Raw genomic sequence first — 144,179 nt, 5'->3', positions numbered from 1 at the left:
TATTCTGATTGGTTGCTGGTTACTTGTGGTGTTCCGCAGGGGTCGGTGTTGGGACTGCTTTTCACAATATGTATCGATGATTTAGATTATGGATTAAATGGTTTTGTGGCTAAGTTTGCAGATGACACATGGGTGGAGGAGCAGGAAGTGTTGAAGAAACAAAGGTTGCAGAGAGACTTGGTCAGTTTAGGAGAGTGGGCAAAGAAATGGCAGATGAGATACAATGTTGAGAAATGTACAGTTGTACATTCTGGAAGAAAGAATCAGGCAGATTATTATTTGGATAGGGAGAAAATTCAAAAATCGGAATTTCAAAGGGACTTGGGGGTCCTCGTGCAGGATACCCTAAAGTTTAACCACCAAGTTGGATCGGTGGTAAGGAAAGTGAATGCTATGTTGGCATTCATTTCAAGAGGAATAGTGTATAAGAGTAAAGAGGTGTTGATGAGGCTCTATGGGGCACTGGTGAGACCTCATTTAGAATACTGTGTGCAGTTTTGGGCCCCCTATCTTAGAAGGGATGTACTGATGTTGGAGAGAGTTCAGAGGAGATTTGAGGATGATCCCTGGAATGCAGGGGCTAACATATGAGGAGCGTTTGTCGGCTCTTGGACTGTATTCATTAGAGTATAGAAGAATGAGAGGGGATCTCAGAAACATTTTGAATGTTGAAAGAGTTGGACAGAGTAGATGTGGAAAGGCTGTTTCCCTTGGTGGGTGAGTCCAGGACAAGAGGCCACAGTCTTAGAATTAGAGGGTACCCATTTAAAACAGATGAGGAGAAATTTTTTTTTAGCAAGAGGGTCGTGGATTTCTGGAATTTGTTGCGACATACAGCTGTGGAGGGCTGATCATTGAGGGTGTTTAAGGAGGAGATTGATAGGTGTCCAATTAGTCAGGGTGTCAAGGGATATGGGGGGGAAAAGCTGGAAATTGGAACTAAATGGGAGAATAGTTTAGCTCGGAGTGGTGGAACAGACTCGATGGGCTGAATGGCCTACTTGCTCTTGTGATCTGCACCAGGTGCACTGAGAAGCAGATCCTGAGAGACAGTGTTAGGGATCTGGAGCTGTGGCTTGATGACCTACAGCTTGTAAGGGAAAGTGAGCAGGAGATAGGAGCTAGAGGGAGTTAGTCACCCCGAGGCTGCAGGAGTTAGATAAGTGGGTGATTGTCAGGGAAGGGATGGGAAGAGCTCATATGGTAGAGAGCACCCCTTTGGCCATCCCCCTCAGTAATCATCTCATTTTGGATGCAGTTCGGGGGGTGACCTGACAGAGGACGACCATGGCGATCGGGTCTCTGGCACTGAGCCTGGTTCCGTGGTGCAGAAGGGAGGGGAGATGTTGAGGAATCTGGTAGTCATAGGGGATTCCATAGTGAGGGGAACAGACAGGAGATTCTGTCAGCCTGATGGAGATACCCACATGGTGTATTGCTTCCCAGGTCCCAGGGTATAGGATGTCTCTAATTGGGTGCACAGTATTCTGAAGGGAGAGGGTGAACAACAAGAAGTCTTGGTACATGTTGATACCAATGACATAGGTAGAAAAAGGGAGGAGGTCCTGAAGAGAGAATTCATGGAGTTGGGTAGGAAGCTGAAAAACAGGACCTCCAGGGTAGTAATCTCAGGATTGCTGCCTGTGCCACATGCTAACGAGCACAAGAATAGCATGATCAGGCATATTAATACATGGTTGAGAGACTGGTGTAGGGAGCAGGGATTCAGATTCCTGGATGATTGGGGCCTCTTCTGGGGGAGGTACGAGCTGTCCAAAAAGGACAGGTTACACCTGAACCCAAAGGGATCCAATACCCTAGCAGGCAGGTTTAATAGAGCTGTTAGGGAGGGTTTAAGCTAATTTGGCAGGGGAATGGGAACCGGAGTAATAGGGCTGAGGAAGGGGAAAACAGAAATAAATCAAAGATAGTGTGCAACAGATGATGGAAAGGACAGGTAGGAGATGAGGCTTAATCACAGCCAGTGGCATGATTTACAGGGCAATAGAGGCATAGTGCAGTTAAATGGAAAGCAACAAATACTGAACTGAGTGCTGTATTTGAATGCATGCAGCATAAAAAATAAAATGGATGATCTTGAAATTCAGCTATAGATTGACAAGTATGACATTGTGGCCATCTCTGAAACTTGGCTGAAGGATGGCTGCCACTGGGAGTTGAACATCCAAGGATATACGGTGTATCAGAAAGATAGGTTAGGCAGAGATGGTGGTATAAGAAATAATTAAATCACTAGAAAGGGATGACATAGGATCGGAAGGTGCAGAGTCTCTGGGTTGAGTTAAGAATGGCAAGGGTAAAATGACTCTAATGGCAGTTGTATATAGGCCTCCAAACAGCAGCTGGGACGTGGATTACAAATTACAGCAGGAGATAGAAAAAGCCTGTCAAAAGGGCAATGTCATGATAATACTGGGGATTTTAACATGAAAGTGGATTGGGAAAACCAGATCAGTACTGGACCTCAGAATTTGTAGAATGTCTAAGGGATGGCTTTTTAGAACAGCTTGTTGCTGAGCCCAGTAGGAGATCAGATGTGCTGAATGGGGTGTTGTGCAATGATCCAGAGGTGATAAGAAAGCTTAAGGTTAAGGAACCCTTAGAGAACAGTGATCACAATACGATCGAGTTCACTTTGAAACCTGAGAAGGAGAAACTAAATTCCAATGTGTGGATATTTCAGTGGAATAAAGGAAATAACAATGACATGAGAGGGGAACTGGCCAAAGTTGACTGGAAAGGGACACTGGCAGGAATGACAGCAGAGCAGAAAAGACTGGAGATTCTGTGACAAATGAAGGAAGTGCAAGACAGGTATATTCCAAATAAGAAGAAATTTTCAAAGGGAAGAAGGACACTACTGTGGCTGACAAATGAAGTCAGCCAAAGTAAAAGCAAAAGAGGGTGTACAAGGAAGCCAAAGTTAGTGGGAACATGGAGGATTGGGAGGCTTTTAAAAACTTTCAGAAGGAAAGTAAGAAGGTCATTAGGAAGAAAAGATGAATTATGAAAGGAAGCTTGTGACTAACATCAAAGATACTAAAAGCTTTTTAAGTATGTAAGGGGTAAAAGAGAGTTGAGGGTAGATATAGAACCAATAGAAAATGATACTGGAGATATTATGAGAGACGCAGAGATGGCAGAGGAACTGAATGCATATTTTCCATCAGTCTTCAGTGGAAGACATCTGAAGTATATTTGACATTCAAGAATGTCAGGGAAGTGAAGTATCAGTAGTGAAAATTACGACTGAGAAGGTGCTCAGCAAGTTTAATGGTCTGAGGGTGGATAAATCTCCTAGACCTGATGGAATACACCCTTGGGTTTAGAAGGAAGTAGCTGGAGAGATTGCAGAAGCATTAACTTTCAAGAATCAATAGTCTGGCATTGTACAGGATGACTGGAAAATTGCAAATGTAACTCTGCTATTTAAGGAGGGTAGGAGTCAACAGAAAAACTATTGACCTGTTAGTCTGACATCAGTGGTTGGGAATTTGTTGCAATCGATTGTTAGAGATGAGATTATGGAGTACCTGGAGGCACATGACAAGATGGGTCAAAGCTAGAATGGTTTCCTGAAAGGAAAATCCTGCCTGACTAACCCACTGGAATTTGAGAGAATTACAAGCAGGGTAGACAAAGGAGATGTAGTAGATGTGGTGTACTAAGATATTTAGAAGGCCTTTGACAAGGTGTCACACATGAGGCTGCTTAGCAAGATAAGAGCCCATGGAATTACAGGAAAGTTACTAGCATAGGTGGAGCATTGGCTGATTGGCAGAAAACAAAGTGGGAATAAAGGGATCCTATTTTGGCTGGCTGCCAGATACCAGTGGTGTTTGGTGTTGGGACTACTGCTTTTTTCCATGTATGACAATGATTTGGACTATGGGATTAATGGATTTGTGACTAAATTTGCCACTGATACAAAGATAGGTGGAGGAGCAGATAGTGTTGAGGAAACAGAACCTGCAGAGAGATTTAGATACTTTAGGGGAATGGGCAAAGAAGTGGCAAATGAAATACAATTGTTGAAAAGTGCATGGTCATCCACAAAGAACTCCAGTAAGTTTGTTAACAGGACTTGTCTTTGCTGAATCCATGCTGTGTCTGCCAGATGGATCTGTCTCTTTCCAGATGTTTTGTTATTTCTTTAGTGATAGCTTCAAACACTTTCCCAACTACAGATGATAAACTAACTGTCCTATATTTATCTGCCTTTTGCCTACATCTTTTTATCTTTTTTTGAACAGTGGCATGACATTTGCTGCCTTCCAATCCATTAGGACCTGCTGAGAGTCCATAGAATTTTGGTAAATTATTATCAAAGCCTCTACTATAACTGCTGCCATTTCTTTCAGTACCTTGGGATGCATTCCATCAGGACCAGGGGACTTAACTACCTTCAGGCCTACAAGTTTGCTTAGCACTACCTCTTTAGTGATGGCCATTGTATCGAGGTCCTCGCCTCTCATCGCATTCATAATCTCTTTGGCGTATTAGATGTGTCCTCCACCGTGAGGACCGACACAATAGTAAATCAAAGCCTCAGCCATTTTGTCTTTGCCCAATATCAATTCCCCCTTCTCGTCTTCCAAGGGACCTATGTACACTTTAGCCACACTTTTCCATTTTATAAAATTATAAAAAAAAGTTTACTATCCATTTTATATTTTCATAATTTAGCTTCCCCTTTATTGCTTGCTTTGTGGATCTTTGCTTTATAAAGTTTTCCCAATCTTCCAGTTTCCCACTACTCCTGGCAATTTTGTATGCATGAGCTTTAGTTTCATGGTTTTCTTATTTCCTTAGTTAAACAAGACTGGCTTTTCCCACCTTTACTGTCCTTGCTTTTAACTGGAATATATTTTTCTCTTTGAAAATCTTCCACTGTTCCTCAAGCATCCCATTATATAGCCTCTGTTCCCAGTTGACACTAACCAAATCCTCCCTCAACCCATTGTCTCCATTGTTTAGGCATAATACACTGGTTTTAGATCGAACTATTTCACCCTCCGTTTGTGAAAGAAGCTCAATCACACTGAGATCCCTCTTTCCAAGAGGATCTCTGACTACAAGATCACTAATTTTACCTGTGTTCTTGCACAGGACCAGATCGAAGATAAAAGGTCCCCTTATAGGTTCAGTAACATGTTGTTCAAGAAAGCCATCATGGATGCATTCTGAGGCCCTCAAGACTGAATTGACCAACTTGATTCACCCAATCTATGTGTAAGTTAGTCTCCCATGATAACTGCTGTTCCATTCTTACATGCCTGAGATATTTCTGTTTATTGCCTGTGCCACTGTAATGTTATTATGTGGTGGCTAATAGACAACTCCCACCAGTGATATTTTCTAGTTACTATTCCTGATCTCTACCCACTTGGATTCAACATTCTGCTTCTTAGATCTTATATCGTCTCTCACTATCTCGCTGATCTCATCTTTAATTAAGTGTGCTATCCTACCTCCCTTACCTTCCTGCCTATCCTTCTGTATAACTTGATATCCATGAATATTTAATTCCCTATACTCCACCCTGCAACCACGTCTCTGTAATGGCCACTAAATTAAACACCCTTGTATCGATTTGTTCCACAAATTCACTGACCTTGTTTTGAATACTACCGGCATTCAAATACCACCTCCATTTGTAGCTTTTCCTTTTCCACCTTGAATATTCCCTTTTTTACTGGCATCACCACTACTTGTATCATTCAATTCCTCCTTTTCTTTGGCTGCAATTATTAGATCTCTGTCTCTACGATGGACCTTCCTTTCTGTTCCTTCCCCTGGGCTAAAAGAAATTTCAGTTCACTCCAGCCTTCTGTATGGCTTGTGAATAGAGAAAGCTGAGAGAAGGTTCAAATAATGAAGCATATAAATGGAATGAATAAGGAGAACCTTTTCTATTCTTTGATTACGAGGTATAGATGTATAATGGCTGAACAAAAGATTAGAGGAGCGTTGAGGTCATCTAGGGTTGGTCTTAAAATGAAACTCATTGATAAAATTGTTCTAGAGTTGGAAACCCTTGTTACATCTGAGAACACTTGGATGAACTGTCAATATGTTGTCATCTATAAGACCATAAGACATAGGTGTAGAATTAGTCCATTTGGCCCATTGAGTCTGCTCCGCCATTCAATCAGAGCTGATCCTTTCTTGTCCCCTCCTCAGCCCCACTCCCCAACCTTCTCCCCCTAACCTTTGATGCAGTGGCCAATAAGGAATCCATCAATCTCTGCCTTAAGTACCCCCAATGACCTGGCCACCACAGCTGCCTGTAGTAACAAATTCCATAAATACACCACATCGTGGCTGAAGAAACGTTTCTGCATCTCTGTTCCAAATGGACTACCCTCTACCCTGAGGCTGTGCCTGCTTGTGTTAGACTCCTCTACCATGGTAAACATCCTTTCCACATCTACTCTGTCTAGGCCTTTTGACATTCAGATGGTTTTAGTGAGATCCCACTCATCCTTCTAAATTCTAGTGTGTACAGGCCCCAGAACCATCAAACATTCTTCATATACTTGAAAAATATTTTTCTATCCAATTTGATGTTAGTTGCTAGGTTGCTTTCATATTTCAACTTTTCCTGCCTAATCAATCTTTTAGTTTCTTTCTGTAGGTTTTTAAAAGCTTCCCAATCTTCTATCCACTACATTTTGCTTTGTTGTATGCCCTCTCTTTCACTTACATTAGCTTTGTCTTTCCTAGTCATCCACAGTTGTAATATTTTGCCATTTGAGTATTTCTTTGTTTTTTGTTCTGTTTTTGGAATACATCTATTCTGCACCTTTCTCATTTTCCCCAGAAACTCATACCATTCTCCTCTGCTGTCATCCCTGCCGGCATCTCCTTCAAATTTACTTTGACCAAATCCTCTCTCATACAACTGCAATTTTCTTTACTCCACTGAAATACTGTTACATCAAACTTTACTTTCTCCCTATCAAATTTAAAGTTGAACTCAATCATATTGTGATCACTGTCTCCTAAGAGTTCTTTTACCTTAAGCTCCCTAATCACCTTCTAGGCTCAACATCAAACTGCTCTAAAAAGCCATCTCATAGGCATTCAACAAACTCACACCCTTGAGATCCAGTACCAACCAATGTTCCCTCTAATTTTTAGTAGTCAGTATGCTCAAAAATCTTATGTGCAAATTTTTTTTCCTGTGACAAAAGTATGTGCGCACTGAATGCACACATGGGACAGTTTATGTAGGTTTACAAAATATTTGACAAAACTGCACAGAATATCAACAAAATAACATACATATTTAAGTCACACACAAAAAATGCTGGTGAACGCAGCAGGCCAGCCAGGTCTAGGAAGAAGTACAGTTGACGTTTCAGGCTAAGACCCTTCGTCAGGACTAACTGAAAGACGAGATAGTAAGATTTGAAAGTGGGAGGGGGAGATCAGAAATGATTGAAGACAGGAGGGGGAGGGATGGAGCTAAGAGCTGGAAAGTTGATTGGCAAAAGGGATAAGAGGCTGGAGAAGGGAGAGGATCATGGGATGGGAGGCCTAGAGAGAAAGAAAGGGGGGATGCCCAGAGGATGGGCAAGGAGTTAGTGAGGGATAGAGGGAGAGAAAAGGGGGAAAAAAGGAAAGAAAAAATCATAATAAATAACTAAGGGATGGGGTATGAAGGGGAGGAGGGGCATTAATGCAAGTTAGAGAAGTCAATGTTCATGCCATCAGGTTGGAGATATTTAATTTTTATCATATTTAATTCACTTATTTTTTTCTCTCTACTGTCTTTGGCATTTGTAAACTCTATCTTGACTAATAGAACTTCCATCCCATTGATAGCTTTTGATTCTCATTAACATATCCAAATGACATTCACCTAAACAGTTTCTCAGCTTGTTTTTGAGTTGATTCATTAGGCTAAAATCTCGTTCACAGTCCGCACTAGACGCAAGAAAGGTTCCCCCAATATCCATCAACTGTGTAAGGTCGCAAAACTGTTCATTTTGAAGTACAAATGGTGGCATTTAAGCCAAGTTTGAAATTGGTTTGGATTTAATTTTTTGCACAAAATTTGAAATCATTAAACTGTAACTATTACAATATTTTCAGCTAGAAAATCATGATATTTTAGACATAAGGCATTAACTTGTTCATTGCCAAATGTGAAGTCACAATCTGCAATTGCAGAGAAATCAAAAGCTGACCATTCTTGTACCTCAATTTTGATCTCCTCTGGGTTTGATCGTTTTCGCTCTCACTCATCTGCACTCAACCGTAACATGCGTAGCACTCCTGTAACGGGTAATGATGGGTTCTGCTGCCTGAGCTTTTGTACACCGTCCAAATGTGATTTACTTGCCAAATGAGGCTTCAAAAAGTCAAGTTTCCAAATATCATCCCACTTCTTTCCACTAGCAAATTCTCCAGCAACTTTCGCATTATGACAATACAGATAACTCCAGTTTCCGAATCATACATAAATATCTCTTGTAGCTGAATGCTCATGAGCTTTCGATGTAACAGTTTCTACTATTTTGTTAAGCCATTCAACTGTAAACAAATTTGCAGTTCTTTTGCGCTTCATGCCCTTCGCTTCTTTTGAATTTGACATAGTGAATCTATATTTTTTCCAATAAAAACTTAAGCTATCTACAGGATTTGAAACAGATCTTTGTAAACTTTACGATATGAACACTGTCCGCCAAACATGGCTGCCACCGTGATGCAGCTGTACAAACTGGAACAGGACAGGTGAGGTGACGTAAATTAGTGACTTGCATTGTGGTATTTGAAAAACCAACTAACTAGTTAGCGGAAACAGTTAGCTAAAAGATTATTTTCAGTAAGTATAATTTTTAGGTAACTAACCTTTTGTGCTCACATTAATTTCCTTTGTGGCTGGTTGGATAAACTTGTGTGTGTGCATGCGCACACAGCTTAGAGGGAACTATAGTACCAACCTAATTTTCTCAATCAACTTGCATGTTGAAATCTCCCATGACTATTATAACATTGCCCTTTTGACAGACCTTTTCTATTTTCAGTTGTAATCTGTGTTCCACATCCCGGCTACTGTTTGGAAGCCTTTATATAATTGCCATCAGAGTCCTTTTACACTTGCAGTTTAACTCAACCCACAAGGATTCAATCTTCCAATTCTATGTCACATCTTTCTAATTACTTGATGCCATTCTTTATTAGCAGTGCCACACCACCCCCTCTGCCAATCTTCCTATCCCTCTGATACAATGTGTAACCTTGGAGATTCATCTCTCAACTACAACCATCTTTCATTTATGATTCAGTGATGAACACAACATCATACCTGACAATCTGTAGAAGTGCAACAAGATCAGCCACCTTATATATTGTACTCTGTGTGCATTGAAATATGACAGATCTAACAACCCTGCCTGTGAGACTATTGCTCCCTCGTGGGTTCACAAGATCACAAGACAAACGAGCAGAAGTAGACCATTCAGCCCATCTAGTCTGCTCCACCACTCCACCTTGAGCTAAACTATTCTCTCATCTAGTTCCAATTTCCGGCTTTTTCCCCACATTCCTTGATACCCTGACTAATTAGATACCTATCAATCTCCTCCTCAAACACCCTCAATGATCAGGCCTCCACAGCTGTATGTGGCAATGAATTCCAGAAATCCACGACCCTCTGGCTTAAAAAAAATTTCTCCTCCTCTCTGTTTTAAATGGGTACCCTCTAATTCTAAGACTGTGGCCTCCTGTCCTGGACTCACCCACCAAGGGAAACAGCCTTTCCACATCTACTCTGTCCAACTCTTTCAACATTCAAAATGTTTCTGAGATCCCCTCTCATTCTTCTACTCTAATGCAGGGGTCCCCAACCTTTCTTGTACTGCGGACCAGTTTCATATTGACAATGTTCTTGCAGACCGGGGGCGGGGTAGGGTTGCCAACGTACAAGATTAGCAGTTAACACACATCAAAGTTGCTAGTGAACGCAGCAGGCCAGGCAGCATCTCTAGGAAGAGGTACAGTCGACGTTTCAGGCCGAGACCCTTCGTCAGGACTAACTGAAGGAAGAGTGAGTAAGGGATTTGAAAGTGGGAGGGGGAGATCCAAAATGATAGGAGAAGACAGGAGGAGGGAGGGATGAAGCCAAGAGCCGGACAGGTGATAGGCAAAAGGGATACGAGAGGATCATGGGACAGAAGGTCCGGGAAGAAAGACAATGGGGGGGGGGGGACCCAGAGGATGGGCAAGGGGTATATTCAGAGGAACGGGGAGAAAAAGGAGAGTGAGAGAAAGAATGTGTATAAAATAAGTAACAGATGGGGTACGAGGGGGAGGTGGGGCATAAGCCTGACACGAGTCCCTTGTCCATTTGTCTCTCCCCCACCCTCCCATCCCTCCCCACTGATCTCCCTCCTGGCACTTATCCGTGTAAGCGGAACAAGTGCTACACATGCCCTTACGCTTCCTCCCTTGTCACCATTCAGGGCCCCAAACAATCCTTCCAGGTGAGACAACACTTCACCTGTGAGTCGGCTGGGATGGTATACTGCGTCTGGTGCCTCCGATGTGGCCTTTTTATATATTGGTGAGACCCGATGCAGACTGGGAGACCGCTTTGCTGAACATCTACGCTCTGTCCGCCAGAGAAAGCAGGATCTCCCAGTGGCCACACATTTTAATTCCACAACCCATTCCCATTCTGACATGTCTATCCACAGCCTCCTCTACTGTAAAGATGAAGCCACACTCAGGTTGGAGGAACAACACCTTATATTCCGTCTGGGTAGCCTCCAACCTGATGGCATGAACATCGACTTCTCTAACTTCCGCTTATGCCCCACCTCCCCCTCGTACCCCATCTGTTACTTACTTTTATGCACACATTCTTTCTCTCACTCTCCTTTTCTCCCTCTGAATGTACCCCTTGCCCATCCTCTGGGTTCTCTCCCCCCCCCCCCCCCCCCCGCCTTGTCTGTCTTCCCAGACCTCCTGTCCCATGATCCTCTCATATCCCTTTTGCCTATCACCTGTCCAGCTCTTGGCTCCATCCCTCCCCCTCCTGTCTTCTCCTATCATTTTGGATCTCTCCCTCCCCCTCCAACTTCCAAATCCCTTACTCACTCTTCCTTCAGTTAGTCCTGACGATGGTCTCGGCCTGAAACGTGGACTGTCCCTCTTCCTAGAGATGCTGCTTGGCCTGCTGCGTTCACCAGCAACTTTGATGTGTGTTGCTTGAATTTCCAGCATCTGCAGAATTCCTGTTGTAAGAGTAGCAGTCAAATACGTTGGCAACACACATCAAAGTTGCATGGGTTTACCCCAGGAAAGACTACAATGACCATGAAGCCTTGCGCGGGCACCAGTGCGCATGCGTTTGCATGTCGATTTATAAAAATTTGTTTTTGCCGATTCTGGCGGTGGCGGGGGGGGGGGGGTGTTAATCACGACCGGAATATAGGTGATAAGTGGTTAATACACAATTTTGTTTCTGAGAGGGTTTATCTAACGAATTTAATATTAAACACACAGCGCATATTTTCCTCGCATGAATACAGCGATAAGACAATTATCGGGGGGGGGGGGGACGGGAGCTTGAAGTGTTGAACGAACTTCCAGTAGAAGTGGTAGAGTCAGGTTCGATATTGTCATTTAAAGAAAAATTGGATAGGTATATGGACAGGAAAGGAATGAAGGGTTATGGGCTGAGTGCAGCTTGGTGGGACTAGGTGAGAGTAGCGTTCGGCACGGACTCGAAGGGGCGAGATCGCCTGTTTCCGTGCTGTAATTGTTATATGGTTATAAGTCACTTATAATAGCATCATAACATTTTAAGTAACGTTTGGATATCAAACACAGCGCATATTTTCCTCGTGTGAACATATAAAATCATTGCAACGCACCAATATCGCTGAATCAGTGAGAGCCCTGGGCTTGTTTTCCTGCAACAAGTCGTTCCTATCGAGGGGTGATGGGAGACAGCGATACTCAAAGGGAGTTCCTTATGTCCAGTCTATTCCGCAATTTAGTTTTTGTTGCATTCATTGCAGATATATGTTGGAAATGGAAGCAACGCTTTCAGTGCTTTCCTGACTATCTCAGGATATTTAGCCTTGACTTTGATCCAGAATGCCGGCAGAGATGTTATGTCAAACATTTTTCAGCCCGCCGTCATTTGCAAGCTCGAGGAGTTGATCATCTTCCCGCGCTGACATGGATGACGCGCGGGTAACGACCTCGCGTGTGTTCAAGCTCAACAGTGGGCGTGACAGGGAATGAGGAAAGGTGCAGCTGACTCACATCGCCAAATCATATCGCTTCCTCGCGGACCGGTAGCGCATACCTTGCGGCCCGGTACCGGTCCGTGGCCCGATGTTTGGAGACCGCTGCTCTAATGAATATAGTCCAAGAGCCGACAAACGCTCCTCATATTTTAGCCCCTGCATTCCAGGAATCATCCTCGTAAATCTTCTCTGAACTCCCTCCAATATCAGTACATCCCTTCTAAGATAAGGGGCCTAAAACTGCACACAGTGTTCTAAATGAGGTCTCACCAATGCCCCATAGAGCCTCATCAACACCTCCTTATTCTTATACACTATTCCTTTTGAAATGAATGCCAACATAGCATTTGCTTTCCTTACCGCCAATCCAACCTGGTGGTTAACCTTTAGGGTATCCTGCACGAGGACCCCCAAGTCCCTTTGCACTTCTGATTTTTGAATTTTCTCCCCATCTAAATAATAATCTGCCTGATTATTTCTTCCAAAATGTACAAGTGTACATTTCTCAACATTGTATCTCATCTGCCATTTCTTTGCCCACTCTCCTAAACTGACCAAGTCTTTCTGCATCCTTTCTGCTTCTTCAACACTTCCTGCTCCTCCACCCATCTCAGTGTCATCTGCAAACTTAGCCACAAAACCATTTAATCCATAATCTAAATCATCGATATACATTGTAAAAAGAAGTGGCCCCAACACCGACCCCTGCAGAACATCACTAGTAACTGGCAACCAATCAGAATAGGATCCCTTTATTCCCACCCTTTGCTTTCTGCCTATCAGCCAATGCTCCACCCATTCCAATATCCTTCCTGTAATTCCATGGGCTCTCATCTTATTAAGCAGCCTCTTATGTGGCACCTTATCGAAGGCCTTTTGAAAATGCAAATAAACAACATCCACAGCCTCTCCCTTGTCAACCTTATTTGAGATTACCTCAAAATTCCAATAGGTTGATGAGGCATGATCTTCCCTTCGTGAAGCCATGCTGGCTTTGGCCTATCTTGTCATGCACCTTGAGGTATTTCATAACCTCGTCCTTGAGGATCGACTCCAATAACTTTCCAACTACTGATGTCAAACTAATAGGTCTGTAATTTTCTTTTTGCTGCCTCCCTCCTTTCTTAAACAGCAGAACTGCATTTGCAACCTTCCAGTCCTCTGGAACCATGCCAGTGTCTATTGATTCCTGGAAGATCATTTCCAATACCTCCAGTCAACAAAGCCACCTCCCTCAGAACCCATGGGTGCACCTCATCTGGTCTGGGAGACTTATCTATTCTTAGTCCTTTTAGCTTCCCAAACACGTTCTCTCTAGTAATCTTGATCGTACCTAATTCTATTCCCTGAGACCTCTGGCTGTGAAGACTGATGCAAAATACTCAATTAGTTCCTCTGCCATCTCTTCATTACCCATTATAATTTCTCCAGCATCATTTTCAATCAGTCCTATATCTACCAGCGTCACTCTTTTACTCTTCATATATTTAAAAAAAACTTAGTATCCTTTTTTATGTTGCCAACTTCCTTTCATAATTCATCTTTCCTTTCCTAATGACTTTCTTAGTTTCCTTCTAAGTTTTTTAGAAGTCGTCCAGTCCTCAGTTTTCCCACTAATTTTTGCTTCCTTGTACACCATCTCTTTGGCTTTTATTTTAGCCTTAACCCCTCTCGTTAGCCACATTTGTGCCATTTTTCCATTCATGATTTTCTTGGAATATATTTTTCCTGCACTTATTTTGTGTAAGAATTTCATCCAATTCTACTCTACCGTCCCTCCGTTCAGGTGCAACCTGTCACTTTTGTACAAGTCATACCTCCCCCAGAAGAGATCCCATATGTTCCAAGAACCTGAAGCCCTTCCCCCTGCACCAGCTTCTCAGCCACACGTTTATCTGCCAAATTATCCTGTTTCTACCCTCAATGGCATGTGACACAGATAACAATCCAGAAATTACTACACTGGAGGTCCTGCTTCTGAGTTTTCTGCCTAGTTCTCTAAATTCTCTCTTCAGGACCTCTTTGCTTTTCCTTCCTATGTCATTGGTCACTGCTTTCCTTCCCCCTTCAAAATGATCTGAGACATCCCTGATCCTGACACCAGGAAGGCAACACACCATCTGGGTGTCTTGTTCATGTCCACAGAATCTCCTGTCTGTTCCCCTGACTATGGAGTCCCCTATCATTACTGCTTCTCTCTTCTCCCTCTTTCCCTCCTGCACCACAGATCCATGCTCAGTGCCAGTAACCTGGACTGCATGGCTTTCTCCTGGAAGGTCATCCCCCAGAACAGTATCCAAAATGGTACACTTATTATTGAGGGGAATGGCCACAAGGGTATGTATGCTAACTGCCTATTTATATTTCCATTTCACCTGTCAGTCTCCCAGGTACTCACCACCTGCAACTTAGGGGTGACTACTTCCTTGTAACTCTGATAGTCTTTTCACTCTCCTATACAAGCTGAAGGTCATCCAGTTACTGCTCCAGATCCCTGACAGTCTTTAAGAGCTGCAGCTAGATGCACTTTATGCAGATGTAGTTCCTTGGGAGACACTGGGTCTCCCAGGTCTCCAACGTCCGGCATGAAGTACACACAACAGCCACTTAAGCTACACTAAGTACTCCTGATACAGTAAGAAAAGAGGGAAACTTAACAAACTTACACAAAGCCAATGCTTCTTCTGAGCCAACAGACCGACAGCTAGAAAGGGGGCAAACACGAGGAAATCTGCAGATGCTGGAATTTCTAGCAACACACACAAAAATTGCTAGTGAATGCAGCAGGCCAGGCAGCATCTATAGGAAGAGGTCCAGTCAATGTTTCGGGCTGAGATCCTTCAGGACTAACTGAAAGAGGAGATATTAAGTAGTAAGAAGAGATGCTGCTTGGCCTGTTGCGTTCACCAGCATTTTTTGTGTGTGTAGCTGGAAAGGGGGATGAGGCTAGATTGCAATTTGTTTCTCCGTTATGTCAAAATAGGCTGAATGGTCTCTCTCCATGCCATTAATCTATATTCTATAATCCCAGCTGAGACAATTTGCAATTTACCTTCCAGCTAATTGGAATTTATTTCTAATGAAAATGATTCGCTGCTGCTGCACAGATCCCGGTGTTCTACTTCCAATATCCCAAGGATAGATAGGAATGAGATATATGAAAGTTCAGGATTGCAATTATCTCGCCAATCCTGCACTTTGTATGTGAAACAGGTTGAGATTGGGGGATAAAGAAGTGCTTTGTGTTGAAAGAAAAATAAATCTTGACTTAAAAAAGAATATGCGGGAGGTACTTCAAAGATGGCTTTCTGAAGCTGATAGAATAGATTGTCTCTGCAAGATCACAGGCAGCTGCTATCACTGATGCTGAACCGTCCATCACTGGGAAAGCTACATTCGCCATTATCACAATTCCTTATTTCATGGATGTAAGTCCCATCAGGAGAAGGTTGTCAAGCCACTTGCACCCCACCAGGCACAGTATGAAAGCTTCTTAAGGCTCTACTTCACTAATGCCTCTCTCCCCTGCCTCGACAGCCCCTTTTGTGTCTGAACATTTCTGGCTTGGGCTCTTGACAGTGGGAACCAATGATCTGAGCCTTTTCAATTACCAGCAAAGCAATTAACCCTTGTATTGTACCCAGTACTCCATTGTCATCACAAATGTATGTGCATAGTACATTCAGAAGTGGTCAGTGACCTTTCTCAAAATGTAACTTTGAAAAAAGCAAACTGTATTTGACCTTACAATTGAGTTGCTATTGAGGTGAAATAAAAATGTTTAATTAAAGTGCACCTGTTAAGCTTTACTGTTAGAATGCATGAACAAAGACAGAGCTGAGATACTTAGCTTTAACACAGAGCAGGTAAGATGAAGCACAGCCAGGTCCACATTTAAGCTTTCTTTACCCTCCCTTCTTAAATAACATCCAGAACTGCAGGAGGCTGTAATTTCCATTTCTCATACCAGACTTCCTTATGACATTTGAATGAGGTTGTCAGCTTTGAGGTAGAAATTTCCTTGTGGCATAGTTTTAATGAGCTAGTTAATGTGAAATTCCTTTGTTCCCATTTGAGCAAAGCTTGTTTAAAATAAATGGGTCGACAACATTGCTAAAAAAGCACACTGAGGAATTTCAGCTCTTTTATGTCAATTAGTACTGAATTATGAGCAGATTTGTACTGTGGACACACATCTGCCACAGATTGTCCAAATTCATTTAATTTACATCCATCAGAGAAAAAACTTTCATCTCATTGGCCTGGACTAGATTCAAATCCATGTTTCAGAGGTGAAAAAACAACATTCTAATTCACTGAGCCTTTCAGTCTGCTGTAATTAGATAAGACAAAAATACATTTAAAAGGCTCATTGAATTAACAAAAACTCTAAGAAACAATGTTAGTTTTGATTAAAGTTAAGAAAACACAACTATTTAAAATACCTATTTCTGAACATGTTTTCACATTGTGTTGCCTAAAAACAGAATATACCAAAACTGAAATGATGGAGAAAAACTGAATGTATTCAGTCTCCTTGAAGATCAGACCAGTTCTCAAAGGGATGGCCTTGTGTGCAAAACTAATTGCTCAGTGAGGAATCCTTGGTCTGTAATTCAGCTGCATTCCAAAATGTTCTGCTTTCAGTAAGTACAAGTCTTCACTCCAGGCTGGAAAGGAAATGTTTAATCTCCTCTGTTTTTAATCAAATTGTTTTTGAATATTTTCAGTGATTTATCTCTGTTTGCCTCATTGTTTACATTGGTCTTGAAATTCTACAAGAAATACATGTTTTAAAAGATTTTAATTGTGAATATTAATTGAGGGTGTGTAAAGCTAGCCGGCATAGGATCACGTAAGATGAGAGGGTGAGGGGGGAGTTCAAAGGGCATCTGATGTCTTTTTCCATACAAAAGGTAGTTGGTGTCTGGAATGAGGAGCTGGTAGAAGCAGGAGCAGCAATAACATTTGAGGCAATTTGACAGGTTCTTGAATGAGCCGGCATAGCTGAATATGAAGAGGCAGAGCTGTGAGTGTGATTAGTGTAGACAGGCATGATGGTCAGCATTGATGTGGTGGGCTGAGGGGCCTACTTCTATGTGCTATAAATCTAAAACTGTATTGAACCTGATCACACTTTGCTGATGGCAGTGCTTCTGAATGGAGTTGTTGATGTATAGCCAATTAAGCAGCACTTTCAAAGAATACGCTTTAGAAATTGGAGTCCTGGTGTTATTGACTTATTCGGAAACTGTTGGCTTGCTTCACCACTAGATTCTGATTGGAGATGAGCATTGCTGTTCAACCTCAGATTGCACAGGGGAAACCACTCCTTGGATCCTGCACCAGACATTTCCATCTCTCTCTTTGTTGTGTTTACATATCTGGTTTTCTAAAGGTTCTTACATCTCACCTGGGTCCTTGACAATCACCAAAGTTTTGTTGCTGTCATACTTGAAGAATATCTACATTATCTTAAACTATCAAATTCAAAACCTGATTTTGATCTTTGGGATATATCACTTCTATTTCTTGCCTGAGCTAAGTGATTACCATTTGCTTAACTCTGGCTAGAAATCCGGACACAGCTGCTCTTGCATTGCCTCCATCAATCTACTGGAACGAAGGACATTCCTGTTACAGTTGTTTCTGTGCAGGTATACCATGCTATTTCCTATTGCCTTGTCTGACACTGCCTTGCAGATGGCCTGACGATAGATATTTGTACTAGGTCGTGGCAAAAGATTAATGACATTAGTTGAGTCACATGGGGAACAAACCCTGTTCACTAACTCTTTGCCTCTCCCCGATCTGTCACACTCCAGCAGATTATTTGATCGTTATTCAGAATTTATCATGAGCTGTCATGGGAACTTTAAAATGACATTTCCCTTTAAACCGCTCAGAAAATGCACTCCTTACACATGAGCATACAGACTCCCAAACATTGCCTAGTCATTCTGCTGTTGGGCTGCATGTACGCACTTCAGGGTCTTTCCCTGTATGTTCTCATAATCAGTCCTAAACCTGGCTCATGCATTTGAGTTGGCTTTATTGTACCTCTCCCACCATGCACGGTGGAATATTCCATTCCTTTAGTAATGGGGATATGTAAATGTGTATATGTTGCTTGTATACTATATTTCAGGTCAATACCTCTGCTTATTCTGTAATATGCTTGTAACTACATTGTGGGCTGCATCATGTATTAATTCATGTGTAGTCTTAAGTTAGCCTTGTTGGTAACTAAAGATGGTATGTCCTAGTGCCTAATATAAAAAAAAAAAAAGGAGCACTTTGCCCTCAGTGAGGGAGAGATTGGGGCTGTGAGGAGTTCACGCTGGACAGGAATACATATGGAGCTATTATGTTTTCTTGTAGATATCGTTCTGTAAATATTTTTCTTTTCACTAATCTCACTAATTTTTGTAAGTTTGATTTCTGATGCTCTTAATAAACCCTTGCACGAGAGTGCTAAGTGATTTCAACTTTTTTCTCATTAGTCGTAACCCACCTAACTAACATTTAGTGGCAGTTACTAAGGGTTCAGCTTGGGGGAGAGTACAATTGTGGTCCCAAGTCAGGAAATCACCTCGGCTAAAAGTGAAGCAGATGCCCAGGAAACAGTGGGGACTTCGGAAAAGGAAGAGCTTCAGCCCAGGGCCAAACTCAGGCCAGAAGCAGAAGGGCCTCCAAGTGACACCACCTCCAAACCCTCCCTGGAAAATCTGTTCAGAGACTTTTTGTCTGCCTAGCAGAGGAGAGGTGATACTTTTGGAAGGAAACTCCAAAGCCCGTGGAACGGTTCCAAGATGCCTGCTTATCAACAAGGTGACAATATTGGGAACTCGCTCCTTAGGTTTGAGGATGGCCCATCTATGGCAATGGCCTGAGGTGGAGTGAGCCTGCCAGCTAGTGTCACTACTGATAGGTAAAGCTCTCGAAGCCTACACTGCAATGGATGAAGAGAGGTCCTACAACTATTCTGACCTCAAGGAGGAGCTGCTGACTAAACCTGATATCTCGGCAGAAACCTATTGCCAACTCTTCTGTTCCAGTACTCTACCACCAGGGGAATCACCCACAGAGACGTATTATCATCTGAGGGGTCTCAACCATTGATAGATATGATCAGAGCAGAAGTCCAAGGAGGCGATTGATGAGGTAATTGTTCTAGAGCAGCTGCTGCAGGTAGGTTCTTCCTTCAGACACCAGAACATGGGTCCGAGAGCACAAACCAGTGGATGGACTCTCTGCAGTCTGACAGTACCTCAATTCCCACAAGGGGGCACCATGGCTATCATTCTGAAACTCTAACCCTCCAAGGGACTCAGTGTAGTTTTGTGGATTTGAGAGTAGGAGAAACAAGGGAAAAGGAACTTTGGAAGTTTCTTCTAAGACATTTATTTGTTACCATAGTCATCAGCTAGTTCTTAAGTCCTCAGTGTTCTCTCAAGAAGCCCAAATTGTCAGCTGCTATGAAGCAAGAGGGAGAATGTGATGATAATGGAGAGTATGGTCATGGAAAACAAGTAGAATGTGAGGAGAAGATGGCGGCGTGATGCAGCGCGCAGCGGCCACTCCGGTGAATGATATGTTATCTGTCAAGTAGGGTGCCGTGCACAATCCTGATTTGATGGAGACAGACGTGTGTGCACGGAGGAACATCCGGAGAAACTTCTGAAATGCCGCCTTCGCTGCTGCTGCTGCTACTGTGTGATCCAGAATCTCCGGAGGAGAAGGCCCTGAGTCCTCAGCTTTGTTGCTCAGCAGCCGGGGAGAGATCGAAGCGATCGACAGAGGATGGTGCTCGGGAGGCTGTATCGGAGGGGCTGGTCAGAGGCTCTAAGTTTTTGGACGGGCTGTGGTCGGGTGCTTCCAAAGCATCGACAGTTGTCGGCGCCTGGAGGTTTATGGCAGGGAGAGTTTCTCCCATTTGCCACCTGCTATCGGGACTATCGGGAGTCGATCGGAATTTGAGACTTTTTTTTTTTACTGTGCCCATGGTCTGCTCTTTATCAAATTATAGTATTGTTTTGCACTGCTGTAACTATATGATATAATTATGTGGTTTTGTTAGTGTTAGTCTTTGGTTTGTCCTGTTTTTTGTGATATCACTCTGGAGGAACATTGTATCATAATGCATACATTTCTAAATGGCAATAAATGAGGACTGGGTGTACTCATAATTTAATCTAATCTATATTTATAATAGTCAAAGTTAGTGGAAAACCTGTTATAGATTTTTAGATTTGTGTTGCTCATTTATTAAAAAGTCTTGCACCTGCCTTTGGAGTTGACTATAGTCACCAGACACCAGTTCAATGTGTCCACGGTGACTGGAAGTCTGAGCCACTGGCAGAACTCACTCTTGAGCTCGATGACCACAAGTACTTGATAGTGGGAGTGCTGGAAAAACTACTGTGATTCTGAGGAGAGATTTGCCTGTGATGAGTTGCCGAGGAAGGGAAATAGCCAATCACATCCATCTGTTAAACCAGGAGTAGATCGTGCTGCTTCCTACTTTGTCATAGTTGGTGCTAAAGCCAGAGCAATGGCTGGATTACAATCTCCGCATGACTTGGATGCTAGTCTATGTGAGGGAGAAACCAAAAGGCCTAGAATGTCACTCTGGCTTGCTGCGATGGGAAATATGTCAGTTCTCTTGCCTCTGTTGATATTTGTACGGATGTATCCAATGATGTTGACTCGGAAGGGACGTGGGAAGGTTGACCTCTCCCATCTTGATGACTGGCAATCAGTGCAGCTGCAGACAGTGTTTGCTGATTTTTTCCACAACAGTTCTAGCAGAGACCGAGGCTGAAAAACAGTCCTAAAACATTCCATCAGGATAACATCTGACCAGGGTTCACTACGCCAACACTGCTAAAGAGTGCCAGAGTGGCTTGTAGGGGGTCTCAAAGGATGAGATTCAGACCATTCTGGAGCTGGGAGTCATTGCAGCTTCAAAGAGTGAATGGAACAGTCCTGCTGTTGTTGTCCCCAAGAGGGATAGCACCCTGAGGGTATGCATCCATTTCCAAATGTTGAATTCCATTCCTTTTGATGCTTCTCCTATGCCGACATTTACAACCTACAAGAAAGGATTGGATGACCAAATTACATTACTACACTGGACTTTTGGAAAAGCTACTGGCAGGTTCTGCAAGATGACCAATCAAAACCCCTCACTGCCTTCTGCACGACTCTGGGTCTGTTTTAGTTCACTGTGATGCTATTTGTTCTTGGTGCACCAGCAACCTTCCAGTGGCTGATGGACTGGGTCCTCCTGGTCATCTACAGCCAGATGTGGTCCAACCACCTGGACCACCTGCACAGGGTCTAAGGATATATTTCTACTGCTGGTCTCACCCTCAATCTACAAAAATGTGAGTGGGCAAAAAGGGAAACTTGGCTACCAGCTGGAATATGGAGAGGTTTGAACAGATGTGGACAAAGTGGAAGCGATGTGCAACAGTCCTCGATCTCATACCAGGAAGGAATTTAAGTCCTTCCTGGGTCTGGTAGGATGGTATTGCAGGTTCATTCCCCTGTTTGCCACTCTGCTTGTACCTCTGACTAATCTTACTGGGAAGCTTGTAAGTAACCCAGTGATGTGGACAAGAGCGTGCAAATGCTTTTCGATCCTTTGAATCCCACGTGTGTTCTTTACCTGTCCTTCAGTGCCCAGACGTTCACAAACAGTTCTTTGTCCAGGGAGATGCTCAGGAACAGGCACTGGAGCAGTGCTGGCACAAGGGGAATCTGGAGAAGTGACCTATCCTTTACCTGAACTGAGAACTCCTCCCAAAGGAGTGTCTGACCATCACGTGGGCCCTTGACAGCCTCTGTTGCTACCTCCTTGGCAGGGAGTTTGACCTTTACACAGACCACAAAGCCTTGGCATGGATTCAGACAATGCCAGAGTGACATGTTGGGATCAAGAGCTCTAAACCTTCAAATCCGGTGTCCACCATAAAACAGGGAAGGGATGTGTTACTGCAGACTACCTGTCTCAGCTGCTGAGCATTGCTGTCCCAGGAGAGGAGAGCAGTAATATGATGGCAAGCACACAGTAAGCACTCGTTATACACGCGCATTCGCACACGCACAAACATTGCCTTGTTATTCTGCTGGTGTGGCGTTGCGTTGGGTGTGTGCACTTGAGTGCCTTTCCCAATATATTCTCATGATGGGTCCTAGACTATGCTGGTACGCTTAGGTTTGCTTTTTGGAGGTTTTCCTGCCATACATGGTGGAATACTTTATACTTTATTGTTGCCAAACAATTGATACTAGAATGTACAATCATAGCGATATTTGATTCTGTGCTTCCCGCTCCCTGGATTACAAATCAATAGTAAATATTAAAAATTTAAATTATTTACATTTTTGGATATTTACCCAAAATATTGGATATGGCCCAGATCCAGGTCAGGATCCGTTCAGCAGTCTTATCACAGTTGGAAAGAAGCTGTTCCCGAATCTGGCTGTACGAGTCTTCAAGCTCCTGAGCCTTCTGGACAGAAGAGGGACGAAAAGTGTGGTGGCTTTAGTAATTGGCTTTATTCCCTCCCTTTAGTAATGGGGATATGTAAATGAGTATATATTTTTGTATACTGAATTTAAGGTAGATACTTTGTAAAATGATTGTAACTACATTGTGGGGTGCATCACATTCTAATTTCATGTGTAGTTGTAAGCTAACTTTGTTGGGAATTAAAGATGGCACGTCCTAGTGCCTAATAAAAGAGGAGCTCTTTGCCCTTGGTGAGGGAAAGAGATTGGGGCTGGGAGGAATTCACGCTGGACCAGAATAAGTACAGAGCTGTTCTGTTTTCTTGTAGATATCATTTTGTAAATTGGCATTTTTCCTTATACTATTTTCACAGATTTTTGTAAGTTTGACCTTTTACGCACCTAATAAACACCCACGCTCTGAAGTGCTAGTATGCTGGCCGGTGGTCTAGTGACATCAGCACTGGGCTTCAAAATGAATGGTCCGGGGTTCGAATCTGGTCGGGCCCTCTGCACCTTTTCCATCTGTGCTGGGTTGAGCTACTTGGCCTCGTAAAGAACAGGCAAATGCAAAGGAAATGGGGGGGGGAAGAAAATGCTGCCCAAAGTGTCATAAGGTGCAAAGCGAACAAAAACTGAAGTGCAAAGTGACTACAGTCATTTCATCCTGTGGTCATAACCCACCTATTTAACGTACTGATTGTTAAACTGTCTTATCCCCCAGGAGTATAAACCAGGGCAACACTCAGTGTTGAATTGGTATGCAGAAAATAGCATTTACAACATTCAAGTACCAGGTAATGGCAATCTCCGACAAGAAGAAATTAACTACTAGAATCAGAATCCGAATCTGGTTTATTATCACTGGAACGTGACGTGAAATTTGTTAACTTAGTAGCAGCAGCAGCAGTTCAATGCAGAGAAAAAAATAATAATAAGCAAGTAAATCAATTATGTATGTTGAATAGATTTAAAAATGTGCAAAAACAGAAATAATATATTTTTTAAAAAGTGAGGTAGTGTCCAAAGATTCAATGTCCATTTAGAAATCGGATGGCAGATGGGAAGAAACTGTTCCTAAATCGCTGAGTGTGTGCCTTCAGGCTTCTGTACCTCTTGATGGTAACAGAAAGAAAAGGGCATACCCTGGGTGTTGGAGGTCCTTGATAATGGACGCTGCCTTTCTGCGACACAGCTCCCTGAAGATGTCCTGGGTACTTTGTAGGCTAGTGCCCAAGGTAGAGCCGACTAGATTTACAACCCTCTGCAGCTTTCGGTCCTGTGCAGTAGCCCCTCCATGCCAGACTGATGCAGCCTGTCAGAGTGCTCTCCACAGTACAACTATAGAAGTTTTTGAGTGTATTTGCTGGCATGTCAAATCTCTTCAAACTCCTAATGAAGTACAGCCGCTGCCTTGCCATCTTTATAACTGCATCGATATGTTGGGACCAGGTTAGATACTCAATCTTGACACCCAGGAACTTGAAACTGCTCACTCTCTCCACTTCTGATCCTTCTATGAGGACTGGTATATGACTAGAAACCTAACTATACTAATCACACAAGCATTCTGACAAGGTTAGAGACTGAGTAATCTCTGCTTCACCTTCTGATTCCCAAGACCTTTTCACCATCTAAAATCATGATGTAGGTATTTGATGGAGTATTCTCCATTTGCCTGGGTGTGAGTAACTCCAGCTGTAGCCAAGCAAGTCAACACCATCCAGGCCAAGATATCATACCTAGCAGTCACCTAATCCACCATGTTAAATAAACATTTAATTCTGTTGTCAGCCACCCGTTGAGACTGCAGTATCATCTAGATAATGTACAGATGCTATGAGTCACAGTATTGAAAGAGGTGGCTGAAGAGATTGCATTAGTAATCATCTTTCAAAAATCACTAGATTTTGGAATGGTTCTGGGAGACAGTAAAATTGCAAATGCCACTCCACTCTTCAAGAATGGAGAGGGGCAGAAGAAAGGAAACAAAGCTAGTTAGTCTGATCTCAGTGACTAGGAAGATGTTGGAGTTGATTATCAAGGATGAGGTCCCAGGGTACTTGGAGGCACATGATAAAATGGGCTATAATTAGCATAGTTTCCTCAAGAGAAAATCTTCCTTGGCATATCTATTGGAATTCTTTGAAGAAATGACCAGCAGGATAGACGAAGGAGAATTGGGTGATGTTGTTTACTTGGATTTTGAGGCAGCCTTTGACAATGTGCCACATATGAGGTTGTTTAACAATCTGAGTCCATGGTATTACAGGGAAGAATCTAGCATGGATATAGCAGTGGCTGACCGGCAAGGGGCAAAAAGTGGGAATAAAGGGAGGCTTTTCTGGTTGGCTGCCAGTGACTAGTGTTACAAAGGGTGTCTGTGTTGGGACCAATTCTTTTTACATTATATATCAATGATTTGGATGATGGAATTGATGGCTTTGTTGCAAAGTTTGCAGACAATATGAAGATAGCTGGAGGAACAGGTAGTTTTGAGAAAGTAGAGAGATTACAGAAGGACTTAGACTAGGAGAATGGACAAAGAAATGGGCAAAGAAACAGTTTCAGGAAGTACATGGTTATACAATTTTGAAGAAGAAATGAAAAGTTTGACTATTTTCTAAAGGGAGAGAAAATACAAAAAACTGTGGCGCAAAGGGTCCCAGGAGCCCTTAGAAATCCCTAAGGTTAATTTGCAGGTGGAGTTTGTGGTAAGGAAGGAAAATGTGGTGATAGCATTCATTTCATGAGGATTAGAATATAAAAGCAAAGATGTAATGCTGAGACTTTATAAAGCACTCACTTGGAGTATTGTAAGTGGTTTTGGGTCCCTTTGAAGGAATGCGCTGAAACTGGAGAAGGTTCCAAGGAGGTTCATGAAAATGATTCCAGGATTGAGTGGCTTGTCATCTGAAGAGCATTTGATGACTCAGGACCTGTATTCACTAGAATTCAGAAGAATGAGGGGTATCCTCATTAAAAACTTATCAAATGGCAAAAGGCCTTGATAGAGTGGATATGGAGAGGATGCTTCCTCTGGCGGGAGAGTCCAGGACCGGAAGGCACGGACTCAGAATAGAGGGGCATCCTTTTAGAACTGAGATGAAAAGGAATTTCTTTAGCCAGAAGAGGGTGGTGAATCTGTGGAATTTTGCCACAAGCAGCTGTGGAGGGCAAGTCTTTATTAAGGCAGAGGTTAGATTCTTGATTAGCCAACGCATGAAGGGATATGTGGAGAAGGCCAAAGATTGGGGCTGAGGAAAGTTATGAGCCATGATAAAATGGCAGAGCAGACTCAATGGGCCAAATTATCTAATTTTACTCCTATATCTTATTTTTATATTTATAAATCTTCATATTTCCAATAAAACCTTCCATATCTACCAACATCCAGCATTGAGAACAAATGGGAAACAGGTGCATGGGAACACAAATACTTCCATCTATCATCCAAAATACCACCAATGATGAAATGCAGTACTGTTCCTTTACTGTCAGTGGGTTGGAGCCCAGAACTTCTCACTGAGCACTCATTCAAACTATCTGCATAACATGTATAGTACCATATGAATATTTTCACCTTATTGGCTGCAGTAGTGTAAGAAGATGATGGATATTAACTCCTGGCTTTGCCAGTGATGCACCTGCCCCTAATTGATTAAAAGAAGAATCTGAACAGTTTATAATCCTCAAGGGCTACTTTGCGCATTAAATGATGCTTCTATATTTTATTACATGCAATCTGCATAGCATTCTATAGAAACCTAATATAATTTGTAATTTGAATTCTGTAGCCTAGAAATAAATCATCTTAGCTTATTTCTTCATTTTGTTAACTTGTATGAGACTGATTTTAATGCCTTATTTTCTTGATTCCTGTATCCTCTTGATTTTTGCCACATCCATTTCCTTATTTTCTTAGCGATGGTGATACTTTTATTTGTATTGTCAAAATACATCACCGTCTAATTAATAGAGCAGACATTCAATTGTCACCTAGCTGTCCAGACAGCAAGATTTCCAGTTTGTTCTCTAAATAAGGACATTTCTCCCTCAGAACTAGTGCATTCTCCAATACTTTGTCACTTGCAAATTTTGCTAGTGAATGAAATGTATTAAAAGCAAAATTATTTAAGACCATATGGCATAGGATTAGAATTAAGCCATTCTATCCATTGAGTCTGCTCTGCCATTCAATCATGGCTGTTATATTTTCTCTCTCCACTCCTTCCTCCCATAATCTTTGCTGCCATGCTAATTCAATACCTATAGATTTCTGCTTCAAATATACCCAATGAGTTGGCTTCCACTACTGTCTGTGGCAATAAATTCCACAGATATACCACCTTTGGCTAAGGAAATTCTTTCTCATCTGTTTTAAAAGAAATCCCTTCTACTCTAAGGCTGTGCCCTCTGGTTCTGGACTCCACTACTATTGGAAACATTTTGTCCACATTCACTCTGACTAAGTCTTTCCATATTCAGTAGGGTTCAATGAGATTCTCCATTCTTCTAAACGCCAGCAAGTACAGGCCGAGAGCCATCAAGCACTCTTCATATGTTAATGTCTTCATTCCTAGGGTCATCTTCATAAACCACCTCTGGATGCAGATGCCCTTAAGTTCAGGTTTGGCCGGGTCCCAACCTGGACGGTAGCAATATCTGTGTGGAAGAAAGGCCTGGCAATCTACTACTTTATCACATTGTTCTTGCCATCTGGTGGCAGGAATGGAAGTGGCCATTCTGTGAACTATTTGGTGAACTGGTTTTTGTTCAGGGATAGCTGAATATGGACACAAGAAGTTTCTGGCTAATCTGTTAAACCTACAACCATTTTCAGATAAGCTATTAATTATGTTGAACAACAGGCTTGTAGGAAGAACAAACCTGTGATATGGTCACCTAGACCCAGGGTTTGGTTAACCTGATGATTGTGGTCTGAACCTATTTGAGTTGGACAGAAAAAAAGTCAACTATAGTGCAAAATTGGAGGAAATGGCATTAAAGCAATACTGCTAGTAGACTTGGGCTACTTCCATGAGAAGCTGATAGGTTTGTCAGATGACCTTGAGCCAGTGAAATTGAAACATAGAATTAACTGATAATTTGAGGTAATACATTCTCCAATCTCATTGCCATTATTTTTGAGAAAATCTTAGAATCCACATTCAGCAAAGATATAAGCCTGTAAGATGCACATTCAGTAGGATCCTCATCTTTTTTGAGAATTAGGGAAATAGAAACTCGATAAAAAGATTGTGGTAATTTACCTATAGATACTGCATCCCTAAAAACTCTACATAGCCAAGGAGTCAGTGTAGCAGAGAAAAATTCTACTGTATCCATCTGGGCCAGGTGCCTTACCCGAGTTCATCAAAAGAACCGCAATTTTTATTTCCTCTACCGTAATAGGTACATCTAGTTTTAAACATTCATTGGATGATAATTTTGGGATATTCAATTTCTTTAAAAATTCATGTATTATAGTGGAGTCATCAGGAAATTGATTGATATAAGGAGGTATAAAATTCTTGAAAGGATTTATTTCTCTCATCATGGTCAACTGTCAAAGTGCCATCTTGTTTAAGAATCTTAACAAACTGTCGCTTAACCGAGGCCGATTTCAATTGATTAGCTAATAGTTTCCCAGTTTTATCACAATGTATATAGAACTGACTTAGTTTTAGTTAATTGACTTTCAATCAAAGATGTTCCAGTTGAAGTTCAACTCTGTAAAGCTCCTGATTAGGGGCTATAGAATACTTGCCAATTTCTTTAATTTTGTCAACCAGTTTAAGTATTTCATTATTAGTGTGCTTTTTCAATCCAGTAGTATATGAAATAATTTGTCCACAAGTATATGCTTTAAAAGAATTACTTTTGATCAGACTGGATTTATTAAAAATTGTTACTTTAATATTAGGAGATTAATGAATATTGTTTATACTCCTTCCCCCGGAATTCCGGAATGTGTTATTTCATTGGACACTGAGAAAGCCTTTGACAGAGTTGAATGGACATATTTATTTAACACCCTTGAGAAATTTAATTTAATCTGATATTTATAACTTGGATTAAACTGATATACTGTATCTTACTGCTTTGGCTTCGGTATTTACTAATAATTAAAGATCTCCCCTTTTTCATCTATTCTGTGGTACTAGGCAGGGCTGCCCTCTTAGTCTACTACTATTCGATATTGCCTTGGAACTATTAGCTATTGCTATTCATGACTCCCTTAATATACTTGGCATCACCTGTGGAAATGAGACTCATAAATTATCACTATATGCAGATGATTTGCTATTATATATTTCTAACCCAGGAAAATCTGTTCTGGCAGTATTAACTTGCTCAGTTTAGTAGGTTTCTGGTTATAAACTGAATCTAGGTAAGAGCGGACTTTTGCCATTAAATATGCAGGTTCCCATTCATAGATGTTCTCCATTCAGAGTGACTACTGACTATTTTACTTATTTGGGAGTTAAAATTACTAAGAGACATAAGGATCTATTCAACTTCAACCTTTTACTATTAATTAATCAGGTTAAACAACTGATTACTAAGTGGTCCCCACTGTCTCTATCACTGACTGGCTGAATTAATGCTATTAAAATGATTATTTTACCTAAATTTTTAAATTTATTTCAAACGATAGCAATTTTTATTCCTAAATCCTTTTTTTGATACTATTGATTCTAAAATTTCCTCTTGTATATGGCAGAACAAAAATCCCAGATTAAGTTTTATATAAAAAAAAATTTATGTAAGTCCAAGAAAGATGGTGGTTTAGCACTGCCTAACCTAAGATTTTTTTATTATTGGGCAATTAATATTTGATATTTAATATTCTGGACACAAGATTGGAATATAACTCCAAGTCCATATTGGGTAAAACTTGAAGGCCACTCTGTACAAGGGTTCTCTTTAGCTTCCATTTTAGGAACTTCACTTCCTTTTGTACTATCTAAATTGAATAAACAAATGGTTAATCCAATAGTTAAACATACATTGCAAATATGGTTTCAATTTCGTAAATTTTTTGGTTTGAACAAATTTATATGATCAAGCCCTATTATATCTAATTTTTTTCCAACCCTCAGTTATGGACCAAGCCCCTTTTTATATGGAAAACAAAAGGTATAACATGATTTCGTGACTTATTTCTGGATAACTGTTTTATGTCTTTTGAACAGTTATCTAAGAAATTTGATTAGTCTAGATCCCTTTTTTTGATATTTACAAATAAGAAAATTTTTAAATACTATGTTGCCTACCTTTCTGACCTCATACTCTACTCATATCATCGATTTAAAAAAATTTAGGTTTAAATCCTCTTCAGAAGGGATTAATAGCATCTATCTATAATATAATTATGAAATTACAGCCTGGTATATCTGATAAAACTAAAAATGAATGGGAAAAGGAACTTCAATTTTGCCTACCTATAGAGAAGTGGGATAAAATTTTTCGATTAGTCAGTACTTCCTCTATATGTGCTAAACATACATTAATACAATTTAAAGTAGTGCATAGAGCCCATATGTCTAAAGATAAATTAGCCTGTTTTTATTCCCATATAAACCCTATCTGTGACAGATGTCACTCTGAAGAGGCTTCTTCAACTCGTATGTTTTGGTCCTGTCCTCTTTTGGAAAAATATTGGAAAGATATTTTTGATATTATCTCAACAGTTCTATGTTTTGACTTGCAACCCCATCCTATTATGGCAATTTTTGGATTGCCAATGGTAGAACATAGATCTTTTGTTGTCTTCAGCCTGTCAGATGATTGCATTTGTTACTTTAATGGCCAGAAGATCTATTTTATTGAACTGGAAGGAGACCAATCCTTCTACTACATTCCAATGGTTTTCCCAAACTACATTATGTTTAAATTTAGGAAAAATTAGAAGGGATATGTTTGATACTTCAGTTAAATTTGAAGAAACTTGGAAACCATTTATTCAACATTTTCATATGTAATTTGACCTTCCTGAATCCTTATTAACTTAAAATATATGAATAGAGGAGTGGAGATGACAACATTACTGAACGTGTTTGGTTTAAGATATTGGTCTAGCCCTGTTTTGTTCTGTTTGCTTTTTTTTTGGGTTTAGTATTTTTTTCTTTTTCTTTGGGGGGCGGTTTCTTTGTATTTTTTCTTTATGATTAATTGCATGAGTTTGGAAGTCTGTTATACCTGTTATCTGAAATCTTTTTTGTATATGTTTATTAACAATAAGATTATTCCAATCTCTTTGTATCAACATTGTTATTTTGTTTATAATTTTGGAAAAATTAATAAAAATTAATAAAAAGAATTAACTAACAAGGAAAAGAAAAAGAATGAAGGATTTCAGGAGCACAGGTAGAACAACTTTCTGGTGACCAGCCATTAGGGAATTGGATGCTCCCACATCGCAGGTGTGAAGACCACATTGGGATCAAGAAGAACACCTGGCCAGTATTGACTCCTTTTCCTGCGTACTACCTTTTCCCTTCATGGAGTGTCAGGGAAGCCTGGTGGCTGTTCAGTTTTGTAAGTCTGTTCTCTTGCTAATTGAGCCAATAATGGTATAGTACTTGTCAGTAAATACAGATTCTCTCTGTGCTTAACTAATCATTATTATTGAGGATAATCCTTGTAACAGCATATTCTTTCCAATACTGTATTCCATTCACCACTTCTTTGCCCTGTTTCTGAGTCTATCCAAGTCCTCTGCTAACCCCTGCTTCCTCAATGCTATTTGCCTCTTTACCTATCTTTGTATCATCTGCAAACCTCAATACAAAACTATCAACTCCATCATTAATAGACCCATCACTGACCCCTGCAGAACACTACTAGTCACCACAAGCCAACCAGAAATAGCCTCCTTTATTCCCTTTCCTTGTCCTGACAGTTAGCCAATCTTTTGTTCATGCTGGCATCTTGCCTGTAATACAGTGGACTCTTATCTTGTTTAGCAGCCTCATATATGGCGCCTTGTCAAAGGCTGTCTGAAAATCCAAGTAAATAACATCCACTAACTCTCCTTTGTCCTGAAAGGGTTACAAATAGGACATATAGAGAGGTAGTTACACCCAAGGTGCAGGGCACAGGTGACTGGGTGACAGTCAGGAAGGGGAAAAGGGTAAAGGAACCAGTGCAGAGAACCCCTGTGGCCTTCCCCCTCAACAGGTATATCACTTTGGATTCTGTTGGGGCAGGGGCTGACAATAGAGGAAGGTCTTAGTGATTGTGTCTCCGGAACTGAGTCTGGCCCTGGGTCCAGAAGTGAAGTGGTGGTGGGGAGAAGAAGTAAACTGTGGTGGTAGTGGATTCATTAGTAAGGGGAACGGACAGGAGGTACTGTGAGCAAGAATGCGATTTGCAGATGATATATATACCCTCCTGGGTCCCAGGGCCCAGGACATCCCAGGTAGAGACCTCAGTATTCATAAGTGGGAGGGCGAATAGCCAGAGCTTATAGACCATGTAAGTACCAATGACAGGAAGGATGAGTGATAAGGGTCTGCAAAGCACACTCAGGGAATTGGGAGCTAAATTAAAGGACAGGACCTTCAGGGTTGTGATTTTAATATTGCTACCTGTGCCATGTGCTAGTGAGGCCAGAACTAAGAAGATTATACAATTTAACACCTGGCTATGGATTTGTTGCAGAAAGGAGGGCATCAGATTTTTTTGGATCATTGGGCTCTCTTTCAGGGAAGGTGGGACCTGTACAGAAGGGATGGTTTGCACCTGAACTGGAGGGGCTAATATCCTAGTGGGAAGGTTTGTTAATGCTGCATGAGAGGGGTTTAAACTAGAGTTGCAGGGGGATGGAAAACAGAGTGCTGGAACAATTAGTGGAGAGGTTGTGGAGTCAGATGTTGGTAAGACCTCAGACAAAGTCAGGAGTCGAAAAGTTGAGCAGGGTGCGACTGGTGTCCTGAGCTGGGTATATTTCAATGCAAGAAGTATCGTAGGAAAGTTGGATGAGTTCAGGGCATGGAACAACACCTAGAATTATGATGATGTAGACATTAGTGAGACTTGGTTGCAGGAGAGTAGGGCTGGCAGCTCAGTATTCCGGGGTTCTGATGTTTTAGATGTGACAGAGCAGGAGGGACTGAAGGAGGAGAGGTGTTATTATGGCAGTACTCCATCAGGACATACTGTAAGACTTGACTAGTGGGGCATTATGGATGGAACTGAGAAATAAGAAAGGTATGACCATGTTAATTGGACTATTTTACAGACTACCCAGCAGTCTGAGAATTTAGAGGAACAAACTTGTCAAAAAAATTAGGCTTTATAGTAGGAAATTTTAACTTTCCACCTATTGACTAGGCATCCTGTTCTGTAAATGGACTGGTTGGATAGAGTTTCCTTTATCAGCATGTAGAAGTCCTAACTAGAGAGTGTGATATACTGTTGAGGGAAAAGTTTAAAGGGAACATTGGGGGGGGGGCTTCTTCACACAGAGCGGTGGGAGTATGGAATGAGCTGCCAGATGAGGTGGTAAATGCGGGTTCTTTTTTAACATTTGAGAATAAATTGGACAGATACATGGATGGGAGGTGTATGGAGGGATATGGTCCGTGTGCAGGTCAGTGGGACTAGGCAGAAAATGGTTTGGCACAGCCAAAAGTCCTGTTTCTGTGCTGTAGTTTCTATGGTTCTACTGTTCTCTTGTAAGGAAATGAAACAGGGCAAGTGTCCAATCCATGTGTGGAGCCAAAACAGATGGGGGTGATCTTAAATGTATTTTTTGCATCTGGATTTACACAGGAGATGGATACAGAGTCTACAGAAGTGAGGCAAAGCAGTATCAACTTCATGGACCCTGCACAGATTACAGAGGAGGTGTTTGCTACCTTGTGGCAAATCAGGGTGGATAAATCCCCAAAGCCTGACAAGGTGTTCCCTCAGACTCTATGGGAATAGTGCAGAAATTGCTGGGGCCCTAGCAGAGATACTTAAAACATCCTTAGCACCAGGAGAGTTACCAGAGGATTAAAGGAAAGGTAATGTTGTTCTGCTGTTTTAATAAAAAAAAAAAAGGCTCAAAACAGAAATCATGAAATTATAGGCCGGTGAGTCTGACATCAGTTAGTAAAGTTATTGGAAGGTATTTCAAAGGATCAGACATATAAGACAGACTGATTAAGGACAGTCAGCATGACTTTGTGCCTGGTAGGTCATGTCTAACCAATCTTAGAGTTTTTCAAGGAAGTTACCAGGAAAGTGGATGAAGGCAAGGCAGTGGATGTTGTCTACATGGAGATTAATAAGGAATTTGATAAAGTCCTTCATGGGAATCTGGTCAAGAAGGTTCAGTCACTTGGCCCTCAGAATGAGATAGTAAATTGGATTAGACATTGGCTTTGTGGAAGATGCTGCAGAGTGGTAGTAGATGGTTTCCTCTCTGACAGGAGGCCTGTGACAAGTGGTGTAGGTGCTGAGACCTACCTGATATGGATGTTTGTCATCTAGATCAATGATCTGCTTGATAATGTAGTTAACTGGATCAGCAAATTTGCAAATCACACCAAGATTGAGGGGGTAGTGGACAGTGAGGAAGGCTATCATGGCTTGCAGAGGGATCAACTGGAAAAATGGCAGATGGAATTTAATGCAGACAAGTGCGGTTCAGCACTCTGGTAGGAACAACCAATCTTAGTGAAAAATGGGGCACTGAAGAGTGTGGTAGAACAAAGGGATCTGAATATAGGTACATAATTTGTTGAAGGTGGTGTCATAGGTAGATAGGTTTATAAAGAAAGCTTTTGGCACATTGGCTTTTATAAATCAATGCATTGAGTACAGAAGATGGGATGTTATGTTCAAGTTGTATAAGATGTTGATGAGACATAAGCTGGAGTATTGAGTGCAGTTTTGGTCACCTACCTACAGAAAAGATGTAACAGGGTTGAAAGAGTGCAGAGAAAATTTACAAGGTTGTTTCCAGATCTAGAGGACCTGAGTTATAAGGACAGATAGAATAGGTTAGGACTCTGTTCTTTAGAATGTAGAAGATTGAGAGGAGAATTGAAGAGGTACACAATCATGAGGGGTGTAGATAGGGTAAATGCAAGCAGGCTTCTTCCACTGAGGTTGGGTGGGACTACAACCAGAGGTCATGGGTTAAGGGTGAAAGTTGAAAAGTTCATGGGGAACGAGGGAATATTTCTTCACTCGGTGGTGAGAGTGTGGAAATATCTGCCAGCACAAGTGGTCCATGTGTACTCAATTTCAATGTTTAAGAGAAGTTTGGAAACATACATGGATAGTAGGGTATGGAGGGCCATGGTCCTGGTACAGGTCATTGGTAGTAGGAACTTAAATGGTTTCTGCATGGGCTAGATTTTCCAAAGGACCTGTTTCTGTGCTGTACTTCTCTATGACTCCATCCTGCCTGTTATTTCCCCAAAAACATCCAGTAGTTATTCAGAACTTTACGGTAACCCATTTGGTTCAAATTACTTATCTACCTTCAGACCTTTCAGTTTCCCAAGCACTTTTTCCCCTGTAATGTTAGAGTGTGAAGGGAGATTTAATAAAGGTATAAAAATTAGGAGGGGTATAGATGGGGCAAATGCAAGCAGCCTTTTTGTATTGTGGTTGGGTGAGACTATGACTAGAGGTCATAGGTTAAGGATGAAAGGTGAAATATTTTAAGGGAACCTGAGGGAGAACTTTTTTCACTGAGGGTGATAAGAATGTGGAATGAGCTGCCAGCGCAAATGGTGGATGTGAGTTCCATTTCAACATTCAAAGGAAATTTGGATAAATACGTGGATTAGAGGGATATGGAGGATTATGATCCAGGTTGGACTAGGCAGAATATCATTTTGGCACTGTCTAGATGGGCCAACGCACTTGTTTTTCTCATGTAATACTCCAAGACTCTATGATTACACCTTCTCTTTAGTATAGCGAATACATTCACTTCTGCCCCTGACACTCTGGAATTTCTGGTATTCTGCTGGTATCTTCCATAATGAAAATTAATGCAGAGTACTTATTCAATTTGTCTGCCATTTCTTTGTTCCCTATTACAGTTTCTCCACCATCATTTCTCAGCAGTTTAATGTCCACTTTTGCCTCTTTTACTATATATATCTGAAATAGCTTTTAGTATCCTTTCTCTTATTGCCTAGTTTATGTTCATATCAAATCTTTTCTCTCTGTATTGCTTTGCTAGATTCCTTCTGTTGGCTTTTAAAAGCTTTACAATCCTGCATATTTCTACTGGTTTCTACTGTACTGTATGCTATCTCTTTTGCATTTATGTTGTCTTTGACTCCCATTGTCGGCCATGGTTGCCCTCATCCTCCATTTAGAATAATAATTCTTCAGGCAGGTTGAACCAATAGTGTGCCTTCTGAATTACTTCCAGAAACTCCAGCCATTGCTGCTCTACTGTTATCCCTGCTAGTGGCCCCTTCCAATCAACTTTGGCTAGCTCCTCACTCATGTCTCAGCAGTTGTACAACTTATCTGTAGTGAAGATGCATCTGATTTTAGCTGCTTCCCCTCAAACTGTAGGATGAATACAATCATATTATAATCACTACCTCCTAATGATTCCTTTACTTTCAGCTCCATAAACAATCCTGGTTTTGATTTTCCCCTGATGTACCTGCTTCTTGAAAACTCCCATGGATAAGAGGGCTTTAAATAATTCCCATTAGTGTCTTTTTACCCTTTCAGTTTCTTAACTCTACACACAAGGATTCAACATCTTCTGATCCTGTGTCACTTCTTTCTAGGGATTCTAAGAATGTAGAGGAGATGGCCAGTATAAAGATGTGTGGATGTGGGCAGTGGTGGACATTGGGGGAGGTAGGTGAAGGAGGGGATGAGAAGCAATAGAGGAGGTGTTTGAGAGGCTGTAACATAAGACCCAGTCCCTGAGTGGCAGTAGCACCTTACACTGTGGTCCTTCACCTCAAATTATTTTGGGTGGCTGCACTGAGCTTCAGTGAGTCCTTCAGTGCCTATTCATACAACCTGGACATTTTGTTACACAATAGAAGATAAACCATTAAGCAAATATGTGTACTTTTCAACAAACATTGATCTTCCAGCAGTAGATAATGTTTGTTTCAAAGTGCTTCCCTGGAAACAGCTTGTAGGTCAGAGAATCTTCTATTATGGAGCTGCTTGAGACAAATTTCAACAAAGACGATTACATTCTTTGTCAGCAACACATGAAAGTTGCTGGTGAACGCAGCAGGCCAGGCAGCATCTCTAGGAAGAGGTGTAGTTGACGTTTCAGGCCGAGACCCTTCGAAGGGTCTCGGCCTGAAACGTCGACTGCACCTCTTCCTACAGATACTGCCTGGCCTGCTGCGTTCACCAGCAACTTTTGTGTGTTACTTGAATTTCCAGCATCTGCAGAATTCCTGTTGTTTACATTCTTTTTCAGACCTTCTTTGCAAACACAGTCCACAAAAAGATGGATTATCAGCTCATTTGTTTGGCAGACATCTCATAAAATAAGACAACAATTGCACTGGATGTCCTTGAGGGACATGGCTATCAATCATGTCTTAATCAAATAATTAATAATATGCCCTTTGCTCGAATTTTTTCATCCATTCTGCCCTCTGTTTCTAAATGCTTCCATCTTTGTTACGAGCCTCACTGAGGATCTTGTGAAACTCCAAAATTATATCACAATCCAGCACACTTTTTTGTAACTAGAAGTAATGTAGCATAAACATTTATTTATTGTTTTTATCCCAGTTGGCCTATTGTGGTTGTTACAATGTGGACTAGTTTTTGAGCTGCTTTTGTAACATAGACAAAGGCATCCTACAGGAGGTAATTCAGCAGTGTAACAGTGAATCACAGCAGCCAAGACGGAACGTATGTTAATATTTTTCACATTGTGCAGTAATGGAATCCATTACTTTAACATTTTACTGCAACTATAAAATATATGATATCTTGCATTTATCTGCAGCCACAGCATGCTGAATAATAAAAAAAGTACCAAAGTGGTTTTCATCCTGTCAGCTCCGTTACATTAAACAGTCTTGAACAGTAAAGTTCTGCATAAATACCCTGTAATTCCAAAAAGTAAGCCTATTTATTTAAATAAGGCCTGCCAGATAATAGGAGGTGTGGGGGATATACAGCATGTGGTAATCCATGCCTAGTTAATCTACAAATAAGGTGCTGATCCTTTAACGCTCTTCAGCTATCTTGGGAAGGGGATTTTTGTTTGGTTGATGTGTCAGTAAAACTACTAATTTACCTTTTACAATCTGTGCAGAAATTTAAAAGAAATCCTTCTATGTTTACCATATTAGCATCATTTAACAACCAAGAAATTTCCCCAACCATTTAATAAAAATCTATTTAAAAATTGATTAGTGCTTCACATCATTGTTTTGTTGCACATAGTTCATTTGTACTAATCTCCCTATCTTATAGGGTTAAAAAAAATTGGACTGTTTATAATTTCTGGTTTGGGCTTAATAAAACAACACACTGGTTCTACAGGGTGTCATTAGCAGTTACAGTTCTGTCAGACAATGAGCAGTTATGGGTCAGAAACCTCTGAGTGTGTAGCAGTGCTGTAACATCAACTAAAATCAATCACCCTTTGAACATTAATTCATTAAGTATTAGATGAGCCTTTTTTATTTACAGTTATCAACAGAACACTGGGATTGTCATTTACAAATGGCTAAATAAAAGCGGATAAAATTACATTTGACATGAAATTGAGGCTGTTACTCAGCAGTAGTGTTGGTGCGTGGCCAAGTGGTTAAGCCATTCATCTAGTGATCTGAAGGTCACTAATTCGAGCCTTGGCTGAGGCAGCATGTTGTGTCCTTGAGCAAGACACTTAACCACACATTGCTCTGCGATGACACCCGTTCCAAGCTGTATGGGTCCTAATGCCTTTCCCTTGGACAACATCGGTACCGTGGAGAGGGGAGACATGCAGCATAGGCAACTGCCGGTCTTCCATACAACCTTGCCCAGGCCTGCGCCCTGGAATGGATGCCTATGATATGACTCAGCAGACCAGGCCCTGTAATTTCTGAGTAGGATAATAACAATTTCCAGATCTAAAAATCCTATTGCCTGCAAACAACATGACATGAAATCAGCTTTGCAGAATTGTTTTTATTTTGTAAGAATTCTTTGCAGATTCCTTTATTCTCTGAATTATTAAAATAGTATGACCTTCCTTGTCAGCTCATGCAAAAATCCCAAAAGCAATAGGTAATATGGTTGTGGTTAGCTAACTGCAAAATAATGAATATAAACTTCTGTACAACATCCCACAGTTATAATTTGATTTCTGGTTGGGCATCTTCAATGCAAAAACCTATTGCTAAACAATGTAACCTGATAAAAATTAACACCAAATCAAAGCAAGAAATGTTAGAGGGTGTATATAAAGCCAGAAATAAAAAAAAATTAACAGCAGGAGTAAAAATGGGTTCTTTGAAAGAAAGAATGTTAATATTTATTAGGGAGGTGAATTTACAAAAGAGGCAAAAGAGTAAGGTTACAAGAGCCAGAAATGGAAGAACATGGAGTTGCAGAGAAAATGACAAAGATGGGAATGATATCCACACAAATGAATTTAAATACTTGGATAGATTTTCAGTTCTAGTGTTGTAGACAGCGAGCAAATACAATGGAAACAAAGATGGTGATGAGTAAGTAAGATCTGGTGTGAGCTCTAATTCAGGGGGAAAAATTCAAGAAATCCAATATTAACAAAGTTGCCTTTGTTTAGTAGATCTATCATTTTTAGTTGCTACCATATGACTTCCATATTAACTTGCAATCTCCTCAGATGGCTGGTGAAAAATTCTGAATAAAAAATGGCCCTGGAGACGAGGAACTTCAGCTTTATTGAACAGACTGGAGAGGATTGTGTTCTCTTTGGGGGGGGGGGGGGGGGGAAGAGAGATTAAGGGTTACACAGAAAGAGCCAGTAAATGAACTTTGTAGAGCTGCTTATGCAGAGAGTCAATATGGATGCAAGATATCAGATGCTACTTTCTCTGCTGTGACAATTATGAATCAATAACAAAACCAATCACAAAACAATGGAAAACATTAATTTAGAACAATATGACAACCGATAATGGCTACAATTATTCAAAACCATGTAAAATAGTATATAAAATCAACAAAGCTTACATTGGCATAAGATTATAAGTTATAGAATCAGAATTAGGCCATTGGGCCCATCAGGTCTGTTCTATCATTCATCCATGGCTGGTTTTATTTCAACCCCATTCTCTCGGCATTTTCTCATTATGCTTAACCCCCTCACCAATCAAAAACCTATTATTCTCTGATTTTCTGCCTTCAGTACATTTTACTCCACAGCTATCTATAGCAATGATTTCCACATATTCCCCACACTCTGGTTTATGGAATAAGAAAATTTCCTCTCATCTCAGTTTTAAAGGAGCATCCCTTTATTCTGAGGCTGTCCCCTTGGAGCCTAGACTCTCCTAAATATGGACATATCTTTTTCATTTTCTCTTGATTCAGACCTTTCAGTATCTGGTAGGTTTTAATGAGATTTCTCCCTCCACCCCCATTCAAGTACAAATGCAGCAACGTCACTCTTCATATGTAAGCCTTTCATTCCTGTCATCATTCTTGTAAACCTCTGGACCTTGTCCAGAGTCAATACACCTTTCCTTAGAGACGGAACTCGGAATTTCTCACAATATTCCAAATGTAGTCTAACCAATGCCTTATAAAGCCTCAGTAGTATATCTTTGCTTTTGCATTCTAATCCTCCTGAAATTAATGCTAACATTATTTTTGTCTTTATTATGACTCACTCTGATAGTTAATCTGAAAGGAATGTTGAACTAGGACTTCCAAGTCCTTTTGAACTTCTGATTTCTAAATACTCATCCCTTTTAGAAAATAGACTACTCTTTTGATCTTCCTACCAATATGCATAACCATACACTTTCCTATGCTGCATTCCATCTGCCTCTTTATTGCCCACTCTCCCAATCTGTCCAGACCTGTGGACTCACTTTCAGGCTACTCTGTGGTTTGAAGTTTAATGGCCTCAGCTTCATGGTTGCAGACTCACTTTTGGGGAAGTTGTAGTTCATGTTCCATATATTTTTATTTACTCCTTTTTACTATTTGTGTGATTTGATCGGGGCACTTCAGCACAGAATTGGCTCTGCAGCTGTGGCCTGCAATCATCAACACCACTTCACTTGCCGCAATAGCTTGAGGCTGTGGACTCACTTTCTCCAGTTTGATGTTCTGTGTGCTATTTGCATGCTTTTTGTTGTTTGCATGATTTGTGCTTTTTTTGTGTGTGTTGGGTGCTTGATGGTCTTTGTTCACTGGGCTTTTTTTAATGGGTTCTATGGTGCTTTATTTTGTGGCTGCTTGTGGGACGATGAATTTCAGGGTTGTATACTGTATGCCTACTTTGATAATGTACTTCAAACCTTTGAAATTTTGAAGTCCTTCTGAAGACTCCCTGCCTCCACATCACTAGCTGTTCCTCCAACTATCTTGGTATAGTCAACAGGACAATATTTCTCAATGAGAACAAAGCAATATACCCTAACACCTGTGGTGAGAAACGACAGTCAGGCCCGCGTGGGAGGCTGGTCACAGCCTCTTTAGAACATAAAAAAACAGGAAGGTAACTATAGTAAGGTTAAGACAAGTCAGGGATAAAACAGAAAATGTCCCTGGAGTTTTTGGCAATGGTTTTTGCATTCTGACTGGTCACCGTAGTAGCAAAAATCTGGAGGTTGGCAAATGTTATTTCTTTGTTCAAGAAAGGTAATAGGGATAAACATGGGATTATAGACCAGTAAGTTTTATGTCAGTGGTGACATACGAACATAAGAAATAGGAGTAGGAGTAGGCCATCTGGCCCGTCGAGCCTGCTTCGCCATTCAATAAGATCATGGCTGATCTGGCCATGGAATCATCTCCATCTATCTGCCTTTTCCCCATAACCCTTAATTCCCCTACTCTGCAAATATCTATCCAACCTTGTCTTAATTATATTTACTGAGGTAGCCTCCGCTGTTTTATTGTGCAGAGAATTCCACAGACTCACCACTCAGGGAAAAGCAGTTCCTTCTCATCTCCATCCTAAATCTACTCACACAAATCTTAAGGCTATGTCCCCTAGTCCTAGTCTCACCTGCCTGTGGAAACAATTTTCCTGCCTCATCTATCCCTTTTATAATTTTATATGCTTCTATAAGATCTCCTCTCATTCTTCTGAACTCCAGTGACTACAGTCCCAGGTGACTCGATCTGTCCTCATAGTCTAACTCCCTCATCTCTGGAATCAACCTGGTGAATCTCCTCTGCACCACCTCCAAGGCCAGTATATCCTCTAAGTAAGGAGACCAGAACTGCACACAGTACTCCAGGTGCGGCCTCACCTATACCCTGTACATTTTCAGCATAACCTCCCTGCTCTTAAGTTCAATCCCTCTAGCAATGAAGGCCAACATTCCATTTGCCTTCTTGATAGCCTGCTGCACCTACAAACCACCCTTTTGTAATTCATGCACAAGCATTCCCAATTCCTTCTGCACAGCAGCATGCTGCAATTTTTTACAATTTAAATAATAATCTGCTCTTCCATTTTCCTTCCAAAGTGAATGACTTCACATTTACCAACATCGTACTCCATCTGCCAGACCCTTGCCCACCAAATAACCTATCTATATCTTTCTGCAGACTCTGTATCTTCTGCACAATTTGCTTTTCCACTCAATTTAGTGTTATCAGCAAACTTACATACACTACACTTCCAGATCATTAATGTATATTGTGAACAGTTGCAGGCTCAACACCAGCCCCTATGGCATACTCCTCACCACTGATTGCCTACCAGAGTAACACTCATATATCCCAAATCTCTGCTTTCTATAAGTTAACCAATCCACTATCCATGCTAATGCATCACCCCCAACTCTATGCATCCTTATCCTATGGATAAGTCTTCTATGTGGCACCGTATCGAACGTCTTCTGGAAATCCCTTCTGCACTCATTATGTCCTCAAAGAACTTCAGTTTGTCAAACAGGACTTGCCTTTGCTGAATCCATGCTGTGCCTCCTGATAGATCCATTTTTTTTCCAGATGCCTTGCTATTTCTTTAATAATAGCTTCAAGCATTTTCCCAATTACAGATATTAAACTAACTGGCCTGTAGTTACCTGCCTTTTGCCTACATCCTTTTTGAACAGCGGCATGACACTCACCATATTCTAATCCACCGGGACCTGCCCAAAGTCCAGAGAATTTTGGAAAATCATCACCAAAGCCTCTAATATAACTTCTGCCATTTCTTTCAGTACCCTGGGATGCATTCCATCGGGACCAGGGGACTTATTTAACTTCAGGCCCACAAGTTGGCTCAGCATTACCTCTTTAGTGATAGTTACGGTATCGTGGTCCCCACTGCCCATCACATCCATAATATCTCTCTTTGGCATGTTAGACGTGTCCTCCAGAATGAAGACTGACACACAATAGTAATTCAAAGCCTTGGCCATTTCCTCGTTACCCAATATCAATTCCCCCTTCCTGTCCTTCAAGGAACCTACGTTCACTTTAGCCTCCCTTTTCCACTTCATATAATTATAAAAACTTTTACTATCCATTTTTATATTTTGTGCTGCTTTATTTTCATAATCTGCCTTCCTTTTCTTGATTGTTCACTTAGTGATTCTTTGTTGCTTTTAAAGTTTTTCCAATCTTCCAGTTTCCCACTACTCTTGGTGACTTTGCATGCATGAGCTTTTGGTTTGATGCCATCTTTTATTTCCTTAATTATCCAAAGCTGGCTCTCCCAACCCTTACTGTCATTGCTTTTAACTGGAATATACTTTTATTGAGCACTGAAAAATCTCTTTGGAAGTCTTCCACTGTTCCTCAACTGTTACTCCATACAACCTGTGTTCCCAGCCAAATCCTGTCTCATCACATTGGAGTCTCCATTGTATAGTTATAATACACTGGTTTTAGATTGAAATATTGCACCCTCCATTTGTATGAGTAATTCAATCATACTGTGATCACTCTTTCCGAGAGGATCCCTAGCTACAAGATCACTAATTTTACTTGTCTCTTTGCACAGAACCATATCTAAGATAACACGTTTCCCTGTAGGTTCAGTAACATGCTGTTTATGAAAGCCATCATGGATGCATTCTATGAAGTCCTCATCAAGACTGCCTCAACCCACTTGATTCACCCAATCTATGTGCAAGTTAAAGTCTCCCATGGTAACTGCTGTTCCATTCTTACATGCCTCAGATATTTCTGTTTATTGCCTGTGCCACTGTAATGTTATTACTCGGTGGCCGATAGACAACTCCCACCAGAGATTTTTTCCCTTTACTATTTCTAATCTCTACCCAGATAGATTCAGCTTTCTGCTCCTTAGATCTTATATCGTCTCTCACTATTGCCCTGATATTATATTTAATTAAGAGCGCTGCCCCACCTCCCTTACCGTATTACTTTGTATCCTTGGATATTTAATTCCCAATCCTCTCTGCCCTGCAACTACATCTCTGTAAAGGCCACTAAATCATACCTCTTTGTACTGATTTAAGCCGCAGGTTCCCTGACCTGGTGGGCAAACTATTTGAGAGGATTCTAAGAGGCAGGATTTACAAGTATTTGGACAAACATAGTCTGATCATAGATCGCCAGCATGGCTTTATGAGGGGCAGATTGTGTCTCATAAGCCTCAATTAATTGAGGAAGTGATAAATCAAATTGATGAATGTAGAGCAGTGGATGTGGGGTATATGGGTTTTAGGAAGGCATTTGATAAACTTCCCCATGGTAGGCTCAGTCACAAAGTTAAGATGTTTGGGATCAGGGAAACTTGGCTGCAGATATTCAGCAAACAACAGGAATTCTACAGATGCTGGAAATTCAAGCAACACACATCAAAGTTGCTGGTGAACGCAGCAGGCCAGGCAGCATCTGTAGGAAGAGGTGCAGTTGACGTTTCAGGCCGAGACCCTTCGTCAGGACTAACTGATGTGTGTTGCAGATATTCAGCATTGGCTTTCTCAGAGAAGGCAGAGGATGGTAGTAGATGGAGTATGTTTTGCCTGGAGGTCTGTGTTCAGAGATATTCTGCAGGGATACATTCTGGGACTTGGACGAGAAAGTGAAAGGATGGATTTGGAACTTTGCAGATGACATGAAGGTTGGTGGTGTTATGGATAGTGTATAATAGGAGTTCCCAACCTTTTTTATGCCATGGACCCACACCATTAACTGAAGGATCCATGGACCCCAGGTTGGGAACCCCTAGTGCAGATGAATGTCAGGAGAGGAGATGTCAGAGGCAGTGTAGCATGGTGTCCATGCTGGATTGGGAGCTGACCCCTCCTGTCAATGCTACACTCCAGTGTTTGATTGGTGAAATGACAAGTTTGATTGTGTGTGTGTACATTCATCTGCAAACTGCTGAGAAACACCGGTTCTTGCTGATAACACTCATGTACCATCAATTTACAGGACATGTCACTCTGACTTGGGATATAATATTTTTATAGAGTGACTGTATTTTACTGCTATCTTAAATGTGCTATGTTGCCTTGTGCTGTGTATGACCATTGCTTTGCACCCTGGACCCAGAGGAATGCTGTTTCATTTGGATGTATTCATGTATGGGTGAATAATAATTAAACTTTAACTTGAAATTAAAAGTGTGAAGTGATACACTTTTGAAGGTTGAACTTGAAGGTAGAGTACAGGGTTAATGGCAGGATTCTGAGCAGCATGGAGGAACAGATTGATCTTGGGGTCCACATCCATAGTACCCTCTAAGTTGCCATGCAAGTTGATAAGGCGATTAAGTATGTTACCCTTCATTAGTCTGAGGATTGATTTCAAGAGCTATGAGATAATGTTGTAGCTCTATAAGCCTTTTGTTAGACCACACTCAGAGTTTTGTGTTCAATACTGGTTGCCTCATTTAAAAAAACCTTCTGAGAGAGTGCAGAGATTTATGAGGATGCTGCCTGGATTAAAGCACAAGTCTTATGAGGATAGGTTGATTGGACTGGGGTTTCTCTTCGTTGTGAAAGAGGATGAGTGATGACTTGATAGGGGCTATGATAAAATGCATTGAGAGAGTGGACAGCTAGTGCCTCTTTAGCAGGGTGGAAATGGCTAATATGAGAGGGCATAATTTTAAGGTGACTGGAGAAAAGTGTGGAGGGGATGTCAGAGGTAGACTTTTTACATGGAGAGTGGTGGCTGCATGGAACACACTGCTGGGGGTGGTGGTCTTTTAAGACCATCATCCCTACTGGGGCATAGGGCATCGACAGTAGCTCAGCAGGGTTCTCTGTCCTGGGCCAGTCGTGCAAGTTTTTCCAGGTTAGCTCACCTTGCTGTATCCTTCCTCTCCCAGGGACTGAGCCTATGGAGCTTCTGTTGGCGTTTCTGTAGCACTGGGTTTTTATGGGATGGGGTGCTAGCCCCATGCCTGCCTGCCTTCCTTTCATAGTCAGGATTTGGCCCATACATGGCAGAGTTCAGGGGTGGTGGCAGAGGCAGATACCTTAGGGAATTTTAACGTAATTAGATAACAACATGTGCGACTGTGCAGGAGGGAAGCATTAGATTGACTTTAGGGTAGATTAAAAGGCCAGCACAACATCATGGGCTGAAGGGCCTGTACTGTGCTGTGACAGAAGGCTCTGCCACTGGCCTTGGGCAGCACTGCAATAACTTTACAACCTCAAAGTAACAGAGAATAGAAGTTTATTAATGCATAGATGTTTATTTGTTTTATGTTTATTATTTGTCAAGTGCTCCATTGGTCTGTTTGTCTGTAAATTTGTGTGGTTTGATGGTTCTGAACACGTCTCAGCAAAACTGAAGTGCTGCTTTCGGGATGATATTATTCATGTGCAGTGTGCAGAAGGCAGATACTATGGACAATTGTTGAGGAGATAGTCTAAAGGTACAACATGGGCCCCACTGTATTTCCCCGGGTGTAGTTGGAGATGGACCATAATTGTGGTGGGGGCTTATGAACTAAGTTGCCGAAGCAGATCTGTGTAAGTTTAACATTGCATATATACAGTGTCTTGTAAAAGTTTTCAGCTCCCAACCGTTTGTTCATATAAGTGTGTGTTACAACCAGGGATTTTGGTCAATTTAAATGAGAATTTTTATTTGCGAATCACACGCTCTTTTTTTTCACAGCAGTCAAAAAACAGAAAATTATAAATGATGAAAAGCTACAAATTCAAAAACTGAAATGCAAGCAGTTCAGAAGTATTCCTCGCCCTTTGTACAGTACTTAGTTAACCCAGCTGCCACAGCTATTACAGCCAGTGATTTTTTTTTTATTATTAAAAAAAGTCTCTATTAGCTTATCCAAAGTTGGAACAAGATTTGTCCATGCTTCCTTGCTCAAGCTGTGCCAGGTTAGTTAGGGATGACCATGGACGACAATCTTGAGGTCTTCCCCGAGATGTTCAATTTGGATTGAGGTCAGGGCTCCTACTGGACCACTCAAGGGCAGTCATTTTCTTCATTTGAAGCCACCCCATGGTTGCTCTGGCAATGGGTTTTGGGTCGTTGTCCTGCTGAAAGATGAACTTCCTCACCATTTTAAGCTTTCTGCAGAGGTTAGTAGGTTTTTATCCAGGAGTTCTCTGTATTTAGCAGCATTCATCTTCCTATCAATCCTGATCAGATTTCCAGTCCCTGCTGCTGAAAAGCGTCCCCATAGCATGATGCTACCTCCATATTTTACAGTAGGGATTGTGTTACCTGGTTGATGCACATGTTTAGATTTACTATAAGACCATAAGATATAGGAGCAGAATTAGGCCATTTGGCCCATTGAGTCTGCTCTGCCATTTCATCATGGCTGATCCTTCTCCCTCTCAGTCCCATTCTCCTGCTTTCTCCTTGTATCCTTTCATGCTCGGGCTAATCAAGAATCTATCAAACCTCTACCTTAAATATACCCAGTGACTTGGCTGCCACAGCTGCCTGTGGCAACGAATTCCGCAAATTCATCACTCTCTGGCTTCATTGCCATTCTAAAGGGATGCCCTTCTATTCTGAGGCTGTGTTCTCTGCTCTTTGATTTCCCCACCATGGGAAACATCCTCTTCACATGCACTCTAAAAGGGTCTTTCAAAATTTAATAGGTTTCAATTAGGTCACCCCTCATTCTTCTGAATTCCAGTGAGTACAGGCCCGGAGCCATCAAACACTCTTCATATGACAAGCCTTTCAATCCTAGAATCATTTTCTTGAACCTCTTTTGAACCCTCTAATATTAGCACATCCTTTCTTAGATAAGGGACCCAAAACTGTTCAGAATAGTCCAAGTGAGGCCTCACCAGAGCTTTATGAAGCCTCAACATTGCATCTTTTCTCTTATATTCTAGTCCTCTTAAAATGAAAGCGAACGTCTCACTTGTCTTCCTCACCAACAGCTCAAACTGTAAACTAACCTTTACGGAAGCTTTTAAGGACTTGCAATTCTCTTTGCACCTCATATTTTTTGAACTTTCTCTTCACTTGGAAAGTAGTCTACCCTTTTATTGTTTCTACCAAAGAGCATGACCATCCACTTCCAGACACTGCATTCTATCTGGCACTTCTTTGCCCATTCTCCTAATCTGTTTAAGTCCTTCTATAGCCTCTCTACATCCTCAAAACTAACTGTCCCTCCACCAATCTTCATATTATTTGTGAATTTTTCCACAAAACCATCAATTCATCATCCAAATCACGGGCAATGATGTAAAAAGAATTGGTCCCAACACATAACCCCGTGGCAGCCAACCGTAAAAGGCTCCCTTTATTCCCACTCTTTGCCCCTTACTAATCAGCCTGTGCTTTATCCATGCTAGTACCTGTCCTGCAATACCATGGGCTCTTAACTTGCTAAGCTGCCTCATGTGTGGCTCCTTGTCAAAGGGCTTCTGAAGATCAAGGTACACAACATTTACCGATTCTCTGTCTATCCAAATTGCTATTTCTTCAAAGAACTCCACAGCTTTGTCAGGGAAGATTTTCCCTTGAGGAAGCCATGACAACTACGAGCTTAGGAGACAATGGCGCCTAAGGGCGACTCCTTTGCTTGCATCTTTAGAAACAGCTTTATTTCTGTCTTTTAATATCTCTAATTTTCCCTTTCAGCTTTCTTTTGAAGACCCTGATCTGAAGTTGAACACTGACTTCGGATCTTTGTGGGAGTGGGACCCACTCTCAGGATTTCATGACTGGCCATTATTCAATATACCAAGGACGTGGCCTAGAAGATTAGCTCGCCTTCAGAGTTTCGGGATTTCGTGGCTCTGGAGGTGGACTGACTCAAGGTCGGTGCCTCTGTAGGAAATCGGTGTATCATGGGAGGGAGACAGATCTCTGGCTGTGTGCCCAGAGACCTGAGTTCTTTGGGCACAGAGCTTGGAAAAAAGCGATGCAACAGACTTTTAACATCGTAAATCAGCGAGTTATTTGTTATGTCTCCCCTCTTGCTGTGAAACGGAGACACCTCTTTGTCTCTTATTAGGGAGAGGGAGAGCCTGTGGTATGTCAAATTACTGGGTGAACGAGTAGTTTTTGGGGTACTGCAAATCTGTGTCTTTATTACTGATGCTTTGCTGCATGCTTAAGTGCTTGGTGGGGGGCACCAAAGTTTTGTTGGTGGGGAAGGGGGTTTGTTGCTTTGCTGCTGCTTACACATGGGAGGGGGAGCTGGGAGGTGCTTTGTGTTGTAACATTTAACTGTCATTTCTTCTTTTAGGCATTCCTCTGTTTTTGTGGATGGTTGTAAAGAAAAAGAACTTCAGGATGTATATTGTGTACATTTCTCTGACATTGAATGTACCTTTGAAACAATTGAAACCTTTGAATCTATGGCCTGCTTTATCATAGGCCTCCAAGTGCCCCAAAACCATATCCTTAACAATTGACTTCAACATTTCTCAGCCACAGAGGTCAGACTAATGGTCTAAAATTTCCTTTCTTCTGCCTCTCTCCCTTCTTGTAAAGTGCAATTTTCTTTTTACTATAGAACAATGCCAGAAACAATTGATTCTTAAAAGATCATTACTAATGCTTCCACAATCTCTTTGGCTCCCTCTTTCAGAACCCTGGGGTAAACCCTCTGGTCCAAGTGACCTATCTATCCTCAGACCTTTCAGATTCACAAGTACTTTTCCCTTGTAATATCACCTGCACTCACTTGTGCCCCCTGATACTTTCAAACTTCCGGCACACTGGTAGTGTCTTCCATAGTAAGGATTGATGCAAAATAAATATTCAGTTCACTGACCATTTCCTTATCCCCATTACTGCCTCTGCAGCATAATTTTTCAGCAGTCTGATATCTACTCTTGCCTCTCTTTTACATTTTATGTACCTGAAAAAGCTTTTGTATCCTCTTTACTATTTCTGATCAGTTTCCCTTCATATTCCGTCTTTCCCTTCTTAGAGACTACTTTTAGTTGGCTTTTAAAAGCATCACAATCCTCTAGCTTCCCGCTTAGTTTTTGCTCTATTATATCCCCTCTTTGGTTTTTATGTTGACTTTGACTTCTCGTGTTAGCAATGGTTGTGTCACCTTGCCTTTAGAATATGTCTTCCTATTTAGATTGTATATATGCTGCTGTTTCCAAATTGCTTTCAGAAATTCCAACTATTGCTGCACTTCATTGTCCCTGTCAGCGTTCTTTTCCAATCATTTATGGCCAGCTCCCCTCTCATGACTCTGTAACATTATTCCATTGTAATACTGATAGAATTGATTATAGCTTCTCAAATTGCAAAGTGAATTCTGTCATATCATCATGACTGTCCCTGAAAGTTTCCTTTATCGTAAACTGGCTAATGAATTCTGGTTCATTGCACCACACCCAATCCAGAATAGCTGATCCCATGAGCTGCTCTAAAAAGCCTTCGCATAGGCAATCTCGAAGCTCACCCTCATGGGATCCAGCATCAGCCTGATTTTCCCAATCTACCTGCATACTGAAATCCCCCATGACTATTGTGATATTCCCTCTTGCACTTGCATGATTTTTATTCACCCTTTTTAATGAATGTCACTCACAGTCCAACTCCAAAGAACTGCCACGAAATTCTGCCTGTTTAATCTTGAGTGCTGACCTGATTGGAAAAAGTAGCTCTCCACATTCTCCTGCAGTGCTTGACCATGGGTACTGCGCTTCTGGTAGTCACTGGTTTGTCGAGCAGCGTCGACTGTGGCTATTGAAGCCGCTCCTGGAACGGCAGGCTCTGCCACAGTTGCTGCATGTGTAGGGCGTTGTGGAATTGTTGTCCGCTGTGCTCTCCGGTTAGCTCTTTGCTCCTCAAACTGACCCAGGGTCACTCTTTCGCCTTGCTCTAGGTGTTGCTGAAGAGTACCTCGCCATTTGTTGTGGTCATCTGCTGTATCCTCCCAGCACTCTGTGTTGATTTTTAAGGCTTTCATGTCGCGCTTGCAGAGGTCCTTGAAGCGAAGCTGGGATCTACCAGTGTTCCTCTTGCCTGTTGCTAGTTCTCCGTATAGGATGTCCTTTGGCAGTCTACCATCCTTCATACGATGGACGTGGCCCAGCCAGCGCAATCTGCATTGTCTTAAAAGTGTGAACATTGTGGGAAGTCCAGCGCAGCAGAGGACCTCAGAGTTTCTCCAGGTGATGCCGAGGATGCGGCAAAGGCCGCGCAGGTGAAAACTATTGAGTTTCCTCTCCTGCTTGGAGTAGATGGTCCAAGTCTCGCTACCATACAGGAGGGTGCTGATAACGCATGCACTGTACACAGCAGTCTTGGGTCTTTGTAGTGAGTTTCAGATTCTCCCAGACCCACGAGGAGAGCCGAGCAAGGATCGATGCTGCTTTGCCGATACGCCTATTGATTGCAGCATCTACGGAGAACTAGCGAGGTACTCTTCAGCAACGCCTAGAGCAAGGCGAAAGAGTGACCCTGAGTCAGTTTGAGGAGCAGAGAGCACAGCGGACAACAATTCCACGACGCCCTACACATGCAGCAAATGTGGCAGAGCCTGCCGTTCCAGGATCGGCTTCAATAGCCACAGTCGACGCTGCTCGACAAACCAGTGACTACCAGAGGCGCAGTACCCATGGTCGACCACGGCCGACGGAGGCCACACAAGTGCTTAAAAAAAAAAAAAAAAAAAAAAAAAAAAAAAAAAAGTAGCATACCACTGCCCATAAAGACTTTGAAAAGCGTCGCTTAGAAGATGTGGAAGAAGGTCTTGTGGTCAGATGAGACTAAAGTGGAACTTGGCTTCACCACTGAGCAGTACGTATGCATTAACCTAATACTGTGCATCAGCCAGGTAACACCATCTCTACTGTGAAGTATGATTGGAGAAACCATGCTATTGGGATTCTCAGTAAAATTAATCAAAATCCCTGGTTGCAGTACTCATTTATGTGAACAAACAGTTAAGGGCCGAATACTTTTACAAGCGATTCTATATTGTAAATAGTTTTTTGTCTTTCATCACTCTATGTATATTTTCACATTTTGGGACTTTGTGTGAAAAATTGGGAGCATTTGATAAAATGCCTGCACCTGTTATGTGGAGGAGCCAGTTGTTTTCAAGAGATGTAGAGCACATACAACACCACTGCGTCACATTTAGTGGCAGAAGTGGGATGGCCCATTGCAATAAAGTGTGCCTTTTTTCGGCAAGAGGACTGGCCTTTGGTGTCAGGCAGTAACCTGTGGGGGAAAAGGGGAAAAACATGAATCATCAGAGGCATCAGCAAGCCGAGGAAAGAGGACTGGGTCGAGACAACAGAGACTTTTGGAGAAGAGTTCGGTGGGTAATACTGTTCTGCCTGAACGGAAGTGCACTGAGAGTGGTAAGCGTAAAGGAGTTGGGTGCTTACTGATCTGGTTAACAACAGATGGTGCAATCCGGGTCATATTACGATCGAGGAACGTGTTTGCAGACTGTTTGCAGGATATTGAACTTTTTACTGTTGGACTTCGGCCACATTCCACCGAGATACAACACTGGGTGGCACGGGAGGTCATTCCTGCATGTGGCCATTGAACTTGCAGCTCTTCCCGTGGAGGGTCAGCCACCCTGAGCCAATAGATTGGTCCTGGACTTATTTCCCATCTGGCATAGTTTGCATTTTGTTGTTTGATTGTTTGTGGTTATTGTATTGCTATATTTACGCTCTATTCTTGGTTGGTGCAGCTGTAACAAAACCAAATTTCCCTCGGGATTAATAAAGTATATCTATCTATCAGACGTGTCAGAACAGGAGCAGAGTGGGTTCCAAGGTACAGGATGCAAGACCCAAGACCAGCATAAGAAGAGATGACCCTTCTTCGAAAGTTCCAGCTTACTGACCTGGACCTGGTTGCCCTATTCAAGGAATTTCTTTCTGTTCGAGGGAAGCAGGATGAGGTCTGTGGAACTACATTCAAGACTGTCAGCTGGAAGTAGCTGAGGAGCAGTGTACTGCAAGTTTCTTCAGTACCTCAGATGAGGAGAGCCCAGGACTCGATCTGCCCACACCAGCATCCCAAAGACAATCCTTCACTCCACTAGCCCCACCTCACATTTCCAGTTGGGGGCATGATTTTGACTGTCCTCTGGTCCGGCCCCAGTTTCAAAGCAGCCTCCATCCAGCACATCAGAGAAAAGGACCAAAGACTGCTGTTTCTCAGCAGGGGGAAGACATTGAAAACTATCTACTGTGGTTTGAACATGTGGCAAGAACATAGAAATGGCCATAGGAGGAGTGAGCCTGTTGACTTGAGCCTCTGCTCAGAGGGAAAACACAGGAGGCTTAGAGTGAGATTGAGGGCCAGTCTCATGACTATGACACCTTGAAGGAGGAACTACTGGAGACATTAGATATCTCACCAGCACTTCAGAAGAACCACAGCTCCATCAGAAGGAACAGCCACTGAGACCTACTGCTGTCTCAAAGGACTGTACACCACTGGAAATGACCAGACCAGAGAACCAACAAGCAGAATGCAGAGGTGATGATCCTGGAGCAGTTACTTCATGTCCTTTCCTATGACATCCAGACTTGAGCCAGAGAATTTGAACCAGATAACGGGCTGGCAGTGGCTAAACTGGCTGGGAAGTGCATCAGTGGCCACTAAGGAAGCCCACAATGACCACACTCTACAGCCCACTGAGGTACCAGAGATCAGGATGGCAAATGGGACACTGTAGGTAACCCTGTTGGTGCAAGAAGTAAAAATGAAAACATCACCACAGTTACCAAGGGACTGGTGTGTTTTTACTGTCAGCATCCAGGCCATAAGATGTCAGCGTGTCCAGTAAGGAAGCCCAGGTAGACATGGTTTTGTTATATGCCAAGGGAAGGTGATAGTCCTGGGTAGGGGATGGAGATCAATAATTCTGCTTGCTGTGAAGAGACTAAATGGACAAGTACAGGCATTATTAGACACAGGAAGTTCCAAGTCTTTGATTATGAAGAATCCTGTACCCGACTGCAGCATTAATTCCGGTGAGTGCACCCATATTCAATGTATTCACGGAGACTGTAAATTGTATCCTGTGACAGAGGTTGCTGTCTTTGTAAAAGATCAAATGTACTTATTGAATGTTGGGGTGTTTGACTGCTTGTCTGGAGACATGATTGTGGGGAGAGATCTGCCTGTGCTGAATGGTCTTTTAATGGTAACGAAATACTTTGAATCATGTCCAACCATCAACGTGTCTAGTGATCACCTGGGCCCAAACAAAAGCTGGTTTGCAGCCACTGCCAGACTTATGTGATAGTCTGTGCGAGGGTGAAACCAAGGGTCCTAGAAAATCCTGTGGGCAACTTCGCTTAGAGTAGTAATTCTGTTTTCCTGTTTCTGATATTAAGGTATTGGGGTTAGATGTTAGTGAATGGTAGATGCTTGGTAATATTGGTGCTTTGAGAGCTGCCAATACATCTCTGAAACTGTCATTTCACAAGGCATATGGAGGAGAGGCCAAGTCTTATCATTGTGGGGAGGAACACATTGTGGAGAATGGTATTCTGTATGTGAAAGGGCGGAATAATAGACCCAATAAGTGTTTGGTTGTTCCAACACAATGCAAACTATTAGTGTTACTCATGGCTCACACCATTGCATAGGCAGGTCACCTAGCACACCAGAAAACATACATGCACACCTGTGCCCATTTCTTTTGGCCCACAATGTACACTGATGTTCAATCATACCATTCCACATGTTCCGTCTATCAGAAAATTAGTGTTATCCGCAGGTCTGATTGAGTCCCTCTACATCCATTGCTGGTGAACAGCACCGTATTCCAGTGCATCGTGATGGACATCGTAGGGCCTTTTGCAGGAGAGCAAAGCTGGGTAACAGGACATCTTGGTCATCTGTGACTATGCCGCCAAGTATCCTGAGGCCTTCCCATTGCAAGCAACATCAACACCTAAGGTGATCAGCGTGCTGGTTCAGCTGTTCTCCAGAGCTGGCATTCCAGAAGAGATATTCACAGACCAGGTCACCGAGTTCATCTCCCACCTGATGAAGAATCTAAACTGGCAGCTGGGCATTACCGTTATAGAGACCAGCCCTTATCATCCACGTGTTGAATGCTATAACCAAACACTCAAGAATATGCTGAGAAAGTTTGTAGCAGGGTACTGGCAAGGACTGGGACAATGGCTGCTGTTCCTACTATCTGCCTACTGGAGGTGCCTCAAGTATTGACTGGATTTTCACCATTTGAACTGTTGTACGGGTGGCATATCCTGCTGAGGAAGAGCTGGGAGGCACCAACTTCAATGTCCACAGAGAAAGGGATTGTGCAGTATTACTACAGATGTGAGAATGCCTGGAACAGTACAAGGAGGAAGCCAAAAAAAAACCTTCAGAAAGCCCAACAGAACCAGAAGAGGAGGTATGACCAGCACGTTTGCTATAGAGAGTACCAGCCTGGTCAGAAGGTCCTGCTACTCCTACTGTTCAGCTCCAACAAACTCCTGGCTAAATAGCAAACATCTTCAAGGGCCCTGTCATTTATGAAATCCATCATCCAGACAACGGGAAGAACAAACAGACCTACCATGTAAACCTCATCAAGGAATGGAAAGAGAGAGGTGGCCACTACAGAGATGACACTGATAGTCTAGAAGGTGTAGGAAGCTGAAGTAGAGACTTAGTAACATCGAACACCTTTGTATTTACAGCACCTGAAGGAAGGCCAGATTGCTGAGTTTCAAGCAATGTTCCAGGAGTATTCATCCCTATTCCAGCAGAGACCTGGAAACTCACGGGTATCACAGTACATCATCCATTCGAACCCCACTCAAATCCATCAGAACCTATACTGAGTGCCTGAAAGGCTGTTAGAGCCACTAAGGAGGGACATTACAGCTATGAGGGAAAATGGGGAAATCAAATCTTTTAAAGGGGAGGGGAGGGGAGCAGCCAATAGTTATCATACCCAGAACTGGCAACTCCCTGCGAGTCCACCTGGATTTCCACAGGAAGCTCATTGCAATCTCCGAGTTTGATGCCTACCCTATTTCTTTATACTGATGACTTGTTGGAAAGAACTGCAGCCAGGTACATTACAACACTAGATCTCTGCAAGGGGTATTGGCATGTTTCCCTGGAAGAGAAGACCAGGGAGTACACAGCATTTAGAACAGCAGTAGGCAGTTCAGTCATGGCTTTTGGATTGCATGGAACAGCTGCAACATTTCAGTCACTGATTGACTAGGTGCTGCAGGGTTGTGAAGACTGCTGTGCAGCCTATTGAGATGATGTGGTCATCTACAGTGACATTTGGAGTGACCATCTCCAGCAACTGCACTGGGTCCTGAGACACATCCATGAGGCCAGCTTAACACTAGACCTGCAAAAGTGTGACAGGACAAAGCAAACGATGTGTTACCTAGGTTACCAGCTGGGTAAGGGGGAAGTGCGGCCACAGGTGGAGGGTAGAGTCTGAGACCACGTACAAAAAAACAGATGCAATTGTTCTTGGGGCTCTTTGGGTGGTGTTCGTCCATCATCAACGTCGATGAGCACCTCAAACACCATTATTATGGTGTCAAGACTAGCACGTGATTTAGATTTAAGTGAGGGAGAGTTGCGCAGCGTCAGCCTCACTCTCTCTCTTCTCAATTCCCATCTGGATCCAGTAGCAGGACAGAGTCGAGACGACTGGAGATGGGACTAGGCGCTATGGATGACCAGGATGTCTTCTGTGTCTTGTCCTGCTCTACACGTTCCACGATGCTTGCAGAGACCGCCTTCTTGACCATTGGACCTTTGGTCTCGTCCACTCAATCAGCTGGAGTCTGTCTTCACATGCTGGGATAGACAACTCCCTATCTCACCGAGGGTTTGAGACCTGTCGGCTACCCTCACCTGGTTTAGCCGGCTTGTTGAAGCCGTTGCCCGGGGTATGGCCACTGTCGTATGCAAACAGCTACAGGGAACCACAGGTGAGAGTTGAGTGCCAGGTGGGGATCAAAGGTGGACTAACTGCCTTGAAAAAGACATGCCATATTCCCTCACCAGAGGTACTATCCCTCCCTGACACCACATACACTGCCACTGGGTGGTACAGGTGGTTAATTTCCCAGGTTGCCCCCATTGCAGTACCCCTGACAAACCTGACCACCAAGTCTGTGAAAAATCCAGCAGAGTGGAGTAAAGACTGTGAAAAGGCTTTCTCAAACTTCCAGGCCCATTTTTGCTTATCTCCCATCCTGCAAAGTAGCTTTTAACAAGTGTTTCCTGGTGCAGGTGGATGCCTTGCCTTTGGATATCGGAGACTTGGCACAAGGAGAGGCAGGAGAAGAACAGCCTAACTCTATCTCAGCTGTAAACTTCTACTGAGAGAGGTGAGATACTCTACCGTAGAAATGGAGTGCCTTGCATCAAGTGAGCTCCTGACAGCCTGCAATACTATCTACTCAGATGAGAGTTTGACCTGGACACTGACCATCAGACACTTGAAAGGATCCAGACAATGGAAGACCACAATGGCAGAGTCACCCGTTGGTATCTGGCTCTGCGGCCCTTGCAATTCAAAGTTCGCCGCAAAGCAGGAAGACAGAACATTATGCCAACTACCTGTCCAGATTTCCAAACAGTGGCAAACCTGGAGAAGAGGGTGGAATTGTGACCGAGGGCTCTGTCACTGGCTTTGGGCAGCACTGCAGTTAATTTACAACCTCAAATGAACACATACCGAAAGTAACACAAGTTTATTAATACATATATATTTATTTTACGTTTCTTGTTTGTGGAGTGGTCCATTGGTATGTTCATTTGTTTGTGGTTTGGCAGATCTGGGTACTAGGAGAAACAGCCCTTGCGCAGTGTGCAGAAGGGACATCCTGAGGACAATTGAGGGAGCAGGTGCGGGGTCTAAAGGTGCAAAAAGGGCCTCAATTTATCCACTGGGGTGTGGATGGAGATATACCCTCGGGGCTTGTAAACTAAGTTGACGAAGGAGTAGGATATCAGTTGATCTGTGAAAATATTATATCGTATATAGATTTTTTTTGTCTTTCCTCACTATACATATATTTTCACATTTTAGGATTTTGTGTGAAAAATTGGGAGCACTTAATAAAACGGCTGCATCTACGATTGCAGTGGGGCCAGTTTTATTTTTCAAGAGACGTAGAGCCCATACAAATTCTCTATATCACTATTCTTCTATGTTCTATAATTTAGCTCAACATCTCTCATAAGTTATCATGGATACCAGCCAAGTAGAATGCCTTGATTTCCAACAATATAAACTGACAAGATCTGCTTAACAAATAGTTCATTACACAAATTACCAGGACAGCAATAGTGACTATTGTGAATGAGTTCAGAATATGCGTTTTGTTGATCTTATTTACTTGGAGAAATGTCTGAGTTTGATTAAAATCTGGGCCATATAGTACTTCCCCATACTCTGAAAATGTGTAGGAATTAACAAGTGGATTATTTCAACAATAATTTTCTTCTTTGCTTCAGGACATTTTTGGATCAAAATATTGGAGACAGTAAAAACCTAAAACATAATGAAACAAAATACTATTTTGAACAGTATTTCCTGGGAACCTTACTGTGCATGTAGATCCCATGTGGATCAGAACGATCATGGGGCATATTTTAGACTTTTTTGTTCTGGCCTTAAATATCATCTTATTTGAAGTACATATAGAAAATTGTACAGAGCGAGCACAATGATTTTACTTCATTAATAAGATTGGAATGAAAATTAGCCAGGTTCTGTCATAACAAGTTTTGCTCTCTTGTATTTTGCCCAGACAATATCCAATGGCCAAGCATAAAAACTAACATTCTTCTCCCACATTGAATCTCAAAGAATGAGTCAACTTGACATCGCATGTTGGTTGGCATCTGCATAGTTCCATTCCCCTGCCTTTTTCAATACCGTATTACCTTTACTTTTCAACTAGTTTTAGGTTTTAATATCTACTATGGATCTAAAAAGGATTAGTGTAAAAAGATTATCTATCTTTGTTCTGTTGGTGGTCCCTTTAACAAATTATTAACTGGTGGACAAGGCCTTTCTTAATTTACTTCATAATCCTCTATCATTTTGAAGATCCTTATTTTAACCATCAGGAAGGAGGTACAAGAGTCTGAAGGCACAACGATTCAGGTATAGCTTCTCATCTGTCAGCAGATATCTAAATGGACATTGAACCCATGAACACTACCTCACCACTTTTTGCTCTTTTTGAACTACTTTTTGCTCTGTTAAAGTAGATTTAACTATATATGTACTTTAATTTACAGTTTTTTTATTATGTATTGCAATGTACTGCCATAAAACAAGAAATTTCACGACATACTCCAGTCATGTTAAATCTGATCCTGATATCTCTTGGTTTTCTTTCATCCTGTGGTGCAGGGCCACTCATGCTTATGTTTGTGTGAAAGTGCAAACAAGAAAAGGGGCAATGCATTTTACTTTGTGCTTAATTATTTACAGAGCATGTAATGAATTGCGAGGTCTGATGGTGGCAGTGGTGACAAGCAAGACACTTAAAACAGAATTCATTAATTATTTGAATTTTGTTGCTCTCTGTATCCCCTACTGATGAGTTCTTTGAAAACTAGTCACTGATGCTCTTTTCATGCTCTTCTGTCTCCCCAGGAATCTGAGTCGGTTGCTTTGTACTGCAACGTTTTGAAGGGCCTGGAAAGCTATCATTCAGTGAGATGTGCCTTCCAGATGAAATGTTAAACCGAGGCTCTATTTCTTCAATCTGCTGGATGTGACATTATTTTGAAGAACAAGGAATATTTTTCCTATGATCATGGCTATATTAATCATTCAGTCATGGAAACATACCTGGCCATTGCTACCTTGTTGTTTAGAGATCTTATAGTGCATAAATTAGAGGCTGCATTTCTAAAGGACAGTTGATAGAAAATTTTGGGGTCTTCTAGGGTAGATTAAAGTGGAATATTAATGCATTTACTCAATGCAAAGATTCCATTTATATTGTACATTTATTGTAGCAAAAATGTTAAAAGGTGCTTCACTATTATCAGACATAATTGATGTTGGAATACTTAAGGAGAAATTAGCCTAAATGTCTCAAGGTTTGATTAGGGAGATAAGTTTTAGACAGTTTAAACAGGGGGGGGAAAAAAAAGAATTTGAATGATTTAGAGAGAAATCTAGAATTTAGTTGACAGTTGAAGGCACAGTCACCATTGGAGGACAATTTAGGGATACTCAAAGTCTAGAGTTAAAGGAACGGTAATAGCTCAGAGGATTATAGAGCTGGAGAAGAAAATAGAGATGGAGAAAGGCAAGACCTTGAAGGGAGAGGAGTTAAAGAACTTAGAACTTCATAAATTAGTACAAAAGTAGAGACGTTATTGCTAAACCTTCATAATTCTCTAAAAATCTCCAACCAGGACAAAAGAATTGATTCTATTTGAGGAACGATGTGAAGGCCCTTGAGAGATTCGAAGGAGAAATTAAACAAAATAGTTTCAGGGTGAGAAATTTTATGTTCAATGTTAGACTGAAGGAGCATTTTGACAGGCTGCATCATTTTCTGGTGGCGACAGGAGGGGTGGGGTGTGTGGGTACTGTACAGGATCAAAAGACAATACAAAAAGTTGAAAAATTAGTCAGCTCCATCATGGGTTCTAGCCTCTAGTATCCAAGAAATCTTCAAGGAGCAGTGCCTCAGAAAGGCAGTGTCCATTATTAAGGACTACTATCACCCAGGGCACGCCCTCTTATTGTTACTGTCGGGAAAGGAGGTACAGAAGCCTAAAGGCACACATCAGTGACTCAGGAACAGCTTCTTACCCCTCTGCCATCCACTTCCTAAATGGACATTGAACCTGTGAACACTACCTCACATTCTTTTTTTAAAAAAAAAAATTCTGTCTTTGCACTATTTTAACTGAACTATTTAATATACATATATACTTTAGTTTATTTTTCTAAATTTATCATGTATTGCATTGTACTGCTACCGTTAACAAATTTCACAAGATATGCTGGTGATATTAAGCTTGATTCTGATTCTAACTCTGTAGGTGTTTACCTTACAACAAAAAGTTTAGGGAGATTTGACAGAGGTTTAAAAGTTTATCACTGTTTTGGGAACAGGTATTCCCATTAGCCGAAGGACTAGGAGACACAACTGTAGATACTGAACAAGAGATATAGAGTGGATATGAGGAAACACTATATAACACATTAAATTAAATGGGAGGGTACTGGAACAGAATCAGTGATTTTAAAAAGAAACTGGATAGGCCCTTGAAAGAAAGAATAAGTGAGATTGAGGTACAGCAGGTTACAGGACTGACTTAACTGCTCCCTGATGAGTATATGGACTTGGTGATATGAATGGCTAACTGCAGTGCCCTAATTATCCCATGACTCCAAAGGACATGGCAGACTTGGGTACCAAATAATGCCGGCAGAATCTTGAAGTCACAATGATTTTGGGACAGGAAAATGATATTCAGGACTTTGTATCTGTGCTGGATCTTTTGAGCTGAGCAGCCAATCTTATTCCTCTGAGTTTTCTCTACAAATATGCAGATTTTTTTTTTTACCTAATTTCTCTCCAGGAGTCACAACTAAATAAGCATCCACCCCACGGTAAGCAGTACATTCTAGAGCATAAATACTTGAACTATAAAACAGAGGATGCTACTCTTGTTATTTATTTTCTGTTGGTCAGGACTTGCATAACCCTTTCAGTGATTGTGGGAGCTGTCTCCGTTTCCCCTGCAGCCTCTGTGTCGATGAGAATCATAATGTCTGTTGCTGCTATGTGATTTCCATGGGGACTGTTCCTTTAAGCGCTGGCTCCATTTTTTCATTGCTGCATTGAAGTATATCAAGGGATGAGCATAATTGGGCAAGGTCCTATCAGGAACTTTACATTCCAATGTAGGCACTTGTTACTGGCTGTAACATTTTAAATTTCTGATGCCATTTAAAATTGATTTTGGCCAATTTTGGACAAGTGTTGTGGGTGACCCAGTTGAGCATTAGTGTTAAATGCAACCACGATTTAGTGTATCATGATGGCTACAGTTTGATTTCTAGGCACAGAAGAAGACCACTAGCATGTCATATTCAAGCTGGTCTTAAAATGACCCACTTCCCAGCTCTTTGTCAGGTTATAGTCACCTTCAGCAGCCTTGAATACTGAGAGCTTTAGAAGCCATTGCTGATGAATAAAATAACCTCTCTCAGTTCTCTTCTAATCTTTCAGTTAGCTTGCAACTCTACCCTGTTCAAAACATTACAAAGTGCTTTACTAATGATAGAATACTAATGAAATGTGATCTGCTGTAAAACAGGACATACAGCATCCAATGTACACCAGACTCCCAGAAACAGCAATAAGTTGAAGACCAGGTAATGTTTTGGAAATGTTGATTGGGGGATATATTTTGCCCAGAACCCTGGGAATAATTCTTTACTCATTCTAGGTAGTTCCACAGGATCTTTTGCATCCCTCCTGAGAGGGTTTTATGTTAACATCCCACCAGAAACCTGGCAGAGCTAAGAACATTACACACTTGGTTTGGCATTGCATTGGTAATCTAGTTATGCTGTGCTCATAGGAAGGAGTAACTCGAAAAATTTTCAACGGCAGTCCTCACCATAAAGTTGCACAGCTTGCACAATGACTATCCAGAAAGAGTGAAGTGCCTGGAATCGTTGTGTTCAGTACGGGAAGGGAGGGGTTGGGGACTGCGCAGGAGCATAGGCAGAAATCTGAATGGCAGTTGATGGTTTCAAACTGCATCTGTCAATATCCATCTGCGTCCAGAGAGGTTGACAGTGAACTAGGCAATTCCTGCTTTCTTGATTGCAGTTCTAACCTCTGAAATGACCTTGCTCTACTCCATTGTTACCCCTCCCTGTCACTACACCCACTAAAGAATGGAATGTGCCCCAACAGATCTCAATTTTTGCCACATCTATATGCCCAGGTAGACTACTAGTCAGGATATTTGGCTCATGTCTGGGAAAGGTTTCTCAAATAAAGTCCTGCTGCTGAAATCTCTGCCCAACTAGTTTCTGCCTGTATTTCTGCAGTACTTTGACACTGGCCTCAGTGACTTCAGCCAAATTGTTTATCTGAAATCTGCTGTTCTGCCAATGATGCTTTTTGGTGGTCATTTATCAAACTGTAATTGATTAGTAAGGGAAAACATTTTTGAGATTCTCTAAGCCTTCCCTTTGTCTTATTTACACAGCAAGTAAGTGTTCAAAGCTGCTTAAAATAGAGTAGAATCCAATCCATCAACACCTACAAGCAGACAGCCAACATGAGTCAACGAGAGGTGATGGAGGACAGCCTTGGATAGTTTTCCTTTCATAGTTATATGAAGTTGTAGCATTATATTGGTATACTGCACCTCATAACTCTGGCTTAGAGAATTCCTTTAGGCATTGACAGAGCTTATGCCATACTTTACACCAAATCAGCAGACATAATGTCATGGCTAAACAGCAATTTTCATAATGATTTAAAAAAAAAAAAAAAAATTTGGTCCATGTAATATCAGAAGCATAGTTAACACATTTCACACATATGACATCTCTAGAGAAGCTTTAACAGCAATGTTGCTGGGAAGTGCAAAGAATAACAAATGTGATGAAAGGAGTGTTAACAACAAATTCTCCTAAAACATGAACAAATTTTAAAAACCCTGACACATCTGTGGAGCAAATGGAACAAACAGAGGTGAGTAAATTAAATGATGCAGATATATTGGCTCAACAGGCTTCAGTGAGAATATGTGCAGGACAGGACTTAAGCTTTAGAAGTTTAGAGGTATAACAGTGTAGTCAGGATAGTTATTAATGCAGTGGAATGCTCCTCCTTTGAGATGTGGGATTTCAGGATATCTGCAGGGAGTGCACCCAGCTTCAGCTCCTGACTGACAAGGTCAAGGAACTGGAGCTGGAACTGGATTTGCTCAGGATCATCCAGGAGGTTGGGAACCTCCTAGACGATACTTCTACTTTCAAACCCTGAATGCAGGATTCATATTGTAGATGGGTGACCACCGGGAGAGGCAAGGGGAGTAAGCGTTCAGTGGAGGGTCCCCAGTGGCCATTCCTCTCTGCACTAAGTATACCCCTTTGGATACTGCTGGGGAGGATGGCCTACCAAGGCACAGCGGTAGCGGCCAGGCCAGTGGCACTGTGTCCGGCTCTGAGGCTCAGCAGGGAAGGGTAAAGTCAGGCAGAGCAACAGTTGATAGACAGGGGGACAGACAAAAGTTTCTGTGGCTGTGAAAGAGACATGGGGCTGCTCTGTTGCCTCTCACGTGCTAGGATTTAGGATGTTATAGAGCAGCTGCAGAAGAGGTCGAGGTGCTCATTGGCACCAATGGCATAGGTAGAAAGGGGATAGAAGATGTGCAGTGGGCATAGGGAGTTAGGGATGGAGCCGAAGAGCAGGACTTCCTAGTTAATCTTTGGATTACTCCTAGTACCAAGAAATAGGACAGCAATAGGATGAGTGTACACATGAATGAGAGGCAGAGGGAGTGGTGCTTGGGGCGGGGTTTCAGATTTCTGGATGATTAGGATCTCTTGGGAAGGATACAAAAGGGATGAGCTACATCTGAATCCAAAGGGGACCAATATCCTCACAGGCAAGCTTGCTAGAGCTGCTGGGAAGGGTTTAAATTAATTTGGCAGGTGGATGAGAATCAGTGTGACAGGAATGAGGATAGGGCAGTCGATTTACAAGTTGATGCATCGTGTTCTGAGACTGTGAGGAAGGACAGACAGGAAGGATAGAGCAAAATTGCAGTCAGTGGGATGAGCTGAAGTGTAACATGGAGGCAAAATCTAAAAGGGTGATGAATACAGGACAGAAAGTGTTATATTTGAATGCACACGGTATATGGAATAAGGTAGAAGGTCACATAGAGCAGTTGGAGACTGGCAGGTATGTTGGCATCGCTGAGTCACAGCCAAAAGAAAATCAGAGTTGGGAGTTTAATATCCAAGGATATGAATTGTATTAAAAGGACAGACAGGTACAATGCAATAGTCATAGGGATTTCAATAAGCAGGTAGATTGGGAAAATCTGCTTGGTGCTAGATCCCAAAAGTGGGAATTTGTAGAATACCTACAAGATGGCTTTTTAAAGTAGCTTGTGGTTCAGCTGACTAGAGAAACATCATTCTGGATTAGATGTGGTGTAATGAACTAGATTTGATTAGGGAGCTTGGGAACCCTTGAGAGGCAGTGATTATAATGTGGTAGAATTTACCCTGCAGTTTAAGAGGGAGAAGATGAACTCAGATACATTAGTATTACAGTGGAGTACAATGAATTGCAGAGGCATGAGAGAGGACCTGGCCAAAGTTGATTGGAAGGGGACTCTATCAGGGATTATGGCACCGAAGTAATGGCTGGACTTTGTAGGGCCAATTCAGAAGGTTCAGGATAGGTACAACCCAAAGATGAAGTATTCTAAAGGGAGGATCAGGCAACCATGGCTGACAAGGTAAGTCAACAACAGCATAAAAGCAAAAGAGAGGGCATATAGCAAAAATTAGTTGGAAGTTAGAGGATTGGGAAACTTTTTTTTAAAAAAAAAAATTGACAGATGGCAACTTAAAAAGCTATCAGTAGGAGTGAAAAATGAAATGTGAAGGTAAGATAGCCAATAATATAAAAAGATACCAAAAGTTTTTTTTTAACAGATATATGAAGATTAAAAGAGAGGTGACAGTAAGTGTCAGACTGCTGGAAAATGGCACTGGAGAAGTAATATCGGAGGAAAAAGAAATGGCAGATGAACTTGGCATTTTGCGGTATTTTGCAACATTCTTCACTGTGGAAGACACCAGCAGTATGCTTGGAATTTGAGAGTGCCTGAAGGTAGAAGTGAGTGTAGTTACTATTACAAAGGAGAAGGTGCTTGGGAAACTGAAAAGCCTAAGGGTAGATAAGTCACCTGGACCAGATAGACTACAGACTAGGGTTCTGAAGGAGGTAGCTGAAGAGACTGTGGAGGCATTTGTAATGATCTTTCAAGAATCACTAGATTTGGGACTGGACAACTACAAATGTCACTCCAGTCTTTAAGAAGGAAGGGAAGTAGAAGAAAGGAAATTATAGGTCAGTTAGCCTGATTTCAATGGTTGAGAAGATGTTGCAGTCCACTATTAAGTGTGAGGTTTAGGGGTACTTGAAGGCACATAATAAAGCAGGCCAAAGTCAGCATGGTTTCCTCGAGGGGAAATCTTTGAGGAAATAACAAACAAGATAGACAAAGGAAATTTAGTATATGTTGTTTGTTTGGATTTTTCAGACAGCTTTTGATAAGATGTTGCACATGAGGCTGCTTAACAAGATAAGAGCCCATGGTATTATAGAAAAGATACAAGCATAGATAGAAGATTGGCTGACTAGCAGGAGGCAAAGAGTTTGAATAGATGGGTTTGTTCTAGTTGGCTGCTGGTGATTAATGGTGTTCCACAAGGGTCGGTATTGGGACCGCTTCTTTTTACAATATATATTTATGATTTGGATGACAGAATTGATGGCCTTGTGGCCAAGTTTGCAGATGATGAAATGACAGAAAGATGGGCATGCAGTGCTGAGGAGCAGGGAGTAGACAGAAGGACTTAGACAGATTGGGAGAATGGGCAAAGAAATGCCAGATTGAATACAGTGTAGGAAGGTACATGGTCATGCACTTTGGTAGAAGGAATAAAGACGTAGACTATTTAATAAATGTAAAGAAAATTAAAAATCGGAGGTGGAAAGGGACTTGGGAGACTATGTACAAGATTCCCTAAAGGTTAACTTGCAGGTTGAGTTGGTGTTATCATTCATTTTGAGAGGACTAGAATATAAGAGTAAGGATGTGACACTGAGGCTTTATAAGGTACCGGGTGACCCGTGGGGGAACCCTTTGAGAGAAAGGTAGTGCAGTCTGATGTGACCAGAATGAACATTAAATTTCCCCGAATGCTATTGCTAACACTTTGCATTGGAAATTAAAGAAGAAAAACTCAGTTTATTAAAGAAGAAAGACGCATAGCAAGACAAATATAGCTCCTCCTTGTTTAGCAAAGGACACTTCTGATGACAACATTTCTGGTTGATCTGCCACCCTTCAAGAATACTGTAATGTTTTCATTTCTTTTTCCCCGGCTTAAAGCCACATACAGCTGACCATGCTGGAATACCGGTTACTCCAGATAAATCAACACACTCTCCAGGGTTTGGCCTTGCGCCTCACGTATAGTCATAGCAAAGCATGACTGTATCGGGAACTGGCTCCGCTGAAGAGGGACATCTTCCCCTTCCGAAAAACTGAGAGGAATTCTTGGGATCATGGCAATGTCATTTTTGAACGCACCAATGTTTATCTTTGCTACGATGAGATTGTCGTGCAGTTCTTCCACCATCATTCGCGTTCCATTGCAAAACCTTGGTGGATCCAAGTTCCTTATTGAAATGATGGGAGATTCCCTCTTCCGGTTTATGTAGTGGCAATCCAGAGAGTTCGACCGAATCAAGGAGTTCTGTTGGAAAATGAGTGGCGTTAGCTCCTTCACTTATGGCGTTCAAGGAACAGTATTCTTTCACGATTCCAGGGAAACATCTAATGGATGTGAATTGTATTTTTCACATCATTTCATTGAGAGGAACCAAGATAGAATTCCTCGAACAGTTCTGCAGGATTGTGGAATGTTGGGTAGATGAAATCAATACATTCTTCCATAGTTTTTACTGGAAGAAGCATATCTTCAGGTAATTTGATTTCATCATTTTCATTTTTCTCAATCTTGTCTTCTCCAAATTGAAGAGTTCATTGGGTAGAGGTTACAAATTGCCTATCCTGACCTTTCACTTCATACAGCAGAAATTTGTGGTTTCTCCAGTGAATAGGAAGGCACGACAGTGAGGGCATACTCTGGTCATCGAACCAACATCAGCAGAAAAGTCATGCATTTTGCCTTGCTCTTTCTCTGTCAAGGTATTGTCGTTGAAAGCGGGCATTGTCGACTTCAGCAACTCTTGCAATAATTATTCTTTGCTGCATATTCTCGAATTGATCTTTCCTTTTCTCCTCTGTCTCTTCCTCTGTCCTCCTTCTGTGCCTGTTTTTGTTATTCTGGAGACGCGCAGCCCTTTCATCCCCCATCTCCATCTCTTCTGCTGTTCTTTGTCTCTGATCCTGGAGACATGCATTTCTCAGATCCTTTGTCTCTTCCTCTCTCCTCCTTCTCTGCCAGTTGTCATTCTGGAGACACGCAACCCTTTCATCCTTTGTCTCCATCTCTTCTACCATTTGTTCTTTCTCTCTGATGCGGCCCTGGCCTGATCCAATTCTTGTCCTCTGTTCCTTCTGTGCCTATTGTTGTCAGTTTGGAGACGTGCATGCCTCTCCTCCTCTGTCTCTTCTTTCATCTTTTTTGTCCTGACTCTTTGATCCTGGCGTTGTGCAGCCCTGGCCTCATCCGATTCTTGTTCTCTCCCTCTCCTTGCCGGTTCCCGACAACATTTGGCATGATCTCTTGATCATAATGACCCCCTTCTCTTTCCACGCGGCATAGTTAGGCTGACTATATTTTTTTTACCTTCATGTTGGATAGAAGATACGAAGCAGTAACACCAAAGCCTCCAGGATGCTGATTTCTCTTGATAATGTGGTTGTCGCTCTCCTAAATGGACGTGATTGATATAGTCACTGCTGTCCTTTGACTGCAGCAAAGGGTTTGATGGGTGTTTCGAAGTACTTCATTACAACAGGATTTAATTATCTCTTATTGATGGGTTGCAGTTTGACCTGTCCCAATCCTACACATGCTGATGGTGATTAGCAGAATGTGACTGCTCAAAATAGAGCTGCCTTGCCCTTTTGCTGTTGTTGGTGTCACTGATGTGAGAATCGTGAGGCGCTGCTGAGGCTGGCCGTGCACATGCGTCATGGTGTCGCGTCGCGGTTTCCATGAAAGCTGGAATCGGGTGTGGAAAGCGGGGCCTGTTGATGAGTGAACAATGTTATATGAATATAACCCTGACCTTTGTGCGTTTTGTAAGTTAGTGCATTTTAAGTCCATTTAGTCAAAAAAGGTGCTGCTTTAATGCACTGTTTGGGCTAATTTGAGGGCACAGACAGACAAGCTGATAAACGGAATGAGAACTTTAGTAACGTATAGATTAGTCAGACCACACTTGGAGTATTGTGAGCCGTTTTGGGCTTCTTATCTTAGAAAAGATGTGCTGACTTTGGAGAGAGTCCAGAGGAGATCCACATGATTCCAGAAAGGAAAGGGTTAATATATGCATAGTGTTTGATGTTTCTGGGCCTGTTCTCACTGATGTTTAGAAGAATGAGGGGGTATATCAAAGAAACCTGCCATGCTTTGAAACTCCAAAACATAAAAGTGAAGTGAAATGAAAATAAGGGAGCCTGGAATGCGAATCTAACTTCATTTTTACTTTAAGCCAGGTGTACAAGTGTCACGTGATGCATGATGACGTATACGATTTACATACGTTTACATATATCCCACAGTGCATTAAGTAACAAAGAATGCTTAATCAGTGTATTTACAACGCACACAAAATGCTGCAGGAACTCAGCAGGTCAGGCAGCGATCTGTGGAAAAGAGTACAGTTGACATTTCGGGCTGAGACATGAAGGGCCTTGGCCTGAAATATTGACTGTATTCTTTTCCATAGATACTACCTAGCCTGCTAAGTTCCTCCAGCATTTTGTGTCTGATGCTCCACCTTCTGTAGATTTTCTCTAGTTTGGGAATCTATTTAAAATATTATTCAAATATTACTGAAGTATCAAGTACACAATATTCCTCCCTGCTTAGCTATAAGCTGCATCTCAATATAGAATGCATCTCAGCTTATACTATATGCTATATAAACAGTATATTGTATAATTCAACTACTACGTAGACGTCCACGGCATAGTAAATTTTAAATTGTCCCATTCAGGCCTAAAAAATTAATCGCCATGGAGGCTTTCTTACTCTTGTGGGATAATGTCTTTCCTGAAAAAGGCATATCACTCTACTTGGCAGGTAAGACTTTTGGCTGTGAAACAATCTCAGGTTCTGGGTTCTCATCCGTGGTAATTAGAGGAGTTGATTCTGAGACTGGCTTTGACAGCTGTGGCCACCTTTGTCCTTCAACAATTGACTCTCCTCTCCTCAACTGATCGATGTGTTGAATCCAGATGATATCAGAAGCAAACTCCACAATGTAGGAGAGTGGTCCAGTTCTGTCCTTAGTCTTTCCGAGTACCCACTTTTGATCACCTCTGTAGTCCCTCGCCAGGAGTGAAACACCGGATCTTCTTGTTCGAGGAGCCTTCAGTTTGTCTCAGTTATGCGTCCTTCATACTCCTTCTGAGACTGGGTTTGAGGAGTTCGAAGCGTGAACACAAGGGATGACGCAGGAACAATGTAGCTGGTGAGTTATTGGTCGTGGAGTGTGCTGCATTGTGATATGCAAAGAGGAAATTGGCAAGCTCCTGATTCAGTGTCAATTTAGTGTGTTCTGCTAGCATTGTTCACAGTGCATTCTTGAGACTCTGGAAAAACCTTTTCACCAAGTTATTTGTAGTGGTATGGTATGGTGCAGGTGTATTATGACTTGTTCCATTCATTGTCAGGAATGGCTGAAACTGTTTTGCAACAAACTGGTCCATTGTCACTGACAAAGTGTTCTGGAACACCAGTCCTTGAGAAGAGGCTTCTCAACACATCAACAGTGTGTGAGGCTGTAGTGGAGGCTATTGGGAACCCTTCTAGCCACTTTATAGCTACATTCACTACTATCAAGATATTTGTGCCCATGAATGGCCCTTAAAAAGCCTGAGTCCTCTGCCAGGGCAATACGGGCCATTCTCAGGGATGGAGACACGCTGCTCTTGGCATCTTCTGGACGTGTTGGCATCATGAACAGTCTACTGCAAGCTGCTTGATCTTCTGATCTATCCCAGGCCACCAGTCAAAGCTTTGAGCCAACACTTTCATTTTAACCATGCCTAGATGACCAGCTGTTAGCTCTTCCAACACTTTATCTCTCAGTATGGATGATACAACAATTTTCAATCCCCACATAAGGCAACCTCCATCAACGGCAAGTTCATCCTGGAACCGGTAAAAATTAGGGAACCACAGTTTCTGCTGCATATTACAGCCATTTTGGGTGGCTATGTAGACCTGAGACAGCGAGGGGGTCTTTTCCGGTTTCCCTTTGGATCATCTCCCAAACAATTTGCATTAGGGAGTGTTGTAGCGTGGATGAAATCACGGAGAGTCACTGGTAGATACAAAGCAGCTTCTTTATTCGATACAACAAGCTACAGCAGGCACCTTACGGACGGAGACGCTTTCCGCAGAAAGGTCTGCTAGCTCAATGTGGGCTCGATATTTATATGCTAAACACAAAGGCAATTGCTACTTAAACGTTATAGACAATGCTTCCTATTGAAGCTACATACAAAATATCACAGCATCCTTTCCTCCTGACACCAACATGTCTGGGTTGGTATCCACAGCCTTTAGGAATGTAAGTTAAGTCTACGATACATTTTTTTGGCATTTCCTGTGCTAACATAGAAGACAATTAATATTTATAATGTATAGGTGATACTGCCTTCAAAACTACAGCATCAGGTCAAAATACCAGAAGCATCTAGTATTCACACCTTTTAGGAAGCCCATTGTGCTGGACTCAATCCACAGTCCTTTGTCAAACAGTTAAAATAGAAGTCTGGTGGCCAAAGTTATTTAAGAGTAAACAAATCATCTACCCAAAAGAAATCCACTCTAACAGGGAGAATACAACAAGAGGAGTGTATACTTTTTTGTAATTTTTTCCAGGGTTTCTTTCCCAAGAGAAAATGGGAAAACCCATCAACATTTCCATGATTACTGGTCCTCTTGAATTCAATCTTGTCATTGTGTGCTCTGAGAAATAGAGCTCATCTCTGTATTTGTGCTGCTGCTGTTAAGGGAGCCCCTCTTCTGAGATTGAAAATGGATACTAGTGGTTGATCAGTAATGAGGGTAAACTCTCTCCCATACATGTGCTGGTTGAAATTTTTTCCACTCAAAACCAGTCTCAAGGCCTTTATCAATCTGTGCATAATTTTTCCCTGCAGCTGTAAGGGAACATGATGCAAAGACAATGGAGCATTCACTTCCATCACTCATAACATAAGACCATAAGATACAGGAGCAGAATAGGCCATTGGGCCTACTGAGTCTGCTCTGCCATTCAATCATGGGCTGATCCAATTCTTCCAGTCATCCCCTCTCCCCTGCCTTCTCCCCATACCCTTTGATGCCCAGGCTAATCAAGAACCTATTTATCTCTGCCTTAAATACACCCAATAACTTGGCCTCCACAGCTGCTCATGGCAACAAATTCCACAGATTTACCACCCTCTGACTAAAATAATTTTTCTGCATCTCTGTTCTAAATGGACATCCTTCAATCCTCATATGAGACATTTCTCGTATGGTAACCCTTTCATTCCTGGAATCATTCTCGTGAATCTTCTCAGAACCCTCTCCAATGTTAGTATATCCTTTCTAAAATAAGGAGTCCAAAACTGCACACAATACTCAGTGTGGTCTCACCAGTGCCTTATAGAGCCTCAATATCACATCCCTGTTCTTATATGCCATACCTCTAGAAATGAATGCCAACATTGCATTCGTCTTCTTCACTGCCGACTCAACCTGGAGGTTAACCTGTAGGGTACCCTTCACAAGGACTCCCAGGTCCCTTTGCACCTCTGCATTTTGTATTCTCTCTCCATCTAAATAATAAACTGCCCATTTATTTCTTCCACCAAAGTGGATGACTATACACTTTCCAACATTGTATTTCATTTGCCACTTCTTTGCCCATTTCCCTAAACTATCTAAGCCTCTCTGCAGGCACTCTGTTTCCTCAACACTACCCACTCCTCCACCTATCTTTGTATCATCGGCAAACTTAGCCACAAATCTATTACTCCCGTAGTCCAAATCATTGACATACATTGTAAAAAGCAGCGGTGTCAACACCGACCCCTGTGGAACTCCACTGGTTATCGGCAGCTAGCAAGAATAGAATCCCTTTATTCCCACTCTGTTTCTGATGATCAGCCAATGCTCCACCCATGCTAGTAACTTCCCTGTAATTCCATGAGTTCTTATCTTGCTAAGTAGCCTCATGTGTGGCACCTTGTCAAAGGCCTTCTGAAAATCCAAGTACACCACATCTACTGCATCTCCTTCATCTATCCTGCTTGTAATTTCCTCAAAATTGCAGTAGGTTAGTCAGGCAGGATTTTCCTTTCAGAACACCATGCTGGCTTTGGCCTATCTTGTTGTGTACCTCCATGTACTCTGTAATCTCATTCCTAACAATCGATTCCAACAACTTCCAACCACTGATGTCAGGCTAACAGGTCTATAGTTTCCTTTCTGCTGCCTCTGACCCTTCTTAAATAGAGGAGTAATATTTGCAATTTTCCAGTCATCCGGTACAATGCCAGAATCTATCGATTCTTGAAAGATAGTTATCAATGCCTCCAAAATCTCTCCAGCTACTTCATTCAGAACAGGTCCAGGAGGACTTATCCACCCTCAGACCATTAAGTTTCCTGAGCACCTTCTCAGTCATAATTTTCACTGCACATACTCCACTTCCCTGACACTCTTGAATGTCCGCTATACTGCAGACGTCTTCCACTGTGAAGACTGATGCAAAATAAGCATTGAATTCCTCTGCCATCTCTGCATCTCTCATTATAATATCTCCAGCATCATTTTCTATTGGTCCCATATCTACCTTCGACTGCCTTTTACCCCATATATTCTTAACAAGCTTTTAGTATCTTCTTTGATATTAGTCGCCAGCTTTCTTTCATAATTCATCTCTTCCTTCCTAATGACCTTCTTAGTTTCCTTCTGCAAGTCTTTAAAAACATTCCAATCCTCTATCTTTCCACTAGCTTTGGCTTCTTTGTATGCCCTCTCTTTTGCTTTTACTTTGGCTCTGACTTCACTTGTCAGCCACGGTAGTATCCTCCTTCTCTTTGAAAATGTCTTCTTATTTGGAATATATCTGTCTCGCACTTCCCTCATGTTTTGTAGAAACTCCAGCCGTTACTGCTCTGCTGTCCTTTCTGCTGGTGCGTCGCTTTCCAGTCAACCTTGGCCAGTTCTCCTCTCATGCTATTATAATTTTCTTTATTCCACTGAAATACCGACACATTGGATTTTAGTTTCTCCTTCTCAAATTTCATAGTGAACTCGATCATATTGTGATCACTGTTCCCTAAGGGTTTCTTAACCTTAAGCTCTGTTATCACCTCCGTATCATTGCACAACACCTAATCCAGCACAGCCGATCCCCTAGTGGGCTCAACAACAAGCTGTTCTAAAAAGTCATCCCTTAGATATTCTACAAATTCTCTGTCTTGAGGTCCAGTACTGACCTGGTTTTCCCAATCCACTTTCATATTAAAATCCCTTACGATTATCATGACATTGCCCTTCTGACACGCCTTTTCTACCTCCTGCTGTAATTTGTAATCCACATCCCGGCTGCTGTTTGGAGGCCTGTATACAACTGCCATTGGGGTCGTTTTACCCTTGCCATTTCTTAACTCAAACCATCAAGACTCCACACCTTCTGATCCTATGTCATCCCTTTCTAATGATTTAATATTATTTCTTATACACAGGGGCACACCACCCCCTCTGCCTACTAACCTATCTTTTTGATATACCATATTGCCTTAGACATTCAGTTCCCAATGGTAGCCATCCTTTAGCCAAGTTTCAGAGATGGCTACAATGTCATACTTGCCAATCTGTAGCTGAATTTCAAGATCGTTCATTTTATTTCTTATGCTGTGTGCATTCAAATATAACACTTTCAGTCCGGTATTTGTTGCTTTCTGTTTTAACTGCACCATGCCTCTATTGCCCTGTAACTCATCCCACTGACTGTGATTATGTCTCATGTCCTGCCTGTCCTTTCTATCATCTCTGTTAAAGTCAGAGGGGGGGGAAAGTGAAGGTGAGCAGACAGGTAGTAGAGCACCCCTGTAGGCATTCCCCTGAATAATAAGTTTACCGTCCTGGATACTGTTGGCAGGGATGACCGACCAGGTGTGAGCCACGGTGGTAGGGCCACCGGCTCTAAGTCTGACCTGGTGGTGCAGAAGGGTGGGACGGAGAAGAGGAGAGCTGTCGTCATTGGAGACTCTATAGTCAGGGGAGCAGACCGTAGATTTTGTGGACGTGAGAAGGACATCCGCATGGTTTGTTGCCTCCCGAGTGCCAGGGTCCAGGATGCCTCTGACCAGGTGCACGACATCCTGGTACGAGAGGGAAAGCAACCAGAAGTCATGATACGTGCTGGTACCAACGACATAGGCAGGAAGAGGGATGAGGTCCTGAAGTGTGAGTTTCAGGAACTAGGGAGAAGGCTGAAGAACAGGACCTCAAGGGTGGCATTCTCAGGATTGCTGCCAGTGCTATGTGACCGTGATGGTAAGAAATGGAGGAGATGGCAGTTGAATGCGTGGCTGAGGAGTTGGTGCAGGGTTTTAGATTTTTGGATCATTGGGATCTCTTCTGGGGAAGGTGGGACCTGTACAGATTGGATGGGTTGCACCTGAACTCAAGGGGGAGCAATATCCTTGCAGGTAGGTTTGCTAGCATGGTTTGGGAGGGTTTAAACTAATTTGCGAGGGGGATGGGACCCGGAGTGATAGAGCAGTGAAAGAAGTGCATGGAGTAAAGCCAGATCTAACATATAGAGAGGCTTTGAGGAAAGAGAAGCAGAATAAAGGGGATAAAGGTAGGAAGGTAGAAGGGCTGAAGTGTGTGTACCTCAATGCAAGAAGCATCAGGAACAAAGGTGATGAACTGAGAGCTTGGATACATACATGGAATTATGAAGTAGTGGCCATTACAGAGACTTGGCTGGCACCAGGGCAGGAATGGATTCTCAATATTCCTGGATTTCAGTGCTTTAAAAGGGATAGAGAGGGAGGAAAAAGGGGAGGAGGTGTGGCATTACTGGTCAGGGATACTATTACAACTACAGAAAGGGTGGGTAATGTAGCAGGATCCTCTTTTGAGTCAGTATGGGTGGAAGTCAGGAACAGGAAGGGAGCAGTTACTCTATTGGGGGTATTCTATAGGCCCCCTGGTAGCAGCAGAGATACAGAGGAGCAGATTAGGAGGCAGATTTTGGAAAGGTGCAAAAATAACAGGGTTGTTATCATGGGTGACTTTAACTTCCCTAATATTGATTGGCACCTGATTAGTTCCAAGGGTTTAGATGGGGCAGAGTTTGTTAAGTGTGTCCAGGACTGATTCCTGTCACAGTATGTGGACAGGCCGACTAGGGGGAATGCCATAATAGATCTAGTACCAGGTAATGAACTGGGTTATGTCACAGATCTCTCAGTGGGTGAGCATCTGGGGGACAGTGACCACCGCTCCCTGGCCTTTAGCATTATCATGGAAAAGGATAGAATCAGAGAGGACAGGAAAATTTTTAGTTGGGGAAGGACAAATTATGAGGCTATAAGGCTAGAACTTGCGGATGTGAATTGGGATGATGTTTTTGCAGGGAAATGTACTATGGACATGTGGTCGATGTTTAGGGATCTCTTGCAGGATATTAGGGGTAAATTTGTCCTGGTGAGAAAGATAAAGAATAGTAGGGTGAAGGAACCATGGGTGACAAGTGAAGTGGAAAATCTAGTCAGGTGGAAGAAGGCAGCATACATGAGGTTTGGGAAGCAGGGATCAGATGGGTCTATTGAGGAATATAGGGAAGCAAGAAAGGAGCTTAAGAAGGGGCTGAGAAGAGCAAGAAGGGAGCATGAGAAGGCTTTGGCGAGTAGGGTAAAGGAAAACCCCAAGGCATTCTTCAATTATGTGAAGAAAAAAAGATGACAGGAGTGAAGGTAGGAACGATTAGAGATAAAGGTGGGAAGATGTGCCTGGAGGCTGTGGAAGTGAGTGAGGTCCTCAATGAATACTTCTCTTCGGTATTCACCAATGAGATGGAACTTGATGATGGTGAGGACAATATGAGTGAGGTTGATGTTCTGGAGCATGTTGATATTAAGGGAGAGGAGGTGTTGGAGTTGTTAAAATACATTAGGACGGATATGTCCCCGGGGCCTGATGGAATATTCCCCAGGCTGCTCCACGAGGCGAGGGAAGAGATTGCTGAGTCGCTGGCTAGGATCTTTATGTCCTCGTTGTCCACGGGAATGGTACCGGAGGATTGGAGGGAGGCGAATGTTGTCCCCTTGTTCAAAAAAGGTAGTAGGGATAGTCTGGGTAGTTATAGACCAGTGAGCCTTACATCTGTGGTGGGAAGGCTGTTGGAAAATATTCTTAGAGATAGGATCCATGGGCATTTAGAGAATCATGGTCTGATCAGGGACAGTCAGCATAGCTTTGTGAAGGGCAGATTGTGTCTAACAAACCTGATAGTTCTTTGAGGAGGTGACCAGGCAGACAGATGAGGGTAGTGCAGTGGATCTGATCTATATGGATTTTAGTAAGGCATTTGACAAGATTCCACACGGTAGGCTTATTCAGAAAGTTAGAAGGCATAGGATCCAGGGAAGTTTGGCCAGGTGGATTCAGAATTGGCTTGCCTGCAGAAGGCAGAGGGTCGTGGTGGAGGGAGTACATTCAGATTGGAGGACTTTGACTAGTGGTGTCACACAAGGATCTGTTCTGGGACCTCTGCTTTTTGTGATTTTTATTAACGACCTGGATGTGGGAGTAGAAGGGTGGGTTGGCAAGTTTGCAGACGACACAAAGGTTGGTGGTGTTGTAGATAGTGTAGAGGATTGTCGAAGATTGCAGACAGACATTGATAGGATGCAGAAGTGGGCTGAGAAGTGACAGATGGAGTTCAACCTGGAGAAGTGTGAGGTGGTACACTTTGGAAGGACAAACTCCGAGGCAGAGTACAAAGTAAATGGCAGGATACTTGGTAGTGTGGAGGAGCAGAGGGATCTCAGGGTACATGTCCACAGATCCCTGAAAGTTGCCTCACAGGTAGATAGGGTAGTTAAGAAAGCTTATGGGGTGTTAGCTTTCATAAGTCGAGGGATAGAGTTTAAGAGTCGCGATGTAATGATGCAGCTCTATAAAACTCTGGTTAGGCCACACTTGAAGTACTGTGTCTAGTTCTGATCGCCTCACTATAGGAAGGAGTTGGAAGCATTGGAAAGGGTACAGAGGGGATTTACTAGGATACTGCCTGGTTTAGAGTTGTGCATTATGATCAGAGATTAAGGGAGCTAGGGCTTTACTCTTTGAAGAGAAGGAGGATGAGAGGAGACATGATAGAGGTGTACAAGATAATAAGAGGAATAGATAGGTTGGATAGCCAGCGCCTCTTCCCCAGGGCACCACTGCTCAATACAAGAGGACATGGCTTTAAGGTAAGGGGTGGGAAGTTCAAGGGGGATATTAGAGGAAGGTTTTTTTACTCAGAGTGGTTGGTGCGTGGAATGCACTGCCTGAGTCAGTGGTGGAGGCAGATACACTCGTGAAGTTTAAGAGACTACTAGACAGGTATATGGAGGAATTTAAGGTGGGGGGTTATATGGGAGGCAGGGTTTGAGGATCGGCACAACATTGTGGGCCGAAGGGCCTGTAATGTGTTGTACTATTCTATGTTATATGCTATCTTTGATTTATTTTTCTTTTCCCCTTCCTCAGCCCTATCATTCTGGTTCCTATCACCCCGCACAATTAGTTTAAACCCTCCCTAACAGCTCTATTAAACCTGCCTGCTAGGATATTGGACCCCTTTGGGTTCAGGTATAACCCATCCTCTTTGTACATGCCGTACCTCCCCCAGAAGAGGCCCCAATGATCCAGGAATCTGAAGCCCTGCCCTGCCCCCTACACCAGTCTCTCAGCCACACATTAATACGCCTGAGCATGCTATTCTTGCACCCGTTAGCACGTGGCACAGGCAGCAATCCTGAGATTACTACCCTGAAGGTCCTGTTTTTCAGCTTCCTACCCAACTCCATGAATTCTCTCTTCAGGACCTCCTCCCTTTTTCTACCTATGTCATTGGTATCAATGTGTACCAAGACTTCTTGTTGTTCACCCTCTCCCTTCAGAATACTCTGCACCTGATCTGAGACATCCCACACCCTGGCACCTGGGAGGCAACACACCATGTGGGTATCTTTATCAGGCTGATATGAAATACCGACACATTGGATTTTAGTTTGTTCCCCTGTCCGTTCCCCTCACTATGACATGACTGCACCTATACCATAAGGTGACGTGTCAGAGGATGCTTCATTGGACAATGTGGATCATAATGTGTGAATACAGTGTTTGACCTCACCATTTCCTTTCCCTTTTTGAAAGCCACCTCACATTGCTTTGTCCATTGCTATTTCTTCCCAATCTGCAGTAATGAGTTCAAAGGGTGGATCACAATAGCAGGTTTGGCAGGAAATTGTGACAGTAATTGACAAATCCTAACAAAAATCTGCAACTGTGACACATCCTTTTGGCTTGTATGCTAATGGTGTGACAACAGGAAATGATGCTTGGTTTAATGAATTCACGTGTTGCATTGTGCTTAAAGCCCATAATCGTCTTATCTTTTTAACACTGTCTTGAGAGTTTGGAGTTGTTCCTTGTTATCATTACAAGTATGAATGATGGCAGCCTTGTAGCACCTGGTCCATAGCTTTCTGCCAGAGTGCAGGTGTAGATGCTACTCCAAAAATAAGCTTATTATAGCAATGAAGCCCTTTGTGAGTGTTTATGGTGAGAAACACTTTGGACTTTTCTTCCACCTTCATCTGTAGGTAGGTCTCAGCTAAATCCACTTTGTTGAAGTGTTTTCCTCCAAAAAGGTTTGCAAACATATACTCTATCCTGGGCAGAGGGTATTGATCTATTTTTACAAGGAGCTTTTAGTTTCCCACTTGAAGTTCATGCAATAACCTTGAATGTATGCAGAGTAGATAAAAACATAGAAACATTGAAAATCTACAGCACAATACAGGCCTTTCGGCCCACAGAGTTGTGCTGAACATGTCCCTACCTTAGAAATTATTAGGCTTAACTATAGCCCCCTATTTTAGTCTCTTAAAAGACCCTATTGTATTCGCCTCCACCACCGTTGCTGGCAGCACATTCCACACACTCACCACTCTCTGAGTGGGGGAAAAAAAACCTACCCCTGACATGTCCTCTGTACCTACTCCCCAGCATCTTAAACCTGTGTCCTCTTGTGGCAACTATTTCAGCCCTGGGAAAAAGGCTCTGACTATCCACACGATCAATGCTTCTCATCATCTTGTACACCTCTATCAGGTCACCTCTCATCCTCCGTCACTCCAAGGAGAAAAGGCCAAGTTCACTCAACCTATTCTCATAAGGCATGCTCCCCAATCCAGGCAACATCCTTGTAAATCTCCTCTGCACCCTTTCTATGGCTACCATATCCTTCCTGCAGTGAGGCGACCAGAACTGATCACAGTACTCCAGGTGGGGTCTGACCAGGGTCCTATATAGCTGCAACATTGCCTCTCGGTTCATAAATTCAATTCCATGATTGATGAAGGCCAATGCACCGTATACCTTCTCAACCACAGAGTCAACTCGCGCAGCTGCTTTGAGCATCCTATGGACTCGGACCCTAAGATCCCTCTGATCCTCCAGACTACCAAGAGTCTTACCATTAATACTATATTCTGCCATCTTATTTGACCTACCAAAATGAACCACTTCACACTTATCTGGGTTGAACTCCATTTGCCACTTCTCAGCCTAGTTTTGCATCCCATCAGTGTCCCACTGTAACCTCTCTCAGCCCTCCATACTATCCACAACACCTTCAACCTTTGTGTCATCATCAAACTTACTAACCCATCCCTCTACTTCCTCATCCAGGTCACTTATAAAAATCACGAAGAGTAAGGGTCCCAGAACAGATCCTTGAGGTACTCCACTGGTGACCAACCTCCATGCAGGATGTGACCCATCTACAACCACTCTTTGCCTTCTGTGGGCAAGCCAATTCTGGATCCACAAAGCAATGTCCCCTTGGATCCCATGCCTCCTTACTTTCTCAATAAGCCTTGCATGGGGCCCTTATCAAATGCCTTGCTGAAATCCATATACACTACATCTATTGCTCTTCCTTCATCAATGTGCTTAGTTACATCCTCAAAATTCAATCAGGCTCGTAAGGCATAACCTGCCCTTGACAAAGCTATGCTGACTACTCCAAATCATATTATACCTCTCCAAATGTTCATAAATCCTGCCTCTCAGGATTTTCTCCATCAACTTACCAACCACTGAGGTAAGACTTGCTGGTCTGTAATTTCCTGGGCTATCTCTACTCCCTTTCTTGAATAAGGGAACAACACCTGCAACCATCCAATCGTCCGGAACCTTTCCCATCCCCATTGATATGCAAAGATCATCGCCAGAGGCTCCCATCCCCATTGATATGCAAAGATCATCGCCAGAGGTTTAGCAATCTCCTCCCTCACCTCCCACAGTAGCCTGGGGTACATCTAATCTGGTCCTGGCGACTTATCCAAATTGATGCTTTCCAAAAGGTCCAGCACATCCTCTTTCTTAGTATCTACATGTTCAAGCTTTTCAGTCTGCTGTAAGTCATCACTACAATCACCAAGGTCCTTTTCCATAGTGAATACTGAAGTAAAGTATTCATTAAGCACCTCTGCTATTTCCTCTGGTTCCATACACACTTACCCACTGTCACACTTGATAGATCCTATTTAGACTATTTAGATAGTTTCTGGTTCTTTATACTCAGAAAAGCTGAATGCTTGCAACTTTCCAAAAGCTCCTTGAACTCTCTCCCAGCTTAAAACTAAGCCACATTTCACAACTAACTGTCTGATTAACATATCAGAAGCCTTCTCAGACATGTTGCCTACAAAAACTGTTGTATCCAGACCACTGCTTTCATCACTTCCATGATTCTTCTCAGCAGCACGGTCCTTCCTTGGTCTAATGTTTTCCAACAAGAAGCCAGTTTACCCTCAGCTGGGCAGAGGTGTAGAACATGGAGATAGTTTTGGCATCATCCAATACCTTTTTTAATCTGCTTTCAATAGATTCAATGACAAAGTGACATACAAGTATTGGATAGATCGCCAATCAAGTTGTAGATGTCTCAGCCAACCACATCCCCACCGTACTGGGTCTACTATTTTACCACATACAAGCCCAATGTGGCTTGTTGGTTGTTGTATTTTTCCAGTGTAAGTTCTTAGTTGAATATCTGCAAACTTCAATTCAGAATCTTTGAAATGTTCAAATTCATTTTGTGAAGTGACTGAAACAGCTGAGCCAGTGTCCAGTTCCATTTTAATTAATTTGCCATTCACTTCTGTAAGCCATATTGCATGTCTATTGTTAGTTTTCACTTGGTAAATCTCAAGGCTACTCAGTTCTCTGCCACTTTCATCACTATCAGATTTTTCATCAATAGCATGTAGGTTCATGCTCTTTTTGAAACTGCAACTTGACTTTGGAGTTTTTTTCTCTTCCCTATGCAGTGCATTTATTTTTGTCTGCTCAACATGCTCTTTGTATATGTCCTACTTTTTTGCATTTTCTGCAATTTCACATTTAAATCTGCATTGCTCTGGTGAATGTGAGCCACTGCCACAATGCTAATGTCATTTGTTCAGCCTGGACAATTTCTGACTAGGCTTTACAAATATTTTCTTGCTCATTATCATTCCTGACTGCAACTGAATTGTGTCTCTGGCTGCTGTTTCCATTGATACAGCTATTTCAACTGCTTTAAATGTAAGTTGAGCTTCAGTTAGGAGCCATTTCTAAATGCACAAACTAAATGATATTTCAGTGTATCATTTCTGAACTAACAATGTTTGGACAATTTCATTAATTCAGTCACAGATACTGAAACAGACCCCCGTTCCTTTTTATTCTGCTTATGAAATCTAAAGCATTCTGTAATTAACAATGGTTTCAGTTCTAAATGTTCCTCCATTACTTTCATGATATCAGCACAGCTCATTTCATTCATTTTGATTGGTGCAGTTAAATTTCTAAGCAAACTGTATGCCTTTAAACCCGATGCACTCAGCAAAACTAACACTCACTTCTCATTTGCTGCACTTTTTAAACTCAACTGTTTCTTGCTGTGCTGTTATTAACTCGTATGTCTCACTGGGCACTAACAGGTGGTTAGTCATCTCTGGTTAATTTGAAACTTCATCGTTACTGTTATGTTTTCTAACTTCAAACATTAAAAAATCTAATTGAAAGAAAAACAAGTGAGCCAGAAAAGCAAGTCAAAATTAAGTTTTACTTTAAGTGAGGTGTGCACCTATCACATGGTGGCATGATGTCATATGCCACTTACCTACTTTGACATATAACCTGCAATGCATTATATTAAAAACAAAAAATGTTTAACCAAACAATATCTTACAATATTACTCAAATATTACTGAACTCTTAAATGCTCTACAAAACTTACCAATTATTGAAAGGCCTAGATAGAGTGGAAAATCATAAACTTGATAAAATCTGCAGATGCTGCTATCTAAGCAACACATACAAAATGCTGGAGGACCTCAGCAAGTCAGGTAGTGTCTATGGAAATCAATAAACAGTCAATGTTTTGGGCCAAGACTGGACTTTTCAGGACTGGAAAGGAAGTGGGAAGACACTAGAATAATGAGGTGAGAGAGGAGGAAGGATAGCTAGAAGGTGATAGATGAAACCTGGTGGGTAGGAAAGATAAAGGGCTGCTGAGGAAGGAATCTGATAGGAGAGGAGAGGAGAGTGGACATTAGGAGAAACAAAAGGAGGATGGTATCCAGGAGGAAGTGATGGGCAGAAGAGAAGACAGAAGAGGCTAGAGTGGGGATTAAAAGAAGAGGGGAGGTGGAGGGATTTTTTTTTTAACCAAAGGAGAAATCAATATTTATCCCCTCAGGTTCAAGGCTACCTAGACCAAATATAAGGTGCTACTCCTCTGCCTTAGGGGTGGTCTCATCCTGGCACATCTCCACCATCTACAAAGGGATCCTACCAACAAATATATCTTTTCCTCCCCCCCCCCTCCACTTTCTGCAGGGGTTGCTCCCTCCATGATTCCCTTGTCCATTTGTTCCTCCCCATTAATCTTCCTCCTTCCACTTATCCCTCCAAGTTGTCAAATCCACTTCCTCCGTCAACTCCATTCAGGGCCCCAAACAGTCCTTCCAGGTGAGGCAAAACTTCATGTGAGTATCTACTGGGGATATTTGCAGATGACAGCACAATGTTCTGCACCATTCATGACTCCTCAGACAGTGAAGCAGTTCATACCCAATTGCAGCAGGACCTGGACAATATCTAGGCTGGGGCTGACAAGTGGCAAGTAACATTCGAGCCACGCAAGTTCCAGGCAATGACCATCTCCAACAAGAGAGGCTCTCACCATCGTCCCTTGACATTCAGTGGCATCACCATCACTGAATCCCCCACTATTAACATCCTGGCAGTTACCATTGACAGGAAACTGAACTGCCCTAGCCATATAAACACCATGGCTACCAGAGCAGGTCAAAGGCCAGGAATCCTGTGGCATGTAACTCACCTCCTGACTCCCCAATACCTGTCCACCATTTACATGGCTCAGCTCAGGAGTGTAATGAAATACTTGCCACTTGCCTGGATGAGTGCAGCTCCATCAACACTCAAGAAGCTTGACACCACCAGTACAAGGCAGCCCACTTGATCCAATCCCTCCACCATCGCTGAACAGTTGCAGTAGTGTGTACTATCTAGAAGATGTACAGCAGCAACACAACAGAGTTCTGAAAGGCAGCACCTTCCAGACCCATGAGTACTGCCATCTAGAAGGACGAGAATAGTAGATACCTGGGAACACCACCACTTGGAAATCCCCCAGGATCCCCCACCATCCTGACTTGGAAACATATTGCCCGCTGATCCTTAATTGTTGCTGGGTCAAAATCATGGAATTCCCTGCCTAACAGGACCATGGGCATACCTACACCTCAGAGACTGCCGTGGTTCAAGAAAGCAGTTCATCACCACCTTCTCAAGGGCAACTAGGGATGGGCAATAAATTCTGTCTTAGCTGGAGATGCCCACATACTGTCAATGAACAAAAAAAACACACAAAGGCACCTGGCTTTATAACGAATTGGTATTTAATACCAAACTAATTGTTTTATTTGTTCCTGAAATGGAATTAATGAAAAGTTCAATGTGCAAGAGAATGGATTAAGGAAGTGGGAGTGATACCTTGTATTACTGGAAAACCACAGCGCGATAATCACAGCAAGCTGTCACCAAAAATATGCGCAGCTTGCACGAAGTGGGCCCTTTTATGAGCCTGCTTAAGCACGTACTTTATCTTTACATAAACAAGGTGGGGGGAGGGAAGGGTTGCAATGGTGCTGAGGAGAAGACAACTGTTTCTTCCGCATTTGTAAGCAATCACCAATCAATCAAAAGATATTGGGGCTTAACAAGATTTGAAGAAAGAGAGAAAACCCAAGTAGCCTCATTCTTGGTGGTCAAATATTTGTGAAGCAGCTGATACCAGATGCAGCTGTTGTGGTGAAGTGAAATCAAAAATGGAGCTGAAAGGAGGAAAGAAAGCTGCTATATATTTGAACGTAACCTGCACACACAAATGAGATGAGAAGAGCTTTAAGGAGATGATATTAAGGAGAAAACACATTGTAAGCAAGATACCTTGTACACAAAAAAATTGTTACAACACTTTTCAGTTGTGAAAATAACTTATTTTATGGGTGCTTTGTTTTTTAGACAGAAATTGGTAACATGGCCCCAGGTCTCACTGACAAGGACTTGTGATGTCTTTTTCCAGCTTTGTTTCTAAACGTAACAACCATAGCCATGAAATGTAGCATCCTCCTGTAAATTGAAAGTCTGGAGTAAGTTCATAGCTTTTTGTTTGCAGTAGGAAGTCAGCTGTCAGCCTGACCTCACTCAGAGATAAGTGGTGAATTGGCCACGGCCTTCAATAATTTTGTGCTTTGTGCAGAAGTTTGTAATAATAATTGAAGAATTGAGAGGGTGTTTAACCAGTGATGCAGATACCACTCTGTTGAGTCTAGGTTATCACAAAGACTTGAAGCATCTTTACAATGTCCTGAAATCAAAACTATTTGTGTAATAAACTGATCAAGTGTCATGAAGAGAACTCTGCTAATCTCACCTTCCCACTTGATTGTTGTCAGTGATGACAATATAGTAAAAGTGCACCCTCTAGATTTCTGGAATTTTATGAAAGTTTCCAAACTCTTTGAAGTCAAATCTTCTGCAAGTATGCAGCTTGTTACAATTTTAAATGGGAAAAAATCTATGATTGTTGCCATATTGGATAGCCCTTGACTGGTCTCACTGCATTTAATTTCTTCTAGAATTTTTTTTAAGTTAGTACATAATCGTTGTGTGGTCTTTTGCATTTTAGCTTCTTTTTTCCTGGTGTTAATGATCAGGAACTCCACCACCTCTGTTTCATTTTGCTTTACATTTTAGTATACTTTGTATTGACTTGTAATTATTCTACATTCTCTGCTCTCTTGGTCTGCCAGGCAGAAACAAAGTTACTGGCATGAAAGAAGTGGATAACTTTAAACAGTAGTACAGGTTAATGATTTCCAGAAGAATGTTCCTTTAACTTGTGTTGAGGCGGATATCAATGAAAGGGGTCAAAGTGTGTTTTAAATGAGTGACAGGAATGAAAATTGTACATAAAGCAAGCCAATTTTGCTTCATGCCTGCAGTAGAGCAAGCTGACCCTTTTTACGGATTTTGATAATTTTAATTCCCTTAGATTCTTGGTCTGGAATTTAGGTTAGGTTCTTTCCTCTATTCATTAAATAATATAATTTTGTTCAAGGCTCGGTCTGCTTTCACATGTAGCGAATATGCATCATGCATTACTAGTTAAGATCATTTGGACTTTCTCTCCATTTTATTAGGTATCAATCTCCTCTCACCTGAATACTCTAAAGCTGTTACTGAATATTTTAAGGAAGATGAATGTGGATAAAAAACAAAACTTGCCATTGTCCGCAACAAATCTTAAGGGTCTGAACCTCATTTATTCCACTTTTTATTGCTTTATCAACTTCCGTTGAATTTTTTTCATTGTAGTATTTTTTCTATCTTCACTTTTTTCCTTAGAATTTGTTCTGCATTAGTTGTCTGACCTGTTTCACTTTTCAGTGTCACTTTAATTTTCACATCGTTTTCTCCTTTGGATCTAACCACTTGTTTTAAATTCAGTTTTTTCCAGGATGGGGGCACCATTGTTGAAGCCAGCATTTATAGCAATTGCCTTTAAGAAAATGACAATGATCTGTTTTCATGAAACAGCTGCAATCCGTATGATGATGGATGCTAATAATGTGTAGTTCCAAATCAAAGGAACAGATATACTTCTACGTCAGAAAGATATGTGAACTTGAAGGAACGCCTGCATGTATTGCTGCTGCGGTGTACCTGAAGCCATTATTCCTTCCTTTAGAGAAGGCTGCAGGGTTTTGGAAGTGTTGCTGGTGTAGCCTTGGTGACTAAATGCGCTACAGATATTGTGTGCTGAGGTGGATAGAATAAAAGTTGGAAGTGATGGATGGGATGCCAGTCAAGGCTGCTAAATCATAAGGCAGCACAGTGATGCTGCAGATAGGGCAGCTCTCTCACTATTGCTGTGACCCAAGTTCAAACCTGAACTCTGGTGCTATCTCTGAAGAGTCTGTGCATTCTCCCTGTGACAACATGCGTGTTTCCATGGTGATCTGGCCTCCTCTCACATCCAAAGAGGTGCTGGGTATTATTTTAATTGGCTATCATGAATTGCCCCTTGTGTAGGTGGGGTAATCAGGGAAGTGTTAATGAGCAAGCGGTAAAGAATCTGTTACAGGAATTAAGTGGAGGAATGGAATTGATGGGATTGCACTGACAGCCAGTAAAATATTGATGGACTTGATTTAATAAGATTATAAAGAACAATGAAGTATGAAAGGCACCAAGATTGCTGAGAGTTATCAAATCTGCACTCATCTAGGCAAGCAAAGGGGATTTCATCTTGCTTCTGTCATGACTGGCTAGATGCTGGAAAGGCTTTAGGATATGAGGAAGCGAATTCCTTGCCGTAGTATCCTCAGTATCTGTCTTGCTCTTGTCGATACAATATTATATGTCTTGTTCTTTCTCTCCCTTTACTTCTCCGTCTATCCATTATCTGAATTTGCATTTATAGTTGTAATTTTACTGACCCTCTCCATCATTTGGTTCTACCTCTCTAATCTCTATGAGGCCTGATGATTTATCGACTTCAAGCTCTTCATAAATTCTCCTAATGTGATACCTCATCTCCACATTGTGCAGTACTAAATTAGGCAATATTCTTAATTGTAATAAACCAAGAGTTTCTAAAGTCAATACAAAATATTGTATGGATAATCTTTATTGAGCAGGTATCAATCATTTCAAAATTCTAGATATTAATAACCATAATAATTGCATTAAAATTGTGTCAATAGAATTATTAATATATAGATAGATATTAATAATTCTAGATATTAATAATGTTTAATATACAGTATTTGTTTTTGCACATTTTTAATAATATATTCAATAGGTGTAATTTACTTCATTTATTATTATGTTTTACTTTATTTATTATTACTATTTTGTTCTGTTTCTGCTCGATTATGTATTGCATTGAACTGCTGCTGCTAAGTTAACAAATTTCATGCCACATGCCAGATATAATAAACCTAATTCTGATTGTGTGTATATATGGAGATCAGTCAAACATCCCAAACTGTTTTGCAGGACCATTATCAAACAAAGTTTGATTCTGGGCCACATGAGGAGATACTAGAACAAATTACTAAAAAAATACATTAAAGAGACAAATTACCTAAGGAAGGGAAAGGTTTAAAGAGACACTCCTAGAACAGAGGAATTAGGCTGCTGAAGGCATGATCATCAATGTTTGGGAGAATGAAATGTACATGCCAGGGTTGGAGATATGGGATGATTGTAGAGTTGGAGGAGGTTTTGAGACAGGCGAGGCAATGGAGGGATCTGAAAGCAAGGATGAGAACTTACAAATGAGATTTTGATTGACAAGGGGACAACAGAGGTCAGCGACATGAGGGTGGTAGGATACTGGAACTTAATGGTATAGTTCTTCAATTGTCCCAGAGTCACTGTCCTCTTATCCTTGTTCACACTATCACCTGGTTCAAAGCAGTATAGAGGCTACATAAGAATATAGGAAGAGAGTAAAGGAGTAAGTCCTATGGACCTTTGGATCTTTTCTGCCATTCCATAAGATCTTGGGTCACCTTTTAGCATGAAAGGTCTTCCAGAACCTTCTCCTTTTCCCCTAGTTCCTTTTATATCTAAGTATCTATTATTTACTATTTTGAAGGCGATTAATGATTGAGTCTCTTCACTGCTCTGATTTAAAGAATTCCAAAGATTTATCACTCTCTGAGACAAGAAGTTTCTGTTCCTCTCAGTCCTTGATAATCTGAGACAACGCTGCTCAGCTGGGGAAACATCCAGACTGGTATTCTTAAACATGAGGAATTCTGCAGATGCTGGAAATTCAAGCAACACACATCAAGGTTGCTGGTGAATGCAGCAGACCAGGCAGCATCTCTAGGAAGAGGTACAGTCAACGTTTCAGGCCGAGACGCTTCGTCAGGACTAACTGAAAGAAGAGCTAGTAAGAGATTTGAAAGTGGGAGGGGGAGATCCAAAATGATAGGAGAAGACAGGAGGGAGAGGGATGGAGCCAAGAGCTGGACAGTTGATTGGCAAAAGGGATACAAGAGGATCCTGGGACAGGAGGTCTAGGGAGAAAGAAAAGGGGGAGGGGGGGAAGCCCAGAGGATGGGCAAGGGGTATAGTGAGAGGGACAGAGGGAGAAAAAGGAGAGAGAGAAAAAGAATGTGTGTATGTAAATAAATAATGGATGGGGTACCAGGATGATGAAAGGATCTGACTTTCAAAGAGTCCTGGATGTCGCTCAACAAAGCCAGATGATATACTGGTAAAGAAAGCATTATGCAAAGCACTGTTTGGACCTTAGGGTGCCCCAAGGGTTTCTGTGCAAGGGTAAAGATGTGTAACTGCAATCAACCAGTTAGTCCTGACGAAGGGTCTTGGCCCGAAATATCGACTGTACCTCTTCCTAGAGATGCTGCCTGGCCTGCTGCGTTCACCAGCAACCTTGATGTGTGAGACTGGTATTCTTGTTGAGTCATCTAAGGATTTTGTATATTTTAATGACATTATCTCTTGTTTTTCCTAATTCAAAAGAATAGAGGTCTAGTTTATTCAGTGTATCCTTATGTGACAAGAACTAGACTGGTCAATCTTTGACGAATTTCCTCTTTAGCAAATATATCTTATTTTGGATAGGGAAACTAAAATTGTATCCAAACTCTATTAGTAGACTCACTATGGCACTATATAATTTTTTAAAGGCACCTTTATTTTGGTACTCAAGTTATCTTAAATTTATACCAATATATAGTACCATTTGCCTTCTGCACTGAATGTTGCACTTGCGTGTGTAATGGGCTGGGTTGATCAGATTCGAGTGTCCAGGAGATGTAATAAGAGTACAGGCATGACAAAGTAACTTAAGCCTAATTTATTATCATAAAATAGAAAGCACATAAATCACACAAAATACTATGCAAGTCAAAAAGATTTCCACAAAGGTTTCAGGGCTCATGATTCTTAGTCATCACTTGTTTGTTGCTTTTCTCAGGGGAACTCTGAACTCTGACTCACTCGTGAAACCACCCCTGGGTCCCAGGTACAAATTGCAATCCCAGTCTGGGCGGTCTAATGAACCAGGAAAGGGAGCTCAGTATATTTATAAGCTTCACAAGGCAGAGAGACCCAGAAACAGACAAATACTGTTCTACACTCAGCCTGATTTCTTTCATTCGAACAACACATGTTCATTAACACAATGTTCATCATAGCCTGATAAATCAATTAGGTACTTTAATGGTCACTCTTCACCCATTAATCCACCGATGTTTTGGACACAACATTCCCTGGGCTTACAAAAGAACATTAATATTACATGTAAGTGGTAAGCCTAGATGCAGAACAGACACTAAGACAAAATCCATCAACCGAGCTCTCAAAGTGACCAACAGGCATGTAGTTGTTAATCCAGGCAACCTGTTCATATTCTATGCCCTCACAGTATGGTCCGGGTCAATTTTGACCCAGCCCAAGAATCCCCTCATAACAAGTGTCTATACTAAATTTTGAACCACAGATCTATTTAGAAAGTATAAATAGCCTATCTGACATTAATAAATGGGTGATTAATCCTTAACTAATGCTTCAGAGATCTAAAATCCATTTCAATAGACATGGGTCAAATTTGAATAGGAACAGCCTTAGTGTACAAAAATTTGTAGCACCTATGCAAAAGTATAAAATGTTTAAATATTTTCATTTTTGCGCATTTTGGGTCACTTTAGGAAAAGTCGTCAAATTTCGGCAAAAAATGGCATTTAGGGTGTTTTTTTTTGCTGTCAAATGTCAAAACGGGTCATATTTGACCAGAACAGTATGTAAGGGTTAATAGACATTAACAAACTTCTTCTTTGGCTCCTCCCGCTTCCTTCAAGCTCAAGGTGTAGCCATGGGCACTCGCCCCAGCTATGCTTGCCTATTCGTTGACTACATTGAAAAGTCCATGTTCCAAGCCTTCACTGGCATTGCTCCCAACTTTTCCTACACTACATTGACAACTACATTGGTGATGCTTCCTGCACCCATGCTGAGTTCGTCAATTTCAGCAATTTTTGTCCAGCTTTCATCCTGCCCTCAAATTTACTTGGTCCATTTCTGACATCTCTCTCCCCTTTCTCAATCTCTCTATCTTTTATGGTCTGCTATACTCTCCTATCAGATTCTCCCTTCTCCAGCCCAACATCTCTTTCACCAATCAAATTCCCAGCTCTTCACCTCTCATCTCCCCTCCCAGTTTCACCTACCAGCTGCCACATTGCTCTTCTTCCTCCCAACCTCTTCCCCCAACTTCTTATTCTGACTTCTCCTTTTCCCTTCCAATCCCGATGAATCATCTCAGCCCAAAACATCGATGTTATACTCTTTTCCATAGATGCTATCTGGCCTGCAGTGCTCCTCCAACATTTTGTGTGTGTTGCTTTGGATTTCCAGCATCTACAGATTTTCTTATGCTTGTGATTAATACACCAACAGTGGTTACCTTGTACAGACACTCTGTGAATATTGCTCACTAACAGACATATAGGCCCCACATGCTAAGGGTGCAGAAAGAGTTAAATTGTCATTTGAAACTGTTCATTGTTATACAAAATTTAATATGATACAGCATGTGTGCCTTCAGTGACATGTAAAAGGAAACTCAGGAGCCTTTGAACGACAGTATTTCTTAAACTCTCACCTTCCATAAATAAACAGTGTTTCTGTCTTTACTGAAGTAGATAGCCCCAAATTGTCCTCTGTATTGCTCATGTATTTTGCATTCTTATCACTTCTCACATACTTAGTTTCCTGACTTGAGGAAACTTTGAAATGTTGTATTTAATCTCCTCATTCAAACTTTTGACAGAGACTTTGAAGAGTTGAGCCCTAAGAGCTGATCCCTGCAGCATTAGCTATTCAACTGGAGAAGGACCTGCTTATTCCTGCTTTTTTATTTTCTCATTCTTATCAACTCTCAATCCGCACAAAGGGATCACTCTCAACTCCATGTGCTCTAACCTTATTCAAGATCTTCAAGCGGGGGCTATATTCAATGTTTTCTCAAATCCAAATACACCATTATGTACTTTTATCCCCTCTTTTACTCTACAAAATACATCCCCATGTTCTAGAAGATCAGGTCATTGGGTGTATTTAAGTTGGAGGTTGAGAGGTTCTTGATTAGTCAGGGTGTGAAAGGTTGCAGGGAGGCCAGTGATTGGGGTTGAGAGTGAGTTGGATCAGCCATGATGATTCAATAGCCTAATTCTGTTCCTGCGTCTTATGGTCTTATATTAACAGCCATAATTTCCAGCAACATGACTGGATAATAATTAGGAAAAAGAGCCTTGCATTATTTTCCCATAGGGCCATGAGGCCAGCTGTATAAAACCTGATATTTTGATTCTGATCAAAATCAATTAAAGATAAAGGAATTAAAAATCAGATAAAGGAGCTTCAGTGAGATCGTTAATGCACTGTCTAATTTAACAACACAATTTATTCAGTTACCCTTCAAAGAAAATGTTTTCTCACCAGTTTTAATTGATTGGTATTGTAAAATCTATTAAAACTGTAATATGATGAAATGAATTGAAAGGAAAAGTAGTAACAATTAAAAGCGCAAGAAAAAGGAACAACTCAGTCTTTCATATTTGTATCATATTTTTCTATAACAAATATTACTGGAATATCTTGAGTTTCTAATAATATTCAAAAAAAATTCATTCAGAAATGTAAAACTATTTGATTTCACCAGAATATAAGTCAATAGTTATAGAGTTCCTGTCAAGTAGCATAACTATCATTTTGATTTGCTACTTCCTTTCACTTTTTCACTTACTTTTTGTCAGCCTCTTCTGAAGACAGTGATTATCCTTATAACTTCAGGATTGCATATGAGGATTGCTTCTAGTTCAGCACAATATTGTGGGCTGAAGGGTCTGTCCTGTGTTATACTGTTCTATGTTTTATGTTCAATGATCACCAGGAGCCTATACACCTTTGGAAGACATCATGGTTGACTCTTACTTATCTTCTGAAATGGCCCATCCAACGACTCAATTCAGTGGTAGATAAATGCTGGACGAGTTAGTGATACTGAATTAATTTTTAAAAATCCAAGTTTAAAAATGTTTTCATCCACTTCAGAGACATTGGAGAATGGCAAATCAGTGGATATTGATTATAAGGTATCCAACAGAGATGCATATGAAAAATAAATGTTTTACAGGTTTCATTCAATTCTGAATTTGGAAAACTTCACAAACGTGCAATTTGATAACAAAGTGATGGGATTAAAGCTGAAAGTGCACCATAGCTCTAGTCAAAGAGGTGGAGGTGAAATGTAATGATTCAGGGAAGGGACTTCGGAGTGTACAATCCAGTTCGTTGAAGCAGGCTATGGAGAAAGCAGAGATTGAGGAATTAATGGTCAAAATTTGAAAATGACAATTTAAATTTTGAAAGCCTGAAGAATTGGGATCTGATGCAGATCAGCAAGAACTAAAATAATTGGTAGAGGAAACTTGTGTGAACCAGGATAGAGGCAGCCGAAGATGTGTGAGCTAAAGCTGTGTGTTAAGTTTTGTAACTCTAAAATGTCAAGCTAATTGAAAGGAAAAAAAAAGGAAATCCAGGATAATGGGTCTTAGTTTTGTTTTTACTTTGTGAGGTGCACATGTATGACTTGGTGGCATGAAGACATATGCCACTTATGTATTTTTTTATATAACCCACAATGCATTATGTAAACAACAAAGAAAACTTAATCAAACTGTATATTTACAATAATACGCAAATATTACTGAAACATTAAATACACAATATTCCTCCCAGCTTCGCTATAAAATCCAACTTGATATAGATAGCATCTCCATTTACGTGTAGGTACTTATATACACACACATATTATTGTTGAATGACATCTTTCCTTTCAACACGGGGGGTCACTCTGGTTGACAAGAGAGACGTGATTTTAAAAAAAATCTCATGTTCTTGGGCTCCTCCATGGTGGTTGTAGAAGTTGACTCTAAGACTGCAGAAATAATTTCTGGCAGCTCTGGACACCTTTCTTCTCCTTTTCTCAGCTTTTCTCTCTGGATTTACTTCGATCCTTGCTTCTTTCCCGGTCCTTTCTCTCTCTTTGACCTGCTCTTTTTCTTTCTCACGTTCCTTCTTTCTCACGTTCCTTCTCTCTTTCACACCTTTTTCTCTCTCTTTATCTCTTCTCTTCTTTTCATCTTTTTGTCTCTCCTTTTCTTGCCTTCCTTTTTCTTCTAGTTTCTTGTGAGTATCTCTGTATTTCCTAATTTCTTGAAAAATTAGGTCTCATATATCCTCTTCCATTTCCACAGCCCCTATCTCATCCTCCTCTCTTTTCCTTTCTCTTCTTTCTAGAATGTGCATCTTGATCTTGGGAAGGTGTGATTAGTTCACTGCAGTATTCTCATATTAACCCTTCTATTGCCTCCTTTACAATCCGATCTCTCTTCTTGGTTTTCACATCCACATCATCTGACAAACCCTCTGTCTTCTATCTCAATTGACTCCTTTCTTTTTGGCCTTTCATTCATCCAGCCAAGCTTTGACCTTTACATCTTTTTGTCGGCCACTTGAAGTTCATGCTCACAGAGAAGTTGAATGCTTGCAGATTTCCTGAAGCTCAAACTCTCTTCCAGCTTTAAACCAAGTCATATTTCACAAGCAACTATCTGATTAACATATCAGAAGCTTTCTTGAATATTTCACCCACAAAAACTGTTGTGGTCGACCCGACCACTGCTTTCCTCACTTTCATGATTCCTCTGAGCAGCATAGTGCTTCCTTGGTCCAATATGTTTTCCAACCAGAGGAACAGAGGTTGATACCAATACCTGTTTATCTTTTGTTGGGCAATTATTCATGGTATACAGCATGGAGATAGTTATGGCATCATCCAGTACCTTTCTTAATTTGCGTTCAGTTCATTCCATTACAAGTGATGTGATATGCAAATGATGGATGGTTATCCAATCAAGTTATAGTTATCTCAGCCAATCACATCCTTGCAATGCTAGTCCTTCTATTTCTACCACATACAAGCCCAATGTGGCTTGTTGGTTGTTGTATTTCATTGTTACGAATGTCATTTTCACAGAATTATCTTTTCTCCAGTATAAGTTCTTAATTAGATGCCTGCAGGCTTCAGTTTTATATCTGTGAAATGCTGTTCAAATTCATTCTGTGGAATGACTGAAACAGCCGAGCCAGTGTCCAATTCCAATTTAATTAATTTGCCATTCACTTCTGCTGCAAGCTGTATTGCTTGTCTAGTGTTAGTTTTCACACTATAAGTCTCAAGGCTAAGCAGTCCCAAGCCACTCTCATCATTATCAGAATTTTCATCAACAGCATGCAGATTTGCGTTTGTTTTGAAATTTCAACTTGACTTTTTATCTTTATCTCTTCCCTATGCAGTTCACTTATTTTTGTCTGCTGACCATGCTCTTTGTATGTGTTCTACTATGTTGCATTTTATGCAAGTTTTGCCTTTATATTTGCACTGGTCTGGTATCTGTGAGACCCTGCCACAATGGCAACAATTTCTTCAGCCAGGCCAGTTTCTGTTTAGACATTACAATTTTGTTCATGCTTACTTTCATCCTGACTGCAAATCAATTGTGTTTTTGTCTGCTCTTTTCACTGATACAGCTATTACAACTGCTCTTTTAAATGTAAGTTGTGTTTCCATTAGAAGTTGCTTTTGAACAATCTCGTAGTGCATCATTAAGCCTATCACTGAACTGACAGCGCTCAGACAATCTCTTCAATTCAGCTACGCACTCTGAAATAGACTCCCCTTCCTCTTGATTCTGATTATGAAACCTGAAGTGTTCTGCAATCAACCATGGTTTCAGTTTTAAATGTTCCTGCATTACTTCCATGATATCAGTAAGTTCATTTCAGCTGGTTTGGTTGGAGCAGTTAAATTTCTGAGTGAACTGTGTGCTTTTAAACCCAATGTACTTAGCAAAATTGACAATCACCTCACTGACTAATTCATTTACTTCGAAATACTGTTAAGTAGTTCAATATCCATTGTGTTATAAAATACATAAATCTTTCCAATGTTGCCAGCCATTTCTGCTCTTTTTTTATTATCATCTGGTACTCACTGTTCATGAACCCGTGAATTCTTCTATCCTCTACCTTTTTCTTTAACTTGACAGTCTCTGCCATTCCCAAAGAAGCATGTGCTGTGCTGTTCGGTTTTTCTTGACTTTCTTGCTGCAACTTTTTAACGTGAATGTCTCGCTGTGCTTCAACAGGTAGGTAGCCATATTAGTTTTGTTTAAAAATTCGTTATAGCCAATGTTATGTTTCGTAACTCTACAACATAAAGCTAATTGAAAAGAAAAAGGCGGGAGCCAAGGGGAATGAGGCTTAATTTTGTTTTTACCTTAAGCGAGGTGTGTGCAGATGATGTGGCAGCAGAATAATGATGTATGCAGTCATGTACATCACTTTTACAAATAACCTGCAATGTATTACGAAAACAACAAAGAATGCTTAAATTACTGAAATATTAAATACACAACATTGCGAAGCTATAGAGTCATACAACACAGAAACAGGTCCTTTGGACCAATCTATCCGTGCCTAAAATACCAACCCCACTAATCTGCAGTTGGTTCATGGCCTACTATGCTGTAGTGTGTGGGAAATGGGAGACCAGGAAGTTGAGCCTTGGAAGAGTCATGATGATAAAGATGTAAAGAATTTCTCAGATAAGATGAGACATATCATAACTGGACCATGTTATACAGATAAGGCAAGTGTATGGTGTGATTGGAAACAAGGTCAGTCAAGTACATTAAAAAGATTGCGAAAGTTAAGGCCCTACCTGATCAGACTGAGGAAAGGAGGAAGTGATGCATTTAGTGATTATGGTTTGGTCTTGCCAACATCAATTACTTTCTGTGTGTTAGGCCAAGACTGCAGGATTTCGAACAACTCTCTGGAGGTGAGGAGTGTGAGGTATAGAATTGAGGACATGCATAATTAGTGTGTCTATGAGAAGGAGTCTGGAGCAATCTTAGGATAACGCCCTGGATATGAGTTTCAACAAAATGAGCTGAAGCAAAGACGACATTGAGCAATATCATGGAGTGATCTTAGTGAAAGTTCTGGGACCTTTATCTTGGAGTGAAATATGGAATGGGTTTGGCTCCATTTTAAACAATTACAAGAAGAGGGATGGAGCTGAAAGAGAGGGAGTGGGCATTACATTTTAAACCATATATGATGGAGACCAAAGACTATGGTATTGGCCTTCCTAAACTTCAGCTTGTTGCAATGTCTGCTTATTGAGTTCTGCATGTCAAGCAAGCAGAGGAGACAAGATAGATGATAGCACTTATACCATTTACAGGGCTTATAAGTTACTGAGGAAAAGGACGAGACTGAGAAATGCCTCTGAGAGACACCAGAAGTAACAACATGGTGGAGTGAATCTATGTCTTGCAGAAATAGTCGGTGCTTTCCTGGAACAAAATAAAGATTACTAGATAGTAATGCCAATAATTGACAGATACTGATGAAGTAAGCTAGGTTTTGTTTGTGAAAGGCTGTATGCTTTAGTTGGGAGAGATGTAAATTCACCAGAGCAAGTATTCTTGAATTGTTAAATTTTGCAGAGCAACCAAAGGCATGACAGGGATAACCTATTTTACACAGTGATTTGTTGTAACCTTGAATGCATTACCAAAAATTTGGTGGAGCAGATTAGATCATTTTCCGAAGGGAAATGGATAAAAACACAAAGTGGACACAATTGCAGGGCTTTGGGGAAAGAACAGGAGAATATAATTACTTAGTTCAATTTTTCAAAGAGCCAGCACTCATTTATGCTATATTGTCCTATGAGTCCATGGGACTCCTGTAATTTGTTCTCACCTTTATTCCAGAGTTTAAGTGGTTGACTTTTTGGTCTGTGCCAGGGTAGGTTGTGCACAGTTTATAGAAGGAATAGGCTCAATCAATCACAATCTTGCTCTTTCAGTGCTTCCTTTCTCTTAATTTTGTAGATGTAACTGAGAGAGATTTGAAAATTAGGAATTTCCATGTGAGGAAAATCACAGGAGAAATAAATCGAAGTATATGAATTAAGCCAATTACAGAAACAATATGCTCAGAACACACCTATATATAATCAATGTATTTAGATGGCCTGTTTTACAATGATATTTCTCTGTAATTCCTGATTTGTCCTCGTACAGGATTCCCTTAAAGTTAACCTCCAGGTTGAGTCAGTAGTGAAGAAGGCGAATGCAATGTTGGCATTCATTTCTAGAGGAATAGAGTATAGGAGCAGGGATGTGATGTTGAGGCTCTATAAGGCACTGGTGAGACCTCACTTGGAGTACTGTGGGCAGTTTTGGTCTCCTTATTTAAGAAAGGATGTGCTGACGTTGTAGAGGGTACAGAGAAGATTCACGAGAATGATTCCAGGAATGAGAGGGTTAACATATGAGGAACGTTTGTCTGCTGTTGGACTGTATTCCTTGGAGTTTAGAAGAATGAGGGAAGACCTCATAGAAACATTTTGAATGTTAAAAGGCATGGACAGAGTGGATGTGGCAAAGTTGTTTCCCATGTGGGGGAGTCTAGTACAAGAGGGCATAACTTCAGGATTGAAAGGCGCCCTTTCAGAACAGAAATGTGAAGAAATTTTTTTAGTCAGAGGGTGGTGGATCTATGGAATTTGTTGCCATGGGCAGCAGTGGAGGCCAAGTCATTGGGCGTATTTAAGGCAGAGATTGATAGGTATCTGAGTAGCCAGGGCATCAAAGGTTATGGTGAGAAGGTGGGGCAGTGGGACTAAATAGGATAAAATGGATCAGCTCATGATAAAATGGCGGAGCAGACTCGATGGGCCGAATGGCTTACTTCTGCTCCTTTGTCTTATGGTTATGGTCTAATATTAGCCAAGTCCCTGCTTTAAACAGAAATTTTACACATTTAAACCATAATATGGTTTTGATATAGCTGTCTTGGGCAGAGTTAATATCCTTCTGAAGGGTATTTATCAACCAACAACAATCAACAAAGCCACAGAGTTCATGAAATGAAGGATCCTGATTTTGATTTATGCATTTATGCCATTTTGTGCACTGCAGCCGACATTTTTTGTTTGTTTTGCTCTTCTGGAATGCTGTGTGTGAACACTTGAAATTCTGAAGGAGCACTCTATGTCATTCAGTTTAAGCATCTGACCCGAAAAAGAACTAGAATGCTCTTCTGTGGTGGTGGCTTAACTCAAGCAAAGCCATATAAATGGAAAAACTAAAGCAGAGTGCCATTGATAGGTGTGGGGGGGATATGGGTCTGGTGGTAGAATCTTGTTAGAGCCAGCTGTGTATGGCTGAGTGTTGTCACTCAATGTCAGCAAGAGCAAGGAGCTAATTATTGATTTCAGGAGTGAGGAAATTGGAAATACAAGAGCCAGTCCTCATCAGCAGATCAGAAAGGGTCAGTAACTTTAAATTCCTCAGTGTTGTCTTTCCAGAGGATCTGTCCTTGGTGTAGAATGTAGCATGTAGAGCCTTTACTTTCTTAGAAGTTTGTAAAGATTTGGCATGTCATCTAAAACTTAAAGTTTTATAAATGTGCAATTGAGAATATAATGATTGGTTGTATCAGAGCTAGGTATAGAAACAGCAATGCCCTTGAATGGACAAGCCTACAAAAAGTAGTCCATCTTGGATAAAGCCTCCCAATCATTGAGCACATCTACATGGAGTGCTGTTGCAGGAGCAGAGAGCAGATTCCATCATCAAGGACTCCCATCATCCAGGTTATGCACTCTTTTGCTGCTGCCATTTGGAAGAAAGTACAGGAGCCTCAGAATCCACACCACCAGATTCAAGAGCAGTTATTACCCCACCAACCATCAAGCCCTTGAACCAGAGGGGATAACTTCACTCAACTTCTCTCACCCCATCACTAAACTACTCCCACATCTACGTACTCCCTTTGAAGGACTCATCAAATTATTTTATCAATATTTATTGCTTTTTTATTTAATTTTATTATTTCACTTTTTATTGTTTTGTATTGCAGTTTGTTGTCTTTTGCACATTAGTTGTTATCCGTCCTATTGGGCATGGTTTTTCATTGATTCTATTATAGTTATTGGATTTACTGAATATGCCCACAGGAATATTAATCTCAGTTTTGTATAAAGTGGCTTATATGTACTTTGCTAATAAGTTTACTTTGAACATTTGAAAGTGCAAAACTTACCAAAATTTTTATATGTATTTCAAAATATTCCTATTTTTTTAACTAGGAAGTTTTTTGATCAGCTTGCTTCTATTATTTCATCTTTTGTTTGGAATAATAACAGACCAAGAATTGGAAAATATCATTTACAAAAATCAAAAAAGGATGGAGGTCTTCCTTTGCCTAATTTAAGAATGTATTATTGGGTGGTCAATATACGTTATGTGTGTTCTTGGTTATATTGGACTGATAAAAATGAACGACCACCTTTGGTTGATTTGGAACTGAAAGCTGTGAAACAATTTTACTTAACTTCGTTATTAGGAGCCTCTTTACCTGTACAACTAGCCAAAATATCTATTCTAAATTTATATCCTATGATTAAGCAGTCATTATGAATTTGGTACCAGTTTCATAATTTATTTAATCTTAAAAAATTTAACCTTTTTAGTTTAATTTATCAAAATGATTTATTTAAACCTTCACTTAGTGATCCTTCCTTTTTTCTTTGGAGGAATAAAGGAGTTTATTCCTTCATGGACCTGTTTCAAGAAGGTCGATTGATGTCTTTTGGGAAATTAGTAACTAAATATTCTCTCTCACACACATTTTTTGAAATATCTTCAGGTCAGACATTTCTTACAAGAATATTTAAGTAATTTTCCATATATACAAGATTCTGACCTGTTAGATATTATTTTAAAAATGAATCCTTTAGTGAAAGGTTTTATTGGGAAAATTTATAATTTACTATTACAACAGTATAATTATCCTTTACTTAAGATTAAGCAAGATTGGGAAAGAGAGCTTAACATGACCTTGATAACAGAGGATTGGTTGTGAATTTTGAAGTTGGCTAACTCTTCTTTGATTTGCACCAGTCACTCTCTAATTCAATTTAAAATTGTACATCATTACTATTTGACAAAGGAGAGACTGTCTAAAATATTTCCTAATGTTGATAGTCAGTGTGATAGATGTAGAACTGAGACGGCTATATTGACACATATGTTTTGGTCGTGTTCTGTATTGAAACAGTTTGGAAATCTATTTTCTCTATAATTTCTAAAGCTTTAAAAATTAATTTACAACCCAATAAATTGACAGATTTGTTCGGCATAATTCCTCAACAGTATTTCTGTATCAGACCAACATGTAATTCCATTTGTCACATCTTGGCCAGAAGGGCTGTTTTATTGAAATGGAAAGATGCCTCTGCTCCCACTTTGATACAATGGTTTTCTCAGGTAATGTTATGTCTTAGTTTGGAGAAAATTAGTTGAACTTTTGATCCTCGATTTGACTTTGAGAAAAGGTGGGGTTCTTTTGTCCGCTACTACCATCTGATCTGTGTTAATTAAGGTGGTCCCCTTCTGATTCTTGTGTAATTGGTTTTGGTTGGCGGATTGATGTTTTTCTTTTATGGAAGCTTGTGTGGCGTACACTTCTGCGGTTGTGCTCCCAGTGTTTTTTTTTCCCTCGTTTTTTTTGGTTAGTAGGGTGTTTTTTTGTTTTAGTTAGAAGAGGTTCTTTTTTCCTCCTTTCTTTTTTTACAAAAAAATAACTCATAACATTTTGTCTTTTCTTATTATTATTGGTATACTGTTTAGCTTGGTTAATCAGTTATCTGATAGTTTAACTCTTATTGTATATATTGATGTGTTGATTTGACTACTTTAATGTATTTTTTGTTGATTTTCAATAATAATAATTAAGATCTAAAAAGATGAAAGTGCAAAATATGGTTTGTTGAATGTTTAAACAGGGGAATTAGTATTTCTCCACCTACTCCCAACCCCTCTGTAATGTCAGTAGAAGTTTATATATGTTACCATACACTAACTTGAGATTCATTTTCTTGCAGGCTTTTACAGGAAAATAAAGAAATGTAATAAAACTTATGAAAAGTGTTATGCCTCTAGAGGCACTGTTCATTTTATATGCAGTGGTTTTGTACAAATATTACTTCCTGTTTGTAAGATTTTTTTACATCCTTTCCAGCGCAGGTTAATTCCGATTTCGACGTGGAGCAAACACAATAGGACAGCATTCATCTCCGTCCACTCTTTATTTGCCTTTGAAACAGCAATATCTGTAGAGTCTTAATCTTTCTTAATATTGGTAAACATTCAGCAGATGTACTATGAAGAAAGCATTATATTTATTGTTTATCGCTATTAATCTATCATTGCACCATAAGTTCACACTAGTCCATGGCATAGCTATAGATGTCGTACGTGTCTATTTTCTTGTTTAACACTGATTTTGAGAATAATCAATAACATTAGTGTATTCTGGTGCACAACGATTCTGTATTTAATCTAATACATGTTTTATTTAACTTTCTGCATTTTCATTAAGTTTTCTCATTAAAAGCCCTGAAGTAAATTTCCGGCTTGAGTGATTTTTGAGAAAGTGTTTAACTCCCTGAATAGCTTTGTGCACAATGCACTGCAAGCAATGTTCCCTCTAATTTTTAGTAGTCAGTATGTGCAAAAATCTTATGTTGTGCAATTTTTTTTTACTGTGACAAAAGTATGTGCGTACTGAATGCACACATGGCACAGTTTATGTAGGTTTACAAATTATTTGACATAAAACTGCACAGAATAACAACAAAATAACATACATATTTAAGTCATTCAGTTATTTTTTTCTCTCTCTTGTCTTTGGCATTTACCCATTCTTTGTAAGCTCAATCTAATAGAACTTCCATCCAATTGATAGCTTTTGATTCTCATTAACATATCCAAATGACATTCACCTAAATGGTTTCTCAGCTTGTTTTTGAGGTATTCATCTTAACAGTTAGCAACACACTGTCGCTAAGAACTTTGATCTCCTCTGCATTTGATCGTTTTCATTTCTGATCATCTGCACTCAACTGTATCATGCATAGCACTCCTGTAACAGATAATGATGGGTTCTATTGCCTGAGCTTTTGTACACCGTTCAAATGCGATTTACTTGCCAAATGACGCTTCAAAAAGTCAAGTTTCCAAATATCATCCCTCTTCTTTCCACTAGCAAATTCTCCAGCAACTTTCACATCACGACAATACAAACAGATAACTCCAGTTTCTGAACCATACATAAATATTTCTCGTAGCTGAACGTTCATGACCTCATGAACTTTTGGTGTAGCAGTTTCTACCATTTTGTTAAGCCATTCAACTTTAAACAAATTTGCAATTCTCTTGCACTTCACACCCTTCGCTTCTTTTGAATTTGACATAGTGAATCAATATTTTTTTTAATAAAAACTTAGTAAACTATCTACAGGATTTGAAACAGACCTTTGTAAACTTTATGATATAAACACTCTCTACCAAAGGTGGCTGCCACTGTGATGCAGCTGTACAAACTGGAACAGGAAAGGTGAGGTGATATAAATTAGTGACGTGCATTGTGGTATTTGAAAAACCGACTAACTAGTTAACAGAAACATTTAGCTAAAAGATTGTTTTCAATAAATATAATTATTAATTACTACATTATTTTAGTTAACTAACCTTTGCGCATATTAATTTCCTTTGTGTGCTGGTTGAAAAACGTGTGTGCGCGCGCAAATGTGCACAGCTTAGAGGGGATATAGACTGCAAGAGGAGTAGAAAAAGCAATAAACAAAGACTGACGAGCAACCAATGCACAAAAGAAGACAAATTATGGAGAAAAATAAATAATATTGATAACATGATTTGTAGAGCCTTGAATGTATGTCTGAAGGTTATGGAATCAGTTCAGAACTGTGGTGAGCAAAGTTATCCATGCCAGTTCAGGAGCTGAATAGTTGAAGGGAAATAACTGCTCTTGAACCTGGTGGTTTTGGACCTAAGGTTCCTGTATCTCCTGCCCAGTAGTAGTGAGAAGACAGCATGGAATTGGTGGTGGGGTCATTGAAGATGGATTATTCTTTCTTGTGGCAGCAGTCTATATAAATGTGCTCAATGGTGTGGAAGGCTTTTCCTGTGACGTAAGTGCTGTATCCACTAGATTCTGTAGACTTTTTCATTCATGGGCACTGATGTTTTCATACCAGGCAACCAGTTAGGATACTCTCCACTCTGCAGCTATAGAGGTTCGTCAAAGTTTTAGGTGACCTACTAAACTTACGCAAATTCTTAAGAAAGTAGAGGCACTGTGTTGACTTCTTTGTGATGGCACTTATGCAATGGTTCCCAGGACGAATCTTCTGATGTGATAATCATAAGATATAGGAGCAGAGTTCGGTCCATTGAGTCTGCTCCGCTATTTCCTCATGGCCGATTCAATTTTCCTCTCAGCCCCAATCTCCCACCTTCTCCTGGTATCCCTTCAAGGCCTGACCAATCAAGAATTTAATGCCAAAGAATATAAAATTATTGACCATCTCCACCTCTGATCCTTAAGGAAGACTGGCTCATGGGCCTCTGGCTTTGTCTTCCACAGGTCCTTGTTTTATGATAGCATTGGTTTTCATCTCTGTGAAGTTCTGAACTCTAACGAAGATCTTAAACCCTACTGTACCCAAAGTAGATACAGGTACCCACAGTAATGGGAGGTTGCACTGAAGCCACCTACTAGCCATCAAAGGATAGATTACTTCCCTGTTCCTCCTCCATGGTGAGCTTAGCTGTCATTACCCACTCTGAGTTGTGGGTCTCTCCCCCCCCCCCCCACCAAGGAGAAGATACTTCCAGTTAACAAAGTAATTTAAACACAGTTCATTTATTTTTTATTTAAATTTAGATAAAATTCTTAAAACACATTTAAAACTCACAGAGAATTTCTATCTCTTAAAACTTTTCTAAATTACAAATGAGTTTATAAAACACAAAGGATTTCCAAAACCCAGGTAAAATTCTAATAAGTTAAAAAGACATACCAGTGAGTTGCAGACTAACAGGTCATCCATTGCAGAATTCAAGGGCAAAGAATAGTTTCCAGTAACCCCATTTTTCTCTCATTCTTTGACCATTCCTAACATACCTAACTGCTCTCTTACATTAATACTATTTTATTGTTATTTGGTGACTTCACAAGGATGTAATATTTCACTGGGAAATTCACACAGGTGATCTAAAAGCTTCTGGGGACAGAGATCCCAGCCATCCAAAATTAATGCGGTGTAGGGCGGCTCTCAAGTCTTCCAACTATTGATAGGTCAGCTATTTGATGTTCTAAGTGACAATATCGGCCTGGTTTGCAAGCTTCCTTGCACTAAGTAACTCAGCCAGTGTTGTCTGGTTTGATTCAGGCCCAATTAACATAACCCCATTGTTTTACACTGCATCTTTTGAGGAGCCAGCCCTGTGCTGTGGGCCAGCAGCCTGTACTTTATAGACAGTGTTGTTTGTTTGCAAAGCTGTCTTTTAACTTCAGACTGATTATTGCTTGTAATTTACATTAAGAACTGAAGACCGGTTCTCGTCTATAACAAGGAGCTGAGCAAGGAATATGGGTTGGGAGTTTAACTTACTCAAAAATAACCCTTTAACCCCTGGAAGATTCAGCTGCTCTATTAGAAGCTGATCTTATCAAAAAGGACCCCGAGCCCTGGACAGTATATACCTATTACAGTTTTTGCTGATGTTGGGTGAGAGGTTGTTGTTCAACCAGATTTTCAATCTCCCTCCTATATGCCAAATGGTCACCACCATTGACTTGGCCAACAACAATGGTGTCATCAGCAAATTTAAGTATGGCATTGAAGCTCCACTTAGCCACAGAGTCATTGGTATAAAGCAAATAGAGTAATGGGCACACAGCCTTATGGAGATGTTGTTGCGAATCCATACAGATTGGAGTCTGCACATGAAGGAATCAAGGATACTGTTGCACATGGAGACATCTAGAACTAGGTCTTGAAGCTTACTCTTGGAGTTTTGAGGGGATGATAGTGTTGAATGCTGAGCTGTAATAAATGAAGGTCATCTTGATGTATGCGTTTTCATTGTCCAGGTGTTCCACAGCTGAGTGAGGAGCCAATGAAATGGCACCTAATGTTGACCTGTTGTGCTGGTAATCAAGTTGAAGAAGATCAGATCACTACTCAGGGAGGAGTTGCCATGCTTTAATCTCTCGAAGCCCTTCATCACAGTGGATGTAAATGTTACTGGATGACAGTCACTGGGGCAGGTTACCATATTCTTCTTGGGAACTGGTATGATTGAAACCTGCTTGATGTAGGTAGGGACCTCAGAATACTGAAGCGAGTGGCTGAAGATGTCCAGAAACATTCTAGCCAGTTGATTAGCACAGGTCTTCAGCACTTGGCTAGAAATGCTTACACTGTCCTGATAGATACTCTCATGTCGGCCTCAGAGACTTAAATGGCAGTGTTGTTGGAGACTATGGGGATTTGTTAAGGCAGTGGTCCCCAATCACTGAGCCGCGGACCGGTACCGGGCCGTGAGGAAACGATATGAGTCAGCTGCACCTTTCCTCATTCCCTGTCACGCACTGTTGAACTTGAACATAGGGTTGCCAACTGTCCCCTATTTGCAGGGACATCCGGTATATTGAGCTAAATTGGTTTGTCCTGTATTTCCCCCGCTCAGGTAGAGCATTCCTATGAAACCTTTCGTGCTGAAATGGCGTAAAGCGCAGAAGCAATTACCATTAACTTATATGGGAAAAATTTTTCAGCGTTCCCAGACCCAAAAAGTAACCTAACAAATCATACTAAATAATACATAAAACTGAAAATAAATAACACTAACATATAGTAAAAGCAGGAATGATATGATAAATACACAAGCTATATAAAGTAGAAATAATGTATGTATAGTCGGGTAGATGAAGGCAAAACTGATCTGCGGGGGGAAAATCGGCATGTCCGCGCATGCGCACTTCACATGCGCAGCGCATGCGCACACAGGTGCCCGCGCAAGGCTTCATGGTCATGGTAGTCTTTCTTGGGGTAAAGTGTCCTGGGATTTGACTGCTACTTTTGTCCCTTATTTGGGAGTGAGAAAGTTGGCAACCCTAACTGTGAAAGACATGCTGAGGTCAGTTTAACCCTACTTGAACACCCCCCCTACCCCTAACGGTTGGCCGTTCCGCAAGAACATTGTCAATATTGAACTGGTCCGTGGTGCAAAAAAGGTTGGGGACCCCTGTGTTAAGGGGCCTCCATGTTCTGTCCATCAAAGCAAGCATAAAAAGCATTAGAACCAAAATGCTGGAGGAACTCAACAGGCCAGGCAGCATCTATGGAGAAGAGATTAGTCGATGTTTTGGGCCAAAACCTTTCATCAGGACTGGAGAAAAAAAGATGAGGAGTCAGAGTTAGAAGGTGGGGGAGGGGAGGAAAAACACAAGGTGACAGATGAAACCGGGAAGTGGGGAGGGGTGAACTAAAGAGCTGGGAAGTTGACTGGTGAAAGAGATACAGGGCTGGAGAAGGGGGAGTCTGAAAGGAAAGGACAGAGGCCATGGAAGAAAGAAAAAGTGGAGGAGCGCCAGTGGGAGGTGATGGGAAGGTAAGGAGATGAGGTGAGAGAGGGACAAGGGAAAGGGGAATGGGGGCATTACCCTAAGTTCATGAATTTGCTGTTCATGCCATCAGGTTGGAGGCTAGCCAGATGGAATATAGGGCGCTGTTTCTCCAACCTGAATGTGGCCACTTCATGACAGTAGAGGAGGCCATGGACTGATATGTTGGAATGATAATAGGAACTGGAATTAAAATGGGTGGCCACTGGGAGATACAGTTTTTTCTGGTGGACAGAGCATAGGTGCTCAGCGAAGTGGTCTGCCAGTCTACATCGGGTCTCATTGATATACAGGAGACCGTACTGGGAGGACCGAACACAGTATATGACCCCAACAGACTCATAGGTGGAATATCCTCTCACCTGGAAGGACTGTTTGGAGCCATGAATGGTAGTGAGGGAGGAGGTGTAGAGGCATGTGTAGAACTTGTTCCACTTGCAAGCATAAGGGCCAGGAGGGAGATCAGTGGGGAGGGATGAATGGACAAGGGAGTCGTGCAGGAAGTGATTCCCTGCAGAAAGCAGAAAGTGGGGTGGGGGGAAGGGAAAGATGTGCCTGGTGGTGGGAAGAGCAGAAGTTATGGTGAATTACGTGCTGGACTTGAGAGGCTGGTGGGGTAGTAGATGAGGACAAGATGAACCCTATCCCTGGTGGGGTGATGGAAGGATGCGGTAAGAGCAGACAAGTGCGAAATGGAAGAGATGCGGTCAAGGGCAGCGTTGATGGTGGAGGAAAGAAAGCCCCTTTCTTTGAAAAAGGAGGACATCTCCTTCGTTCTGGAATGAAAAGCCTCATCCTGGGAGCTGATGTGATGGAAATGGAGGAATTGAGAGAAGGGGATGGCATTTTTACAAGTAACAGGGTGGGAGGAGGTACCGTCCAGGTAGCTGTGAGAGTCAGTGGGTTTATAATAGACATCAGTAGATAAGCTGCCTCCAGAGATGGAGACAGAGAGATTGAGAAAGGGGAGGAAGGTGTCAGAAATGGAACAGGTGAACTGTTGGGCAGAGTGGAATTTGTAGGCAAATTTGATGAAGTCGATGAGCAGGAAGCAGCACCAATGCAGTCGCCGATGTAGCGTAGGAAAAGTTGGTGAGTGATAGCAGTGTAGGCTTGGAACAGACTGTTCCACGTAGCTGACAAAAAGGCAGGCATAGCTGTGACCCATGTCAGAGTCCATAGCGACATCATCTGTTTGAAGGAAGTAGGAGAAGCCAAAGGAGAAATTATTGGGAGTGAGGACAAGTTCTGCCAAATGGAGAAGAGTGGTGGTGGAGGGGAACTGGTTGGGCTTGGTGCCCAGAAAGAAATGGAGAGCTCTGAGGCCTTCCTGGTAGGGGGTGAGTGTGTATAGGGACTGGACATCCATGGTGAAAATAAGATGTTCGGTGCCAAGGAACTTGAAATCATTGAAAAGATCCAGAGTTTGTGAAGTATCACAGATGTAGGTAGGAAGGGACTAAACCAGGGTGATAAAGCTGAATCAAGATATGCATATATGAGTTCAGTGGGGCAGGAACAAGCAGAAACAATGGATCTACCTGGATGGGCAGGTTTGTGGATCTTGGATTGGAGGTAGAAGGAGGTGTTGGGTGAGGGAACTATGAGGTTGGTGGCAGTGGATGGAAGATCCCCAGAGTTAATAAGGTCGGTGACGGTGTGAGAAATGGTGAGCTCATCTGTTCTAGATAAGAGTTCAGAAGAAATTTCCAAGGCATGAGAAACTTCAGCTATAAGGTTAGATTGTAGAAGCTGGGTTTATCCTCCTTGGAACTAAGAATGTTGAGGGCAAGTTTCAATACATGTACAATGGATTTAAGTAGGGTAGGAAAGCTAATGCCACTTAAATATGTTTTTATGATCAGCAGATAGAGATCCAAAGTGATGTCCATATGATGTGAGGATTTTTTTGTTATGTAGTAAGATTATCACCTGTAATTCATTGTCTGTAATATTGGAGGAATTGATTGAGTCAGGGGTTCCAAGAGTGAATTTGTTATGTAGAGGACAGTGTTTGCTGGACTATGGGGAAAATCATGGATTAGAATTGTTCTTCAAGGAGTGAAACACCAACATTGAGCTGGATGGTCCATCTTTGTTCTGAAGAAATTCAAAGATATTTCTTGGTAGAGACCATGAGGAGATAAAATTTCATAACTCATAGTCCCTTTGTTTCCTTATCTTAGGAATCACTCCAACCTGTCCCTGGCTCTCATTCCCACTATGTACTCCAGTCAAAATGCTACAGGGTATTCTGTTACAAGATATTCTGCCATTCACCACCACCTTTCCACCCAATACAGATGATAATCAGCCAGTGAGGTTTAACAGGATGTTAGATCTTAAGATTGGTCATTCTCATTGTGCCTTGCACAGACCATAACTTACCTGCAAAGCTTACCATCAATAATCCACGAGCAGTTAAAATCCAGGCCGGGATTTCAGAAAATCTTCACACTCAGCAGACAGAAGAAGGGATAGGCACTAGTGATATATTATCATTTTTATTTAAGTATTGTTTAACAATAACAAAATTTGTTGAAATATCTTAGATTATGAAAATGTGGGAATAATTAAAGATCATTCAGTTTCCCATGATCTGCGGTATTGTTGCTAAAACATGATATGACACAGAAAACCGATAAAGCTGTTTGTCATGTAAACACATCAATGCAGAAATATCATTACCAGTTACATTTGTGCTGTCATGGTTAGTGCTGTATATGCAATTTGAGATCCTCTATGGACAAATTCCTCACGAAATCAATTCATGGCCTGTTTTTAATCCATCTTTCTATCTGAAGTATTTCAAGAATGAGGGTAACCAGAAACTTAGACCTATTTTGCTTTTTCTACAATGACTCTATGATCTACGTAGGTGGGAGGACTCTTTCTTGCAGCAGGTAGCTTGAATGGGTCATCAGTATCAGAAGCCTCAGTACAAAATATTGCAAACTATGGAAATTTGTAAACAACAGAAAATACTCAACAGTTCAGCTAGAATCTATGAAGAAAGATACAACATTAATGCCTCAGGTCATAGTGACATGGAAGACTACAACACAGAGACAGGCCACTTGGGCCATCAAGACAATGCCAACCTATTAATCTGCCTAGTCCCATCCATCTGCACCTGGACCATTGCCTCCATATTCCTCCCATGCATGTTTTTATTCAGATTTCTGTTAAATGAGGAAATCAAACTCACATCCACCACTTCTGTTGGCAGGTAGTTCTACACTCTCACCATCTACTGAGTGAAAAAGTTCCCCTTAAGTATTTCACTCTTTCGCCCTAAACTCATGACCTCTAGTTCTAGTCTCATCCAACCTCAGTAGAAAAAGCCTGCTTGCATTTACCCTATCTATACCCACATAATTCTGTATACCTCGATTTAAATCTCTTCTGTCTCCTACATTCTAGGGAATAAGGTCCTAACATTCAATCTTTCCCTATAACTCAAGGCCTCAAGTCCTGGCAATATCCTTGTAAATTTTCTCTGCACTTGTACAATCTAGTCATAGTCATAGTTATAGTCATACTTTATTGATCCTGGGGGAAATTGGTTAATCTTATGACATCTTTCCTACAGGCAGGTGACCAAAACTGCACACAGTACTCCAAATTAGGCGTTTGAGCAACAACTGAGCATGTCTGCATGATTTTATGCATTGAGTTGCTGCCACATGATTGGGTGATTAAATATTTGCATTAACGAGCAAGTGGCAACTGAGTGTACATGTACCTGTTGCTCTGTTTGTGTGTGTGCCTGTGTGTGTGTGTGTGTGTTGGCGTGTGTCTCTGAAGGGAGGGTCCTACGGATGTACAGAGTTGGAGGTGAATGGTTGGAAGACCTGTGACAGAGTGGAGGTCGGGAGGGATTGAACAATTTAAGTGCGGGTGGAAGCAGCTGAGTACAGGTGATTAAAGCTATTGAATAACAAAGGAATGCCTAGAAGAGATGTATGATATTTGAAGTTACCATCTAAAAGGGAAGAAAGGAATGCCGGAAATGTGAGATATAAGGCTGGGATGACTGATTATCTGGATTTTTAAACACAGTGGGGAATCTGGATCTAACATCCTATTTTTATCCCGTAATATGACAGGCAATTACCTTAGCATTAAGTATAGTGGTGACAGCATCTTATAATTCTTATGATTTGTCCCACATAACTGTGTCTCCGTGTGTGTGTGTGTGTGTGTGTGTGTGTCTTTGTGTGCGTGCGCGTGCATGATGACATCATCTGCAGAGACTGACAACTTTTCCATGTATAGATCTGACATTCAGGTCTATTCCATTGCCTTCTTTCCTGAACCTTTTAACTGTCATTAAATTGCCAGAGATTTTGTTTGATGCCTAAATATTGGAAGGATCAAAACCATTATCTTCAATCGCAGTTCAAATCTCAGTTCCCTGGCCACTGACAGCATCTCTCAACTTGACATTTGTCTGGTACTTAATCAGACGGTTCACAACTTGTTCATATTCAACAGTGAAATAAGGTTTGGACCACTTTCCTGTCATTGCTAAGACCTTGATAACACTGTCTATCTTTGACACAGTCTTGCCTCATCTGCTATTGAATTGCCCATAACAGACTTCTATTACCAGAAGGCTTGATTATTCCAGCGGACATCTGGCTCATTGTTCCTCAATCTATTCTCTGTAACTTTGATGTGATCCAAACCTTTTTTGCCTAGGTCTTAGCTTGTACTGTGTTAATTTCATTCATCAACCCTGTTAGGCAATACTTTGACTTTCAAATGACCAGCATCCCAGATTTTTCCATTTGGCTCCTCCATCTAGTGTTAGCAGCTGCCCATGTCTTCCTAGCAGCATATACTTTTATATGTTAACCCTTTAAATGCCATTTCCTTCTGCTTATTGTCTGTGAATTAGCTGATGTCTTTAACTTTTCATTGCCTAGTGAACAAGTCCTATTTGTTCGTGGCAGGGGTTTCTAACCTTTTTGTGCCTTGGACCCTTACCATTAAGTGAGGGGTCCGTCGGCCCCAGAGTGAGAACCCCTGGTTTGTGGGATGTGAACTTCACTGGCAATGCTGGCAATTATTGTCCATCCTTAACTGTTCACAACCTGAGAAGGCATGTGGGTCTTTCAGTCATATATAGGGTAGAGCAGGTAAGATCGCAAATGTCCTTTCCCAAGGAACATTAGTGAACAATATGCAAACAAAAAGAAAATCTACAGACGCTGGAAATCCGAGCAACACGCACAAAATGCTGGAGGAACTCAGCAGGCCAGGCAGCATCTATGGAAAAAAGTACAGTTGACGTTTCGGGCCAAAACAAGATGAGCTTTTTATGACGATTTGATGGTTTCATTGTTAATGTTACTGAGATGGATCAGTTTAAAATTTCAGAATTTAAATTTCTCAGCTGTTGTAATGTGATTCAAATTTACATATTTGGATTAATAATCCAGAAATCTACCAGCTAGCGCAATAATTTTACCGTGGTGGCATCACATTCCTGAGCACTGTCAGTTGTTACTTACTGCTTCTTCACTCCTGTCACCTGTTTTGCCCTGCTACACTATCATTTCACAATAAACCAGCTAATATCTCCCTACTCCCTGAATAAATTCTACCCCCTGAGTACAGTCAGAGACTGAAGACTGCAGCACCAGCTGTGAGGACCAAGAAGGTTTGGACAAGGGAAGCACAGGAGCACCTACAGGACTGCTTTGAATTGGTGGACTGGACTGTATTCAAGGATTCATCTTAGAATCTGGATGAGAATGCTGAAGTTGTTACCAACTTCATTAAAACCTGTGTGGATGAGTGTGTGCCCAGGAAAAACTTACTGTACATTCCAAAACCAAAAGCCGTGGATGAACCAGGAGGGATGCTGTCTGCTGAAGGCTAGATCTGTGGTATTCAAGTCTGGCGATCCAGGCCTGTACAAGAAAACCAGGTATGATTGGCGGAGGGCTATTTCAAGGGTAAAAAGATTATTTTGACCAGGGTTGGAGGCAACACTGGATGCACGGCAACTCTGCCAGGGTCTGCAAGACATTACTTCCTACAAAGCGAAACCCAGTAGCATGAATGGCAGCGATGCTTCACTACCAGATGAACTCAACGCCTTCTATGCCCGCTTTGAAAGGGAGAACACAACTACAGCTGTGAAGATCCCTGCTGCACCTGATGACCCCGTGATTTCCATCTCAGAGGCCCATGTTAGACTGTCTTTAAAGAGAGTGAACCCTCGCAAGGTGGGAGGTCCCAATGAAGTACCTGGTAAGGCTCTGAAAACCTGTGCCAACCAACTAGTGGGAGTATTAAAGGACATTTTCAGCCTCTCACTGCTATGGGAGGAAGTTTCCACTTGCTCCAAAAAGGTAACAATGATTCCTGATACCAGCACCTAAGAAGAATAATATGAGCTGCCTCAATGCCTATTGCCCGGTAGCACTCACACTGACAGTGATGAAATGCTTTGAGGGGTTGGTCATGACTAGACTGAATTCCTGCCTCAGCAAGGACCTGGACCCATTGCAATTTGCCTATTGCCACAATAGGTCAGCAGCAGATGCAATCTTAATGGCTCTCCACACGGCTTTAGATCACTTGGACAACACAAACACCTACATCAGGATGCTGTTCATTGACTATAACTCAGTATTTAATACCATCATTCCCACAATCCTGATTGAGAAGTTGCAGAACCTGGGCCTCTGTACCTCCCTCTGCAAATGGATCCCCGACTTCCTAACCAGAAGTCCACAATCTTTGCGCATTGCTGATAACATATCCTCCTCACTGACGATCAACAATGACGCACCGTGTGTGTGTGTGTGTGTGTGTGTGCTTGGCTCACTGCTCTACTCTACTGTCTATATAGACATGACTGTGTGGCTAGGCGTAGCTCAAATACCATCTATAAATTTGCTGATGATACAACCATTATTGGTAGAATCGCAGGTGGTGATGAGAGGGTGTACAGGAGTGAGATAGGTCAACTTACTGGCACTCAACGTCAGTAAGACGGAAGAGCTGATTGTGGACTTCAGGAAGGGGAAGACGAAGGAACACATACCAATCCTCATAAAGGGATCAGAAGTGGAGAGAGTGAGCAGCTTCAAGTTCCTGGGTGTCACGATCTCTGAGGATCTAACCTTGTCCCAACATATCAATGTAGTTATAAAGAAGGCAAGACAGTGGCTATATTTTAGGAAGTTTGAAGAGGTTTGGCATGTCAACAAATACACTCAAGAACTTCTATATTTGTATTGTGGAGAGCATTCTGACAGGCTGCATCACCGTCTAGTACAGAGGGGCTACTGCACTGGACTGAAAGAAGCTGCAGAAGGTTGTAAATCTGGTCAGCTCCATCTTGAGTACTAGCCTACAAAGTACCCAGGACATCTTCAGGGAGCGGTGTCTTAGAAAGGCACCGTCAATTATTAAGGACCTCCAGCACCCAAACATTGCCTTTCTCTCACTGTTACCATCAGGAAGGAGGTACAGAAGCCTGAAGGCACACACTCAGTGATTCGGGAACAGCTTCTTCCCATCTGCCATCTGATTCCTAAACGAACATTGAATCTTTAGACCTATCTCACTTTTTTATAGAATCAGAATCAGATTTATTATCACCGGCATGTGACGTGAAATTTCTTAACTTAGCAGCAGCAGCAGTTCAATTCAATACGTAATATAGAAGAGAAAAACAAACAAAAAAAGACACTAATAATAAATAAATAAATAAGTAAATCAATTACAGTATACATATATTGAATAGATCAAAAAACATGCAAAAATCAGAAATACTGTATATTTAAAAAAAGTGAGGTGGTGTCCAAGGGTTCAATGGCCACTTAGGAATCGGATGGTAGAGAGGAAGAAGCTGTTCCTGAATCACTGAGTGTGTGCCTTCAGGCTGAGATATAGTCGATGAACAACATCCCGACATAGGTGTTTGTATTGTCTGGGTGGTCTAAAGCCGTGTGGAGAGCCATTGAGATTGCATCTGCTGTTGATCTATTGTGATGAAAGGCAAATCGCAATGGGTCCAGGTCCTTGCTGAGGCAGGAGTTCAGTCTAGTCACGACCAATCTCTCAAAGCACTTCATCACTGTTGATGTGAGTGCCCCCCGGACGATAATCACTTAGGCAGCTCACATTATTCTTGTTAGGCGCTGGTATAATTGTTTCCTGTTTGGAGCAAGTGAAAACTTCCACCCGTAGCAGTGAGAGTTTAAAAATGTCCTTGAATACTCCCGCCAGTTGGTTGGCACAGGTTTTCAGAGCCTTACCAGGTACTCCATCGGGATCTTCTGCCTTGTGAGGGTTCACTCTCTTTAAAGACAGCCTAATGTTGGCCTCTAAGACAGAGATCACAGGGTTATCAGTTGCAGCAGGGATCTTCACAGCTGTAGATGTGAAGATATAATATACAGTATTTCTGTTTAATATACAGTATTTCTGTTTTTGCACGTTTTTAAAATCTATTCAATATACGTATGCTGTCATTGATTTACTTGCTTAACTATTATTTTTTTCTCTCTGCTAGATTATGTATTGCATTGAACTGCTGCTGCTGTTAACAAATTTCATGTCACATGCCGTGATAATAAACCTGATTCTGATTCTGATATCTGCAGAAAAAAAGAACTTTTCAATGTTGTTTTTGGTAATGCTATTAAATACATAAGGAATGAGAAGACATGCACCTTGGTTCCTCATACGGGCTTATTTTCAGAGTGCCTTCAATAACCTTATCACAGGGATGACCTTTTGATGCTGGTGCGTTGACTATCATTCTAACTTTAAATTGCACGTTTGGTCCTGAAGCAGCAATCCTTGAACACTGCCGAAGGAAAAATGCAGAATGACGTATAACGCAGTGGTGGCAGGTGGTACCTTCATCACTTCTGCTCCCCGATAAAGCCACTGGCAACACCAATTCTGGCAATGTGAATTGCTTGTGTTCTGTGCTATGCTAAGGCAAGAGGCCAGGCTCAGAAGACTTTGATTGCTTATTAGATTGTGTTACAGTTTTTAATGTTTTGAGAAAATCAGGCAATGTAAAATGGGTTCATTATTGGCAATGGCACATTTTACATCATTGCATACTTCATCATTACCATCAATTCACGGAGTTCAACAATTAAAATATCAATTAGAATCCCTTGAATCTTATGTATATTGTTCTTTTTTTCTTCCTGTCAAAGCACCAGTCCTATGCAACTGTATCCCTAGCCCAGGGATAGAGAGTCGACATAGTTTTGTGCATGATAGCTACTGTTGACTTTCCTGACCTTCATGCATAACACTCAACTCTGAAGGTCAATTGGACCTAGCTAGCCATATAAAATTTCTTGTACCTTTATAATGGTACACCTCTCTTCTTGTAGAGATATCCTTAGAGCAGGGGTTCCCAACCTGGGGTTCACGGACTCCTTAGTTAACAGTAAGGATTCATGGCATAAAAAAGGTTGGCAACCTATACTTTAGAACAAGGTTTCTTTAAAGACCAGCTGCAGATATTTTCCATCATAAACCAACAGTTAACGAATCTAATAATTGTTCACTGTTTGTCAGTGATCAAGGCATTATTATGTTCGAATAGTGTCTGGATATTAAAGCAGATTGCTCTGTTGTGGACATTTTGAAATCAAAGACTGTTTAAAGTTCATGTATTAAGTTCTGTGTTTCAGCAGTTGGATCATCTTTGCTACATATTCACTATTTGTGATGAGCAATACATTTCAGTCTTATCCAGACTAGCATTTGTGCTTCTCTATATATTTGTTCAGAAGCACAAACTAAAAGATGTTTACATATGCAGTTAAAGAGAGGAGGGGTGGAAAAGAATAAAAAGACCAATTTTCATGTCTAACTTTGAAACCTTATTTCTGACCTTGGTATTTCATCATAACAGTTTCATTGTCAAAATGTATTTGTTGTCAGATGCGCTGACTTCAACATTGCTTCTACTACTGATGACACAGTTAGTCATTTCCTGCTGTTTCAAAGAACAAAATTGCTTTGTTCGCAACAAATGCCTGTTATTTCCTGCAGAATTATTTTATTTTTCTGTGTTTGAGAAATACCTATAGTTCAAATCAGTTCGAGCTTATTATATTAAAATCAAATTGAAACAATGGTGCCGGAGAATATTGGTTTGATTTATCCTGCCAGCAGTCCTACAGGCTAGTTACTCTTCACTGTGCTAGAGATTTGTTTAAATTTAACCAAACATAATTGCAATGGACTGCTGAGTGATGACAAAAATAACAGTCATTTGCAGACCAATCTCCGTAAATTAACTTGCATTTTTGGCACTTTTTTCTGCATTAATCACAAGTGTTATAAAGGTAATATAATTTAATGGCTGACAATATTTTAGATAGATGCTTCATCTTAAATGTACGAGCAATTGAATTAGTTGGATCTGAGATCATGAAATGTGATTCTCCTGTGCATGATCAACAGTTTATATTAGATTAGTTTAGATTTACGTCAGAACATCAGAAAATACAGTGAACTGTGTTAAAAGATCTAGTGTTTTCCCAGTGTATATGATGAATAAACTCTTCTCAGATTTCCAGCCAGGTACAAGTATCAATTATAACCAGCGTTTTGATGACAAACTCTGCCATCTTCATCAGGGATGATGCCAGGGCATGTCTGGTCCGGTGATATTTATAACCTCATAGTTCGTTCTTTATGATTGGTTAGTCCTCATCCAATCAGGTTTCCACTCTCCCACTTTGTGTACGATCGAATTCCTGGTCTTACCTTCTTCTTTGTTAAAATTTTTTCCTTCAGTTTTATTTCAATGGCTTCCTTTACCACACCATCCCAAAAACCATTGGCACAGCACAGTAGTTTTGTGCCATCGAAGTCAATCCTATGGCCATTACGAATGCAGTGTTCTGCTACCACTGATTTCTCCAGGTAACACACCTTTTGTGCTCCTTGATGCGGGTTTCCACTATGCGTCCCATCTGGCTGATATATGCTGGGGTGTAATTACACCCAACCTGTCTTCGTCTTCCTCTGTGAGACTGTACCTATCTCCAACAAGCAAAGTTCCACTAGATAAAGACAAAACTGTTGGATCTTTATTAACTCCACTTCAGAGGCTTTTCCCATCACACTGCTGCAATATATGCACTGAGCTATGGGGCACGTATTAAAACCCTGAATGGATAATGCAACCAATATAACATGAGTTACATTTGTTAATAATAATAATAAAAAGAAGAAACAAAAATGTAGCATAGTCATCTAGTGTGAAGTATAAAAGAAAGACCGCAAGATACTTGAATCAATGGACCATTCCTCGAGGAATGACCCAATACTTATTCCTCCCATCTGTGGCACTCTTGCTCCCATCTCATGAGACTGGGGCTGCAGTGCTGTTGAATGACTCCTGGCTTTGGTATGATGAGGGCTTTATCCTTACTGCTTATCCAACTCTTGGCAGTAGCAGGTCTCCGGCACCTCCATTGCAGAACAGTGCTTATCTTCCTTTGGTCATCTCTAAGATCCTGTTGTATTGAACCATGTGTGAACTGTGATCCCATCTGATGACTGTACTACTTACAAGTGTAGGTGTAACAACTTCTTTCTGGTCTACTACAATAAAATATGCTCCCTTTAGGATCAAAACCTTCAGAAAGCATCTCCAGCCAGTAATAGTGTAAGTTTTTATACATCAATAGTACAAACGTTTGTACATGATCCATTTGTTTTGACTGTCTTGAGATTAACAGACTGTTAATAGACAATACATATTGTGCCAAGTCAAACAGAAATGTTCTAGGTTGACATGGTTTGTTGTTTCATATAGCAGATGTCTTTCTCTTCACACTTTGAATTGGCTTTTGTTAAGCCACTCCACCAGCTCATGGTTGCATCAATGACCTGCGGCAAATCCATCTCAAAGATTGGTGATATGGCAAGTTTGGACCAGGTGGAGGACGTCCTGGGTTGGGGCATCACAGGGGCAAGCTGGGGTTTGTCGGGCCCCCCTTCGGTGTAGTGTTTGCGCTGTTATGATATACTGACTTCTGAGTCTATCTGCAGCTGATCAGGTGTGATAAAGTGTGGCCCGGGAGGAGCAGATATGAGTCTGTCCATTCCAGAGCTGGGGCCGGATCAATCTTCATCTGACATCTCGTCCACAGCTGTTCCAACATAGGTGGCTTTGAGTTGGCATTGCCTGGTGGAGTCCTTGAAGAACACAAGCCTCCCCATGATGTCTACGTGTTGATCCAGGTTGTGGAGGGGTTGACATGGGGATAAAAGCTTGGTGCAGCTGTATGTAGCGGACGATTCGCTTTTTTTACCTTCTGAATTGACATTGTCTAAAGATAGGTGCACTGTGTTCAACTGCTGCCGTGAATCTGACCGTAATCTGATGTCAGCTGTGACCTGCCATTTGTTCATTGACTTTAAATGTTCTGTTTATTGCACATTGTTTTCAAAATGATGGATTCATGGAATACTAATAGCATAGAAGAAGACTAAATTGCCCATTCAATACACACTGGCTCTATGAAAGGGTCAGCCACCTGATTCCAATTCTTCACAATCTCCCCATGGGTGAGCAAATTCTTCTCTTTCATATCCTTATTAAACTCTCTCTAGAATGCTGTTCTTGTCCACTACTATCTAGACAGACTTTATCAATGTTTCTCCTTTACAGACCCAGGCCACATACTGCATAATAAAAACACTCTTCTTTATGCCAGTTGTGATTCCTTTGCAATTCAGCTTAGTTCTTCCATCAATGGGACAGTTTCTCTACCCTCTATCTTTACTCTTAATGATTTTAGAGGACAATGGACATAATCTTTAACTTGCAACAAGTCCAAGAAAATACAGAGCGGCACTGACGCCTTCATGATTTTAAATGCATCTATCTGATTACTTCACAGATCAAGGAAAACACAACACGCTGGAGGAACTCAGCAGGTCAGGCAGCATCCGTGGAAACGATGAGTCGACGTTTCGGGCTGGAACCCTTCGTCAGGACTGTAGGGGGAAGGGACAGAGGCCCTATAAGGAGTGTGGGGGGATGGTGAGAAGGAGAAGGCTGGTAGGTTCCAGGTGAAAAACCAGTAAGGGGAAAGATAAAGGGGTGGGGGAGGGGAAGCAGGGAGGTGATAGGCAGGAAAGATGAAGAAAGAATAGGGGAAAACACAATGGGTAGTAACTCTACACCTGTCCCTACACCTCCTCTCTTGCCACCATTCAGGGCCCCAAACAGTACTTCCAAGTGAGGCAACACTTCACTTGTGAGTCTTTTGGGGTCATCTAATGCATCCGGTGCTCCCGGTGCGGCCTCCTCTACACCGGTGAAACCCGACGCAGATTGGGGGACCACTTCGTCGAGCACCTCCGCTCCGTCCGCCAAAACAGACAGGATCTCCTGGTAGCCACCCACTTCAACTCTGCTTCCCACTCCCATTCAGATATGTCCATACATGGTCTCCTCTACTGCCATGATGAGGCTAAACTCAGGTTGGAGGAACAACACCTCATATACCGTCCAGGTAGTCTCCAGCCCCTTGGCATGAACATAGAATTCTCCAACTTGCAGTAATTCCCTCCCCCTCCCTTCCCCTATCCTTATGTCACTCTGCCCCCTCCCCCAGCTGCCTACCACCTCCCTCATGGTTCCGCCTCCTTCTACTACCCATTGTGTTTTCCCCTATTCTTTCTTCACCTTTTCTGCCTATCACCTCCTTGCCTCCCTTTATCTTTCCCCTTACTGGTTTCTCACCTGGAACCTACCAGCCTTCTCCTTCCCACCCTCCCCCCACCTTCTTTATAGGGCCTCTGCCCCTTCCCTCTACAGTCCTGACGAAGGGTTCCGGCCCGAAATGTCGACTGATCGTTTCCACGGATGCTGCCCGACCTGCTGAGTTCCTCCAGAGTGTTGTGAGTGTTGCTTTGACCCCAGGATCTGCAGATTATTTTGTGTTAAGGAAAACACTTAGACAATCAAACATAGGAGCAGAATTAGGCCATTCGGCCCATTGAGCTGATCCATTATCTCTCTCAACCCGATTTTCCTGCCATCTCCCTGTAATATTTGACACCCAAATTAATCAAGAACCTATCAAACTCCATATTATATATATCCAAGGAACTGTCCTGCACAGCTGTTTGTGGCAATGAATTCCACCAATTCACCACCCTCTGGCTAAGGAAATTTTTCCTTATCTCTTTTCTAACTGGATGCCCCTCAATTCTGAGGTTGTACCCTCTGGTGCTAGACACCTCACTTTCTACATCCACCCTATCTAGGTCTTTCAATATTTGATAGGTTTCAATGAGATCACCCCCTAATTCTTCCAAGCACCAGTGAGTACAGGTTGACAGCCATTAATCACTTTCATTCCTGGGATTATTCTTATGTACCTCCTCTGCACCTTCTCCAATGTCAGCACTTTTGTTAGATAAGTAGCCCACAACTGCTCACAATACCCACATGATCTGATTAATGCTTTATAAAGCCTCACCATTACATTATTGCTTACCTATGCTCGGAAAGAATGCTAACATTCCATTTGCCTTCCTTATCACTGACTCAGCCTGCAAGGTCACCATTAGGGAATCCTGCATGAAGACTCCCAAGTCCCTTTCCACCTCTGATGTCTGAACTTTCTCCCCATTTAGAAAATAGTCCACACGCTTACAGTATTCCTTCTATCAAAGTGCATTATGATACTCTTCTCTACACTATATTCCACCTGCCAGTTTGCTCATTCCTCCAATCTGTCTAAGTCCTTCTGCAGGCATACTGCTTTTTCAACACTATCTGTCCCTCTTCCAGTCTTCCTATCATCCACAAAACTATCAATGCCTTCATTCAAATCATTGACATTTAACGTGAAAAAAAGCAGTCACGTTATCGACCCCTGACGCAACACTAGTCACCAGCAGCCACCAGAAAAGGCCTCCTTTATTCCCACTCTTTGCCTTTAGCCAGCCAGCCAATCTTCATTCCATGCTAATAGCTTTCGTGTAATACCATGGGCTCTTGGCTTGTTAAACAGCCTCATGTGCAGCAACTTGTCAAATGCCTTCCAAAATCCAAATGAACTACATCCACTGACTCTCTTTACCTATCCTGCCTGTTAATTGCAGTATCTTCAGTTACCGCAAAAACTAACATATTTCATCCATGGAATCATTTTGGTAAAGCAACACACACAAAATGCTGGAGGGCTGAACAAACCATATTCATTAGGACATGGGTCACGAGCGTCTCAGCCAAAATATCGACTCTTTATTCTTCTCCATCAATATTGCCTGTTCTGCTGAGTTCCTCCAGCATTTTGTGTATATTGCTCTGGATTTCCAGCACCTGCAGAGTCTGTTGTGTTTATCGTTTCGGTAAATGCATTTTGTACCCTCTCTAAAGTTATTTCAACTATGACTTTTCTTTAGCTTTGTGTTATGGCATTGGCATAAATGAATGCTAATAGGAGTCCAATATAAGGCACAAATACAACAGCATTTTTCAGTCATAGAGCAATAGTAACAGTGGGAGATCAACCACAGAAAGCAAAGTAAATGGAGCATAAAACTTTGTTATTGATTCTTTGTCCTGACTTAACAATACCAATAATGTTTGTATTGGGACAGGGAAAGTGGGCCATTCTCATATCCCAATATGATTGCACAATAAATATCAGTTAAAATACTCTTTCCAGTTGCACGGTCAAGGTAACAAAGTGGGTTTGCAGACACATGAAGTGAAAGCATGGCCTTAACACTGAAAATGCTAGATGCTTTCTTGTTAGATAATAAGAGAATGGCTCCGTCTGTCTAAGTAGACAATGGATGTGCCCGGTTTCCGGGGCGCAGACCTGGGTGATGAATATGGAGATCCTGGGCTGCCCAGACATCAAGATCCCCATCTCGGCCTCGCAGATGTGATCCAAAGGATGCGAAGTAGTACATTTGGCATCAGCTTGGCTGCAGGAGGTGACGTGATACGTCATCCAACTGCCTTAGGGGCTCCACTCGGGATTTGTGTAGGGTTTACTCCTTAGCCTTCTCTTCTCCCGAAGATACCCACAAGGCAGTGGGATCCGTAACCCTGGATAGGGGCCCATACCGGCTACTGTCAGCCGGAGCCAGCTGAGCCCGGGACTCGTGTGAGACAGGGTCGTAACGCCCTGTAGTAGTGACATATTGAGCCACTACCCACTACCTCACTACCACTTTCTTGTTACAGTAATGGAAATTGCTGAGATACAAAAAAGAGCTTCTTGTAGGCAGTGCCACCATGTCGGCAACAACTTTTCTTCAAAAGGTAGTTTGTTAGAGAGAGACAATAGAAGTAGCAGGGCATAAAAATTTGCAAAATGCAGAGCTATATGACACACACTGTAGATCAGGCCGTGCAGGTGGAGATACACAGACAAAATTAATATGTGGTAGCAAAGGCCAGTTCTGATATAGACACCAAAAAGTCTACAGATTCTGGAAACCAAAGCAACACAGACAAAATGGTGGGAGAGCTCTGCAGGTCAGGCAGCATCAATGGAAATGAATGGAAATGAATGATGTTTCAGCCGAGATCGTTCTTCAGGACTGAAATGCAAGGAGGAAGATTCCAGAGTAAAAAGCTAGGGGGAGAGGAATGAGCTGGCTAGAAAGTAATGGGTGAGACCAGAGGGTGGGAAAGGTAAAGGGCTGGAGAAGAAGGAATCTGAGAGGAGAGTCGAGTGGACCAAAGGAGAAAAGGAAGGAGGACGTGACCCAAGGGGAAGTGGCAGGTAGATAAGAAGACGAGATGAGTGGGGAAATTGAAGAGGAGCAAAGGTGGAGGTAAAATACATTTTTACAAGGAGAAACCAATATTCATGCCATCAGTTTGGAGGCTACCCAGACAGAATATAAGGTGTTGCTCCTCCTGTGGATAGCCTTATCTTGGCATATATCAGAATGAGAATGGGAATCAGAATTAAATTGTTTGGCCACCGGAAAGTTTCGCTTTTGGTGGATGGAGGGGTGGTGCTTGATGAAGCAGTCCACCAATTTACAACAGGTGTCCCCAGTGTAGAGAAAGGTTGCATCAGGAGCACTGGACACAATAGATGACCCTAGCAGGTAAAGTGTTCCTTCACCTGAAAGGACTGTTTGGGACCCTGAATGGAGGCGAGGATGGAGGTGAATGGGCAGGTGTAGAACTTTGGCCACTTTCGGGGATAAGTGTCAGAGACTGGAGTCAGAGGCTAGAGACTACCCCTGTGGCTGTACCTCTTGACAATAAGAACTCCTGCTTGAGTACTGTTGGGGGGTAGAGATGGCCTACCTGGGGGAAGCAACAGTGGCTGCACCTCTAGCACAGAGTCTGGCCCTGTGGCTCAGAAGGGTAGGGAAAGGAAGAGGATGGCAGCAGTGATAGGTGACTCTAAAGTTAGGGAGTCAGACAGGTGATTCTGTGGACGCAGGAAAGAAGCACGGATGGTAGTTTGCCTCCCAGGTGCAAGGGTCCAGGATGTTTCTGATCGTGTCCAAGATATCCTGAAGTGGGAAGGAGATCAGCCAGAGGTCGTGGTAGATATTGGTACCAATGACATAGGCAGGAAAAAGGGAGGAGGTCCTGAAAGCAGACTACAGGGAGTTAGGAAGGAAGTTGAGAAGCGGGACCACGGAGGTAGTCATCTCGGGATTACGACCTGTGCCACGTGACAGTGAGTATAGGAATAGAGTGAGGTGGAGCATAAATGCGTGGCTGAGGAATTGAAGCAAGGAGCAGGAATTCAGATTTCTGAATCACTGGGACCTCTTTTGGGGCAGGAGTGACCTATACAAAAAGGATGGGTTGCACTTGAATCCCAGAGGGACCAATACTCTGGCAGTGTGGTTTGCTAAGGTTATTGGGGGAGTTTGAACTAGAATTGCTGGGGGGTGGGAACACTACTGAAGAGAGGGAGGCAGGGGCTGTTGGGTCACAAATAGAGAAAGCTTGGAGACAGTATGAGAGGGAGGATATGCAGGTGATAGAGAAGGGAGACACACAGACCAATGTGATGTGTCTATTTTAATGCCAGAAGCATCATGAACAAAGAGGATGAACTTAGAGCATGGATCAGTACTTGGAGCTAGGATGTTGTGGCCATCACAGAGACTTGGATGGCTCAGGGGCAGGAATGGTTACTTCGAGTGCCAGGCTTTAGGTGTTTCAGAAAGAACAGGGAGGGAGGGAAAAGAGGTGGGGACATGGCACTGTTGATCAGAGATAGCGTCAGGGCCGTAGAAAAGGAGAAAGACATGGAGGGATTGTCTACGGAGTCTCTGTGGGTGGAAGTTAGGAACAGGAAGTGGTCAATAACTGTGCTGGGTATTTTTAAAGACCACACAATAGTAACAGGGACATCAAGGAGCAGATAGGGAGATAGGTTCTGGAAAGGTGTAATAATAACAGGGTTGTTGTGGCTTGCCCGATGCCGCCCCCCTAGGCCTAAGTCAACGTAGTAGTAAGACCATAAGACAATAAGACAAAGGAGCAGAAGTCGGCCATTCGGCCTATCGACTCTGCTCCGCCATTTTATCATGAGCTGATCCATTCTCCCATTTAGTCCCACTCCCCCGCCATCTCACCATAACCTTTGATGCCCTGGCTACTCAGATACCTATCAATCTCTGCTTTAAATACACCCAAATACATCCACTGCTGCCCGTGGCAACAAATTCTATAGATTCACCATCCTCTGACTAAAAAAATTTCTTCCTATTTCTCTTCTGAATGGGCGCCCTTCAATCCTTAAGTCATGCCCTCTCGTACTAGACTCCCCCATCATGGGGAACAACTTTGCCACATCCACTCTGTCCATGCCTTTCAACATTCAAAATGTTTCTACACTCCAAGGAACACAGTCCAAGAGTGGACAAACATTCCTCATATGTTAACCCTCTCATTCCCAGAATCATTCTAGTGAATCGTCTCTGTACCCTCTCCAACGTCAGCACATCCTTTCTTAAATAAGGAGACCAAAACTGCCCACAGTCCTCCAAGTGAGGTCTCACCAGCGCCTTATAGAGCCTCAACATCACATCCCTGCTCCTATACTCTATTCCTCTAGAAATGAATGCCAACAATGCATTCGCCTTCTTCACCACCGACTCAACCTGGAGGTTAACCTTAAGGATATTCTGCCTGAGGACTCCCAAGTCCCGTTGCATCTCAGAACTTTGAATTCTCTCCCCATTTAAATAATAGTCTGCCCATTTATTTCTTCTACCAAAGTGCATAACCATTCACTTTCTAACATTGTACTTCATTTGCCACTTCTTTGCGCATTCTTCCAATCTATCCAAGTCTCTCTGCAGACTCTCCGTTTCCTCAGCACTACCGACCCCTCCACCTATCTTCGTATCATCAGCAAGCTTAGCCACAAAGCCATCTATTCCATAATCCAAATCATTGATGTACAATGTAAAAAGAAGCGGCCCCAACACTGATCCTTGTGGAACACCGCTGGTAACCGGCAGCCAACCAGAATAGGATCCCTTTATTCCCACTCTGTTTCTTGCCAATCAGCTAACGCTCTATCCACGTATGTAACTTTCCTGTAATTCCATGGGCTCTTATCTTGTTAAGTAGCCTCATGTGTGGCACCTTGTCAAAGGCCTTCTGAAAATCCAAATATACAACATCCACTGCATCTCTCTTGTCTAGCCTACTAGTAATTTCCTCAAAAAATTGTAATAGGTTTGTCAGGCAGGATTTTCCTTTAAGGAATCCATGCTAAGTTCTGCCTATCTTGTCATATGCCTCCAGGTACTCTGTAACCTCATCCTTGACAATCGACTCCAACAACTTCCCAACCACCGACGTCAAGCTAACAGGTCTATAATTTCCTTTTTGCTTCCTTGCCCCCTTCTTAAATAGTGGAGTGACATTTGCAATCTTCCAGTCCTCCAGAACCATGCCAGAATCTATCGATTTTTGAAAGATCATCGCTAATGCCTCCACAATCTCCACAGCTAGCAGTGTGGTGAGAGATTTTAATTTCCCAAATATCGGTTGGCATGTCCCTAGAGTGAGGGGTTTAGATGGGGTGGAGTTTGTTAGGTGTGTTCAAGAAGGTTTCTTGACACAAAATGTAGATAAGGCTACAAGAGGAGAGGAGACTTTACTTGATCTGGTATTGGGAAATGAACCCGGTCAGGTGTCAGATCAAGTCAAGTCAAGTCAAGTCGTCCCCTTTTATTGTCGTTTCAACCATAACTGCTGGTACAGGACACAGTAAAAATAAGACAATGTTTTTCAGGACCATGATGCTATATGAAACAATACAAAAACTACACTGAACTACGTAAAACAATACAAAAACTACACTAGAGTACAGACCTACCCTGGACTGCATAAAGCGTTCAAAACAGTCATTACAAAAATTAATAAACAAGACAATAGGCACAGTAGAGGGCAGTAGGTTGGTGTCAGTCCAGGCTCTGGGTATTGAAGAGTCTGATGGCTTGGGGGAAAAAAACTGTTACATAGTCTGGTCGTGAGAGCCCGAGTGCTTTGGTGCCTTTTGCCAGATGGCAGGAGGGAGAAGAGTTTGTATGAGGGGTGCATGGGGTCCTTCATAATGCTGTTTGCTTTGCGGATGCAGCGTGTGGTGTAAATGTCTGTAACGGCGGGAAGAGAGACGCCGATGATCTTCTCAGCTGACTTCACTATCCATTGCAGGGTCTTGCGATCCAAGATGGTGCAATTTCTGAACCAGGCTGTGATGCAGCTGCTCAGGATGCTCTCAATACAACCTCTGTAGAATGTGGTGAGGATGGGGGGTGGGAGATGGATTTTTCTCAGCTTTCGCAGAAAGTAGAGACACTGCTGGGCTTTCTTTGCTATGGAGCTGGTGTTGAGGGACCAGGTGAGATCCTCTGCCAGGTGAACACCAAGAAATTTGGTGCCCTTAATGATTTCTACAGAGGAGTCATCGATGTTCAACGGAGAGTGGTCGCTCCATGTCCTCCTGAAGTCAACAACCATCTCTTTTGTTTTGTTGACGTTCAGAGACAGGTTGTTGGCTCTGCACCAGTCCGTTAGCAACTGCACCTCCCCTCTGTATGCTGACTCATCATTCTTGCTGATGAGATCCACCATGGTCGTGCCATTGGCGAACTTGATGATGTGGTTCGAGCTGTGTGTTGCAGCACAGTCCTGGGTCATCAGATTCTGAGAAATGATTGTGTTGAATGCTGAACTGAAGTTTATGAACAGCATTCGAACCAGCATCCCATCTCTCAGTGGGAGAGCATTTTGGAGATAGTGATCACAACTCTATCTCCTTTACTATAGCATTGGAGAGGGATAGGAACAGACAAGTTAGAAAAGTGTTTAATTGGAGTAAGGGGAAATATGAGGCTATCAGGCAGGAGCTTGGAAGCATAAATACGGAACAGATGCTCTCAGGGAAATGTACAGAAGAAATGTGGCAAATGTTCAGGGAATATTTGCATAAGAGTTCTGCATAGGAATGTTTCAATCAGACAGGGAAAGGATGGTAGGGTACAGGAACCATGGTGTACAAAGGCTGTTGTAAATCTAGTGAAGAAGAAAAGAAGAGCTTACGAAAGATTCAAAAAGCTAGTAATGATAGAGAGCTAGAAGATTACAAGGCTAGCAGGAAGGAACTCAAGAAAGTAATTAGGAGAGCCAGAAGGGGGCCATGAGAAGGTCTTGGTGGGCAGGATTAAGGAAAACCCCAAGGCATTCTACAATTATGTGAGGAGCAAGAGGAAAGGAAGTGAGAGAATAGCACCTATCAAGTGTGTATGGAACAACAGTGGAAAAGTGTATATGGAACCGGAGGGTAGCAGAAGTACTTAATGAGTACTTTGTTTCAGTATTCACTACGGAAAAGGATCTTGTTGATTGTAGGAATGACTAACAGCATTGACTGAAATGCTTAAGCATGTACATATTAAGAAAGGATGTGCAGGAGCTTTTGGAAAGCATCAAGTTGGGTAAGTCACTGGGACAGGACGAGATGTACCCTAGGCTATTGTGGGAGGTGAGAGAGGAGATTGCTGAGCCTCTGGTGATGATCTTTGCATCATCAATGGGGATGGGAGAGATTCCAGAGGATTGGAGGGTTGTGGATGTTGTTCCATTATTCAAGAAAGAGAGTAGAGATAGCCCAGGAAATTATAGACCAATGAGTCTTACTTCAGTGGTTGGTAAGTTGATGGAGAAGATCCTGAGAGGCAGGATTTATGAACATTTGGAGAGGCATAATATGATTAAGGATAGTCAGCATAGCTTTCTGAAAGGCAAGCCATGCCATATGAGCTTGACTGAATTTTTTAAGGATGTGACTAAGCACATTGATGATGGTAGAGCAGTAGATGTAGTGTATATGGATTTCAGCAAGGCATTTGATAAGGTACCCCATGCAAGGCTTATTGAGAAAGTAAGGAGGTATGGGATCTAAGGGGACATTACTTTGTAGATCCAGAACTGGTTTGCCCACAGAAGGCAAAGAGTGGTTGTAGACGGGTCATATTCTGCATGAAGGTTGGGCATCAGGGGTGTGCCTCAGGGATCTGTTCTGGGACCCCTACTCTTTGTGATTTTTATAAATGACCTGGATGAGGAAGTGGAGGGATGGGTTAGTAAGTTTGCTAATGACACAATGGTTGAAGGTGTTGTGGATAGTGTGGAGGGCTGTCAGAGGTTACAGCGGGACATTGATAGGATGCAAAACTGGGCTGAGAAGTGGCAGATGGAGTTCAACCCAGATAAGTGTGAGGTGATTTATTTTGGTAGGTCAAATATGATGACAAAATATACTATTAATGGTCAGACTCTTGTCAGTGTGGATGATCAGAGGGATCTTGCGTCTGAATCCATAGGTCACTCAAGGCTGCTATGCAGGTTGACTCTGTGGTTAAGAAAGCATACGGTGCATTGGCCTTCATCAATTGTGGGAAGGAGTTTAAGAGCTGAGAGGTAATATTGCAGCTATATAGGACCGTGGTCAGACCCTACTTTGTGTACTGTGCTCAGTTTTGGTCGCCTCCCTATAGGAAGGATGTGGAAAGCATAGAAAGGGTGCAGAAAAGATTTACAAGGATGTTGCTTGGATTGGGGAACATGCCTTATGAGAATAGGTTGAGTGAACTCTGCCTTTTTTCCTTAGAGCGACGGAGGAATAGAGGTGACCTGATAGAGGTGTATAAGATGATGACAGGCATTGATCTTGTGGATAGTCAGAGGCTTTTTCCCAGGGCGGAAATGGCTAACACGAGAAGGCACAGTTTTATGGTGCTTGGAAGAAGGTACAGAGGAGATATCAAGGGTAAGTTTTTTATGCAGAGAGCGGTGAGTACGTGGAATGGGCTGCAGTCAACGTGGTGGAGTTGGATACAATAGGGTCTTTTAAGAGACTCCTGGCCAGGTATATGGAGTTCAGAAAAATAGAGGGCTACTGGTAACCCTAGGTAATTTCTCAGGTAAGGACATGTTCGGCATAGCTTTGTGGGCCAAAATCCCTGTATTGTGCTGTAGGTTTTCTATGTTTCTAAGTGCCAGGGGGGAGATTAGTGGAGGGAGATGAATGGACAAGGGAATCAGAGTAAACAGTCCCTACTGAAGGTAGAGGAGGAAGGGGGGAATAAAGATATGTTTAGTGGTAGGATCCCATGGAGAGGCAAGTTGAAGAAGATGAGCAGTTGGAAGTGGAGGCTCATGGGGTGGTAGATAAAGACAAGGGGGACTCCGTCACTGTTAAGATAGTGGGATGATGGAGTGAACGTGGATGTCAGGGAAATGGAGGAGACGTGAGTAGGGGCAGCATCAATAGTGGAGGAAGGGAAACCTTGTTCGTTGAATAAGGAGGACATCTCTGATGTTCTGGAAAGGAAAGCCACATCCTGAGAACAGATGTGGCAGATGAAAAGGAACTGAGGAAAGGGAGTAGCAGTTTTACAGGAGATAGAGTGAGAAGAGGTATAGCCAAGAGCCAAGATAACCAAGGGAATCGTTAGGTTATAAAAGATGTCGGTTAACAGATTGTCTCTAAAGGTGGTGACCAAGAGATCAAGAAAGGGAGAGGATGTGTCAGAAATGGACTACGTGAATTTAAGGGCAGGGTTGAGGTTGGAGGTAAAGTTGATGAATTGCTGACTCAGTTTTGGTGCATGAAGCAGCACCAATGCAGTCATCAATGTAGCGGCGGAAGAGTTAGAACCATAGAACCATAGAACACTACAGCACAGAAAACAGGCCATTCGGCCCTTCTAGTCTGTGCGGAAATATTATTCCGCTAGTCCCATTGACCTGCATCCAGTCCATAACCCTCCAGACCTCTCTAATCCATGTACCTATCCAATTTATTCTTAAAACTTAAGAGTGATCCCGTAGATACGACGTCAGATGGCGGCTCGTTCCACACCCCCACCACTCTCTGAGTAAAGAAGTTCCCCCTAAGCCTTTCCCCTTTCACCCGAAAGTTATGTCCTCTCATATTTATCACTCCTAATCTAAGTGGAAAGAGCCTATTTACATTTACTCTGTCTATACCCCTCATAATTTTGTAAATCTCTATCAAATCTCCCCTCATTCTTCTACACACCAAGGAATAAAGTCCTAACCTGTTCAATCTTTTGCTGTAACTCAACTCCTGAAGACCTGGCAACATCCTAGGAAATCTCTGCACTCTTTCAATCTTACTGATATTCTTCCTATAATTAGGTGACCAGAACTGTACACAATATCCAAATTTGGCCTCAACAATGTCTTATACAACCTCCCCATAACATCCCAACTCCTATACTCAATACTTTGATTTATGAATACCAGGATGCCAAAAGCCTTCTTTACAACCCGGTCTACCTGTGACGCCACTGTCAGGGAATTATGTATCTGAACTCCCAGATCCCTTAGTTCCTCCGCACCCCTCAGTGCCCTACCATTTACTGTGTATGTCCTACCTTGATCTGTCCTTCCAAAATGGAACACCTCACACTTGTCTGCATTAAATTCCATCTGCCATTTTCTGGCCCATTTTTCCAGTTGGTCCAGATCCCTCTGCAAGCTTTGAAAGCCTTCCTTGCCATCCACAACGCCTCCAGTCTTAGCGTCATCAGCAAACTTGCTGATCCAATTTACCACATTATCATCTAGATCATTGATATAGACAACAAACAACAGTGATCCCAGCACAGATCCCTGAGGCACACCACTAGTCAGAGGCCTCAAGTCTGAGAAGCAATCATCCACTACCACTCTCTGTCTTCTCCCACACAGCCAATTTCAAATCCAGTTTACAACCTCTCCATGGATACCTAGTGTATGAACCTTCTGAACTAACCTCCCATGTGAGACCTTGTCAAAGGCCTTACTAAAGTCCATGTAGACAACATACACAGCCATTCCTTCATCTACTTTCTTGGTAACCTTCTTGAAAAACTCTACAAGATTCGTTAAACTCGACCTACCACGCACAAAGCCATGCTGACTATCCTTAATCAGCACTTGGCTGTCCAAGTACTTGTACATCCGATCTCTCAGAGCACCTTCCAATAATTTTACCTACTACTGATGTCAGGCTCACCGGCCTGTAATTACCTGGTTTACTTCTGGAGCCTTTTTTAAACAATGGAACAACATGAGCTACCCTCCAATCCTCTGGCACCATACCCGTGGCTAAGGACATTTTAAATATTTCTTCCAAGGCCCTTTCAATTTCTACACTAGTCTCTCTCAAGGTCCGAGGAAATATCATGTCAGGCCCGGGGGATTTATCTACCTTTATTCGCTGTAAGGCAGCAAGCACCTCCTCCTCTTTAATCTCTATATGTTCCATGACACTGCTGCTTGTTTCTCTTCCTTCCATATACGCTATGCCAGTTTCCTGAGTAAATACTGATGCAAAAAAATTGTTTAAGATCTCCCCCATCTCGTGAGACTCCACACATAGAGATCACTTTGATCTTCTAGGGGACCAATTTTGTCTTTTACTATCCTTTTAGTATACTTGTAGAAACCCTTCAGGTTTACCTTCACATTATCTGCCAAAGCAACATCATGTCTTCTTTTTGCCTTCCTGATTTCCTTCTTTAGTATTTTCTTACATTTTCTATACTTTTCAAGTACCTCATTTGTTCCTTGTCGCCTGTACCTGCTATACACCTCTCTCTTTTTCTTAACCAGATCGCCAATATCCCTTGAAAACCAAGGATCCCTATGAAGCCTTTTTTCTTTTTTTTTTACTTTTTATTATATAAAAAAATCTAACCTACAACCAAGACTGAAACTGATTAGTAAAGGAAAAAAGGAAAAAAAAAATGTTAGTCATCATTTGTGCTTTAACAGCAAATCAAAGGTTTTGAAAAAATTCAAAAAAGGTCCCCACAATGTTTGAAAGTCTTGGCTAGATTCAGAGATTGAACATCGAATCTTCTCTAAATTTAAACATGACTCCAAAATAATATCCTTTCCTCCAACAATACCAAATAAAGCGGTCAATGGATTAGGCTTAAAGTTTACTTTGAAAAGTATCGAGAAAGTTTGAAATACTTCTTTCCAATATCTTCCAAGACTCGGACATGTCCAAAACATATGAGTGAGTGAAGCTTCTCTATTATTACATTCTTCACAATATGGAGATATATCTAAATAAAAATGAGACAACTTATCCTTGGTCACGTGGCCCCATGGACCATTTGTAGGAGAGAGTGGCGGGCACATAATGACGAAATGCTAATCAATTTAAAAATTTGATTCTAAGTTTCCTCAGAAATTGAAGTCTGTAAATCTTGTTCCCAAATATTTTTAATTTTATCTAAAGGAACACTTCTCATTCCCAACTGCATATCATAAATATTAGATATAGATCCATTACAAAAAGGTTTCAAATTAAAAATTACATCTAATGGATTCTTATCAGGACTTTTAGGAAATGTACATATTTGAGACCGTAAAAAATCTCTTATTTGTAGGTATCAGAAAAAAAGAGTTTTGAGTAAACTATATTTAATTGACAGTTGTTCAAACGAAAAGCGACTTCCTTCTGCAAAGAAGTCCTGAAAGCACTTAATACCCAATCTACACACATCAAACTTGCTGGTGAACGCAGCAGGCCAGGCAGCATCTGTAGGAAGAGGTGCAGTCGACGTTTTAGGCCGAGACCCTTCGTCAGGAGTCCTGACGAAAGGTCTCGGCCTGAAACGTGAGTTAGTCCTGACGAAGGGTCTCGGCCTGAAACATCGACTGCACCTCTTCCTACAGATGCTGCCCGGCCTGCTGCGTTCACCAGTAACTTTGATGTGTGTTGCTTGAATTTCCAGCATCTGCAGAATTCCTGTTGTTTTAATACCCAATCTATCCCATTCTTTAAAAGCCACATCAATCATAGAGGGTTTCAAAAAATAATTAGAAAAAATGGGACTCGAAAGAGAAAATCTCAATGAGGCAAAGTATTTTTGGAATTGTATCCAAATTCTCACAGTGTGTTTAACTCCCAAGTTATCAGTTAACTTACTCAGAGACAAAGGAAATGAGGATCCAAGAAGAGAAATAATAGAAAATTTATTGACAGAGTTAGCTTCTAAAAAAACCTACATCAAGCAATCCTCACGATTAATGGAATATAACCAAAATGTAAGATTTCTTATATTAACTGCCCAATAATAAAATCTTAAGTTTGGTAAGGATAATCCTCCATGCTTCTTATCTTTCTGAAGATGAATTTTATTTAATCTAGAATGCTTATTCTTCCATATATAAGAAGATATAATAGAGTCAAGAGAATAAAAGAAAGATTTAGGAATAAAAACAGGCAATGCTTGAAAAAGATATATAAATTTAGGTAATATATTCTTTTTAAGAGAGTTGATTCGGCAAATCAGCGATAATGAAAGAGGTGACCAATTTGATAGTATCCTTTTTACGTGATTCAATAGGGTAAGAACATTTTCTTTAAATAGTTGCACATAGTTTTTAGTAATTGTTACACCGAAGTAGGTAAATTGGTTTCTTATAATTTTAAAAGGAAGGTTAAATTTGTTGGTATCAAATTATTCAAAGGGAAAAGTTCACTTTTATGTAGGTTTAATTTATAACCTGAGAACTGGCTAAAACAGGAGAGTAAAGAAAGCACATGGGGTAACGAAGTCTCAACACTAGAAATAAATAGCAGCAGATCATCAGTGTACAGCGAGACTTTGTGAATAGTGTCTCTCCTTAAAATACCAGTGATATCATTAGATTCTCGAAAGGCAACGGCTAAAGGTCTAAGGCCAGATCAAAAAGCAAAGGGCTCAACGGACAGCCTTGCCTAGTGCCACGTTGAAGTTTAAATGGTTTGGAATTATAAGAATTAGTGATAACCCTAGCGGAAGGAGCTAAATAAAGTAATTTAATCCATTGAATAAAAATGGGTCCAAAATTGAATTTTTCTAAAGTTTTAAATAACTAATTCCATTTAACTCTGTCAAAAGCTTTCTCAGCATCTTGGGATACCACACATTCTGATATCATGTCAGAAGGAGAATAAATAACATTTAATAACCGATGAACATTAAAGTAAGAATATCAATTTTTGATAAATTCAGTGCCTTTTGATAAATCTATGCCTTTTAACTTTGCCTTTAATCTTGGCAGGAACATACAAACACTGCGCTCTCAAAATTTTGCCTTTGAATGCCTTCCACACTGAACACATCCTTGCCAGAAAACAACTTATCCCAATTCGCTCTTCCCAGATCCTTTCTCATTTCTTCAAAATTGGCTCTTCTCCAACTTAGAACCTTAACTGGAGGACCAGACCTATCCTTGGGATAGTATAAGAAGTTGGGAAGTACTACCAGGGAAGGCTTGGAACATGAACTGTTCTACATAGCCAACAAAAAGGCAGGCATTGTTGAGGTCCGTGCAGGTGTCCAAGGCTTCCCTTGAGTCTGGAGAAAGTGGGAGAAGCTGAGGGACAAACAGTTCTGCCAGACGGACGGTGGTGGTGGTGGGGGAGGGGAATTGGTTATCTTTTTTGGTTAAGGAAGAAGCTGAGAGCTTAGAGGCCTTCTTGATGAGGGATACAGTGGCAGTGTATAATGACTGAGCATCAATGGTTAAAATGAGGCAGACAAGTCTCTGGAATAGGAAGTTGGTGAAGAGATCGAAAGCATGAGAAGTGTTGCGGATGTAGGTGGGATGGGACTGAATCAAGGGGGAGAAAATGGAATTGAGGTATGAGAACACGAGTTCAGTAGCGTGGGGGCAGACAGATACAATACGCCTACCCAGACAGTCAGGTTTGTGGACTTTGGGTAGGAGGTATTAATGAGTTGTGCAGAGTAAGGGAACTATGAGTTTGATGGCAGTGGGTGAGAGTTCTCCAGAGTGGATGAGGTCAGTGATGGTGTTGAAGGTAGTTATCTGATGGTCCGGAATGGGGTCTTCTTCAAGGGATAGGTATGAGGTGGCGTCTGTGAGTTGTCACCTGGCCTCGGCAAGGTAGAGGTCAGTGTGCCACCTCTGTGTCTGTGGGTTTGATGGTAATTCTGATAAAGACAGATAAAGTGAATTATCTGTATTTAAAGAATTTAATATTGAGTCTGGAAGGCTGCACCCTGCCCAACAAAAGGTGATATGTGTCTCATCATTACCAGTTCTGGGCATGACAGATGGTGAAGGTGCAGTAGAGAAGGAAGGCGGCATAATAGTGCAGTGGTAAGTTCGTCACTTCACAGCACCAGTGATGACTGATCCTGCTTCTTTCTGTAAGGAGTTTGTACGTGGGTTCATCCCTTCATCACATGGGTTTCCTCTGGGTGCTCCCGTTTCCTCCCACATTCCAAAGACATACCGGTTAGGGTTACTAAGTTGTGAGCATACTATTTTGATGCTGGAAGTGTGGTGGCATTTGCGGGCTGATCCCCAGCATGAAACTGATCAATTTTATTTGACAGAAATGACGCATTTCGAATAGTTCAAATGGTTCCAATTTAATATCAGAGAATGTACACAGTATACAACCTGAAATTCTTACTCTTCGCCGACATCCACGAGAAACAGAATAGAACCCCAAAAGTATGAACAGCAGAAAAATGTTAGCACTTCAAAGCCTCCTCTCCTCCTACCCCGTACAAGGAGCAGAAAAGTATCAACCTACCCCCTCACCCATCTCTCATTTTAGCAGAAAGAGTCAATGCCCATCACCCACCAAGCAGCAGAAAAGCCCCCAAAGAGAGACCATGATCTGCAGTCAACAAAAACTATTGTTTACCCGACAATTCAACATGCCACAGGCTCTCTCTCTCTCACTAACAAGAGACAGAGAGATGACACCCATTTCATAGCAAAAGGGGAGACCAACAAACAGTCGCTGTTACAATGTTACAGTCTGCTGCGTCAGCTTTTATTCTGAGATTCTCTGACTCGAGACTTGGCAGCAAACTCTCCCCACCACTGAGAGAAAGAGGGAAAGCGATCGCTCGAATAAAGAGGCCTCTGTCCACTGTATCTGCCACCATGAAATCTTGCTGATCCTTCTTCTGCAATGCTTCAGTTGGCAGCACCAGCCTGGAACTGGTCGTCCACAGGGCTGTACCCAGGAGGTGAGTGTCTTCCAGGCTGCATATGGAGAATGTCAGAAAATGGCTGGTTGGTGAGCTCCAGGGGAAGGAGCTCATCTGCAGCTGCAGCTTGAGTGCTGTTGCAGATCATAGACTTTGACAGAGCCTTAACCACCTTGAAAAGGGAAAGAGCCATTAAAGAGAGGAATTTGAGCTTTTTCCACAGATGAGCTCCAAGAAAGAGCCATTTGGCGTCATCTTAATTCTGCTCTTTCACTGTAACATTCAATGTATGTGTGTCAAATAAAGCTATTTTTTATCTTTGAAGTGACAAGAAGCTCAGATTCCTTTTGTGGATTGAACGCAAATGCTCAGCAAAGCACCCAGTTCACCTCCGAGTCTTTTGGGCTCATTTATAATATCCAGTGGTCCGGGTGCGGTCTCCTCATTATCAGTTTGATCTGACATAGATTGAAGGACCACTTCATTGAACACCTTTGCTCCATCCACTGCAATAGACTGGATCTTCCAGTGGCTACACATTTTAATTTTATTCCTATACATGTACTGATAGGTATCTCTATGGCCTCCTCTACTGCCATAATGAGGCCAAAGATAGGTTGGAGGAGCAGACCTCAAATTCTGTTTTAGTAGCCTCCAACCTGATTCCATAAACATGGACTTCTCTAACTTATGGTAATCACTTCCCTCTGTCCCCCCCCCCCCACTTTGTTTCCCTCATTCTGGTGACTCTCTTTTTCCCCCTCCCTGACTCTTATCACCTCTTTCTAATTACCCATCTCCTTCCCTTTATTCCATGGTCTACTTTTCTCTCCTATCAGATTCTTCCTTCTACAGCTCTTTACCTCTTCCACCTATCACCTTCTAGCTTTTCACATCAACCCCTCCCTCACCCACTGACTTCCCCCTCACCAGGACTCACCTGCCACCTGCTGGCGTACTCCTTCCCTCTTCCTCCACCCTCTTATTCTGGCTTCTTCCTCCTTCTGCTCCAGACCAGGTGAAGGGTCTCAGCTGAAAACATCGACTGTTTATGTCCCCCACAAAGATGTGCCTTGATCTGCCAAGTTCCTCCAGCATCTCCGGTGTTGCTATTCCAGCATCTGCAGAATCTCTTGTGTTACACAATGTATTTGGTTTCTCTAACATAAAAGAGAGCACACTGTGAACACAGAGTGCAGTAAACTAGAAATGCAATTGTGTTATTAGTTTCCTTTTTCTCTCACCATGAGCAACGCCTGACTCCTGTACTTGCCCAAAAGCCCTGCAGTTTGTATCTTTTTATACTTTCTTGTTTATATTCTCACTCACTAACTGCTCTCATTGGCCCATCATTCAGATGAAACTTGCTGTCTGTGCCCACAGCAATGCAGGTATTGTCTATCACAGGTAATCTCCTTGCCCTACCCATTTTACCCCACAACCTCTCTAAAATCTACAGTTTTTTTTTCTCATTTCGGGCGAAGAGCCTTTGATCTGTAAAGTTAACTTTATTTCTCTTTCCACAGACCTGCCTGACCTGCTGAATATTGCAGCACTTTTCTGTTTCTTTTTTACTGAAGTGCTGTGGTTGTAAGATCAGCAGTAGCCCATCGACTGAAACCTTAAAACCTTCCTTTCTACTACAAACAAAGCACAAGCTTGGAGTGTTTTGGAATAACTTGCACATGCTTGGAGGAGTGCAGCTCCAACATCAAAGAAATTTGAGAATTATCCAGCCTGTCTGATTGGGCCCCCCCATCAACGGCTCCTAAGCATTAACTCTTCCCGCAACTGGTGCACGACACAGCGTATCATCTTCAAAATGGATTTCGCTTATCCAATCTGGGCATGACCTCTTCCACCAAGAAGGACAAAGCAGCATCTAAATGAAATCAAAGTTACTTCAGGTTTCCCTCAAAGTAACAGGCAACTTTTGTTATTATTCCTCCTCAGCAATTCTGCATTTAAATCCTGAAACCTCCCTTCTAACAGTATAATGAGGATAAAAATCTTCACCTGATGGATGGAAATAGCTCAGAATGGCTTTCTTGGTGGCAGAGTTTCCTAGTGGACAGCTATTACAGTGCCAGCGACCCATGTTCAATTCCAGCACTATCGGTAAGGAGTTTGTACGTTCTCCCTGTGACTGCGTGAGTTACCTCCGGATTCTCCAGTTTCCTCCCACATTCCAAAGGATTAGTAGGATGTTTGGACATATGGATGTAATTGGGTGGCGCCGGTTCGTTGGACCAAAACGGCCTGTTACAGCACGGTATCTCGCTAAAGAATCCAATCTCAACTATATTCTGAAAAGCAGATAGTGATCTTGCACTACTACTGTAATGTTTATTTTGCTTTTTTTGCACATGTTTATTTTGTTTAAGTTTATGCTGTCTAATGTTAGACGTCATTTTGTAATATACTGTGCCGCTGCTGCAAAAACTAATGTCCGTGTCATTTATACCCTTTATAAAAATGCCCATTTCAACAATAAACTTGAAACTTGAAGCTGAAAGGACCATAAACACTGGTTTCACCAACATGTGCAGATTCCACCCCCATAAAAATGAATGAAATAAAACAGGGCATCTCCCTCCTCTTTAAAGGTAATTTCTCTCTTCTATAAAGGGCAGTCCCATTCTGTATAGGGCTCCTCATCTGATCTGCGCTGAGCTACAATGCTTCTCTAGAGGTCCCCGCTCTCCTCTGAATAAAGCCACAACATATTTGATAATTTTGAGACGCATGTACATTCTCCTGTCAACAATGGAAGTTTGGCATCCGGAAGCAAAATTAATGATTGTGAATGTGAATGATTTAAGCTCAGACATGTGCTTCTACTGTTGCTTTGCACATGTGCTACAAGGATCTGCCCTAGAGTGTAAATACAGAAAATATGAGAAATCTGGCAATCAGGATGAAAAGGACCACTTCTATTGAAGTGGTTTTGTGCCATATAATCTCACTATAGCTGTCAACAGCTAATTTCCATGAGAAAACAAGTTATCAGAAGGTTGGGGGGTGGGGGTTGAGGTTGTAAAAAGCCTAAATTACCATTTACAAGGAGAGATAGGAGAAACTGCAGTGAACTCTCTCCTTGTGCAGTGGGAAAATCATTGTTACTATCACATGTTTGCTAATGGATAATACAAAATACTATTTGCACTTTTAGGAAGTTAGGAATAGTTCAGCAAAAATACACAAAGTACTGGAAATATTCAATAGGTCTGGCTGCATCTATGGATTGAAAGACATGAATGTTTCAACCCTTTCTTCAGAGTTCCATTGTCCTTTTCAACACAGGATTCTAGTTTAATTGATCATCTTTCCTGAGAAGCAATTACATGCATTCAAAATGGTCCAAGACTCAGTGTTGACTGATATGGTAATCATTATTTCTATGGTTCAACGTTTGCAATTAATATCAGAGGATGTATACAGTATACAGCCTGAAATGCTTACTCTCCACAGACATCCACGAAAACAGAAGAGAACACACCAGCAGCAGCAAAGCACCAGCCCACTCCCCACCTATTTTAGTAAGAATCATCAGCAGCCACCATCCACCAGGTAAGCAATAGCAAAGTCCCCACAGAGAGACCTTGATCTGCAATCCAACAAAAACTAATTGTTCACCTGACAATTCGACATGACACAGGCTCGCTTTCTCATCTAACAAGAGACAGAGAGGTGTCACCACAGTGAGAGGGGAGATCAGAACAAAACAGTTTGCTGATTATGATGTGTAGTCTGCCGCATCACTCTTATTATGAATACCCCAACTTGAGAATTGGCAGCAAACTTGAGAGAGAGAGAGAGAGAGAGAGAGAGAGAGAGAGAGAGAGAGAGAGAGAGAGATATATATATATATATATATATATATATATATATATATATATATATATATCTCTTGCCTGAGTACAGGTATAGAGGCCTCTGGCAGCAGATCTGCTGTTTGAAATGTTCCGTTGTTCCTGTGACGCCTCAGTTGGTGCCACCAGCATGGAATCGATTTGTCCACAGGACAGCAGGGCCTTACCCTGAATGCGAATGCATGCATCTTCTAGGCAGCATCCTGAGGATATCAAAAAATGGCTGGTTGGTAAGCTGTGGGTGCGTGAACCATTGCCATAAAGACCTGCAGTTTGAGCGCAGTTATAGATCACGGACTCTGATAGAACCCCATCCACCTTCAAAAGATAAAAAGAAACATTAAAGGGAATAAATTAAGCTGTTTTGAAGATGAACTTGAAGAAGCCACCCTCTGGCGACATCTTAGCTCTGCCTCCAGAGTGTGATTTTATGCAGACTGTGATATTATTCCGGACAGAATAAAACGTTTAGATATGCGATACGCACCCAATATAAAAGATTAACTCATCCACAGTCACTGATTTTCACTTACTCTCGTTTTGTTTACAGCTGCTTCTCCCAGACGAAAATAGGCTCCAATGCATCTAGTATGGCAAGAATGCCGATCATGCGTGGAGCGTGTTGGAGGTATGGACCACATTGGAGGCAAGCTGTGATGATCCGCATGAAAATGTGGCAAGGTGGACCAGCGAATTTGTGAATGAAACTAAGATTTAGGGCATAGTGGACAGCAAGGAAGGATATCAAAGCTTGCATTGGCAAAATGGGCTGAAAAATGGCAGATGGAATTTAATGCAGACAAGTATGTGATGTTG

This window comes from Mobula birostris, chromosome 3, assembly GCF_030028105.1.
Source record: "Mobula birostris isolate sMobBir1 chromosome 3, sMobBir1.hap1, whole genome shotgun sequence".
Classification (NCBI taxonomy): Eukaryota; Metazoa; Chordata; class Chondrichthyes; order Myliobatiformes; family Myliobatidae; genus Mobula; species Mobula birostris.
Note: the sequence above shows the minus strand (reverse complement) of the source record.